The sequence below is a fragment of the Mesocricetus auratus genome, unplaced genomic scaffold (genome assembly GCF_017639785.1).
Source record: "Mesocricetus auratus isolate SY011 unplaced genomic scaffold, BCM_Maur_2.0 Super-Scaffold_100007, whole genome shotgun sequence".
In the NCBI taxonomy this organism is placed as follows: domain Eukaryota; kingdom Metazoa; phylum Chordata; class Mammalia; order Rodentia; family Cricetidae; genus Mesocricetus; species Mesocricetus auratus.
In genome coordinates, this window is record NW_024429191.1 from 49,468,591 (window position 1) to 49,604,965 (window position 136,375).

At 49.4% G+C, this 136,375-nt stretch overlaps 10 protein-coding genes and 1 non-coding gene across 27 annotated transcripts in view; 6 read left to right on the plus strand and 5 right to left on the minus strand.

Annotated features, from left to right (window-relative positions):
• Window positions 1-14,321: 14,321 nt before the first annotated feature.
• On the plus strand, window positions 14,322-17,032 carry Gp1ba (glycoprotein Ib platelet subunit alpha). Its single transcript, XM_040749037.1, has one exon. It carries the CDS (start codon window positions 14,389-14,391, stop codon window positions 16,432-16,434), a length of 2,046 nt encoding a protein of 681 aa, XP_040604971.1. The 5' UTR covers window positions 14,322-14,388; the 3' UTR covers window positions 16,435-17,032.
• A 1,876-nt stretch (window positions 17,033-18,908) lies between these two features.
• Window positions 18,909-21,794, minus strand: Slc25a11 (solute carrier family 25 member 11). The gene is made up of 8 exons (XM_040749043.1): window positions 21,560-21,794; window positions 20,830-20,982; window positions 20,530-20,736; window positions 20,254-20,344; window positions 20,080-20,170; window positions 19,894-19,993; window positions 19,763-19,814; window positions 18,909-19,626 (listed from the first exon to the last, which is right to left on the minus strand). The coding sequence occupies exons 1-8, from the start codon at window positions 21,652-21,654 to the stop codon at window positions 19,471-19,473; spliced, it is 945 nt and encodes a 314-aa protein (XP_040604977.1). The 5' UTR covers window positions 21,655-21,794; the 3' UTR covers window positions 18,909-19,470.
• A 171-nt stretch (window positions 21,795-21,965) lies between these two features.
• Rnf167 (ring finger protein 167) lies at window positions 21,966-26,135 on the plus strand. Of its 5 annotated transcripts, none has more exons than XM_013111811.3 (10): window positions 21,966-22,103; window positions 22,246-22,734; window positions 22,816-22,896; window positions 23,954-24,079; window positions 24,178-24,265; window positions 24,415-24,505; window positions 24,683-24,788; window positions 24,921-25,014; window positions 25,499-25,579; window positions 25,654-26,135. In XM_013111811.3, exons 2-10 carry the CDS (start codon window positions 22,651-22,653, stop codon window positions 25,947-25,949), a joined length of 1,047 nt encoding a protein of 348 aa, XP_012967265.1. In that variant the 5' UTR covers window positions 21,966-22,103; window positions 22,246-22,650; the 3' UTR covers window positions 25,950-26,135. The 5 variants fall into 5 exon arrangements, with proteins under 5 accessions (XP_012967265.1, XP_040604976.1, XP_040604973.1 ...); XM_040749039.1 differs by having other exon boundaries at window positions 22,031-22,103; window positions 22,664-22,734; window positions 23,954-24,027; XM_040749041.1 differs by having other exon boundaries at window positions 22,085-22,103; window positions 22,664-22,734.
• A 396-nt stretch (window positions 26,136-26,531) lies between these two features.
• Window positions 26,532-29,284, minus strand: Pfn1 (profilin 1). The gene is made up of 3 exons (XM_005067480.4): window positions 29,008-29,284; window positions 27,431-27,623; window positions 26,532-26,880 (listed from the first exon to the last, which is right to left on the minus strand). Exons 1-3 carry the CDS (start codon window positions 29,137-29,139, stop codon window positions 26,783-26,785), a joined length of 423 nt encoding a protein of 140 aa, XP_005067537.2. The 5' UTR covers window positions 29,140-29,284; the 3' UTR covers window positions 26,532-26,782.
• Window positions 29,285-30,838: 1,554 nt separating this feature from the next.
• Eno3 (enolase 3) lies at window positions 30,839-37,321 on the plus strand. 3 transcript variants are annotated; one of them, XM_040749038.1, is made up of 12 exons: window positions 30,839-31,379; window positions 32,443-32,529; window positions 32,790-32,885; window positions 33,017-33,075; window positions 33,221-33,290; window positions 33,654-33,787; window positions 35,524-35,746; window positions 35,840-36,037; window positions 36,232-36,433; window positions 36,831-36,939; window positions 37,032-37,090; window positions 37,173-37,321. In XM_040749038.1, exons 1-12 carry the CDS (start codon window positions 31,244-31,246, stop codon window positions 37,240-37,242), a joined length of 1,443 nt encoding a protein of 480 aa, XP_040604972.1. In that variant the 5' UTR covers window positions 30,839-31,243; the 3' UTR covers window positions 37,243-37,321. The 3 variants fall into 3 exon arrangements, with proteins under 3 accessions (XP_040604972.1, XP_005067534.1, XP_005067533.1); XM_005067477.4 differs by lacking the exon at window positions 30,839-31,379 and adding an exon at window positions 31,709-31,847 and having other exon boundaries at window positions 32,333-32,529; XM_005067476.4 differs by lacking the exon at window positions 30,839-31,379 and adding an exon at window positions 31,740-31,847.
• Window positions 37,322-38,527: 1,206 nt separating this feature from the next.
• On the minus strand, window positions 38,528-44,539 carry Spag7 (sperm associated antigen 7). The gene is made up of 7 exons (XM_005067474.4): window positions 44,390-44,539; window positions 39,836-39,903; window positions 39,525-39,613; window positions 39,340-39,424; window positions 39,136-39,225; window positions 38,877-39,033; window positions 38,528-38,781 (listed from the first exon to the last, which is right to left on the minus strand). The coding sequence occupies exons 1-7, from the start codon at window positions 44,472-44,474 to the stop codon at window positions 38,672-38,674; spliced, it is 684 nt and encodes a 227-aa protein (XP_005067531.1). The 5' UTR covers window positions 44,475-44,539; the 3' UTR covers window positions 38,528-38,671.
• Window positions 44,540-44,659: 120 nt separating this feature from the next.
• Window positions 44,660-64,529, minus strand: Camta2 (calmodulin binding transcription activator 2). Of its 8 annotated transcripts, none has more exons than XM_005067468.4 (23): window positions 64,423-64,529; window positions 62,976-63,070; window positions 62,702-62,805; window positions 59,586-59,653; window positions 59,372-59,507; window positions 58,760-58,846; window positions 58,404-58,557; window positions 57,975-58,109; window positions 56,501-57,441; window positions 55,191-55,317; window positions 53,132-53,266; window positions 50,579-50,694; window positions 49,761-49,945; window positions 49,377-49,455; window positions 48,996-49,218; window positions 48,375-48,676; window positions 46,986-47,182; window positions 46,577-46,760; window positions 46,223-46,294; window positions 46,106-46,126; window positions 45,786-45,973; window positions 45,549-45,623; window positions 44,660-45,460 (listed from the first exon to the last, which is right to left on the minus strand). In XM_005067468.4, exons 2-23 carry the CDS (start codon window positions 63,004-63,006, stop codon window positions 45,397-45,399), a joined length of 3,624 nt encoding a protein of 1,207 aa, XP_005067525.1. In that variant the 5' UTR covers window positions 63,007-63,070; window positions 64,423-64,529; the 3' UTR covers window positions 44,660-45,396. The 8 variants fall into 8 exon arrangements, with proteins under 8 accessions (XP_005067525.1, XP_040604963.1, XP_040604965.1 ...); XM_040749029.1 differs by having other exon boundaries at window positions 62,976-63,065; window positions 64,423-64,486; XM_040749031.1 differs by having other exon boundaries at window positions 58,760-58,831; window positions 62,976-63,065; window positions 64,423-64,485.
• Window positions 64,530-65,096: 567 nt separating this feature from the next.
• Inca1 (inhibitor of CDK, cyclin A1 interacting protein 1) lies at window positions 65,097-75,078 on the minus strand. 4 transcript variants are annotated; one of them, XM_013111597.3, is made up of 7 exons: window positions 74,958-75,078; window positions 71,613-71,700; window positions 67,363-67,482; window positions 67,124-67,163; window positions 66,682-66,875; window positions 65,929-66,085; window positions 65,097-65,446 (listed from the first exon to the last, which is right to left on the minus strand). In XM_013111597.3, the coding sequence occupies exons 2-7, from the start codon at window positions 71,654-71,656 to the stop codon at window positions 65,303-65,305; spliced, it is 699 nt and encodes a 232-aa protein (XP_012967051.1). In that variant the 5' UTR covers window positions 71,657-71,700; window positions 74,958-75,078; the 3' UTR covers window positions 65,097-65,302. The 4 variants fall into 4 exon arrangements, with proteins under 4 accessions (XP_012967051.1, XP_040604979.1, XP_040604978.1 ...); XM_040749045.1 differs by lacking the exon at window positions 74,958-75,078 and adding an exon at window positions 74,661-74,784; XM_040749044.1 differs by lacking the exon at window positions 74,958-75,078 and adding an exon at window positions 74,543-74,781.
• Window positions 75,079-75,142: 64 nt separating this feature from the next.
• Window positions 75,143-103,581, plus strand: Kif1c (kinesin family member 1C). Its single transcript, XM_013111736.3, has 23 exons — window positions 75,143-75,319; window positions 77,035-77,140; window positions 77,374-77,506; window positions 77,889-77,965; window positions 78,536-78,715; window positions 79,456-79,521; window positions 79,894-80,072; window positions 80,164-80,275; window positions 80,685-80,762; window positions 80,916-80,981; window positions 81,081-81,156; window positions 81,734-81,812; window positions 81,992-82,137; window positions 84,049-84,218; window positions 84,388-84,467; window positions 84,561-84,636; window positions 92,079-92,158; window positions 93,230-93,324; window positions 97,865-97,948; window positions 98,627-98,813; window positions 98,935-99,007; window positions 99,764-100,372; window positions 102,271-103,581. The coding sequence occupies exons 3-23, from the start codon at window positions 77,401-77,403 to the stop codon at window positions 102,937-102,939; spliced, it is 3,288 nt and encodes a 1,095-aa protein (XP_012967190.2). The 5' UTR covers window positions 75,143-75,319; window positions 77,035-77,140; window positions 77,374-77,400; the 3' UTR covers window positions 102,940-103,581.
• Window positions 82,757-82,866, plus strand: LOC121141627. Its single transcript, XR_005878597.1, has one exon. It is a non-coding gene; the product is annotated as a U6 spliceosomal RNA (small nuclear RNA).
• A 30,630-nt stretch (window positions 103,582-134,211) lies between the features above and the next one.
• Zfp3 (ZFP3 zinc finger protein) overlaps window positions 134,212-136,375 on the plus strand; it is a 9,126-nt gene continuing 6,962 nt past the window's right edge. Inside the window, exon 1 of the mRNA XM_013111434.3 lies at window positions 134,212-134,548. The gene's annotated coding sequence lies outside the window, so the exon portion shown is untranslated. The remainder of the gene's footprint in view (window positions 134,549-136,375) is intronic.

The following is a 136,375-nucleotide window of genomic DNA, read 5'->3' on the forward strand; positions in this document are numbered from 1 at the left end:
ACTACAGAATCCTCCTGCCTCATCTTCCTGGACGCTGAGATTCCAGGCATGTGCTACAATGCCCAGTTGGAAGATTTTATGCCTTATACCTTACACATCACCTCAGTCCAGCAAAACTATCACTTCTGTCCTAAAAGCATGAAGAGTCTACAGCAGAGGGTCCCACACGGGTGTATGGGTGAAGAGTCTACAGCAGAGGGTCCCACACGGGTGTATGGGTGAAGAGGCTATGGCGGAGGGTCTCCTGCAAGTGTATGGGTAATAATGCATAAGACTTACTAATCAACTGTATTTTTAATAATTTAACTTTATGTGCATTGGTATGAAGGTGTCAGATTCTCAGGAACTGGAATTACAAACAGTTGTGAACTGTCATGTGGGTGCAGGGAATTGAACCCAGGTCCTCTGGAAGAGCAGCCAGTGCTCTTAGCCACTGAGCCATCTCATCTCTCCAGTCCCCTTACTAGTCAACTTTATTCACCATGTGCCTCTGTGATTATTTTACATCTCATAGAGCATTTATGGTCATTTCCTCACTTCTTTCCCTACCTATGAGATTCCCGCAAACATGTAAGCCAGCAGGGGCATGTGACCCCTTGTCTGTTCCTCACACCCTCTTGATCATTTCTCCTGCTACTTGTGTCATTTCTAATTTTCCACTGCAGATCCCAGAAAGGATTTGTGGGAGTGAACCACCATCTTGAAGGCCGTGCTACCACTGCTTAACCCAGTCTCTGAGTTAGGGCTTGGGCCAAGCAGCACAGTGCTAAATGCAGACATTGATACAAACATTCGTGGGCACTTACCAGGTAGATACTGTGCTTACAGAGGTTAATAAAAGTAGCTCTAGCCGGGCGTTGGTGGCACACGCTTTTAATCCCAGCACTCGGGAGGCAGAGGCAGACGGATCTCTGTGAGTTCGAGGCCAACCTGGACTACAGAGCAAGTTCCAGGAGAGCCTCCAAAACAATACAGAGAAACCCTGTCTCCGGAAAAAAAAATTTAAAAAGTAGCTTCTAGCCAGTTGGTGGTGGCACACACCTTTAATCCCAGCACTTGGGAAGCAGAGACAGGTGGATCTCTCAGTCCAGGCCAGCCTGGTCTAAAGAGTGAGCTCCAGGATGGCCAGGGCTACACAGAGAACCCTGTCTTAAAAACAAAAACCAAAAGGAGAGAGAGAGGAGGATAAAGCAAGAGATGGGGGAGGAGGGAGAAGAGATGAGAGAGGAGACGGAGAGACTTCTAGGGTTTAGCAGCAGGACAGCAGCTAGAAACCATGTGTAACGGTGAGGCGGAGACAAGCCATCATGCTGCAGGCGGATCAGCCCCTCGAGGACCTATCTTAAGAACATAAGGCTTCCTTACAGGGTTCCTGTGAACTGACCCACAGTGGGCACAGCACTCTGGAGCTGTCTGCTGGGAACTGGTCAGACCCTGCCTTGACTTTCTGCTGCTGTTGCCCCGGCGCTCCCCTCTCTGCTGACCAGTTTGCCTGCTCCCTCTGGGCACTGCCTTTTTCCCCTGTATAGTTTCTGCCTCCTCACAACATCAGCATCACTCACCATGGTCTTGGCCCCAAACTGACCTCTTGGCTTCTCTCCAGATAGAGCCAGCTCGGCCTGGGTTGCCATCACCACCAGCCTGAAGCCATGAAGGCAGGGATGCAGAGGCCCAAGTCATGAAATTGGCTCAAGACTCCCACTTGACCACACTGGTGAGCTCACCAAGCTCCATAGGATAGTTCCAAACCCATGGTCACAGGGACAGCATCAAACCAAAGAGACACCAGTGCGGACCAGTGAAATGCCTCAGGGTAAAGGTACTTTCTGCCAAACCTGATGGCCTGAGTTTGTTCCCCTGGACCCACATGAAAGAGTGAGCAAACCAATTCCTGCAAGCTGTCCCCTGACCTCCACTTTCACGTACAGACGTACACCACTGGCCAGTCCATTCCTGAGCATTAGGGGCAGAGCAGGAAGGATGATAGGGATAATCTGGGGCATTGGAAACATGCCTGTGAACCAGCCTTGGTTTTGAAGTTGTATGATGAAAACTCGTTTCCCTGGGGGTTGACTTACAAGTTAGCAAAGGTCCCTGCTCAACAGGAAGTCACTCCCTTTGCCAACAACTCTTGGCTAGCAACTCTAAACAGCTGCAGCTGCCCCTGCCACAGAGCTTTGGGTTGCTTCCTAGCCACTAGGCACTAGGGCCCTTCTCCCCCAGCTAACCACAGGAGGGCTCCCTCCATGCTTAGCACAACAGCTGCTTCCTTTCCGAGCAAGGGAAGTGGGTTAGTTGAGCAAGGGGGGGGGGGGATATAAGTCCGGAGTCCCTCACTAGGGTCAAGCTGATGGCTGAGACCTGAGACCTGCTGGGTTAGTAGAGTCTGGATGCTGCAGGGCTTCCTAATTGCCTCCTGGACAAACAAGCAGACTAAAGGAACTGCTGGCATCTTTCACTGGGATCTCCGCTGCAACCACTTGTGAGGATAGGACTGTGTGCTGGTTTGAATAAGAATAACCCCCATAGGCTCGAATAGTCGCATGCCTCGTCTCCAGGGGGTGAACTATTAGGCCTTGCTGGAACAGGTGTGGCCTTGTCATTGGGGTGGGCTTTGAGGTTTCAAAAGCTCTTGCCAGCCCCCTCCCCCTCCCCGTCTCTCTCTGCCTGTTGCCTGTGGATCAGGATGTCTAACTCTCAGCCACTGCTCCAGCACCATGCCTGTCTGCGTCTCACCGTGACCGGATGATCCATTCATAGGAAAAGCCAGGGCCTCACGGCTTGGGTTCAGAGAATGAGATGGAGAGACGCCAGGTGTAATGTGAGGGCTCAGATGAGCCTGAAAGGCAGGGAGGTAAGGGCTCAGCTAGAAAAACTTCTAAGAAATCCTAGTCTGCAAGCTGGGCATGTTGGCATACACTTGTAATCCCAGCACTACAAAGGTGGGGGTAGGAGGATCAGGAGTTCAAGGCCAGCCTGGGCTACATCAGACTCTGTCTCAACAGAACAAATAACCAACCATAGTTACCAAAGCAGTTTGAGTTGGGATTCAAATAAGAAAGGGTGCAAAAGGCAATTACAAATGATGTGGTATAGCCTCGGGTGCTTTGATATGCTCACTACCGATAGTGAATATCTATGCTACTCACATTGAAAGTAGCTGATGCCAGGGGGAGTGCTACAGGTCTTTAATCCCAGCACCAGGGAGGCAGGTGTAGGCAGATCTGAGTTCAAGGTCAGCCTGGTCTACCTAGTACCCTCCAGGCCGGCCAGAGCTACATAGTAAGACCTTGTCTAACAAACAAACAAGCAAAATCAAGTGTAAATGTGAACTGAACAGTCACTTTGGAAAGCTAGCTGTTAAGCCAGCATTTCCCCACAGGATCACTCACAATCATCTGTGACTCCAGTTCCAGGGGATCCTACACCCCCTACTGGCCACTGAAGACACTGCATGCATGTGGTGTACAGTCATTTAGGCAAACACAAAGACACGTAAAGTAAAAAAAAAATTTAAAGGAAAGAAATTAACAGTAGAGTCTATATAAATGAAGTGATACCTGTGTCAATGAGTTACCCTGATATTGTAAAGATGTCCATTCTCCCTAAGGTAATCTAAAATAATTTGTAAAAGAAACTTGGTACTCATTTTAAAACGTATATAAAGGTGTAAAGGGCTTCCACAGGAGGTCTACACGCTGCCGATTATGCCGAAGCCCTGTCTCAAAAAAAAAAAAAAAAAAAAAAAAACGAAAGGAAAGGAAAGGAAACATGAGGGTGGTGGCTGGGGGTCAGGCAGGGAGACAGCTCAGCCAGTATGTGCAATCTGACACCCCAGGTCAACAATGCATGGAAAGATTGGAGAGAAGTGACCCCGCAAAGTTGCTCTGGGATACCCACATGCCTTCACTCACACCTCATACACACGACAATAATTTTTTTAATTCTTTTTTGGTTTTTTGAGACAGTGTTTCTCTGTTTAACAGTCCTGGCTATCCTGGAACTCACTCTGCAGACCAGGTTGGCCTCGAACTCACAGAGATCCTCTTGCCTGTGCCTCCTGAGTGCTGGGATTAAAGGCATGCACCACCAACACCCGGCAAAATAAAGTTTTTTCAAATAGTAATATGAAGTCAAAGCAGTAGCTCATTCTTGCTATTTTAGTGGGTTCTCTGGAGGAACAGAATAGGACGTATATAGAGAGCTTTAAAACAAACATCACCAAATCTCACCTGGGCTGCTGAGACCCAGGTACCTGGTCATTGAGATGGAGCCTCAACATTTGGGGCAGTCCCAGAGTACCTGTCTTTTACTGGTGGGGGTGGGGAAGTGAAGGGGGTACTCATCCCACAAGGTGGGGTGTCTCAGTAGTCCCCACCTGGTGCGGGAAGCCAGAAAATTCCTGGAGAGGCGCTGGTGCCTATTCCACAATGAAGGCTTGGAGGCTTGGAGTGCTATCATACCATGGAAGGAGTCAGCAGCAGAAACAGGAGTCGGGGCAAGAGGGGGGCCAACCCACACAAAGTGAGAGAAGAAATGGCCTTATGTCCTTTTGCAAACCCTTTTTTTCTGGACCGCTGTCTGAAGGTACTGTTCACAATTCACGTGAGCCTTCCCTCATCAGTCAAGGCTCTCAGGACGGTTCTTCAGGGGGGCTCCCTACTCAGGTGATTCTAATCTGCCACACACTGCCATTGGAGCCAATGCTAATTAATACCTGTAATCCTGCTCGGAAACCTGGGACAGGAAGATCCCTGTGACTTTAGGACTAGTGTGTTCAAGGTCAGCCTCAGCTAAACAGTGAGAGTCTGCCTTAAAAACACACAAGACCAGACAGATGTGTCAGCAGATAGAGGAACTCAGTGCACAAGCCTGAAGACCAGAGTCTGATGCCCAGAATTCCAGGGACCAGCCAGATGTGATGCGCATCCACCATACAAGCCTCCTCTCGGTGAAACGGGAGGCAGACAGAAGACTCTGGGGTGAGACTGCCCAGAGTACACAGCACAGCAGCAGAGACAAGAAATACTGCTTCAAGGTGGATGACAAAAATGAACTCCCAGAGTTGTCCTCAGACTTCCACACATGCACTGTGACACGAATGTACCTGCATGAGCACACACAATCAGAAACAACAACAAGCACTCAGGAAGCAGAGAGCTCCATGACTTGGAGGTCAGCTTGGCCTATGAAGTGAGTTCCAGGACAAGCAGGGTTATGGGGGGCTATGGAGAGACAGAGAGAGACAGAGACAGAGACAAAGACACACAGAGAGAGGGAAGAGAGACAGACAGACAGACAGACACAGACAGAGACAGAGACACACAGAGAGAGGGAGGAGAAACAGACAGACCCTGTCTCAAAAATAATTGAAAATGCCAGGCGTTGGTGGTGCACGCCTTTAATCCCAGCACTCAGGAGGCAGAGGCAGGAACATCTGTGTGAGTTCAAGGCCAGCCTGGTCTACAAGAGCTAGTTCCAGGACAGCCTCCAAAACAATACAAAGAAACCCTGTCTCAAAAAAAAAAAAAAAAAAAACCAACAACAACAAAAAGAAATCGAAAACAAGACAGTAAAAGGCTGACCTTGAACACATAGAGACTTTCTTTTGCTTGCCTTTTTTCTTTTTTTGGGGGAGTGGGGATTATACAGGATTTCTCTGTATAAACACTCTGGCTGGCCTTGAATTCATAGAGATCCACCTGCCTCTCCCTAGTGCTAGGATTAAAGGTGTGCACAACCACCTTCTGGTTTCTTTTTTTTTTTTAATTTCTATTGTGTGTGTGTGTTGGGGGTGGAGTAGGTCTGGATTTAATAAGGATCTTTAAACTAGTGCTAGGATTAAAGGTGTGCACAACCACCTTCTGGTTTCTTTTTTTTTAATTTCTATTGTGTGTGTGTGTGTTGGGGGTGGAGCAGGTCTGGATTTAATGAGGATCTTTAAAGGCTTTTGTGATAGCAGGAGACCCACACTATTTGGAAACCCACACTGATAGTAACAGGGCCCTCAGGCCTCCAGATGACCCCAAGGCTGGATTTCTTCTGGCTTCTCCTAGCAGCTGAGCATTGTGGTTTAGCTAATCAGACTGCTTTCTAGTCTTTAATTAGCTGCATGTGACTCTTGTTGGGCAGTCTTGGCTCTGTAAAATGCTGGGCAGTAAATCTGAGGATGCTGTCTGCTCTTTTCAGAAACATTTCTAGTTTCACAGGCTTAACCCATTATCGGCATGGCTGCACCCATGGTGCTGCGGCAGCAGCTGGGAATCCTGGTTTGGGGGGGCAGGGAATTGTGGATTTTACATTTTATGTGATGAATGTTTTGTCTGCATATCTATGTGCCATGTGCCCATGGAAGTCAGAAGAAGAACTGGAGTTACAGACAGCTGTGAGCCACCATGTGGTGCTGGGAACTGCTCCTTCTTCTCTTTTTCAAGACAGGGTTTCTCTGTGTAGCCTATACTGTCTTGGTACTCACTTCGTAGACCAGGCTGGCCTAGAACTCACAGAGATCCACCTGCTTCTGTCTCCCAAGTGCTGGGATCAAAGGTATGTGCCACCATGCCTGGCTCAAAACAGAATTTCTTTCTCCTTTTTTTTTTTTTTTTCCAAAACAGGGTTTCTCTGCACCTTTGGAGGTTGTCTTGGAACTTGCTCAGTAGATCAGGCTGGCCTCGAACTCACACAGATGTGCCTGTCTCTGCCTCCCAAGTGTTGGGATTAAAGGCGTGCACCACCACTGCACATTGAAAGAGAGAATTTCTTTTTTTCTTTTTCCAAGACAGGGTTTCTCTGTATTGTTTTGGAGGCTGTCCTAGAACTAGCTCTTGTAGACCAGGCTGGCCTAGAACTCACAGAGATCCACCTGCCTCCCCAGTGCTGGGATTAAAAGCGTGTGCCACCACCACCAGGTGAAAAAGAGAGAATTTCTTTTTTTTTTTTTTTTTTTTTTTGGTTTTTCGAGACAGGGTTTCTCTGTGGCTTTGGAGGCTGTCCTGGAACTCACTTGGTAGTCCAGGCTGGTCTCGAACTCACAGAGATCCGCCTGCCTCTGCCTCCCGAGTGCTGGGATTAAAGGCGTGCGCCACCAACGCCCGGCGAGAGAATTTCTTAAATTTCATTTTATGTGTATGAATGCTTTGCCTAAAAGTATGTTTATGCAATCATGTGCATGCCCTGTGCCCAAAAAGGTCAAAAGAGGACATTGGGGATCCCCAGAACTGGAGTTGTAGATAATTGTAAGCCACCATGTGGGTACTAAGAGTTAAACTCAAGTCCTTTGCAAGAACTTTAAGTGTGCTTGCCCATTTTATGTTGCTCCTATGTGCATATGTTTAGGGCTGACCACTTGGATTGGACAACCAAATAGGAGGCTCATCCCTGGAGGAAGCTGAATCTCCCTCCCTCAGCAACCATTGATTGTAGCTTTTCATCTAGGGGTGGGCCTTGTAAACCTTCCCCCATCAACACTGGCATGTCAACTGGTGTGGTTATTATGTAGGTCATGTTTATGCCCTCTTTGGCCCCCAGGGGGCACCAGACATGCATACATGAAGGCAAACATACATATAAAAATAAAAAAACCTCAAAAAAAAAAAAAACCTAAACTCAACCCTAGCAACCCCTAACCTATCCCCCCCCAAAAAAACAACTATGTTATGGGCTGGAGAGATGGCTCAGAGGTTAAGAACATGGCTGCTCTTCCAGAGGACCAGTGTTCGATTCCCAGCAACCACCTCACAACCATCTGTAATGAGATCTAGTGCCCTCCTCTGGCCTGCAGGCATATACACAGACAGAATACTGTACACATAATAAATCTTTTTTTAAAAACTATGTTATAATAAAATGTTAGGAGAAGAATAAAAAAGACAGACATAAAGTTGAATGTGGTGAAATGTCTGTAACCCTAGCATGTGAGACTGAGGCAGGAGGATCTTGAGTTTAAGGTCAGCTTAGGATAAAAATGAACAGCAAAATAAACCCCATACCCAGAAAGCAAAGTGTCCCAGGGGCAGGGGTTGTAGGAATTTATACAGTAACTAATCTGGCCCAGAGGGAGCAAAAGTGCAGTTTTCCTCCTGGACGTGATCCAGGGCTAAGTCGATGAAGCACAGAACACCCTGCTGAGAGACGGCTCCAGGTTAGAGTCCAAAGAGATCCCAAGCAGATCTCAGGTCACAGCTTAATTAGTAGCCACCTGCTGGAAACAGTCTACTTCACAAATACAGACTTAGTCTGACTCAGAATTGATTCCCTACACCCCACTTTTCCCCCTTTCCTTCTCCCTCCTTTTTCCTCTATCTCTTTTTTTTTTTTTTTTTTTTTTTTTTTTTGGTTTTTCGAGACAGGGTTTCTCTATGGCTTTGGAGGCTGTCCTGGAACTCACTCTGTAGACCAGGTTGGTCTCGAACTCACAGAGATCCGCCTGCCTTTGCCTCCCGAGTGCTGGGATTAAAGGCGTGCGCCACCAACGCCAGGCTTCTCTATCTCTTTTAAATAGGGTCTTGACATTTTGCCCAGGCTAGCCTCCAACTCCTGGTCTCAGTGATCTTTCTGCCCAGACTTTCAAATATTACAAGTAGCTAGGAGCCGGGCGTTGGTGGCGCACGCCTTTAATCCCAGCACTCGGGAGGCAGAGGCAGGCGGATCTCTGTGAGTTCGAGGCCAGGCTGGACCGACAGCCTCCAAAACAGAGAAACCCTGTCTTGTAAAACCAAAAAAAAAAAAAAAAAAAAAAAAGAAGTAGCTAGGTGTGGTACCACACACCTTTAGTCCCCCCACCACATGGAAGGCAGAGGCAGGTAGATCTCTGTAAGTTCAAGGCGATCCTGGTCTACAGACCTCCCCAACAGTCAAGGTAAATAGAGAACTCCTATCTCAAAATAAATAAACAATATTTAAATGAATATTTTTTTAAAACTCAGGACAGCCATGGCTATATAAAAAAGATCCTATCTCAGAAAAACAACAACAGCAAAAGCATTAGAACTACAACAAGTGGACACTTGGGCAACCACAGCCTCTTCCCTCTACTTGGCAACACTGGGTGTAGTACGTCCTCCCATGAAGACAGCTGAAAGAGAGGCCTGAAATTCACATCTCTGGAAAAGCTGGAAAGGGTTTAAAACAGGTCATCATCTCAAGAACCAGGAAGGTTTAAAACTAATGAAAATAGTCAACAGATCTAAAGCCCTAGAAGATGAAGATGTTAGGATTATCTGAAAAAATGCTTTGAAACTCCATGATGAAATCCAGTTAGAGATATGGTGCTCATGCGAGGGCCGGGGTTCAATCCCCAAAATGGATGGAGGGAAGGAGGGAGGCAAGGCTATCCTGAGCTATTTGGCAAAATCTTGTCTGGAAAGATGGAGGCGGGAAAGAGGAGAAATAACGCCAGGGAGAATACACTTAACTCTAGAGGCTGAGGCAGAAGGACTGAGAGTTGTAAACGATCTGGCTATGTGGTGAGACTTTCTAAGAAAGGGAAGAAAGAAGGAGGGAAGAGAAAGGAGGAGGGAAGGAGCAAGCAGAGGGAAACACAGTTCAGTGGTTAGAAGCACTGGCTTCTTCTCCAGAGGACTAGGGTTCAATTCCCAGTGCCCACATGGTGGGTCACAGCCATCTGCTTAATCCCAGCACTTGGGAGTCAGAGGCAGATCTCTGCGAGTTCAGGGCCAGCCTGTCTGTGTACGTTCCCAGCCAGGAACAGACGAAAGACACGAGGAGGCCCTGTAACGAGTAAGACACCTAGGACAAATAAACATGTGAGAAAGATTCACCATTATGACCATTAGAGAAGCACATGTTAAACGTGGTGAGCTGTCACTGCACGTACTCACAGTGATGGCAGGACCGTAAAGTGTTCTGCCAACTCTGGAAAGCTGTCAGTTTCTTTTATTATTGTTGTTGTTGTTTTTCTGTTTTTCTTTTTTTCCAGACACGGTTTCTCTATATTGTTTTGGAGGCTGTTCTGGAACTCGCTCAGTAAACCAGTCTGACCTTGAACTCATAGAGATCCGCCTGCCTCTGCCTCCCAAGTGCTGGGATTAAAGGCATTTGCCATCAACACCTGGCTTTCTCTCTTTCTTTCTTTCTTTTTTGGGGGGGATATTTTGGTTTTTCAAGATAGGTTTTCTCTTTGTAGCCGTGGCTGTCCTGGAACTTACTCTGTAGACCAGGCTAGCTTCAAACTCACAGAGATCCACCTGCCTCTGCCTCTCGAGTACAGGGATTAAAGGCATCACTACCACACCTGACTCAGTTTCTTTCTTTTTAAACGCATTTCTTGGAGCTGGATTGATGGCTCAGAGGTTAAGAGCACTGACTGCTCTTGAACACTGACTGCTCTTGATTCCCAAGAACTCTCCTAGAAGTCCTGAGTTCAAGTCCCAGGAACCACGTGGTGGCTCACAGCCATCTGTAATAGGATCTGATGCCCTCTTCTGGTCTGCAGGTACACATGCAGACCATTCATATTCATAAAATACAAATGCAATAAAATGTTTTTAAAAGAAGCATTTCTTCTTTAATTATGTTATATGTGTCTGTGTGTGGGCATGCGAGTCCTGTGCCTGTGGAGGCCAGAAGAGGGTGTCTATTATCGAAAGCTGGAGTTAAAGACAGTTGTGAGCTGCCCACCATGGATTCTGGGAACCAAACTCCAGTCCTCTGAAAGAGCAGTATCACTCTTAAGAGCTAAACCAACTCTCTAGTCCCAAAATAGGACCCAGAAATTGTGGCCAGCCAGTTGTCGGAGTGAACGAGATAAAGCAAAAAAAAAAAAAAAAAAAAAAAAAAAACAGTATGTGTATAAGCTACAGACACCAACATTCTTTCCAGGTCAGCAGCCACGGCTCTCACCTCCTCCAAGGTGCCCATCCCTGGTATCTTCCAGCCGGTTCACATAGTGTACCTGTATCCAAGCCAACTGGCTAGTTTATAAATTGATGAAATGTGGCATTCCTGAAGGAAGGGGCACCAATAAGCAACACTGAGATTCTGACTACCATATCCTCAGCTCCTAGATACAGAGGTCTGAACAAGGGATGAAAGCATAAATGGGTTATCAAAATGTCTCACTGGGCTGGGTGTAGTGGCGCACACCTTTAATCCCAGCACTCAGGAGAAAGAGGCAGGAAGATCTCTGTGAGTTCAAGGCCAGCCTAGTCTACAGAGCGAGTTCCAGGACAGCCAGAGCTACATAGTGAGACCCAATCTCAAAACAAACAAACAAAAAATGTATCGCTGATAAACGGTACTTGCTATGCAAGCTGGAAGAACTGAATTTGATCCCTGAACTCATAGAAAGGTGGGAGGAGAGAACTGATTCTACACAGTTGTCCTCTGCCTTTATATGTGTGCTGTGACTTGTGGGTGCATGCACACACACACAGACATAGTAATAAATACATATCGCTAAAAGTATAAATGTAAGCAGGTGGATCTCTTCGAGTTCCAGGCCAGCCTGATCTACAGAGCAAGTTCTAGGACAGCCAAAACTACACAGAGAAACCCTGTCTTGGGAAACGAAACAAAACAAAACAAAACAAAAAGTATAAATGTGGGGGCTGGAGAAATGGCTCTGAAGTTAAGAGCACTGACTGCTCTTCCAGAGGACCTGGATTTAATCCCCAGCACCCATGTGGCAGTTCACAACTGTCTGTAGGTCCAGATCCAGGAGATCCAGCATACATGCAAGCAAAATACCAGTGAACATAAAAAAAAGAAGTGATTTTTGAAAGTATAAACATGGCCGGGCGTTGGTGGCGAATGCCTTTAATCCCAGTACTCGGGAGGCAGAGGCAGGAGGATCTCTGTGAGTTCGAGACCAGCCTGGTCTACAGAGCGAGTTCCAGGACAGCCTCCAAAGCTACAGAGAAACCCTGTCTCGAAAAAATATATATATATATAATATTTCTGTTTTGCTCAGGCTGGTATGGAACTCCCATCTCAGGCTACAGAATAACTAAGGCTACAGGCACATGCCACATTGCCTGGCTCTTGGCAATTGTTTTTTGTTTGTTTTTAAATCACGTGCTGGGGTTAAAGATGTGTGCAACTGCACCAGCCTGGGTGATGTGTCTTTTTGCTGTGCCTTATATCTGAAAAGTGATAGCAACACAGTCGGATAAACCAACATCCTCAAGGGTCCATCATCGCAGCTTCCATGCTACCTTCTGACTCACCTCTTGATACTCCCTTGTTTTTCTGTGTAGCAAACGATATAAGTGGCGAGCCTACGAATGAGCTACATTTAGCTTGTATCTACCCCTTGTCCAGTTGTCAGCAGCGGGAGGCAAGCTCACGTCCATGATACCCTTCTGAGTAGGTAGGATCTTCCCGTCATTAAATGGGGCAGTGGCTCAACAGACATAATGGCAGACTTTCTGCCACAGATGACAAAGCCAGGCTTGTAAAATCAGAAACATCTCCAGAGGAGCTGGAACTTGCCAGGTATGTGAAAGCTAGGAAGAAGGTAATGAGTGAAAGAAAGCTCAAGTACAGGGGAGAGCGATGGGGGGGGGGGCACCATACAAGGGGTTAAGCAAGCAGGCAGGCAAGACTCAGACCTTGCAAGGCCCTGAAGGCCATGTTAGGCCCTCGATGGCCTCCTGAGAGGTGTCAGCAGCCATCGTAAGCTCAAGCAGTTGACAGATTAGCACACTTGCAGTTCTCCCATGGAAAATAGAAGGGAAGTTAGAAATTTCAGAGATCAACCAGAAGGCTACTGCAGGAAAGAAGAAGATAGGGCCAGCTGGGGGCAGGAGTGGGGTGTGGGGTGTGGGGTGGAGAGGTGTGAAAGAAGCCAGAATTAAATCAGCAAGTCTTGATAATGGGTAGAATCCAAAGGAGTGTTTAGAATGATCAGGTACATGAGTAGTTGTGGACAACAGAGAAGGAGTGCTTGCTACCTTTCTGTGGATTCGTTTGTTTTGAGATAAAGTCTCAGCATAAGGCCCAGACTGGCCCTGAACTCGTGATCTTTATGCCTCTCATTCCCCAGGACTAGGAGTATAGACAGACCTGCACCTTCATGGCTAACAAAGCTATTTAGACAATGAAGTCAATTTTTGATATTATTAGTTTCAGTTTTAGTTGGGTTTTGTTGTTGTTGTTTTCTTTTTAATGAGAAGGTTCTTCCTTTGTAGTCCAAGCTGGCTTCAAACTCATGATCTTTCTATCTGAACCTCTCAATGAGGTTCACTGATGCTGTACTTGTAGAACATATGAGAAGAGAGTCCAAGAGACAATCAGACATAAGTCTCTAGACCTCATGAAAAAGGGTCTACTGGGGTCTGGAGAGATGGCTCAGAGGTTAAGAACACTAGCTGCTTCTCCAGAGGACCCAGGTTCAATTCCCAGCACCTACATGGCAGCTCACAACTGTCTGTAACTCCAGTTCCAGGGGACCTGACATCCATGGCAAAACACCAATGCACGTAAGAGAAAAAAATACATTTAAAAAACAAACAAAAATTGTAAAAACCAAACAAAGGGGTGATTAAAGTTGCAGCAAAGTGTGTTCCAGGCACTTGTGGAAAGCCCAAGAATGCTCTGGAAATAGGTTTACTACTTCAGAAAGGTAGAGGAAGAGGGAGCCGCAAAGGAGTGTGAGAAGGACCATCCACACAAGCAAGAGGAAAATCAAGAAAATGAGTGTCACTTGCCATGTGACCAGGAGGGAGTAGCCCTGAGTATGGAAGCTGCAAAAACAGTGTAGAGTACTAGTCAGGTGCCAGTGGGGGCCAGCAGTCCCAGGTGGGGAGGGGGTCAGTCTAGGGCTAGGAAAGGTGATAGTGGGGTAAGGAAGCAGTGAAGGAAACTTAGGCATCTCTTAGAATAGCTATGGAGGAGAAAGGGTAGCATGTGGAGAGGCTTTGGAAGCTGCACAAAGGTGGAGGTTGGAGAGTCTCTAGATCTCCCAGGGTGGAAGGAAAGGGAGAGGAAAACCAGATGAGGGCTCTGTGGAAAGCTGTGGAGAGAAGTGATAAGGGCCTAGGCCCGGGAGGGAGGGAGACTGTTCCCTGGGTCACAGGAGTTGGTTATCAGGTTGTCATTTCCTCCCCGTTTCTATCTCCTTCCTGCTCTTGGCCTGGCTCTCCTTGGAGCTGGAAAAGAGAAGGACCAAGTCACACCCTGGGAGAAGCTCTGTGCCTTTGGAGGTCTTTCTGCCCGACTGTAAGTGGGGCTGGGGCAGAGAAGGATCTGAGCAGGGAACAAGAACCAAGGACAGAAGATAGGGTAGAAGAGAAGGGAACAGTCTGGGAGGCATCAAAGCTGTTTGTGGAAGGGATCCTGAGAGTTACAGCAGTGGAGGGCTGGAGCTTAGGAAGATTATGCAAGGGCCAGGGCAGCATCTCTTTAAACTCCCTTTGCCCACAGGTTCATATGGCTCTCCTCATCTTGCTGTTCCTGCTGCCAAGTTCCTTACATTCCCAGCCCACTTGTGATATCTCTCAAGTGACCAGCTTGCGGGAAGTAAACTGTGAGAACCAGAAGCTTACGGCATTGCCTGCAGACCTGCCAGCAGACACAGGCATCCTCCACCTGAGCAAGAACAAACTAGGTAACTTCTCCACAGCATCCCTGGTGCATTTCACCAGCCTCACTCAACTGTACCTGGAGAACTGTGAGCTGACCAGCCTGCAGACCCCTGAGAAACTGCTGAAGCTGGATACCCTGGATTTATCCCACAATAACCTGCAGAGCCTGCCCTTCCTAGGACGGGCACTGCCTGCACTCACTACCCTTGACATATCCTTCAATCAGTTGGGCTCACTGTCTCCTGGTGTCCTGGAAGGCCTAAGTCAACTCCAGGAGCTCTACCTGCAGAACAATAATCTGAAGAGTCTGCCCCCTGGGCTCTTGGTGTCTGTAACCAATTTGAAGAAACTCAATCTGGCCAACAACAAACTACGTGAGCTGCCCCCTGGGCTCCTAGATGGGTTGGAAATGCTTAACACCCTCTACCTCCAAGGGAATTGGCTTCGTACAATACCAAAAGGCTTCTTTGGAACCCTCCTCTTGCCTTTTGTTTTTCTCCATGCCAACACCTGGTATTGTGACTGTGAAATCCTCTACCTTCGTCACTGGCTCCAGCAAAACCCCAACAATGTCTACCTATGGAAGAAAGATGTGGATGTCAGGGCCATGACCCCTAATGTGGCCAGTGTAAGATGTGCCAATCTGGGCAATGCACCTGTCTACTCCTACCCAGGGAAGGACTGCCCTAGCAGTGGTGATAGCAATACCATGGATTATGATGACTATGACAGTTTCTCTGATGTACCTACTACAAGGGCTGTGGCCAATTTCTCTACCAACACTGAAGCCCATACTACCCACGGGGACCTACTCTTAGAGTCTCCTACTTCTTCAGACAGTCAAATGCCTTCTTGGTCTCCAACCCACAAACCCACTGAGAGACAGCCCACATCCACCCACATCCAGATCCCACATTTTACCACGTTCAAACAGACCGTGAAATCTAACACACGCCTTTATAGTCTAAAATTCAATATTATAGCTACCAGGATCCCAATCACCCTAGATCTTACCTCTACCCTGACTTCCTCAGAGCCCAGCCCTACTCCCCTGGTGCCTATCGCTTACACCCTGGCTCCCCCAGAGCCCAGCACCAACCCAGTTCCTACTACTGCTGCCCTGACTCCCCCAGAGCCCAGCACCAACCCAGTTCCTAGTACTGCTGCCCTGACTACCCCAGAGCCCAGCACCAACCCAGTTCCTACTACTGCTGCCCTGACTACCCCAGAGCCCAGTAGCACTACCCTAACCACCCGAAAACCCATCACCACCCCAACCAATCCAGTGTCTACTATCACCCCAGTGTTCACTACCACCCTGACCACCCCAGCATCTACCCCAACTGAGACCATTTCAGAACTACTTTTTAGCACAGAATCCACTTTACCGCCTATCTCAGAATCCACCACAAGGATCCCAGAGTTGAACAGCCTCCTAACTTTCCAAGAGCTGGTTCAAGCAAATTCTGATACTTCCCAAAGTGACCCTCTTCTCAGTTCTGACTTTTGCTGCCTCCTCCCCCTGGGCTTCTATATTCTGGGTCTCCTCTGGCTCCTATTTGCCTCTGTGATACTCATTTTGCTGCTGACCTGGATCTGGCATGTAAAACCACAAACTCTGGACTTGAGCCAGTCCGCGGCTTTGGCCACAAGCACGCATACCGCAAGTCTGGAGGTGCAGAGGGCGAGGCAAGTAACTGTACCCCGGGCCTGGCTGCTCTTCCTTCAAGGGTCACTCCCTACTTTCCGTTCTAGCCTTTTCCTATGGGTAAGGCCTAATGGGCATGTTGGGCCTCTGGCAGCGGGACGGCGGCCCTCAGCTCTGAGTCAGGGCCGTGGTGAGGACCTATTGGGAACAGTGGGCATTAAGTACTCAGGCCACAGTCTGTGAAGGTGGGTACTTTGGAGATACTGGGAAAGATTCCAGTGGACTCTTCTGGGAACTAGCTGGGGTGGGGGATGAGACTACCACAGGGACATTCGATTTACTTCTTTATCTGAAGGCCCCTCTTTACATTCAGACCTCAAATCAAGGGAGATGGTGAGGTGACATAATCAGGCAGTCACAGAACCAAGCTCCCCATGTTACTTAGAGCATTGAGAGGCCACATGACCATTTTGGGGAAGAGATAGAAGAAGCAAATAAAGGGGCTGGAGAGATGGCTCAGCGGTTAAGAGTATTGATTGCTCTTCCAAGAGGACCCTGGATCAATTCCCAGCACCCACATGGCAACTCACAACTGTCTGGGGACCTGACACCCTCACACAGACATACACACAGGCAAAACACCATTGCACATAAAATAAAAAAAAAAAGAAAAAGCAAATAGAAATGGAGCATGGCTCCCGTATGTTCACACATGGATGGAAACTCGGAGCGTCACTAATCAAGACAGGAGCACTATCCCAAGTATCATGAGCAGATTTTCTGTTTAATGTTTCCTTGTCTTCCCCCAGGGTTATCCGTATAATAAAAATGTTTTGAAAAAGAAAATGTAGCTTTCTTTGGGAGATGAGAATGGCTGAAGCACCTGTTATAAGAATTCCCAAGGTCCTAACTGACCCCACCCTGATCACAAATACCCAACACACCTCCAGTTGTAGCAGAGGGCGGGTGGGTAGGACACAGGGGTACTTCCCACACCTTAACATTCTTCTCCTGCAGGGTTTGAGTATCCCCAGGCTGCCTTAAACATCAACTTCAGAATAGAACAATGTCCTAGAACGGAGAGAGTGCTACAGCCTGCCTGCCTGCAGCTGGGTAGCAGAGGTGGGTACAGTCCTCACACCCACTGCCTCCAGAACTCTCCTCTCCTCACTGGCCAGGTCAAGACTGGAAAAGGGTGTGTCACCCTGGTGGGTTTGACTGAGAAGTCTTAGGTCTGCTGTTTTCAAAGCTGGATGTATCAGGGTCCTCCTCTCCGAATTCACTGATTGTGCCATTTGCTAATTCTCCAGTGAGGCCTTCTTCTATGCCTCATCTCAGTTCAATCCAGGGCTTAGGGCTCAGATAAGGGAAGGAGGGCTGCATCTTCCTGGTTCTACAGATCACCCTTCTCCAAATGGCTCTAGATCTTCCTGTGAATGTGACTGAATCTCCTTCCTGCCTTGAAGTCTTCCAGGCAGAGGACAAACCTTAGAGGTTAGCCATTAAGGACTTTTCTTCACAAACTCCACCTCCCAGTCCAGTCCAGCTCATCTCCATGGCAGTGTGCTCAAACCACTGCACATCTCAGTCCCCGGAGCCAGCATCCCTCCTGAGACTGTCCTCACTCCAGCTAAGAGCTGTTTCTGCTCTCCTCTTTCTATCTGACGGGTACCACAGACAAGTCTGGAGTTCACTGCTACAGACATTTCCAAATGTTTCTCTCCTCTTTTTTAGTTTGCTTTTTTTTTTTTTTTTTTGGAGACAGGGTTTCTCTGTGTGTAGCTTTGGCTGTCCTGGAACTTGTTCTGTAGACCAGGCTGGCCTCGAACTCACAGAGATTCACCTGCCTCTGCCTCCCAAGTGCTGGGATTAAATGCATGTGCCACCATGCCCAACCTTCTGTCATCTTCTTGCTGGACTTAAACTCCTTAAGAAAAGGTGTAGGCTTCAAATGTCTCCAAGTAGCCACTACCGGTGGCCAGGACACAATGTGCATGGAAGAATTAAGGAAAGGAGCAGCAGGGACACCAGGATGCCGCACGCCATCTTTTTGTGTTGAGACTCTGCCAAAGGGATAGCTCACACCTGCTGCCTGCCTGTTCTCCGGCCTGGCATGCAACCCTTAGGCTGCCTAGCACTCCTCCCAGTTGACCTTCCCTGTATCCTTTAAGGTCCAAGAAGTTTGTAGGATCCTTGAGGGCCTGGGAATCATACTTCAGAAATGGATGAAAAAAAAGATCACTTTTCCCAGCCAACCCAGTTTCTGACCAATAGTCTTTTTTTTTTTTCCCTCAATCCTTGGGTTTGACTCCACTGTGTACCGAGAGCTCTGGACTGCTCTTTTAACGACTGTAGCTCCAACCAACAGAAGTCCAACTTACATTTTTTTTCCTATTTTTCAAGACAGGGTTTGTCTGTGTAGCCCTGGCTGTCCTGAAACTCACTTTGTAGACCAGGCTGATCTCATAGGAGAAATCTGGCTGCCTCTGTCTCCTGGGTGCTGAGGTTAAAGGCGTGTGCTACCACATCCCACCTGCCTCAATTCAGACTCATTACCCCCTCCCTATGCTGCAAAGGCAGCCATGAGATCCCAGAGGCTTTTCTGAGAATGTGTCATGATTTGTGAGCACTGCATTTTCAGGCAAATGGATTGCAAGCAGTGCACAGGCCCAGATTTCTTTGTGTCAGATGCTGAGGTAGGACTTATTTACATAGTATTTTCATAAAACCAGTAGGTGATTTTCTTTAATGGTTTTTGTTAAAAACTCCAGTTTGTTTTCCAGAGATACCAGCTTCTTTGTGCAGTTAGCTCCCACTAGGATCCTCAAGACTATCCAGATTTGGGGTTGGTGTTATCAATCCAATTTATTAATTACGTCCTTGGGGAGGAGGAAGTCACATCCCTCCACCACAGACCCTTTTGGCCATCTAGATAGCTTCTGCTCGCTCCTGTCTCCTCTGGTTTCTCCAGAGAGAGAGAGAGAGAGAGGGAGGTCTGCTGTCTTGTGTGCCCTGAAACTAATACCCAAGAGGTGACTATCAATCCTCAGGGAAGTTTCTCAGGTCCTCCTAGGAATAGCCAGTGACAGAATGATCCTAAGCATCGGGCTGGGCACAGCAAGCTAGAGCAGGGGTCGAATAGGTTAAAGTTCTTTACCGCAAAGGAGTAAAACACACTGTAGAGGGAAAATAAATAAATCCAGTAGCCCAGGGCACTTCACTGTTGGAACAGCGGGTGACCTGGGGACCCTGGCACTCTAGTCCCAGGACCTTGCCACATCAGCCACTGAGGAAGAGACGCTTGTAGGCCTTGTTCATCTGTTCCAAGAAGATGAAGGTGAGGACAGTGTGGGGGCCCAGTCGGGCATAGTATGGTGTGAAGCCCTTCCACAGGCTGAAGAAACCCTCATAGCGGACGACTTTCATCAGCACATCCTAGACAGACAGGCAGGCAAGTGCTGGGGCTAGGATTTGGCCTCTAGGACTCTGTCCCCTATGCCCAGCTCCCTTCCTATCCCTCCCAGGGCACCCAACACACTCTGACCCAAGCTCGCCCTCCCTGTCTCCTCACCAGCCCATTCTTGTACTCTGGCTTCCCATCGATCATTCTCATATTTTGGATCCTGAAAGAGAGAAAGTATGTGAATGCAAGGCAGAAAGACAGCCCTCCCGAAGCTCTCCAGTCCCAAGCTACAGACTCACCTGGTTTTGACAATGTCCACGGGCATGGAAGCAGCGGTGGTGACGAGGCCACTGATCATGCTGGCACAGAAGTGGCACAGGATATTGTCAGAGAAGTAGCCTGGGAGGTGAAGCAGAAGGTGGCAGTCAACGCTCAGGAGGCTCGGGCCAGGCTGGGCATCCAGTCCTCAGCTCCGGGTCTCTCACCTGAGTCCAGCAAGAACTGCTTGGACTGGGAGTAGGAGGCAAGCTGGGCAGCATTGACGACGACAGCTCGAGCCATGGTAGGGATGCAGCCCTGGAGAGTGGAGGTAATGAAGAGAGAGTCAAAGCTGCCAGAGACCTAACCCCACGCCCCAAGACTTCGCCCCCTCTGCTCACCCGCCACAGTGTTGGGACTCCCTCTTCCCTGGCAATTCGAATTAGGGCATTAAACACGTTTTTGTAGCCACGGCGCTGGTCAGCTGGAAGCCTGGGGAAAGCGCGGGGGGGGGAAAAGGCAAGATCAGGATGGCTCAGGGTTCATAGGAACAAAGAGGGCCTCAGTAGGTAAGTGCCCTGCCATAGGTCTCCCCTGACAAAAAACGTGTAAAACCTAGTCCTTTCATTCTAGACTCCAAGGATGGGGCTGGAGTTAGGCTCAGACCTGGAACTCACCGGCCATCAGCAGTCATCCTGATAAGAGCCACCTCAGCCGGCGTTCCCACAAACGCCCCAGTTGCACCTGCAGTCATGCCAATCAGGGCTTTCAGCAGGAAGCCAGGGGGTGTACCATCAGCCCCAGTCAGGCGCTCAAACAACACAGTGTAGATGCCAAGCCGGGTGGTGGTGTAGGTGGCCTGGCGCAGCAGGCCAGCCGACAGCCTGAGGAGCAGAAAGGTCAGCACAGCCCAGCAGGCCAAGGTCTAGACCTGCCAACCCACAGCCTCCCTTCCCAGCTGGAGGAGGCCCCAGTACCCAGTATAAATGCCCTTCAGTCCTTCTGCCTTCAGGATGCTGGTGAGGGCATGGAAGCTGGTTTTGTACTCTCGAGTCTTGGCCCCTTCACCACTCAACTGCATCCGGTTCTTCACCAAGTCCAGAGGCTGCACAAAAACTGTAGCACCCATCCTGAAGCAAGGCAGGAAAAGGAATCAGAGCTCAGTTGTTCCAGCTCCATTAGTGTCTACTGCATCCCCGCAGCAGAAAGTTACAAAGGTCAGGGCCTGATGCGCAGTTAAGGATTCAGGAGGCTGGTGGGCATGTGTGTCAGTGTGTGCACGGACGGCCATGTGCCAGAAAAAAAGTCCAGTGGTCCAGTAAAGACCATGCAAACCAAAATACTTCAGTTCCTTAGAGTTCAAGTAGAATTAGATTACAGGCAGTCTAAGGAGGGGTGGAGAGGGCATCCATACCCTAGGACAACAATCGGTCCTCTAACGAAGCGTTTAATAACCACACAAACAGGCACAGTGAAGCAATGGTGGTGGAAACACGCGGGGCAATGACTCTCGAGTGAAGCCAGCCCAGTGAGGGCCCTGCAATGGCTGAATAATCCTGGCAGCCCAACAGGGAGCCGGCAATACTCTGGACATTATGGGGACCCCGCACCGGCTCAATTTACTGCAACAAACCCCGAGATGCACTGGGCCCAGTTACTTGCGCCCGTCCCTTCCTCCTTTTTCCCATCCCTGGGGCCTGAGCTTACCCAGCCAGGCCCCCAAACAGGAACTTGACCGACTTAGGGGAGGTACGGGGCTTCCCGTCCATCCGGCCAGCCCCGGGACTCGCCGTCGCCGCCATCGCCCCTTGATGGCCCTCGGCTTTGGGTCCCGTGCACGCAAAGCCCCGCTCGCGCCCAAGGTGACACCAGCGCGCAACAGGGCGAGGGCACGCGCGCGCACGCCCCTCCGACAGGCAAGTCTGGCTTGAGCTAGAATCTGGGAGGGGGGGGGACGCAGGCGCGCAGCGCAAAGGCGGCCGGGAATGAGGCGGGGCTAGTATACGTAAGCGAAGGGGCGTGGCTGATTTAGGAAGCCTCTCTGTAGCCCCCGCCCTTCCCGAATTGGAATCGCGGGAAACTAGTGTTTGAAAATCTCGCGAGAACAAATGAGGCAGTCGAGTTAGGGCCAGCAATTCTCTCGCGATAAATTTCAGCTTAGAGATGGGGTGATGGTGGTGGTGGTGGTGGTGGTGGTGGTGGTGGTAAGCACTCTCGCGATACTTGAAGGTACCGCAGCGACCAGGAGGAGGTTTGTAAACAGGGCAGCTCCAAGATCTCGGGCGCTGAGGGGAAAAAAAAAAAAAACTAGGTCGTCTCCTGGGCATCGGAGCTCCCTCCATCTCCGCAGGAACTCTTTCCATGTCTAACATTTCTTTCAACCGGCCTTTTAGGACCGGAAGTCCTTCGTCCTGAGCGTCCAATACTGGAAGCGGCCTTTCTTTACCGGAAACCCTTTTCCAGGGGATCGGAAGAAGGCCTACCTGGCCGGAAGTCCCACCTCTTTGAGATTCCCCCACCCTTCTTGAAGTTTTTCTGTTACCTGTTTGCCTTCGTTTCTATTCTCCGTTTTATTTCTGTATCAGAGAAAGATACATTGTCTCCCTCCCAGCTCCACTAAGCTGGTTTCATACCTCACTTCCCGAGTCGGAGTTTTTCCCCGACGCTCCCATGTAGCTGAGAAAGTGGGACCTGGGGGTGGCTGGACCCCTGGGATCCTGAAGGAGAGGCAGAGAGGTCGCAGAGTTCTGCTCTTGCTATCAGGACGCGACCTCCTCAGCCTTACCCCTCCCGCTGCCATGCACCCTGCAGCCTTCCCGCTTCCTGTTGTTGTGGCTACTGTTCTGTGGGGAGCATCCCCTATCCGAGGGCTTATTCGAGCGGTGAGTAAGGGTCGGATGGGGGAAGGGTGCTGAGAAGGGGGGTTTCAGACTGAAGGGGAAAATGGTCTATTTTGTCTGCAGACCTCGGAACACAATGCCAGCATGGACTTTGCAGACCTCCCAGCTCTATTTGGGGCTTCCCTGAGCGAGGAGGGACTCCAGGTGATGCTCTCCCCATTTCCTTATAGTCTCTATCCTGGGCAGGGGTTGAGTAGCCGTGCTCTGGATCAAACTGGAGGTAGGAAATAGTCGAGTTAGCAACGGAATGCGTTGGGCTGTGGATAGAGCTGAGTGGCAGGGTGCTTACCTAACACGAGTGAGATTGAATCACCAAAAACACAACCCCCCCTCCAAAACCTAAGTACAGTACCGTGTTCAATGCAGAGTCCAGAATCTAGAGGTACAAGGCAATGTCCTAGAACTCCAAGTTTAAGAGGGACATTGAAGAGTGAACGAAGATAAAAAGCAGGTGCTGATCAGTGATGTCTCCAGTAAATACTGTTTATGTGGATGGCATTTCATTGACCCTTAGTAAAATGGGTAATGGAAATTAGCTTAGAGTTATTGTGTTAACCAGTAAGTGAGGTAACCATGTCTGTAATAGTTTATTACAAAGTTCTTGCCACATAGGAAGAACTCAGTTGGACCACGGATAGCAATAGTTGTTCCTAAGATAGGTAATTGGAAAGTGAAGCAGATTCAGAGTGCTATATGTACACTAAAAGAAGAATGTGAAAAAACTTGGTGAAAATGGCGTGGATGAGTAGCAAGCTGAATTATTATCAGTGGGAAACTGGAAAAACAAAACCAAACTAAGAATTTGAGAAGTCGAGGGATCCTCTGGTAAAGGGGTGATGTGTGCTGTAATTGCATCTTTGGGAAGCTAAGAGATGTAGATTCTGCTTTTTGTTTGGTTTTTTTAGACAGGTTTCTCTGTGTAATCCTGGCTGTCCTGAACTATGTATACCAGGCTGGCCTCCAACTCAAAAGACCTGCCTGCCTACCTCTGCTTTCTAGGTGCTGGAATTAAATGCATGTGTCACCATGCCTGCCTGAGATGCAGTTTCTGATTGGGGTGGGATGCTTAGACCTCAGGAATGAGTACTGAGGGTAGAGCTACAAAATACAGATGGCCTGTGTATGTATTCTACACACGATAGGTCCTATGGGGGGCAGAATGTAAAGATGGGAAATCCAACTGTTTGCTTTTGTCCCTCAGGGGTTCCTTGTGGAGGCCCACCCAGAAAATGCCTGCAGTCCCATTGCCCCACCACCCTCAGCCCCGGTCAATGGGTCAGTCTTTATTGCACTGCTTCGAAGATTCGACTGCAATTTTGACCTCAAGGTTGCTAAATGTGAAATGGGAGCTGGTACATGGTAAATGACACTGGGAACTTTAAAGAAAGGCAAGGTTTGTAACTACTGTCCCTGTTTTGTCCTTAGGTCTTGAATGCTCAGAAAGCTGGGTATGGTGCAGCTGTGGTGCACAATGTGCATTCCAATGAGCTTCTGAACATGGTGTGGAACAGTGGTAAGGCTGGGGAGACTGCACTGCTGGGTTTCCAGTAGAGTTCAGTAGGACCAAAAGAGGCCGTTCTTTGGGTGGGATGGACAAAGTGTCAGATGCCAGTTCCAGGGATTGAGTGGAAGGCTAAATCCCTGGTATCCTGCTCCCTACAGAGGAAATCCAACAGCAGATCTGGATCCCATCTGTATTCATTGGAGAGAGAAGTGCAGAGTACCTACGAGCCCTTTTTGTCTATGAGAAGGGGTAGGGATATGCTTTCTTCCCATTCTTCTCCCCGCCTTCCCATGACAGCCTAGAACCCAAGTCCCACTGCCCTACCCACTCACACTCAGGCTCTTTTTTTACTTTCTCTTCACCAAAACCTTGTTCCAATTCAGTTACCTGGTTTTGGCTGGCTTGAGACTTGTGTTTGTTTCTCAGGGCCCGGGTGCTTCTGGTTCCAGACAATAGCTTTCCCTTGGGCTATTATCTCATTCCTTTCACTGGCATAGTAGGACTGCTGGTTTTGGCCATGGGAACAGTACTGGTAAGTAGCCATGGGAAGAGCTTACAAGGCCAGACTGGGTCTGGAGATGGGAAGTGAGGTGCTTATTGGATTTTCCAGTTTTGTTTTGTTTTTTTAAACACTTAAGCCTGGTCCACTCTCCCTTACTCCTAGGTAGTTCGTTGTATCCAGCACCGGAAACGGCTCCAGCGGAACCGACTTACCAAAGAACAACTGAGACAGATTCCTACCCATGACTATCAAAAGGGTAAGGGCACAGTAGCAGGACCCATCTTAAAAGGTGTTTTGAGCCCAGTAGATAAGGGGTGCTGGAAGATGTCACCTTTGTGTCTCTTTTACACACAACCAACCACAAGCACAGGAGGTAGGGTTACAAATATGATCAAGTAAAACTTTTGACCTTGTGGAGAGTATAAAGATGTAAGGAGCTGGGAGGACTCAAAGAAAGCAGGTGAGGGAGGGGTTGGGTTATCTAGCCCTGGCCACCAGTGCCATATAAGGTTATAGCAGAAGCCTTGTCCCTCCCACTTCTGCTTCCCCCCCCAACCCACTTCCCTTCTTTTATCTGCTTGTCCCCTCTAGCCCCAAGCTTTTCTATATCCTGCCCTAAGACCTTGCAGTGGCTTGGTAAAACCTGAGGAAATAATTTTTACAGGTTTTAATTCTAGCCTTCCAGTGAGTTCTCTTGGGCTTGATTCTGAATGGCTCAGTGAATCCTTTTCTTCTCCCAGGAGATGAATATGATGTCTGTGCCATCTGTCTGGATGAGTATGAGGATGGGGACAAGCTTCGGGTACTTCCTTGTGCACATGGTGAGGCAACTACTTCAGCCGTGCCCCTACCCTACCTGCAGAGACCAGGTGTTCCACATAATTCCTCTCTATAGCCTATCACAGCCGCTGTGTCGACCCCTGGCTTACTCAGACCCGGAAGACTTGCCCCATCTGCAAACAGCCTGTCCACCGGGGTCCTGGGGATGAGGAGCAGGAGGAGACTCAAGGGCAAGAGGAAGGTGATGAGGAAGGGGAGCCAAGGGACCAACCTGCTTCAGAGTGGACCCCACTCCTGGGCTCTAGCCCTACTCTTCCCACTTCCTTTGGGTCCCTAGCCCCAGCACCCCTGGTCTTTCCTGGCCCCTCCACAGACCCCTCACCTTCTCCTTCATCTGCTGCCCTGGCCTGAAACTCCCCACACTGGACATCTCTGGTGATGTTTGCACAAACTCTTCCTCATGTCTCACAAGCTGAGGGATAGGGGACATTTCCGAGTTCTTGAACCCAGCCTCATCCTTTCGTAGGTGACTGGGAGCCATAGGGACATGGTCTTCACTTCTTGGGTTAATAAAATTGTTTTTGTGGACAAAGTAAAGGGCAAGATCGGTTTTTATACAGGTGAAATTCTAGAAAAAGAATCACCTCATGAGATTCTTGTCAGGGGGACAGCCCCAGCTGCATTTGCTATGACTCAGGGAGGGGGAGCTCCACCTACATAGGATGACTCAAAGGCCTGCCTCACCCGCAGGCTTGGACCCATTCTAGTCTGGATGGCTGTGTTCCATGACACATAAGTTCTACCACTATAGAGGGACCTAGGTCACCCGACTGGGTACACGGAAGAATACCTACTTAGGCCCAGGCTAAAAAGCAGAAAAATGTAAAGGACTACAAAAGGTTCAGTCTAGACACAGCCAGGAAACAGCTAAGCTCAGTGGAGATGGGTCACAGTGTCTGTCTCTAATACCCCAAGTGCAAACCACACAGGACCTTGTTAGTAGAATCTTTTTTATTCAGAAAAAAAGAAAAAAACCAAAAACAATTTTTTTCCCAAACACACACAGGAGGGGGTATGGGTAAGGGGAGGTATCTGTCTGTCCAGCCCCAGCCCCCAGCCCATGTGGTTTTGGCAGCAATAAGGGAAATGGGGTAATGGCCCAAAAAAAAATAATGGTGTGTGTGTGTGTATGGAAAGAAGGGGTGCAAAAGCTGAAGGGGGTGGTGGGGAGGGGGCAGATGAGGTCAGTACTGGGAACGCCGCAGGTGGGAGGCCATTTCATAACATTTCTTGTTGATCAAACCACCGTGGACACCTTCTTTGCCCATCAGCAGGACTAGCGCTGGAGGAAAGAGAAAGGAGGCTAGAACCCAGGTGTCAATTCAACCCTGCCAGCTGTTGAGCAGCTGTCCAGCCCTGGAGGCTGTAACCTAACCTCATTCCTCCCAACCAGTCCCCCCACACACACAGATAGGCTGTCAGTCACCCTAAAACAATAGAGCTTTTCAAAGGAGGGGAAAAAAAACTAGTGAAGTAAAGGCAAAATTTAGAAGTCACGCCGGCTGCAGACTGCTGTGGCTAGGAACGGCTGTGGATGAGTTTTCTACCTCGTTTTTTACAGAACTCAGATTGAGCCAAATGCTGACTTAAGATCTCAAGAATCCACACCAAGCAAACTAATCTCAAAGCAGGAAGGAGTTTAGGAAGTAATATAATGTAGTTTTTTTACAAGATGGGGAATCACTGGTAGAACCCAAGGGACTCTTCAAGGTTCCCACATCCAGCAGACTTAGAGTAAAATACGGTTCTGCAACCTTTACCCCAAGCGATTAACAAAAGGAGATACATTAGGAGGTTCAAAACTAGAGAACCAGTCAAACCGAGAAACTCACTTTTGGCAGTCATGGTGACAGTAACATTGAAGGTGGGGGCTCCTCCGGTGCTCTTGGTACGAAGATCCATTGTAAATTCCCCATCCTGCAGCAGTGAGTCCCGGATCACAGAACATTTCTGGCCCCCGAGTGTCAGCCCATTCACGAAAAAACTTGACCGGTCTTTGCCTACCAGGACACCAACCTCAGCTGGCTAGAATCAGAATCAATCACCTCGTTAAGTTAGTGCACCGTCTAACTTGGAAAACAAGAATCCACTTATTTATCCTGAGTTGGGGGTAAATGTGCTTCATACACACCATCAAAACTTGGGGGGAGGGTGCAGAAAGAGATCATGATCCCAAAGCCTGACAAATGGGACCAGGGAAGCAGAGGAGTATTTCTCTGAAGACTCAGACCTTGATGTTAAATAGGGAAAGCAAAGGAGAAAAACGTGGGTACCAAAAACCAATCACTGATCCAGGAGCATCTGGATGCTCAGAACAGTCCCTTCAGGAAAAGCAGAAGCGGAGAGGGTGAGGGAGGGGGCAGGGAAAGAGGAGAAGCAACTTTGCCCTTATTTGGTCAAAGGTTCTGCAGGCGTTGTTAGGAGCCCGGACGCCTGGGTCTCCGGGTAACCAAGAGTTTAGGTTCAGGTATCTACACCCCAAGATGAAGAAGCCGACCCCTGGGAGCTTTCCAGGAGTGTTGAAAAAAGTTTTAAGGATTGGGGGACTAGGCTGTCTTGACTCTAGACATCCCGGGGAACCTTTCTTCTTCTCCCCCCTTAAACCCTAAACCCCTATATCCGGTACCCTCCCGCCCGGAAATCCCCTTCCCCCCCATTCGAACTTCCGCTCCCCCTCCCCACTTCCGGGCAGTGTGGCCAGGGAGGTGGTGGCGGGGACAGCAGCAACCTTATTCCTTCACTTTTACCATCTCAGAACTTCTCACAAAGTTCCCCTACTCCAGGCCCGGCCGGATGGCGGGAAGGGAGGGTGAGGGGACTTCCGGGACTGGCCTCACAGAAATGTTGAGGCTAACGTGCAGAATTGGGGGTGTCTGTGTGTGAGTGTGTGGCGGCCTCGCCCTCTCTAACGGAGTTGGGAGGGGCAGGGAGCTCACGGAGGTCGGGCAAGGGCCCAAGGCCACGCGCCTGGAGCTCCCACAAGCATAAGGGAAACAATGGTGAAGGGAGCGCGAGCAGGCGGCCCAAAGGGGAGTCGAGGCTCTCCGAGCCCCCTTATCAATCATAATCCCAGGCTAAAACTGCAGCGCGTGCCTGCCCCGCCCTGGAGGAGGCGGAAGTGGGCCGCCGCACCGGGCGGCGCGCCCCTCCCCGCCCTGTGCCCCGGATGTAACGCCCCGTCGCAGAAAGCGGGGTGGCGGGCGGGATGGGCGCCGCCGCCGAGGGGCGTAGGGCTCGGGGGGCAAGAGGGGGACCTAGATTCATGCAGCCGCCATTCGCGCCGCTTCCAGGCAGAGGACCAGATCACGGCCTCTCGCTGCCCTCGCTAGACTGCGCCCGCCCCCACCCAAGCCTCTCCCTGAGGAGCTAAGCCCGGTCAATGCCCAGGACCACACAGGCCTCGCAGTACCGTGATGCTAACGAAGGTCTTCCCGGGGACGGCGGCCCAGACGGAGGGCGAGTCCTTGTAGCCTACGATGGCCGCGTCCTGACAGGTCCCGTCCGCCATGAGGCTGTCGATGTAGGCGTTCCACCCGGCCATGGCGCTGCTGCTGGGGCTGCTCTGCGGGCTGCTGCTGGGGCCGCGGGCTGGGCTCGGGCTGGCGGGCGGGGGGAGGCAGAGAGCTCGGGGCACGCGCTGCCGTCCGGAACGCGGCTCTGTTAGCTGTGCAGCAGCCCTCGCACCGCCACTTCCTGCTCCTCCCCCCTAGATTTTTATTTGCAAAGGGCGGCGGGGCGGGGCCTGATCCCCATTCCCTCCCTCCACCCCCCCCCTCGCCTGGCCAGATAGCGAACTTTTGCAAATGCAATTTTAAGAAGCCCTCCCCCCTTTTGCAAAATGTGCCGAGTTCGATGGAAAGCCGTGCAAAAAGCTAGAGTGGTGATAGCAGGAGCGAGGTTAAGGTTAGAGCTCGCTCCAATTCATACTGAATACAAACCCCTTTGGCATAAAAGGAGGAAGACGGGAGAGGAAAAGGGAAATTAGTAAAGGCTGAGCAAATTAAAGTGGGTGCGGGGAACCCAGGGTTAAACGGAATGATTCCCTCACACACACCCCCACCTCCGCGGGAGGGCAGGAACGGCGGGCGGCGGCGGCGGCGCGTGCGCCCGCGCCTGCGCCGGGGCAGTGAGAAGACAGCGCGTGGGGCGGTTGGGGCTAGCGGCTGGCTGCGCGAGCGCGCGCCTGGCGGGGCCGATTTGGACCTTCCTAGGATGGAAGAAGCGTCCCCACTAGGTGGAGCGGGCAGAGGCCCTGGGGTGTGCGCTGCCGCCTGCTCCACTTTTTAGTTTTTATTTAGACGATTAGGGAACAAAACTAAATTTGATGTAATACTCTGGTCAGTTTCAGTGATAAAGGTCCCCAACCAGGGCACCTGATCCCAACCGTTTGCCGGGGACGCACATGTTGGGCTTATTCGAGTGCATCCCTATTATTCCATCGCTGGATCCGCTCCAGCTCAGAGCCTCGCCCTACTCCTGAACCCTCTCTACAGAGGTCACTGAACAGGGGCGCCTGCCGGGTGACACAGGCGGGACTCTTTTCAAGGCGGAAGAATACGAAAGTACCGATGATGGCAACTTCTACAAGAAGGGGAAAGTCCCTTCTACTTTGGGCCCATTGGGCTTTTCTTCCCCCCACCCCGTAAAACTTTTTCTAAGTACTGTGTGCGTTCAGCTTTACTAGCCGCCGGGGGCGGGGGTGGGGAGCGGACGGGACAGCAGGCCGGTGTGGCTGGCGGGAGTAAATGAGTCACTCGGGACCCTTGCAGCCGAGGGGCTCGGCCGCTTCCGGTCCCTCGGAGGAGGGGCGCCAGGGTTTGTAGACCCTCCCGGTGTAAGGACTTCGTTCGCTGCGTCTCTGGAGCCCCGTTGCGTTCCCTGATGTCCACCCCCAAAATCCTGGCTTCCCACGCCCCCGAGCCCAGGTTCTTCGACAGCCGCGTGGCTGAGTCGCAGGCGGGGCTGCGCTGGGGCACGTGGCGGCGCTCTACGCCCGCCATCCCCTGACCTCTGGCCTGCGCGCCTCCCGCCCCGGGTGGAAAAGTCCCGCAGGGAGCGGCGCGAGATAAGGGGGGGAGGGGCGGGACTGGGACGGGGCAGGTGAGGACCCTAGGGTGGAGGCGGAGGCGAGGAGGGCGACCCCGAGGGGAGGGCAGACAGGGAGGAGCGATCAGGAGCTGGCCGGCCAGTGAGTCACCCGCCCCAGCGCCGGCGGGTGAGAAGCCGAGGCGCCCCGGGACACCGGCCCGTCAGCCTGCCTGGCTTCCGCGGGCCAGATCCGCCTCACTCGCCCTCGCCCCGCCAAGTGGAGAGTTACCGAGTGCAGAGACTCACTTCCTGCCATGCTGCAAAAGGATGGACAGAGCGGCCGCCAAAATGTCATCCCCTTCTAGCGTTCATTCATGGTTTTCCCCCACTCGTGATGCAGCTGCATTCTTTGAGAGACGAGGGTTGAGCGCCGAGGCGCCCACAGTCGGTGGGGGGAAACAGTTCCTGACCACTAGGCTTCACGCTGGGCCCTAAGTGCTGCCCCAGCACAATCTGTTAGGCGCCGGGCCAGCGCTCAGTGCCGGTCTATATTCGTCTCCTGGCCTCTCTCATCGCCCTTCTCTGGCCAAAAGTGGGTAGGGTGGAGTGGTGCGGACATGACCGTTATGAGGACCCTGAGAGAGCAAAGCGCTTGCCTTCTTTGGCGGAGTGGTGTCAACTTTAGACCACAGAGCTGGCTCAGCATCTCTGATTCCTTCCCCCAACTGCGTGGCCTCCACGGCCTGCCTCTGAGTGAGTGGAGCACGTGTGCCTGCCAGTCTTACAACCCCCTTCTTCAGGCCCCCTCATCGGCCTGCAGGGCTCAGATTACCCCCGGCCTTCCCTAAAGGGCATTAGTTCCTCTTTAACCTTTGCGAGAGGGGAATGTAGGCTTGAGGAGAGAGACCCTCCTATCAGAAGCCCCTCCAAGAAAGAGTGGACTTCCAAGTTGAGACGTTTATTGGGGGACAGAAATAAAACGTACGGGGTATGCATTAGCTTTTGAGAAGGGGTATCCAGGCCAGAGGATCTGCTTTGGGCAGTAGTGGGCATTTGGCTGCAGGCCTGGTGTGGAGGGGGGGAGGATGGAATGAGAGGCGGGGCTGGCTGGGGGACAGGGTGGCTTGAGGATAAATGCCCAGCCTGAGAAGGGGTGAGCTGACACTGTCCCAGCTGCCACCTAGAGAAGCTTCATTCACAGTCCCCGCGAAGGCATCGCAGGTTTGATAAAACCAGTTGCATGGTGTGCAGGTGTTGGGTGCTGCTGACTTGGGGAAAGTGAGGGGAGTGTGGGCTTTTTTCTTCCTGTAGCTAGGGGACTTAAAAGAGAGTGGTCAGGTGGAGCAAGCAGACTTGGGGAGTGCTGGAGTACTGACAGGAAAGGAGGCGCTGACGGTGGGGAAGTAGATAAGACAGAAGTAAGCCAGACAGAGCCTTTGGGGTCTAGGATTTTGGAATGAGGAACCAGATAGGATTTGAGGACTAGGAAGATAGAGCAAGCAGGTACTTAATCAGAAAAGTGGAAGAAGAAGGCGTAAGCTTGGTGAAGTATTCAGGGAGTGGTGTCATCTGGGGAGTTTATAAAGTCGTGAGCCCTCGATTCTCAGGGTGGAGGGTGGGACAAGAGCCGTTCTGAGTGGGGGAGGGTGGGGGAGGGGCCGGCCTGCCTGCCTCTGGTCTGTGACCTTTTTATGGGGTATTTTTAGCTCCAGCACCTGCCTTCTTGGGGTGGAGAAGACTCTTAAAAGGGCAAGGGATTTCTAGTTCCTCAAGGGATCAGCTGTCCACGCTCGCTCACTCATCTCTTGTGGTGCAGACATGGCCATGCAAAAAATCTTTGCTCGAGAAATCCTGGACTCCAGGGGCAACCCCACCGTGGAGGTGGACCTGCACACCGCCAAGGGTAACACATGCCTGCTGAAATGAACTGGTTTGCCTCAGAAAACCCCCAACCTCACCTGCTCCTTCCCAAGAGTTGTATACCACATCCTGTCCTTTGTCAGAGGTTCTGTTCCCCAGACTCCTTCATAGGCCCTCTTCTCTTCCTGGCCACAAAGCTGGGGGAGACGGGAGGCTCTGTATTTTCTTCCGTCCCTGAGTCCAGGGAGGTGACCCCAGGCCCTTGTGAATAGACCCCCTGATCTGCCGGTTCCTCTTGCCCAGGCCGCTTCCGAGCAGCTGTGCCCAGTGGAGCTTCCACAGGTATCTATGAAGCCCTGGAACTAAGAGATGGAGACAAATCGCGATACCTGGGGAAAGGTGAGCAAAGATTAACCCAACACACGAGGAACCTGTGTGGGCACATCCAAGACTGGAACCCAAAGCCAAGCACCCCACATGGGAAGAGGCCTAATCCCCTCAGAAATCTGAACCCCTTCTCTGGCCTCCAGGAGTGCTGAAGGCTGTGGAGCATATCAACAAGACTCTTGGCCCTGCTCTGCTGGAAAAGGCAAGTGGAGGAGCCCCACTGTCTCTCCCCACCCTCCCTGTGACCCTGCCCCTCTCCCCAGGTAGCCCCATTGCAAATACTGTTGCATATCCTTCATCCTGTACACTACCTGGCTCCTGAGAACTCTGACCTCTGCCTCCTCCAGAAACTAAGTGTTGTGGATCAAGAAAAAGTTGACAAGTTTATGATTGAGCTGGACGGGACAGAGAATAAGTGTGAGTGACATGCTGGAGACGCACGCAGCAGGGCTGGGGCACCACTGGCAGCTGGCCGGCCTGTCTCTGTGTCCCACATCTTAGGGCACACCGTAGCTGGATAGCCCTTTATTCATTCCGCAGGCATTTCCTGATGCCTGCCTTCTGCCCGGCCTGGCTGGCAGTAGACACATGTGAAGCTGTTGGCCTGGGGAGGAGGGGGTGAACTCCCAGAAGTCTGCAGGCCAGGAAAGAGATGAGTTAATGTAATCTTAATGTCCAGTGGCTTAGGAAGCTTCTTCCTGGGGTGACCAAAATTTTCAAGGAATTAACTGAAAAACCTGGAAGAACTCTCATCCTTTCTCCCTGTTTGCCTCCCTCCAGCCAAGTTTGGGGCCAATGCTATCCTGGGTGTGTCCTTGGCTGTTTGTAAGGCAGGAGCAGCTGAGAAAGGGGTCCCGCTCTACCGACACATCGCAGATCTTGCGGGGAATCCTGATCTTGTACTTCCTGTGCCTGTGAGTATGGTTGTCCCTTCTGAATCCCTGTGGCGCCTGCCCCTCCCCAGCCAGGAATGTTTGAGTAGCACCCCCTAGGAAGTCTACCTTTAACATCTGGCTGCAAAGAAGCATTGAAATGAGATCTCTTTCCCACAACCTAAAGCTAAGCCTTTTGAGGTTTCCTCCCCTTCCTAGGTCCCTTAGTTCCTCCACATTCCAGGCTCAGACTGGTTGCTCAGGCCTCATTCTGTCTTTGTACCCCACTCCTCCAATCAGTTTTGAAAGTGTCGTCAGGGCAAGGACCTCAGTATCTCTGTGCATCCTCCAACTCTGTATGAAGTCAATGCCCTCTTAGTAGTAACTTTGAATTTTGTAAGGTGCAGAGAAAGCCCTGAGTGTAGAAAGTCCTGGGTGAATGTGTGTGTTGACATGGACCAGCCTTGTCAAAGACCCCAGAGCCTCAGACCATGGAGGGACAGCAAAGCTTGCCCCGTGGGCTAAGGTTCAGAGGCATGGTAAAGCCTTCCTTGGTGACCAGGTGCCTGTGTTGATAGCGTGTACATAATATGTCCACCACAGCTCCCTCCCCCTTGGATGTTTATGGCCTGAAGACTGCTGCCCTACAGAGAGTGCTCTTGCTGAGATCCCCTAACCCTGTCCCCTTGGTCCAGCTGTATACCATGAACCCCACCTCCTTGTTTATATGTGTGCAGTAACCCTGCTTCTTTGTTCAACTCTGTGACAAATATGCTGAGCTCTGTATAATAAACACTTTGAGCTTCTAGAGTGCTGAGGTTTTTCCATCAGAGAGCTCAGTCTGTTCACTCTCCAGATTTTCTGTCTGTGTGTCTATTCTGTCTCTTGTTCATCCCCTTACTGCATCTGTCACTTCCAGCCTTGGAGCCCTGCATGGACTGGGCAGAACTTAATCTCAATTATAATATCACCATTTAGTGTTACTTACTAAGGAAGATTGTGTTCAGAACATGGGTGGTGGTAGTGCATGCCTATAGTTTCAGCACTCGAGGTGCAGAGACAAGTGGATCTCTGTGAGATCGAAGCCAGTATGGTCTATAAATTGGGTTGTAGGGCAGCCAGAGCTACACAGAGAAACCCTGTCTTGAAACATCTACCCCCCAAAGAAAGAGCATGGACTCTAGAGACCTCTGCTGGGTTCAGACCCTGGCCTTGCCTGTTTTCTAGTTGTGTGATCTTAGAAACCTCTATGCCAGCCAGGTGTTGGTGGCGCACGCCTTTAATCCTAGCACTGGGGAGGCAGAGGCAGGCAGATCTCTGTGAGTTCGAGGCCAGCCTGGTCTACAAGAGCGAGTTCCAGGACAGCCTCCAAAGCAATACAGAGAAACCCTCTCTTGAAAAAAAAAAAAAAAGAAAAAAAAAAAAAGAAACCTCTATGCCTTACTCATCTCTGTCATCCATAAAAAAAGAAATTAATGAATGTATAGTTAATAGAGGTGTTTGAGAGTAAACCAAGCTAGTTTATTTAGAATGCCCTAAAATTATTTCATTCCACATCAGGCACATGTTAAGAATTTTATGTTTTATTTCTCCTAATTTTCAGAAGAGTTTACAGGAAGTAGGCATTATAACCATTTTGTAGAAATGAGGGAAAGGCATACCATTCCACGTCCTAAACCACTCAGCTAGTGAGCAGAGTCCAGCTTCTACCTCCAGTTCCCTCTCACCTTTGACCCCGCATGCCACCCAGTTCTGAGCACTGTGTCCTCCTGTCTCAGGCCTTCAACGTGATCAACGGGGGCTCTCATGCTGGAAACAAGCTGGCCATGCAGGAGTTCATGATTCTGCCAGTGGGAGCCAGCTCGTTCAAGGAGGCCATGCGCATTGGCGCTGAGGTCTACCACCACCTCAAGGGGGTCATCAAGGCCAAGTATGGGAAGGATGCCACCAATGTGGGGGACGAGGGTGGCTTTGCGCCCAACATCCTGGAGAACAATGAGGGTTAGTGTGAGCATCCGGGGGCATCGACCACCTGGGTTCCCGTGAGGTGGGAAGGACACTGGCATCTCAGGTCATTTCTTGCTCTTCTCCTAGCCCTGGAGCTGCTAAAGACAGCCATTCAGGCAGCTGGCTACCCAGACAAGGTGGTGATTGGCATGGATGTGGCAGCATCTGAATTCTATCGCAATGGGAAGTATGATCTGGACTTCAAGTCACCTGACGACCCTGCAAGGCACATCAGTGGGGAGAAGCTTGGGGAGCTGTACAAGAACTTCATCAAGAACTATCCTGGTGAGACTTCATGTGCTCCCCACCTCCCTTAGTCTTCTGCAGTTGCCTGACACTGGTTTCCATGTTTGACTTCGTCACAATTCCCGTCCTTTCCATCCTCAGCTCCATCACAGCCTCCATTTAACCTCTACTTCTTGTCATCCCTCCATCCGGCCCTATCTCTAACCCCAACTGTGTTCCCACACCCCTACCAGTGGTCTCCATTGAAGACCCCTTTGACCAGGATGACTGGGCCACGTGGACCTCATTCCTCTCCGGAGTAGACATCCAAATTGTGGGAGATGACCTTACAGTCACCAACCCCAAGAGGATTGCTCAGGCTGTTGAGAAAAAGGCCTGCAATTGCCTGTTACTGAAGGTCAATCAGATTGGCTCAGTGACAGAATCCATCCAGGCGTGAGTGTCTCCCAACTCAGGCTCAGAGTGGCCACGCTCGGCTCCGGCTCAACCCACTGCTGCTGTTCTTGCCCTAAGTCTGTCCTTCTTTGGGAACCTGATCCACCCAAGTCTATAGCACTCCTAACCCCAAGGCTATGACTAACCCTTGGCTTGTCCCCAAGACCTTTGCCATTGTGCTCTGCCATGTCCCTTTACCTCCCTCCCATACTGCACTCTTACCATCTTCTGACCACCCTAATCCAAGAGCAGAAATCCCCCCCCCCCGCTTCCCAGAGAACTCAGGCGCTGCATTTCCTGTGGTGCCCACTGCCCAAAACAAAGGGAGAATCCTGCCTTGCCCCTAGTTCTCTTACTGAGGTCACCCAAGGCCTCATCAAATGTTCTTCCCACACAGCTGCAAACTGGCACAATCTAATGGCTGGGGGGTGATGGTGAGCCACCGCTCTGGGGAGACTGAAGATACTTTCATTGCTGACCTCGTGGTGGGACTCTGCACAGGACAGGTACTCAGGCCTTCCCTTTACTGAGTATCCAACCACTAGAGTCTGCTCATTTGGGCCCAACCCAACCCCTTCAAATCCCTTTCCCACCTCAGATCAAGACTGGTGCCCCGTGCCGTTCAGAGCGTCTGGCCAAATACAACCAGCTCATGAGGTATAGTGGGTACAGAGGCCTGGCAGTGGGAGAGGAAGGCACTCCTGGTTACAAGATAGCAGTTCTGATTTTTTTATTATAGGATTGAGGAGGCTCTTGGAGACAAAGCTGTCTTTGCTGGACGGAAGTTCCGTAATCCAAAGGCCAAATGAGAAGCTGAAGGCTCCAGGATTCCAAAGAACAAATACAGGCCTTCAAGCCCTTCTCCCTGAAATAAACACTGCCAAACGAGATCATGTTGTGCTCCTTGGAAGGAAGGAGAGACAGGATGATTAGGTAGCCAGGAAGGACAGGAAGTGGACAGGTGGAAGGAGGAAGAGGCAAAGAGTGACATGTAACCTGCTGTGACAAGGAAGTGATATAAAACAGAGAAATTCACATTTTGGAATGAAGCTAGAAAAAGCAAATTCTCTATGTGAAAAGGAACTGGAGAGGTGTTTGTGGAATGAGGAAACAGCTACTGAGTGGGCAGCAATGAACAGAGAGGGACTCAGGGTCCTGATGCTCCCAGCATGAGGGATTTGGAACAAGATGCAGCCAGACTGAGTGCTTCGTGAGGATAACTGGTAATGGAGCTTGTGAGAGTCTGCAAGTGTTCATAAGCTTTGAAACAGTCCTATCAGACACTTACCATTCTTGTCCCATTTTTACACACAAGAAAACCAAGATAGAAAGAATTAAATATACTGTATTCAACACAGCAGAGTTAGCAACTGGTAGAGCTAGGACACAAAGCCAGGCTACTTGGCTTCAGCATTAAAATACTGTATCTTAGCTGGGTGTGGTGGTTCACATCTGTAACCTCAGGCCTTGGGAGACAGAGATGGGATAACAAATTTCAAAGCAGCTTGAGCAATGTAGTAAGACCCTGTCCCAAAATTCCAAGCTTAGGGGGCTAGAAAGATGGCAGCTCAGTGGCCAAGGGCACTTGTTGCTCTTACAAGCACCAGGGTTCAATTCCAAGCTGACCTAGTGGCTCACAACTATCAGTAACTCCAGTTCTAGGGTTCCAATGCCCTCCTGACCCCCACAGACACCAGGCATGCACATGGTATACATCCTTACATGCAGGTAAAACATTCATACACATAAATTCAAAAGAACTCCACCCCAGCTTAGTGACAAGAGTGCTTGCCCAATATTCATGAGACCCTGAGTTTAATCTCTAGCACCACAAAATAAAAAAAAAAAACGTGAACGTCACAGTAATAGTGGGAATAATTGGCTTCTCTGCCTATGGACTTAGTATTCACATTTCTATGTACAAATCAGAACACCTGGTCAAAACAGTATTTATTCAATGTAAAGTAACCCCAGCCCCATGGGGAAGAAAGTTCCAAGGATAATAGAGAATAATACAGATTAAATACCCACCCATACATTTGCACTCTTACACACACTCGCACCAACCATACATCCAAGTTGCAGCAGTGATAAACACCTGCTTCTCCTCCAGCTTGAATGACAGCTGGTAGGACCTCATAGTTTCGAGATGGGGCTCCAGGATGGGTCCTGATAGCAGCAGCCTTGTTCCTCCATGCCCCTGCTTTGCTGGAGGTCAAAGGGAGTTGGGTGTGATGCCTAGGAGGTAGTTGGCAACTCTTCCCCACTCTGCCGCAGACGTTTCTTGGCTCGTATCTCATTCATGGCCTCTTCTATGGAGCGAGTGTCCCGCTTGTTGGCCACAGGCACTGGCAGCAGAGGGGAGAGCGGACAAGACCTCAGTCTCTGCTCCCCTCCCCCAGCCATGCTCTTCTCATGCCTCCCAGCTCCCACCACAGCTCACCACAGCCATAGGTCTTGTTGGCCTGTAGCATGTGGGCTGCATCTTTGGCTGCTCCTTTGCCAATAAGGTGGCTATACTTGTCCTTGTAGTCGCTAGCAGGGCTCACCACCGCAGGTCCCTGCTTGGCTGCCTCCTCTTCCTGTTTCTGAGCCAGCTCCTAAGGGCATAGAGGTGAGGCACCTGTGCTCAAGTCCCTGACCCCAGCTGGCCTCTTCCAGGTGATGTTTATAGGCTCCAGGACCTGCAAGGCACAGCTCACCTTTAGCTTCCGTTTCTCCTCAGCCTTCTGGGGGTCCCACTCTTCTCCGTGACGATAGGAGTCCAGCTCTTCATCCGAGGGTGCAAACTCCTGGGGATGAAGGGAAAGGTAGAATCAGAGGTCAAATATATATGTGATCTCCTTCCTCTCCCTCCCTCAGGTAGCAGAGACAGGCTGAGAGGAGAGGGAGGAGCAGGCCTTTACCTTTTTGAAGATCATGACATATCGACAGTCATCATCTTCTCCAAAGGAGAAGGATGTGAGGCCTGCCACTTCTACCACATCGTGTCTAGAGAAGGAAGGCAGAAGAGAGCGGTGAGCCATGAGGGCCCTGGTCCCCAGTGGCCCCTTCACTGCCCACTTGCCTCCACAAGCCGAGAGACACTCACAGTATGCTCCTCTCTATCTTGTTCATAGGCTGAAACTTTTTCTTGATCTGTCCACTGTCCTGGATGAAATCAGACACCTCTTTCTCCATCTTAGGAGAAACAAGAGAGGAGGGCATGAGATGACAGCTCCACCCAAGAATCTCCTGGGCCCATGGCCTTTTCAAACCTCCCACTGCTTCCCCAGTCCCCATGTCACTGGCGTTTAGTTCCTCTTCTCTGGAGGCACTGTCAATATGACCAAGTCCTCAGTCTTCCAGCTCTTACTGCAAGTCCTTCCAGAAGCTGCCTTTGACCTCTCCAGTTGCTCTCACCCTTTTACGGAACTCCACTTTTTGCTGTTTGTCTTGTTCTTGTAGTTTCTTCAGGCGGGCAGCCTGCTCTAGGGTGAGAAAGGGCAGCGTGAGGACACGGCTGAAGCATAGGTAGAGTTGGTCAGGCTCCAGGGGTGTCTGCTAACCACGGAAGTGCTGTGCTTGGACAGGAGGTTAGTGTTGATTCACCAAGTATTCTTTGATGCTTCCTGCGTGACACAACCTGACACTGTGCTAAGCCCCAGAGTACCAAGATGGCTGAAAGTTTCCTCTTTCCAGAGCTGAGTGTGGTAGGAGCCACACAGACTAGAATCACACACACCCCACTTACCAACCCCACAAGACAGTCAATTAGCATTTACTTAATGCCCAGAGTATAAAAGGGACTGTAAGGCACCTAAGGAAGTGAGAATAGCTTCAGTGACAAGTTTTTCAACTCATTGTCTACCGGCAAGGGGAAATTATTTAGTTTTGTATCTCTCTATGTAATTATTATTTTGGAGACAACATTTCACTATGTAGCCCTGGCTGGCCTGGAACTCACCATGTGGACCAGGCTAGCCTCAAAATTGCAAGCATCTGCTTGCTTCTGCCTCTGGAGTTCTGAGATTAAAAGTGTGCACTCCCACAACCAGCTTTTAATTTCATATATATTATGTATCTCTCTCTATGTAGCCTTGGCTGTCCTGGAACTCTGTATGTAGGCCAGGTTGGCTTTAAACTCACAGAGATCAGTCTGCCTCTGCCTTAAAGGTGCACACCACCACAGCCCAGCAAGCTTCCTATATTTTATAGTGCCCCCCCATACTTTTTTTTTAAAGATTTATTTATTTATTGCATATACACCAGATTGAATTGTAGATGGTTGTGAGCCACCATGTGGTTGCTGGGAATTGAACTCAAGACCTCTGGAAGAGCAGTCAGTGCTCTTAACCTCTGAGCCATCTCTCCAGCCCCCATACTTTTTTTTTAAGATTTATTTATTTATTTATTTATTTTTGTATACACTTTTTGGCCTACATGTATACCTGCAGGCCAGAGAGGTCATCAGATCTCACTACAGGTGGTTGTGAGCCACCATGTGGTTTCTGGGAATTGAACTCAAGAACTCTGGAAGAGCAGGCAGTGCTTTTAACTTCTGAGCCACCTCTCCAGCCCCGGCCCCTTCATACTTCTAAGGTCAGGATGGTGCTGAAATGGAATGGCTCATCTGGTGCCTTTCTCACCTGTCCTGACTTTGCTTTGATTTTTGTCAACTTGACACGAGGTAAAGTTATCTGAGAGGAAGGAACTGTAATTGATGCCTCCATTAAGACTGGCCTGTAGGCAAGTTTGGGGGGACTGTATTGATTAATGACTGATGTGGGGGGAGGCAGTCCATTGTGGGTGGTGCCACCCCTGAGCAGGTGGTCTTAGGGTATATAAGAAAGCAGGTTGGCAAGCCAGGAAGTAGCATTCCATGGCCTCAGTTCCTGCCCTGACTTCCTTCGATGACGGGCTGTGATGTGGAATTGTAAGCTGAAGCAAACCTTTTCCTTCCCAAGTTGCTTCTGGTCAAGTTGTGTTTTAGCACGGCAATAGAAACCCTAACAAAGCCGGGCGTTGGTGGCGCATGCCTTTAATCCCAGCACTCGGGAGGCAGAGGCAGGCGGATCTCTGTGAGTTCGAGGCCAGCCTGGTCTACAAAGTGAGTTCCAGGACAGCCTCCAAAGCCACAGAGAAACCCTGTCTCGAAAAACCAAAAAAAAAAAAAAAAAAAAAAAAAAAAAGAAACCCTAACAAAGGGGCTGGAGAGATGGCTCAGAGGTTAAGCACTGCATGTTCTTCCAGAAGTCCTGAGTTCAATTCCCAGCAACCACATGGTGGCTCACAACCATCTATAATGAGGTCTGATGCCTTCTCCTGGGGTACAAGCATGTACACAGATAAAAAAACAAAATAAAACTGTATGCATAATAAATAAATAATTAAAAAATGTTAAAAAAAAAAAAACAGAGAAACCCTAACAAAGACAGAAACTGGTACCAGAGAGTGGACTATTCAGACAAACCTGGCTATTTTGAGGAGGGGGATTACTGAGGGACTGTAGAAGAAATTTGGAACTTTGGGCTAGAATACCCACTAAGTGCTTTCAGTCATGTTGTTTTGCCTCTGCCTCCCGAGTGCTGGGATTAAAGGGGTGTGCCACCAACACCCGGCTCAGTCATGGTGTTTTATCACAGCAACAGGCACCCTAACTAAGACATCGCACTTTCTTGAGGGGTTTAGGTGTCCAAAGTTGGTTAAATGAACTCTTTTCTCTTACTGAAGGCTCTTCCCCTTTTGTACCAGACCAACCCCTCTTCCCTTAGTGGGCAGATGCAACTTTTTAAAGGGGAATGTTGAAGACTGAACTCAGGGTCTTGAACCTAAAGATGAGCTCTGCCACTTGAGCTACAGCCCCAACCATAAAAGCAGTGCCTGCCTGCCTGTCTGCCTTCTCTCCCTACCCAGAACTTTGAGACTGGATCTTATTCTACATCTCAGGCTGACCTGAAACTCACTATGGTGTCCAGACTGGCCCCAAACTTACAGACCCACCATACTAGCTTAGGATTGCCGGATATGGTATTGGGACTTGAAGCTCGGGCCTTTCGCATGCTAAGCAAGTGTTCTACCTCTGATTGAGCAACATTCCTTGCCCAGACTACCTTACCCTGTTCCCTTATCCTGCCTGTTTTCTTCTATGATCTGAGTTTACTGCCTCTTAGAAATTTGGCATATGCCTCTTCCTCCTGTTCCTCTTTTGCTACTTCAAAACCCTAGGTTCACTTCTTCCACAGGGCTGGGGTCCCCGAAGCGGCACTGAACCTCTTCCTGCTCCCTAGTCACGTCACGCTTTTGCATATGTTGTCCCTTCTAGTTGGAATGCTTTTCCTCCTCTTGCAAACACCGATTTCTCACTATGAGTCAAGACTTCTTCCTGTAGGCTCCAAGCACATTCACTGGAAAAGACTTGCGGGTTTTTTTTTTTTTTTTTTTTTTGGTCCCGTTCCCTACCCCCTCCTTCCAGGCTCTAAGCTGCTGGAAGACAGGGACCCTGTTCACCTCCTGCCCAGTTACACTGCAGGGCCAGGGCCTGACAGACCCGAGACTCCCACCGATCTGACTTCACTGTCTTGACCATTCATTGTTTTCTAATTGATTTTCCAGGCTTTTCTGCAACTTGGGAGATAGATTAAGATTATGCTCAAGAATATAGGCTAAAAATGGGACTAAAAAGGCACGACTAGGTTCCAAATTCAGCTACTTAGTGACCTGAGACCCCAGGCAAGGAGCTGAAGACCCTCTTCTGCCAGCTGATGAGCCATTCATCTGAACAAAGTCATTCCAGCTCCCGGTTCCTATCAAACTCTGCTTTCCTGGAGCTTTCGAACAGACTTCATTCTCTTCACTAAATTACCTTTTCTTTGGTACTCAGCTCACTTCAGAAATGTTTGGGACCCCCTCCCCATCCCAATTAATCTCTCTTACATATGTTTCTCTCAAAGCACTTAACCGGTTATTAAACTGTCTGTAACCTCCTTGATGGGTTATCTTTGGCTCCACAAGTTTTGTAAATTAGGGACTACAGATGAATATTTAACAATCCTCGAACATTTTGAAGGCATCCTGCCTGTCCTGCCTCCTTTGGGCAGACGGGGAAGCAAGTGTCAGGTATGAGACTTGTCCATGGTCAGGGCCCACGTGTTTGAGAGCTGGGTGCACCCACGGCTGTCTGTCCTTCCTCTAGGGTCCTTCATTCGCCAGAGTGTGAGCCAACACTGAGTAGGCCTCTTCGGGCCGCGCCCTACCCTGGCTGCCAAACTCCAGCAAGCTTTCTGGTTAGCTACTCGGCACGGGCGGGCGGAGTGGGGGAGGCACGGGCGAACCGGAACCTGCGATCCATTCTCAACCCTCCAATCAACACCACTACCCCTCGGGAAGCACAGGAATTTTATGGCATAGTTAGGGAACGGCTGCTGAACAGAAGTGTGAGGGACTGGGTTAACTCGAGGAGGAGGGGCATAAAGAAAGGAGGATCCAGCTAACCAATGGGAGGTGCTGAGGTTGAGGTAGGTCAGAAGGAGAATACTTGGGAGGTAGAGCTGTAAGTTGAGCTAGCCAATAGAGGGGAACAGACTGTTGGATGGGCGTGCCCTAAACCTAATCGTAATAGAACTGGAGGTACATGGGACCGATGCTATGGATACAACATCCTCCAATCGGAAGAAAGGCATCCTACTAATCAGAGCTCGCCACCAGCAGACAGGCGGGCCCGTTGGCCAATCGTAAACAAGGACTGCAGAAGGCCAGGACGGGAAGAAGAGACAGGAGGCAGGAGACAGGCTAAGGTAGCCAATCATTGTTTGCAAAGAACAGCGGGCAGGCCGGCAGGCCTTTTAGGGACTCTGAGGGTCTCAAAAGTGGCCTGTGAGGGGTCTTTTAGGGCAGGAGGTGGCATTGTTCAAAGAGGGAAGAGTGTGGTCCCAAGAATTGGGCGAAGATATGCGGTTGTGAATTTGGGATCCTCACCTCGGGCCTTGCGCCGACTCTCCTGGTCACCGAGACTGGGTGGCTTCTCCATGGAGCTCAGGATGGAGCCCAGTAGGTCCGCCATCTTGGGAATAACTGAGAGGGGGCGGCGCGTCTTAAAGGGAAGGGCGAAATGCCTTTAAGGCCGGAAACACGTCGGAAGCGAAAAACCGCGCTGCCCCGCCCCGCTTCAGGCTGCGAGCCCAGGCCGGCCGACTTGCGTGGCGATCTTCCCGCCCCGCCCCCAGCAGACATAGTTCGGAGGCTAACTGGTGCAGAGATGTTTAATGGCAGTTCGTATAAACCAAGCCCATGCACAAGTAGAAAGTGCTCGTGGAGCCAGCCGGGGGCCCCCGCCGCGCCAGGGAACCAGACGCCCGGCCGCGCAGCGCCTTAAATAGATTCTTCACTATACTCTGTATGTTACAGTATGTACAAACCCCTCCCCACGGGAGCGGGACTCCGCCTCGCGATCCTATGTACACCCCCTCCTCTTTGGAACCCGAGGTGGGTGACCAGAGTCAGGGTGATGGGGAAGACAGGGTCAGGAAAGGAGGAAACAGACGCAAACATGCGGAGTCAAGGTGGGGCAGTCACCCCTGAAACACGAGGGCGCGCGCAGCGAAGGCAGCGGTGGGGACCGAGGCGGATACATTCATCATAGATAGACTCGTCGAACAAATAAATAAGGCAAGTCAGGAAGGTCCGAATCAGGTGCAGGCAGGAGCGGGGTTATGGAAAAGGTGCAGGCAGGGCTCCGTAGGTCACAGCTGAAGATGCAGATATGTGGGGCATAGGTCTTCTGGAGCCAGGGACCAAAAGAGGGCACGACCAGAAGGGAGGGAAGTGGAGGACTAAGGATGGGGAAGGGGCGGGGGGTCTACGAAGGGCTCCCAAAAAGGTGAAGGAGAAAAAGCTGCCGACAGGGGGCTCCCCTAGTCCCTAAAGCCTTCTCCTTGGTAAGACAGCCAGGGGCCCCCAGGGTGTGGAGAAAGGCGGTGGAGAGGTCAGGTGGCCAGTCCTGGCTGGGGCAGCCCTTCCAGCTCCTGGTTCTGCTTTAGTTCCCTCATCCTGCGGAGAGACAGAGAGGAGTCAGAGGACAGTGGTGGATTTAAAAAAAGTGGCAGGGCAGAGATCCAGGGAGGTAAGGGATTAGAACCTGTGTCGGCAGCGCCGCAGGAACCTCATTATTTTCCGGGCTGCCTGGTCCTGCTTCTTGGTGAGAAAGGAGCCCCTGGTGGAAGAGAGAGAGAGACCTCATAGAACTCACGCATTCTCAGTCTCCCACCTTAAGACTTTGGAGGGAAAGGCTGGCAGGCAGGAAGAGATCAAAGAGTGGGCATTATCAGATAGGTAAGCCGAGAGCTGCAGAGGCGCGGGAGGGGGTGGTCCCTACTTGTTTCGGGCCGGCAGGGGACCTGAAGGCCGGTGAGCAGGCCCTGGCCGGCGGCGGTAGGAGCGGTAGTGCTGCTGGATAAGTACAGCCGCTCTGCGGCTCTGCTGAAACCGCTTCTGTTCGTAGTAGCTTCGGAACTTGCTCTGAATGAGGATGGCTGCCTGAGTCATTTTCTTATAGAGTGCAAACTGCAGAGAAGGAGAGGGACAGAAGCTAAAATGGAGGGACAGAAATCCAAACCCCTGAAGGTCACCCTAAGTTAGGTTGATGCAGATCCCTTTTTCTAACCCCCACTCACACCCAGATCTCATGCCTAATACCTTAAGTGCAATCCAGGTCAGCTTGTGGAGAGAGAGGGGAAGTTAGGGCTCTCAGCACAGGGACTTGGTTATATTGGGTGTGTGTGTGTTGGTATACCTTTGAGAAAAGACTCTAACCTGCTTGTACTTTCGATAACACCGCTGGATCACAGCTGCGGCTACCTCCTGCTGCTCCTTCAGCCTCCGGCCCTACGGAAAGAAAATGAGGCCTCATCTCAGCATCTGGCTGCCCACCTAGTCCCCTCCTTTAAAATTTTTGTTTTTTACATTTACTTATTTTGTGTGTATATATGGGTAGGTCTGTATGTGGACATCCGAGGACAACTTGAGGGAATCAGTTCTACTATGAATTCCAGGGATCAAGGTTAGGTTGTCAGGCTTGGTGGCAACTGCTGCCCCCCTTGGTTCTTTCTTAGTCCCATGGAAGGCCTCCGGATGGCTAATTTACCCTGAGACCCTGGGCTCTCTGACCTTGTACTTTCGGAAGGCTGTCTGGATGACTCGTGCTGCCTCGTACAGTTCCCGCTGCTCATGATCTGAGAGTGTCAGCAGGGCAAAGTCACTTTCCATCTTGCCACTGGTAGAAGCAGACAGGAACTCTGCCCAGGAAGGCGCTGGAGGGATAGCTAGGCGGCCCCGCTCAAAGGACAGCTCACTGTGGGGGATGGGAAGAGGACCATGGAGCATCCTAAATCACTCTTAGCTCAGCTAGAGATGGCGATTGAGGGCCACGCTCAGCAATAAGTCTGAAAAGAGTGGCTCCGGAGATCATCACCCAGCTCAGGTCCCTTCGCAGACACCCAGGGCCTCAGCAAGCCCACTTCCTCCCTCCCATCTTTCTCTGAAAAAGAATCTGGAGGCTTTGTTCTGAGCTGGTCACCTAGTAGGGGCTGAGCTGGGGAAATGGTCCACATTCTCCAGGTAACTGGCTAGCCAGGACATGGTCTCACTGAGCCCCACGGTGCCTGTCTGCTCCCTCGGTGAGGCTGCAGCTTCAGGTAACCCAGAGAAGTCCTCTTGTTTAATTCGCTCTGGTGTGGCTTCGATGATCTGCTTGGCTAGTGAGATCATGTCCACCTGGATGAAGGGAGATGTATGAACTTTCTGGGGCCCTAACTACTTTTTTCCAGCACAGCCTAAGATGTAGCCTTAAGTGCCCCCCCCCCCCATTTCCAGATACCACTGCTTTTCTGCTCACTAATTCTGAACTAAAATTGCTCGTTCATTCTTTCTTATTGATCCCCTCTGAGGGACACAGTCCTAAATACTGTTAAGTTATGGAGAACAGGAGACGTGAAGAATAAAAATCTTAGTACCCTTCCTTATTGCCCACTGTCCCTCCTGGATCTGTTCCATGCCACCTGACCAACATACATCTCCACAGGTGTAGCCCGAGCTTATAATTCAACCTGCTTCAGGTCTTAAGAACCAGCCTAGGGCTTACCACACAACACTGTTGTGAATAGCTATGGGCATATAGTACTTCCAACTTGGCCATACTCCATTATGCTGCCTTTGCAGAGGTTTGGCGGGGGTTGTTTTTTTTTTGTTTTGTTTTGAGACATTGTATCACTATGTAGTTCTGGCTGTCCTGGAACTCACAGAGATCCTCTTTTCCCTGCCTCCTGAGATGGAGGTTGTTTTTTTTTTTTTTTTTGTACTTAAACCATACAAGTAATTATTCTCCACCTTTCTTTCTTTCTTTTTGTTGTTGCTGTTTTTGTTTTTCGAGACAGGGTTTCTCTGTATTGTTTTGGAGGCTGTCCTGTAACTCGCTCTGTAGACCAGGCTGGCTTCGAACTCATCCCGAGTGCTGCTGGGATTAAAGGCTTGTGCCACCAACTCGGCTTATTCTCCACCTTTCTAAAATCAGTATATCCACAGGTCCTAGCACACACCTTTAATCCCAGCACTCGGATGCAGAGGCAGGCAGATCTCTAGGTTTGAGGCCAGCCTGGTCTACAGGGTGAGTACCTGGACAGCCAAGGCTACATAGTGAGACACTGTCTTGAAAAACAAAACAGAAAGAACCTTTCCCTTCATGGGTCGACAGGTGATTGCAGCAGTTAAGTGAAGATACTCCCCAGAATTCTTAATCTCCCACCTCATGAATGCTGAGTACTCAAAGTCTGGAAGAAGCTGAGCAAAGGGGTCCTATACCAAATAGTAAATGGTCTTGATTCTGCCTCATGGGAATCTGTACAATCCCACCTCTGCACCTCACTCAATTCCTAGCCTTTATGAGCCCAACCCCACCAATGAATAGTACCGGGATCACATCCACAGCTGGTGGGCTGTCAGCATCCTCTGGAGGAGCCCCATCCTTCTGGGCTAGTGGGGGACCAGAAAGGGAGGGAACAGACTCTTTGGAGCTCGTGGCTTCATAGTCCATGAGGAGTAAGGGTGTCTCTGGGGCACCAGGAGAAAGCTGGCCTGGGATCATCTCCATAGTAATTTCAGAGGCCAGCAGGGGAGCAGGGGGGGGACTGCCATCCGGGGCACTTGAGTAGGCCGATGTGACAGAGAAGGTGCCATCTGACAACTCCGAGGGTGAAGAGACGCTGCTCAGACCTGAGAGGAGGGCGGAATGGGTAAGGAGAGGGGGAGCTGCAGGCTCTCCTCATCTCTTCCCTCATCTGTCTCGGCTCCTCTGCCCTTTTTAGAGACTCATTGCTATTTCATGTGGATGAGTTGTTTGTCCAAATATAGGTCTGTTGTGAGATACCCTGTGGGTGCTGGGAACAGAACCCAGGTCCTGTGGACAAGCAGCTCTCCAGCACTTTCCCTGCCTGTTCTTGGTCCTGTTACCCATCCCTTTCTCTCTCGTCTCCCACCCTTTGCTTTGCTCTGGGCGTGTTTTGGTCTGAAGAGACCCAAAGGCAGCTCTCACCAGTGTCTGGGCTAGAGGAGGGCGGAGATAGAGCAAGTGGGTGCTCGACTGAAGGCTCCTGCCTCTGCAGTTCCTCAAGGCAGCGGGCAAGGCGCACATGACCCCGAGAGTGAGCCACGGATAGGGGTAGACGGCCCAGAGAGTCAGGAATGCTCAGCGCTTGTCGGTTCCAACAGAAAAGGAGCACAGCAGCTTCTAAGTGTCCCAGAGCACAAGCCCACATCTAAGTAGAGAAAGTAGAGGTGAGGCTCTCCTCAGGTAGCCAGTCCTCAGGCCTTGGCTTACCCTGGTATTTCACCACTTTCCTCAAAGGATCACTCCTTTGAAGTATCCATTCCCAGTGCTTATTGCCCTGAGGGAACTTGGAAACAACATCCTCACCAGAGGGGTGCAAGAGAAGTGGTCCACGTTGAGCGGGTCAACCTCTTGCTCTAAGTCCAAACTTCCAGTTTCCACACTCCTAGAGGTTAGGAATAACAACAAAACCCAGTCAGAAAAAAAAAAAAAAAAAAAAAAAGAGGGGCGATAAAGTGAAACAGCAGAAGGACTGGAAATGACTGTCAAGTTGGCCAAGGAGTCAATGTCCTAAGTCAGGATATTAGGAGTCCTCCAAATGCCAGTCTTCCCGAGTGCACGCCTTCCTATAGTTACCCCAATCCTTTTAGTCAGGGATCCACGTTCTCACCATCTGGTGCTTCAGTCTCAGTAGCTGCCCAGTGCCCCTACTTCCCCAGCACTCCCCCAACCCTGGCTGCCCCTGCTCACCGCCACTGGCTCAGAGTCTCAATGAGTCGAGCATAGCCCTGGGCAGCAGCCAGATGCAGAAGACTCATGCCTCGGAAGGGGCTTCCATGGATCAAACGCTCAGGACACCTCCAAGTGGAACGTGGGATCATGCTCTCTACCAGAACCACCACACGTGCCTCGAAACCAGGGCCCTGGCCTTCATCCTGCAGTACACACACCCATATGCAGAGATTTGAGCATTTGGTCCCTGCGGGTGATCTTCCCAGCTCCAGCTTTTAGTACACACACACACACACACACACACACACACACACACACACGCACGCACTTCCCACTGCAGGTTCCCACTACACTGATAGCTCACTGGCTCTCACAGTGTAAGTTCCCACGTGGCCTCACTACCCCAGCCCTCAGCTCACTTGTAGCAGCCTGGAGCTGACCTTTTACACCGCTGCCCGTTTGCATCCATACTAGCACTGACTGGTGCCATGTCCACACGTAGTTTTCTCCCAGGGGAGCCATCGTCTTCTCTGAGCCCCCAGCCCTTTTCCTTCAGAGACTCAGAACCCACAGAGCTCCCAGGCCCAGCATTCCCGATTCCTCCCCCACCCTCATCTTCACCTCCACCCTTCAGATCAGAAATAGTCCGAAGCCTGTCGTGCTGAGAAGGTGCCCAGAATAGCCACTCTTGCCACAGAGTGGGGGTGGCAGCAAGGTGATATATCAGGAAGAGGGAAGAGCACCGGCTGATGAGGCTGGGGATAGGTGAGTGTGGAGTGTCATATACCAGAACCACTCTCATGATGGAGATCCTGTGTTCCCCATTGTGAAAGTACCTGAATTGGAGGAGCCTCTGGACCCTGGCCAGGTGCCTGCCCAGCTGCTGCAATCTCTGCCATCCGCTTCTCCATTTGCTCCAGCCGCTCCAGGATGGACATCCGGAACTGGCTGTCTGTGGAGTGGGCATAGGAGGGACAGGATCTAGGTGATGCTAACAACACTACTTGTGGTTGTACCCAAGATTTGGGGATGAAGAATGGGATGATCAAGCTTTCTCTTCCCCTACACAACATCCTTGCCCACTCATCTACAAAGAACTTACCAGGAAGACTCAGCTCTTGAACTAGGGCTCTTAATCTCATGCATAAAATAGAACCAGGATTAAGAACCAAGGCTGTTTCCTCCAAGACAGAGGTGTCAGGAATTCCCCAGTGCCTATCTGGTCCTCAGCTAACCAAGTCACATACTAGCATGTCCTTCTCCAGCCTTTTCCTAAACAGAATGTACCCTAAGTTCTTGTTCCAGATACTACCTCTGCCCTCCCATGATGGGCTAAAGTACTCCAAGGTCCCCTTTCTAGGTTAACCACCCCCCCCCAAAGAACTTGAAGACTACAGTTGGAAAAGCACACCTCCTCCGGCAGGTCCTCTGCAGCTGTCCACAAAGGACAACTGGGAAAGGGAGGTGACAGAGATGGATAGCCATGTTCATTCTTCCTCCTCTCAACTCCAAATACAAATTTACATACACACACAAACACAAACTGTATCTGTTCTCTCTTGAGATCAAATAAGGACAAGGAAAGACAGTGAGAGGGGACCAGAGCCTAGAGAAAACAAGCACAGAAAAATAGTGAAGTCTGGGGATGTTCCACAATGTCACCATAGAAGGGAGTGATGAACAGACACTCAGATAGGACAGAGAGAGGAACAGATCCAGGAAAGTCCCAACCAGGCAATTAGAAAAGAAAATAGGCAAGACCAGACATAGTTCAAGGAAAACTGGGGAGAGAGGAGATCCAGCAGAGACATGGTACAATAATTAGAAAGGGGTAGAAAAATAAAGCGATAACCAGCCAGAGCAGGACAAAGCAAAACTGAGAATGCTATCGAGGTCCAAAGATAGACAGATTAAAATCACAGACAACCCACACACATACTCAGGCTGTTTGACAAGTATGACACCCCTCCCCAAGAGTGAGGCAAGAGTAGGAACAAAGGCCTCTGAGAGAAGGAGGAATGGCAGGAGACAAGAAAACTAGCAGGGATGACAATATAACTGAGAAGGAGCAAGAAGCAACAGAAAAGTAAACCTTGACAAAGCAGCAGGCTCAGATAAAGCTCTCAAAGTCCCAGGAGAGGAAAACAAGTAAAGGGAGCAGAAACAGGACTAACTAAAACACAGATGAGTATATGTTGTACGCATGCCTGTATGGGTAAGAGAGGACATTTTAATAATAGCAATGTTGCAGGGCATTGGTGGTGCACACCTTTAATGCCAGCACTTGGGAGGCAGAGGCAGGCAGATCTCAGTGAGTTCAAGGCCAGCCTGGTTTACAGAGCAAGTGCCAGGATGGGCTCCAAAGCCACAGAGAGAAACCCTGTCTGGAAAAACAAAACAAAACAAAGAATAGCCGGGCGTTGGTGGCGCACGCCTTTAATCCCAGCACTTGGGAGGCAGAGGCAGGTGGATCTGTGAGTTCGAGGCCAGCCTGATCTACAAGAGCTAGTTCCAGGACAGCCTCCAAAGCCACAGAGAAACCCTGTCTCGAAAAACCAAAAAAAAAAAAAAAAAAAAAAAAGAATAATAGCAATGTCAATAGTATTACACATTTCTATTTTTCTGTATGTATTTTTCTGTAATTTTCAACAGTCCTATAATGAATATATCTTTGCCATCCAAAAGAAAAACGTAAAAATAAATGACCTGTGGTTTTTTTTATTTTAATTCTTGTTTTATGTGTATGAGTGTTCTGTTTGTACCACTAGCGTGCCTGGCCACAAGAGGGCATCCAGTCTGCTGGAAATGGAGTTACAGATGGCTGTGAACCACCATGTGGGTGCTGGGAATCAAACTTGGGTTCTCTGCAAGAGCACTTAGTGCTCTTAAATATTGAACCATCTTAGCCCAGCCAAGTGGTGGTGGTGATGCCTTTAATCCCAGCACTTGGGAGGCAGAGGCAAGCAGATCTCTGAATTCAAGGTCAGCCTGTCTACAAGAGTTCCAGGACAGCCAGCACCATTATACAGAGAAATCCTGTCTCAAAAAAACCAAACCAAACCAAACCAAAAAATATATCAATGGAGCTGAGTGTGGTGGCACTTGCCTGTGAATCCCAGTATTCAGGAAGGCAGGGGCAAGAAGATGGCAGTAAGTTTTAGGCCAGCTTGATCTACAAAGAAGTTCCAAGTTAACCAGGGCTAATAGCAAGACCCTTTTTAAAAAACACTAATACACACACACACACACACACACACACACACACACACACACACACACACAAAAACACAGTAGAAATAGTGGGCGTTAATGGTGCCCCTGACAGGGGAAGCATGTCATACTCGAATATGTCATGCCTAAGACCTTGGGTCAAAGGGCTCAGTACTTACCATCCAGTGACAACCAGTCAAGCTGTGTACTAGGCAGAGACAGGAATCGGCGAGCTCGATACTCAAAGAGCACAGAAGCAGAGAGAGGTCCCTCCCGCCCTGCCACCTGCAAAGACACCAGCCCTACCTCGTGGGCTGGGGATAACAGGTCAGAGAGAAGGACTCTTTGCCTAGCTCCTTTCCTGGCTGATTAGCTGTATTAAAGCCAGTGATGATTAGTCTATATTTCTCCAGCCCCTTTGCTGTGGGTCAAGAGACCCCTAGCTTCAGTGTGTAGCCTTTGCACTAGTAGGGAGGGGAGACTATTTAAGAACTTAATACCGGGGCTGGAGAGATGGCTCAGAGGTTAAGAGCACTGACTGATCTTCCAGAGGTCCTGAGTTCAATTGCCAGCAACCACATGGTGGCTCATAACCATCTATAATAAGATCTGGTGCCCTTTCTGGTGTGAAAGTATATATGCAGGTAGAATACTGTATACATGAGAAATAAATACATCGTTAAAAAAAAAAAGAACTCAATACCATCTCTGGACCAGATAATTCCTGGCTGCAGACTCTGAGTTAAGAGTATTGCTCAGCAAACATGATGGTGCTTAACCCCTTTAGTCTTTTAGACCAGAGTTCAGGGGTCATGACCCTCACTAAAATGCAGGAAAGGGAAGCTGTTTGGTCACCAGCAGTGTCCAGTAAGAGCTGTATCCAGAGTCTCAATGTCTATCACCCCGAGGATAAAACCACCAGGCCTCAACCTCAAGACCAGGGCCTGAGACTTTTCTCCCAATTCCCAGCTTCTCTGGTCTTATTTCCCCTTCCCCTTCATGCATGGTTGACTGGGGCTGTGAAGAACAGGAGAGAATATACTCCTAAGCAACACTACTGCCAACCTGGAGTTCCCCAAGGAAGACAACTGCTGAGCGCTAGGTTACAGGGAAAGGTGGTATCAAAAGACAGTGAAGTCAGTCTAGATCAGTGCTGTCCCGAAGAGCTTTCTACAGCAATGGATATGCTCTACATCTAAGCTGCTCAACATGGGAGCAATAGAATCTGTGCTGGTTAAGCACTTGAAATATGGTCAGTGTGTCTGAAGAAATGAGGTTTTTTTTTGAGACAACTAACTCTCTCTCTCTCTCTCTCTCTCTCTCTCTCTCTCTCTCTCTCTCTGGTTTTTCGAGACAGGGTTTCTCTGTGGCTTTGGAGGCTGTCCTGTTCTGGAACTCACAGAGATCCACCTGCCTCTGCCTCCTGAGTGCTGGAATTAAAGGTGTGTACAACCACCACCCAGTAAGAGGTGAGTTTTAAATTCTATTTAATTTTTAATTTTTAAAAAGGATTTGCCCGGTGTCGATGGTGCGCGCCTTTAATCCCGGCACTTGGGAGGCAGAGGCAGACGGATCTCTATGAGTTCGAGGCCAGCCTGGTCTACAGAGAGTTCTAGGACAGCCTCCAAAACAAGACAGAGAAACCCTGTCTCGAAAAACCAAAAAATATATATATTTATTTATTATGTACACAGTGTTCTGCCTGCATGTATGCATGCACACCAGAAGGAGGGCACCAGATATTATTACTGATGGTTGTGAGTCACCCTGTGGTTGCTGAATTGAACTCAGGACTTCTGGAAGAGCAGCCAGTGCTCTTAACCTCTGAGCCATCTCTCCAACCCAATTTCTATTTGATTTTAATTAAGTAGGTACATAAAGCAGATGAACTTTCTCCCAGGGTTGGTGTAGAAGACTCTGGCTCCAACTAAGGTATGGAGACAGCATGAACATTAGAGATCCCTTTGGCCAAATGCTTAATCATAGAGGATGGGAGACCAAGAACACAAGGAAGGTGTAGAACTAGCTAAGGTCACTGGTTAGGTAACAAGCAGACTGCTTAGATCAGATCCTAGGTTGCTGACACTAAGGCCTTGCTCTTCTGTCTGCCGGGCTGGAAGAGGTCTTTGTGCCCTCAGAACAACATATTTGTTTCCAGTGCTTCCAAGCCTGGAGGTCCCCATCATCCTAACTGTCCATAATGACAGTTCCTTCCCCTATAGTTCCCAATCTCCATACCAGGACAGTAGCAGCGTAAGACACCAGGCTGGACAAGTGAGGCTGGCACTGCGATGTGATCAAAGACACAGGAGTAATGCTCTGCAACCTCCGTCCAAGGGCCTGTGATGAGCACCTTGACCCCACCCTGCAGACAGAAGTCAGACAGTCACTTGACCAGAGTTGGGCTTTCAGTCACTCTTTTTTTGTTTGTTTTTTCATTTTTCTTTTTTTTTAAAGATTTATTTCTTTATTTATTACATATACACTGTTCTGCCTACATGCCAGAAGAGGGCACCAGATTGAATATTAGATGGTTATGAGCCACCATGTGGTTGCTGGGAATTGAACTTAGGACCCCTGGAAGAGCAGTCAGTGCTCTTAACCTCTGAGCCATCTCTCCAGCCCTGTTTTTGTTTTTTCAAGACAGTGTTTCTCTGTGTAGCTTTGAAGGCTAGGCTGGCCTGAACTCACAGAGATTCGCCTGCCTCTGCCTCTACCTCTGGAGTACTGGGATTAAACTACTGCCCGGTTATCAGTCACTCGTTTTTTTTAGATCCTTAGAAATTAATACTATATGGTAGGCCCTGTGCTAGAGTCTAGAGGTTCAATGATGAACAGGACCAATCTTTTTGCCAAGTAGTTAATTTATCTCAGCAGAACTAATTTTTTTCTTTTTTAAAGGATCTCATGTCGCTTAGGCTGGCCTCAAAAGTACGGTGTAGCCAAGGATGGCCTTGAATTCCTGATCATCTGGTGTCTGTCTCTTATTGGTGTGTACCACCATGCCTAGTGAAAAATCTTTCCCCAGTGCTGATGCTCTAGTCCAAGGCCTTCTATATGCTAGGCCAATGTTCTACCACTGAGTCACACCCCTGGCCCCTCCCTAGAATATTCAGACTCTACTAAGAAACAGAAATCAGGACCTCCCCAAGAGTATCAGATAACTGGCATCAGGAAGTTGTGTTGTGGGGCTCCTTCACTCCACTGCAGTTCCCCTTTCCTCTTGAAATAAAGTGGAGCTTCCCCACCGCTGAGCAGAGACTTCCAGCTGCCCAGAATCTGAAGTCACATCTCACTGTATATTTCTTCTCTAGGATTAGTGGCCCCTGTATTCCCCCACTTAAAATAGTCACCGAGAGAATGAGGTCCCTGGAGGGGCTCTCAAAACCATGATAAGAAATGAAGGGGAGACGGGGAAAGTATGAGGGTAAGGACTATAGAAGTGACAACTGAGAGAAAGTCCATCACAGACCATGGGGGACGAGTTAATAAAACTCATTTTTGAAAAACTCAGAAAACAAATGGGAGAAGAAAAACCCGAGACTCACCTCTGGGTAGGACCACTCTGGGGAAAAGTCTGTGATGGTGTTAAGAGCAGGAGAGAGCTGGGGGGTTGGGGCAGGGATGCTTGGAGCTTCATCACTGATGAGTTCTCCCATAAGGTCTGGGAATGATGAAAGACTGAAGGGCTCTAGCTCACTGGTGCCACCAGAGCCCCCAAACAAGGCTTCTCCTCTTGCCACCTTGCCTGATGGCTGCAAGGCGGCAGGTGAGGATGGGGACGAAGGAGGGGGTGAGGGTACAGGTGGCACAGCTCCCTGGCTCTTGAGTTCCTCCCCACTATCATCATCTTGGATAAAGAACTGGTTTCCTCGTCTCCCACTTGTTCCCAACTGTGAAGGGAGACCTCGAGCAGCTGCCTGGGGCTCCAGGGCAGCAGCAGGTTCCAGGGCAGGACAGGGAGTCTGAGTGCCCTCTGCCTCAGGGAAGTCTGGGTTTACTCCTTGGCCCCCTCCATATGTCTGGCCCCTTTGGGGACTGTTGAGAAAACGGTCAGGGTCAAAGGCAGGGCTGGGAGGAGCTGGCGGGGCAGAAGGTTCAGAACCTACAGCCACAGCCATGCTCACAGGTCTAGGTTCAGCCTGGGGAGCCAAGTGCCTGGTGGGTGTCAGGCCCCCAGCACGCTGCTCTAGTCCTGTTAGGAGGAGGATGGCAGTGCCTCCTCTTGACGACCCCCCTCGAGAGGTAGGAGGACTAGGTCGGACTTCTAGGGGTTCTGCAAATCCTGAGGAGGAGGAGGAAGAGGAAGATGAGGAAGATGGGGAGGTATGTGCCTTGGGGAGCTCTGGGGGAAGCGGCACTTTCAGTGGTGGAGGTTCGGGGGGCTGGGAATGGGATACAGAAGCCAGGGTTAAAGCTCGGGGCTCCACTTTGGGAGAGATGATGCGGTGTTTCGTGCTGCTGCATTTGTGGGTAAGGCTCCCGGAACCTGGAATAGAGAGGAGTAGGAAGAAGGGAAAAGGATGTTACACCTTCCAGCAGTCCCTTCCTGGAAGCACCATCCCCCCCCCTTTTGTAAAACTAGAGTGTAATACTGATTATGACCACTGGGAGGCATTAGAAGTGAGTCTCCCCTTCCCTTCAGTGTCTCCTCAAAATAAACAGGACTAGAGGAATAGAGCAGGGTTGGAGACCTGGCTTGAGGCAGTAGCTGAGAGAAGAGGGTAAAAGCAGAGCAAAAGGACGAAAGAAGAATCAAGGGATACTAAGGTTGAGTGTAATTGTTGGTGTGGAGTGGTAGGGGGCAGCAGTTACTAAAAGTAGTGGGCAAGAGAGTTATGGACTGCGGTACTGTAGCTTATCATTTCTGGGGCCAGTGCTGCCAGATAGGAAGTTCTTTGCTCACTGACCCATCTTCCTGGACATGCAAAGACTTGCAAATTAGTATGCAAATTCCATCAAGACAGTTGTTAAGCAACGTGGCTAAACGGGAAAAGAGGTCCAGAGTCGAGCGTAACTTACCAAGGCCCCCACTACAGAGACAAGCATGGGTTCGGGGGGCTGGTTTGGTTGGGTGGGTGTCCAGGATCTGCTGCACCAGCTGTTCCACAGAGAATTCCTCTGACCCATTCCCACAGCTCCACTTGATGCCATGAACTGCAGATTTGGGGGGAAACACTGTGAGACTTCCAGAGCACCTTAATGGCTCTTCTGAAGTCCTGCCAGGCTGAACTTAAGCTGCTCAGACATACAGCTCCCAGCTGTCTTTCACCCCCTCTCCATACCCACATCGTAGACTGTACAGTCTCAGTGGGTAGCGTCCAAACAGGAAAGCACCCTCCTGGCTCAGAGAGAACGAGTCACCCACAGGGCTTAGGCACAGAGCCCTAGTGCTTCTGGGAAGCTCCACTCTCCCTCTCCCTTAGTGCACGATGCATGCTTGTTCCTTACACATGGGCTTTAGCTGTCCCAATAGCTCCTCACGTGACCACTTCAGCCACTCCCGCCGGTCGCTGCTGATGGGACAGAAGATGGGGCTACAGCCCTTTCCACAGTCCTCCAGGGCTGGGACATTCAGGTAGTGCACAAGGACGATGTCAGGGTTCTGAGCACAAGGGCACAGACAGCTATGGAGGCCAGCACTCATGGGCTTAGTTTCCTAGCCTTCACTCCTTTCTGAGCGCCACCTCCAGTTCTGGTCGCCCCCTTTCTGCTTTTCCCACCCAGAACCTATTCCACTTCATCTTTTCAGACCCCGTGTTCCTCAAAGAGCCAGAAATGTGGCTCCCTGAGTTCTCGGTTCTTACCTGGAGCAGCCAGTAGCAGCGCCGATGGAATGTGGGGACGATGGAAGAGTGAACGTAGCAGCCATAGAGACACTGCCAGGAGACAGGCTGGGGTGGGGGAGGGCCAGTCTGCTCCCCAACTCTTCCTCTGTTCAGTCCCTTTGCAGGGATCCCAGTCTTTCCGCCATTTCCTCTTCAGCCCTCTCCCTACCCCAGCCTTTTTCCTACCCCTTCCACATTCGAGCAGGTCTTAAGTCACGGTCAAGGGACAGAGAGCAGAGAACAGAGGAGCTGGGGGTCTTATAAAAAGGGCCCAATTTGAGATATGGGAAAGAAATCTAAGCACAGAGACGAAGTGCAAAAGAACAATGATTTGGGAAGAGAAGCCTGTGTTTAGAACATCTCTACTCGAACCCCTGAGGGAAATGTAAGGGACATGAGGGGACTACTGTACATTGGTGCCATAAAGCTGGGTTGGGGGGCGGCCAATGGGAAGCTGAGAGTGAGCTCAGCAATCAGCCAGCTGATCCAGAGAAGACTGGTTGAGCAGGAGAGGCAGGCACAGACCCCAAACCGTGCCTCCGGGGCTGGAGTGTGGGCAAGGGCAGATGTGTGGATGTCTGATGCTCTTACCTCCATGCCCTGGACCTTGAGTTTCATGTGGTCCTCTCGGGTGGTCTTCCCGTCCTTCCGCTTCTTCCAAAGGTAACCATCCTTCCGGTATTTCACCTTCTTACGATTGTAGAGGATAATGGAGCCATTCTGAGGCCTGGAAGGAAGACAGGAGGCTTGAGTTTTGAGAACACAGCCCAGGAGTCCTGTTATTCTTCAGACTGGAGAATCTCACCTTGTCTTTGGGGCACAAGACAGCCACTCATCATGTTTCTCAAAGGTGATCAGGTAGGACGCGATTTCCTGCAGGACAGGAAGCATTGTGTCATCCCACCTTGGTCACTGGCTTGGGGCCTCCGCACAGGTGGCACCTACTGGAAGACTCTTCCAGTATTTGAACCAGCAAGGTCTCACAGCTCTCTTAACAACAGCAGGTTCTATCTCAGATGAAACCCAACCTCAGGCTGGGGATGTAGTTCCACAATAGAAAAAAGACAATGCTTGCTTAGTATGCACAAGGTCCCAGGTTCAAGTACCAGAAGGAGAAAAAACAAACAAGTAAGCAAACAAAAATCCCCAGCTTAGCCTCTTTGTTTTTTTTTTGGGTTTTTTTTTTTTTTTTTTTTTTTTTGGTTTTTCAAGACAGGGTTTCTCTGTGGCTTTGGAGCCTGTCCTGGAACTCACTTGGTAGTCCAGGCTGGTCTCGAACTCACAGAGATCCGCCTGCCTCTGCCTCCCAAGTGCTGGGATTAAAGGCGTGCGCCACCAACGCCCGGCCCCAGCTTAACCTCTTATCTCTCTTATCCTACTGGACTCTATAGCATAGAGCCAGCTTCAAGCTTATCCTTTGTTCGTATTAGGTATTTTCTTGTGACCCTTCCTGAGAAATGTCAATGACTTGACACTGACAAGAACTTCAGGTTCTCTGCCTGACTCCAAGGCTTTCAGACAAAGTATTAATTTAATTCCTACTATCTACTCAAATTCAACCCACTAGTCCTGCCAGATGGGCTCACTGGGTCCTTCCTGAACATTCCTCCAACAATCACATCCTTCATGTTAGTGCCCTACAAGCCTAAAGTACCATGTGAATGCCTCTCTCTGTCTGGAAATTCCAAGTGTCTCACATGCTTCCCAGATGCTCTGTGAAGTCCTGTTGCTTCTCTGAACTTCCTGGAGGCTCTATAGCACTTACAATAACTATAAGCAAACACACCCATTTTTATTGACAGTGCACAGTCTCACTACATAACCTTGGCCTGCCTTGTACTTGATATATAGATCAGGCTGGCACAAGTGTGTGGCAATCCTCCTGCCTCTGCCTTCAGCTTTACAGATAATTCTAACCCTGAATCAGTGGTCATCAATCACCATCTATACATGAGGCAATATGTATACAGAATATAGAAAGTGTGTAACAAGAACTGTGCCCTCAGGGGAGGGAGCTGGGACTGACATGGAAAGCAAGCTTATTTCTAATTTAAATATGTAATTTTAAAAAAGTGTTTCGCCGGGCGATGGTGGCGCACGCCTTTAATCCCAGCACTGGGGAGGCAGAGGCAGGCGGATCTCTGTGAGTTCGAGGCTGGGCTGGACCGATAGCCTCCGAAACAATACAGAGAAACCCTGTCTGTCTCGTAAAAAAAAAAAAAGGGGGGGGGCTGGAGAGATGGCTCAGAGGCTAAGAGCACTGACTGTTCTTCTAGAGGTCCAGAGTTCAATTCCCAGCAACCACATGGTGGCTCACAACCATCTACAATTCAATCTAATGCCCTCTTCTGGGATGTAGGCAGAGCACTGTATATGTAATAAATAATAAATAAATAAATAAAAATCTTTAAAAAATAAATTATTGATTTAAAAAAAAGTGTTTCAAAAAATCCAAACAAACAAAAAACTATGCCCTCCAGAAGGTGGTAGAAAGCAGGGTCTCTGAGACAGCCATGTGGGTATACATCTGTAACCTCAGCAGTCAGCACTCGGGAGGCTGAGGCAGGAGGATTAGGAGCTTCAGGCCATTTTAGGTTGAGAAATGACTCAATCAGTAATGTGCTTGCTGCACAGTCTGGACATAAATTCAGGTCCCCAGCACCCACATAAGAAGTTGTGCACAGCTGTGCATGCCTGGTACCTGGAATCCTAGTGCTGTGGAAAGAGAGGCAAGATGGTTCTGGGGCTGGCTGGCCAGCTAGTCCAGCCAATCAGTGAGCTTCAGGCTTTTGAAAGGCAGTGGTGGCGCACACTTTTAATCCCAGCACTTGGGAGGCAGAGGTAGGTGGATCTCTGTGATCTTGAGGCCAGCCTGGTCTACATAGTGAGTTCTAGAACAGTCAGGGATACACAGTATACAGAGAAACCCTGTCTCAAAAACCAAACAAACAAACAAAAAAGGAAGATCTTGTCTCAAAAAATAGAGAGTGAAGAGTGACTGAGGAAGACACTGACTTGATGACCTTTGGCTCTCTGGTCTCCACAAACCACTAACCCCCACACACCTGTACACATTTACACACACACACACACACACACACACACACACACACACACACACACACACCCACACCCCACAGGCCAACAAATGAATAAGGTCAGCCTGGGATATATGGTGAAACTCTGTTTAAGGGAGAAAAAACTAAAGCTAGCCAGAGTAGTTGAAATCCTAGTATTAAAGACATGGAAGCAGGATAATCAAGAGTTCAAAGCCAGGGCTGGGGTATAGCTCAGTTGGTAGAAAGTTTATCTAGCATGCACAAGGCTTTGGGTTCATTTCCCATCACCACTTTAACTGGGTTTGGTGGCACACATTTAGAATTCTAGCACTTGGGAGGTGGAGGCAGGAGGATTGGATATTTAAGGTCATCCTTGGCTACACAGTGATCATGAGGCCAGCCTGGGATACATGGGATGCTATCTTAGAGAGAGGGGGAAAGGAAGGAAGGAAGGAAGAAAGAAAGGGAGGGAGGGTCAGAATAGTAAAAAAAAAAAAAAAGAGTTCAAATCCAGTCTTGACTACATAGCAAGTTTGAGGTTAGCATGGACTACATGATACCCTGTCCCAAACCCACCATTTAACACACAGAAACAAACCAAACCACTTTTCTCTTCATAACGTCTATAACGACAGGAGATAGTACAGGTCAGACGCACAGCATGGCGCTCAATATGAAGAAATACTAAGCTGTTGTTTTTATACCAAAGAGAAATGGGCTCCTTCCTATAAGGTCAAAGTCTGCAATTCTATCGTCCCCAAAGCTTAGAACAGTGCTTAGTACACAGTCACAGGCAGGGCCCCCTAGCCCCTCCAGCTCACTAGGTCTTGCCAGGCCCTAACCCCATGTTCCCTAGGAAAACCTCATTTGTATTCCACCGGAGCCGCTCTGGAGGCAGCAGGGCGCATCGAGGAAGACACTCCAGCAGTTTCTTGGGGAGGAAGATCTTCAGGTGGTGGCTGTTCTCTAGGGGGAACCAGAAGGGAGGGCTTTGTTAGAGGTAGTCTGGAGGAAAGGGGTCAAATATAACCCAGAGCATGAGGGAAGACGGCAACCAGGACTAGAGAGGGGGAGCAGAGACCGCAGGAGTACATGTAAGACTGTGCCCAAACCGGGAGCCCGCTTTGGGAACTCACCAGCAACCTCAGTGGTGTCCTTGGTATTCATGGTGAGGGCTCCAGGGGGCAAGGTCACCCCCGGCCTGAGGGGCCGGGGGGAGGGGGAGTCTGTACTGGGAAAGGAGAGAACAAAGTCATGGAAGCAGCCCCCATATTAATCCATGATTAGGAGCCTGAGGTGGGGTAAGAGGTTACAGAGTTCAGTCCTGATATCTGGGAGAGAATGTGACAGCAGAACCAGAAACAGAGAAGAAAGAGGACCCAGGCCTTGGTGCCAGGAAACACCACCAGTGGGGAGACAAGATAGAGCGGAATGATTGGGAATAATGGGGGGGCGTACAACGGTGGAGCACTCCCCAGGACAGGAAGCTGGGTCCTGCAAGTCTAACCCAGATTCTCCCAGGCCCTGACCAACCTGAAGGAGAAGGTAGGTGAGGTCCCACGGAAAAATCAAACAGGGCACATCTGGGAAGGAAAGCAAGGCTGGGGCTAAGGGTGGGTCAGTCGTGGGAGCTGGGGCTAGTCCTTGGAGGGTAGCTTGGCAAGACTCCCTGAACGCTGGAGATGTAAGTCTGGTGACAAGCTGGGCCTTAGAAGACACACCCCAGGTTCCTTCTCTATTTGATTTTTTTCTAAGGGGAAGGGCAGATCTGATAACTGACCTCACTTACTCTCTGTCAGGTTGGTCATGAGCTGGGAGAATGTGGAGTAGACATGTTGGACCAAGCTTCCGTCTGGCAGCCAGCGTTTCACTTCACCTCTGTATTCCTATCTCCCCAACCTCCAGCCTACCATATCCCCTCTACTACTGCTCTGGCTTCAGCCTGAGCCTCCGCCCTCTTGGCGAACAGATGGGAGCTGGAGGAGGCTCTCTCTGCGGGCTCTGCCAGGTGTCCAGGGATGGAGAGGGGGTGGAAGCCCATTCAGGATCGGTGGTGTGCAGTGTGGCTAGGCTTGGGATGAGGAGTCCATCACAGGGTGCAGGTGCGCAGCCCCGGCTAGGCAGCTTGCCAGGGTGCAGAGCAAGAGAGGGATGAGACTGCAGGCCGGAGGGTTGGTTCAGGTCTATGACACCCCTGGCGCTGGGGGGTGGGGTGCTCCCCCCAAAGGGGGCGGGGGTCCTGGGAGAATCTTCGAGGTGGGAGGGTCCCACCCGGGTCCCACCCGCAAACCCGGATGTTCTGGAGAAGCAACTGAACAGAGTTCATGAACACCTGGCGGGCAAGGGGCAGTGCGGGAGCCCTGTGCGGGGGTCGGGGGACAGTTCCCGCACTCTCTGGTCTGTGATGGGGCCCTGTGCCTAGCTGCGCCCCCTGGCGCGGGGAAGGAGGACGGAAGCAGCAAGGTGGAAGCTAACAGGGAGGAGGGACGGTGGTCCCCGGTGCCGTGCTCCACACCGGGATCGCGAGGAGCTGCGCCCCCTGGCGCGGGGGTGGAGAGGCGGGCGAGAGGCCCTGGCTCTTACCTCCCGGGGTCCCGCGGGTGACGGCGGCAGCGGCCATTCTACCCCAATCCGACCCCCCCTAGCGCCGGCTGACAGCGGCGTTCGACGTCAGTGCGCACGGGGCGGGGCCTCCCAATTAAGGGAACGGGGTCGAGAAGGGAACCTGGGGTCAGCAAACTTGAGATTCTGGGCCAGTCTAAGAGACACGTTGCAGAATCGTCTCTAAAGGGGCAATAGCGCCGAGGAAGCGGGATCCGGAGGCGGAAGCTGGGGCGATTGATGGGACAGTGGGAGCACGAGGATGGGGTGTGGGCAGAGCCAGAACCCTGGAGGCCAAGAAGGCTGGACCTGGGCAGAACTCTTCTTGCTTCGGGCGAGACTCATCGAATTTGGGGACCTAGGTCGGGCGGTGGTGGCACACGCCTTTCATCCCAGCCCTCAGGAGGCAGAGGCAGGTGAATCTCTGTGAGTTCGATGCCAGCCTGGTTCCAGGACTGCTAGGACTGTTTCACAGAGAAACCTGTCTCGAAAAAACAAACAAAAAAGTGTGTGTGTGTGTGTGTGTGTGTGTGTGTGTGTGTGTGTGTGTGTGTGACCTAGCTTGATTTCACTGTTACTGGGTCCTCAAGAAAATCAAAGGAGTCCTCCTATCAATTTCTATTTCCTCACCGTCACTGCTGCGCGCACAAGCAAGATTACACCAGGCTCTTTAATAACAAAACAGAGAGAACACAAGACCAGGGTCGACTGTGAGGGGATGGGGCTGTTGAACAGGAACTCAAGTGGGCTGTGAACAAGTTAGGTTTAGGAGAGGGAAACAACCGCCTTGATGCCTCCAACGAGGAGAGTCTCGCGTTTGAATTGGTTAGGGTCCCAAAGCTTGGGCATGAGTGATTTCCCTCTACTCCTCAGATTCCAACTCCGTCCTCTGAGCATTGTACGTAGGGTTCCTCCTGGCTGTAACAGTGCTGTGGGCCAGACAGCTTAGCTGCCCAGAGGCATAATGCTCCTCCTGGCCTAAGGGAGTCCAGGGAGACCAAAGCAGCTGTAGATGAGAAAAGTGAAGGTGTGTGTGTGGAAAAACAGGTCTCTCCATCTTCCTTCCCTCCTTCCTTCCTTCCTCCCTCCTTCCTTCCTCCTTCCTTCCTTCCTCCTTCCTTTCTTCCTTCCTTCCTTCCTTCCTTCCTTCCTGCTTTTTGATTTTTGAGACAGGGTTTCTCTGTGGCTTTGGAGGCTGTCCTTGAACTGACTCTTGTAGACCAGGCTGGTCTCGAACTCACAAAGATCCACCTGCCTCTGCCTCCCAAATGATGGGATTAAAGGCATGCACCCCCACTGCCAGGCACCTCTCCATATTTCTTAATGGCCAAATCCAGATTCCCCCCCCCAAAAAAAAGCTTGGGTTCATGACTACTTTTTGTTCTTAAATTCAGCTATCCAACTTGGTCCTTGGCTTCTGCCACCTCCCCACTTGAGATCATGAATTGACATCCCTTTCCATCCTACTAAGTTCATCTCCAATCATACCTGATCCCTGGGAGTGACAAAATAATTCTCTTCCTGTGGACAAGTTGCCCTCTCTTCCTCGTCAAGGTATTCAGCGGTGCTGAGGAATCCATAGCCCTCTTCAAGTACTGGGAGCTCAGATGTAGCCTCAGAGCTACCCCACTGGGCTTTCTTCAGTCTGTGGAGACGTTAGGGTTAGGAACCAGGTGCAGAGAGGTCAGGCTTCGAGATTCCCCATTCTTCACCCTTCTGGGCTGAAGTACTTCTTACTGAGACTCATAGGTGTTACCATTTGACCCTCAACTCACCCCAACTTTTTGTTCTCCACAGACAAGAATTTTCAGTTCGGGGACGCATCAGTGGCTCCCTAACTCCCCCTAGTTCAATGATGCGCTTTCTTGTCGTCATTGACCACTTCACTCCTTCCAGCTAATGTGACTTATCTTTCATCCATAAATATTATTGAAAGTACGTTTGAGGGCCAGTAAGATGACTTAGCAGGTAAAGGCATTTGCCACCAAGCCTGAAGATCTAAGTCAGGACCCAGATGATGGAAGAAGAGAACCAGTTCCCATAAACTGTTCTCTGACCTCCACACACATGCTGTGGCATGCAGTACATGTGTACACACATAATTAAACATAAAAAATAAAGAAATTATGTTTGACTCACACCAAGGGCATGCATGGTTCCTTTCTCAACTTTTTTTAGTTCAAATTACCCTGCCACCAATCCCTGTTTGGCTCCCAGAGGCCAGAGGCCATGCCTCCTTACTCGTTGACAATTCTCTGTCGCCTCCTCAGGTCCTCCAGATGATAAGTAACAGCTCTAACCCGGGCTGGAATGTTCCCAGGGCCCTTCTGCATTCTTTCCAAAGGCAGCTTCTTCCTCTTTCTTCTCCAGAGCTTCTCAGGAGGGGGGAGCCCCTCAAGAGGGTGCAGGCCCGGCTGGGAGCAACCAGTGTTCTTCTGTGCCAAGAAGCAAGAAGAATTGCTAGATTGGTAGACAGACGTTGGTTTCAGGGGAATTTGGGCTGAACTAGAGAATCAGGGGTCGTTGGAAGTTCAGGTATGATCTGGAAAACAGGTTGCTTGGTTTATAGTAAAAACTGGTCAGTATACTAGTTGGGAAATACCAGAGAGAAAGAGTAATAAGGATGGAAAGGCAGTGGGTGGGTGCAATTTAACAGAGGGTTGAGGAGCAGAGTCTGTTATACCAGTATTGGTGGAATGTGCTGTTCTTCCATCCAGTTGGAGCTGAGAAGAACAAAATCAGGAGCTGGAGTCAGAAGTATACCCCAAAAAACACCATTTCTCCCACAGTCCCTCCCAGCCTCCTGTTGGAGCTACAATTCCCATCAAGTAGTGTGAAATGACCTCCAAACACGGCTTATTCCTGTAAAAATAGTCTAGTCTCACCTTCCCACCTCCAGCTTCTGGTTTCTCCTCTACTCACCTAGGCCTTTGGCTAAGATTCTCCCAGAAGGTATCTCCATAAGGCTGAGGCATTGGTCTGCTGCTACTCTGGGAATTCAGCCTGCTATTCTGGGAAAATCGACTGACCACCCTGGAACACCTGAGATGAGAACAAGGTAGGCACATGTCTCACAGCAGTGGATCTCAACCCGTGACTCCTTTGGGGGTTCAAACCACACTTTTACAGGGGTCACCTAAGATCATCAGAAAAAAAACAAATATTTACATTATGATTCATAACTAGCAAAATTACAGTTATGAAGTAGAAACAAAAAAATTTTATGGTTGGGGGTCAGCACAACAGGAGGAACTATTAAAGGGTCACAGCATTAGGAAGGTTGAACCACTGTCAGAGCATCTACTTTCCCACTGGATTGAGTGGTATGGTGGTTCTTTCCATGGGACACTATAGCTATCCACATGAGTGCAAGCCATGCATTTTCATTTACCCTCTCCCTCCATTCCTTCCCTCCCACTTCTCTTTTGAGACAGGGTCTTATTATGTAGCTCTGCCTATCCTGGAACTTGCTATATAAACTAAGCTGACCCTAAATTTAGAGATCTGCCTGTCCCTGCCTTCCAAGTGCTGGGATTAAAGGCATGAGGCATGATAGGTGTTGGTGACACACACCTTTAATCCCAGCACTAGGGAGGCAGAGGCAGAGGTAGATGGATCTCTGTGAGTTTGAGGCCAGCATGGTCTACAGAGTGAATTCCAGGATGGCTTTGTGTGGGGGGGGCAGTTTGGGGGCGAGATCATGAGGCACAATGCTTTCTCTCCTCCGCCTTTTAAAGACAGGGTCTCATATATCCTAGGATGGCCTCAAACTCAGTGTGTTATGAAGGATGAGACTGTTGCAGATGGTTCTTTTCACCAGCCTGGTCCCACAGCTGCATCGCCCCAAATGAACACACAGACTCTATATTAATTAAGGAAATGTTGGCCGGTGTCTTGGGCTTCTTATTGGCTAGCTCTGTCTTAATTATTAACCCATAACTACTAATCTATGTATTTCTACATGATCTTATCCTACCGGAGAATGCCTGACTCGAGTCCTCACTTCCTGGCTCACATGAGGACTCCTCTCTGTCTATACTTCGCAGAATTTTCCTCATCTCCTAGACTCGCCTATTTTCCTGCCTGGTCAATCAGTGTTTTATTCATCAACCAATAAGGGAAACATATAGAGAATAACATCTCCCATCATGAGACCTTGCACTTAAGATCATCCTGCATCAGGTGAATCTCTGTGAGTTTGAGGCCAGCCTGGTCTACAGATCAAGTTCCAGGACAGGCTCCAAAGCTACAGAGAAACCCTGTCTCAAAAACCAAAACATAAGTAAATAAAAATAAGTGAAGTTTTATTCTTATTTCATACTGTATACATGTTTTGACTGTGTGTGTTATCTGTGTATCAGTGTATGCAGTGCCCACAGAGCCTGGTAGTGTATCAGATTCTCTGGAACTGAATTACAGATGTCATGTGGGTGTTGAGAGCTGAATCTGGGTCTCTGAAAGAGCAGCCAGAGCTCTTAATTACTACGACATCCCACAAGCCCTTGTTCTATTTATTTTCAAGGATATATTCTTTTTATTTTACATACATTATATATATATGCATATATATATATATCTGTATATCACATTCATGCTCTGCTCACAGAGACTGGAATAAGGCATTTGGCGTCTTCTAGACCTGGAGTTACAGATGATTTTTTAGCTGCCATGTGCATGCTGAGAATTGAACCCAGATCCAACAAGTGCTGAGTCATCCCTCTAGCCCCTGCTTCTATTCTTTTATTTTTATTTTTATTTTTTTTGGTTTTACGAGACAGGGTTTCTCTGTATTATTTTGGAGGCTGTCAGTCCAGCCTAGCCTCGAACTCACAGAGATCTGCCTGCCTCTGCCTCCCCAGTGCTGGGATTACCCTGCTTCTATTCTTATTCCCCTCCCCCAGATGCTACTACACAGTGTAGGAAAAAGTAATCTTTTATTTCCCCTCTGTCTCTGCCTCCTGAGTCCAATGAGAAAAATCTTTTTGAGTGGTATCATATTGGTTAAGAGCATTTACTGTTCAGAGAGCTGAGGTTTGGTTCCCAACACTCACATCATGCAGCTCACAACTGCCTGTGAACTCAAGCTTTAGGAGATCCAACACCTGCTGGTGCTTGTGTGTACTCTCAGCACTTGGGAGATGATGACAGGAAAATCAGTATAAGGCTAGCCTAAATGTGGGGACACCAGACCTTGAGCAGAGACCCACTTCCCCATGGCCTGGGAGTAGGCAGCTGTAAGACAGTGTTTACTAAAAACAATACAATGCCCGGGGCAATAAGTTCCTGGAAAAGGCCTGCCCACAGAAACCGCCCTGACCTCGACCTTGTCCAGAGACTAATCGCCTCTTCTACCACGCCCAGATCAGTTTTTGGTGTCAGAGCAGAACCAGCCAGGGTAGAGGAGAGAGCAGAAGCTTCTCTGGTGGGAGCCTTTTTTAGGAAGTTTTCTTGAACCTTTTTGGGGCCTGCTTAAAGTTTTCTTTATATCGTTGAACGAGTCTCTGTGTTGTCAATCCCCGACACCCTCCGCATGTTCTCGGACACAGGCCGAGAAGCAGATGCAACACCTAAACTCTATGCGACTGCACTTCAAAAACAAGCAAAGGGGCTGGTGACATGGCTTAAGAGTTAGTGCTTGCTGTGCAATCATGAGGACTGGAGTTCAGATTCCAGAACCCATGTAACAAGCTAAGTGTTCCTCACACACCTGAAGGGGCCCGAGGCAGGACTGCTGGGGCTTGCTGGCTTCTATTGTGAGAAAACATGAACTCCAGGTTCAGAGAGAGATCCTGCCTCAAAGGAAGAAATGGTTTGGCTAGAGAGATAGCTCGGCAGTTAAAAGCACTTGTTTCTCTTGAAGAGGACCCAGATTAGGTTCCCAGAACGAACGCACATGGTACACATACATACATGCTGTCAGAACACCCATACACATAAAATAAGACAAATAAAAATTTTTTTTTGTTTTTTCTGTGTATCTTGGCTGTCCTGGGGCTTGCTCTGTAGACTAGGCTGGTCTCAAACTCACAGAGATCCGCCTGCCTCTGCCTCCTGAGTGCTGGGATTAAAGGCGTACACCACCACCCCCTGCCCGATAAAAAATTAGAGAAGAATAGGTAGTAAGTGACAGAAGATACTTCATACCTTCTGGCACACATGTGTGCAAACATGGTGCACATACCTGCACATATACGTGTGTATAAATTCATAGACACATATAAATAAATCTTTAAAAATTGGGGGGGTGGATAGGTAAAAGGAATATCCATATAATGAAAATTATTGAATCTCACTGGAAATACTCATCAGCTCATAATACTCTTTCTCCACTATATTTATTCAAAATTTTCCATAATTAAAAAGGTCAAAGGAAATAAGTGTGCTTATTTTATTTTCTTGCTTAAAACTTTCTATCCCCACCATTTTCAGAATAAAAATACAAAATTCGTCTATGGCCTACAAAGTTTTCTATGATCTGACTTTTGCCTAACTCTCTTAACTTTATTCTTCACTTTTTTTTTCAGTAAATAAGTTTCAATTACATTGGCCTACCCTGTTACTAGACCATTCCAGGTTTATTTCCTTCTTATTTCCACCACCCCCATTCTGCAAATTCCATCTCATTTCCAATTAACTTCTACACAATAGTTTTCTACAGTGACCTTAACCTTCTATCTCCTATATGTTCCCTTATTTTGTACTTGTGTATCCTTTTGTGTAGTTCTCATAACTAGGTGCAATGATGCTTATTTATGCATTGTTCTCCCACTAGCCCTGTGAGAGGAGGACCCCTTTCTTTCTAATTGTTGAATCTCCAATGTCTACTATCGTGTCCAGAACATTACAATGTTCAAAACCTGTTGGGGCTGGAGAGCTGGCTCAGTGGTTAAGAGCACACATACTGACTGCTACTGCAGAAGACTGGAATTCGTTCCCCAACGCCCATGTCAGCGGGCTCACAACTCTCTGTAACTCTAACTCTAGGGCATTCCAAGCCTCCATGGACAATTTTAAATAAACTGAATTTATTGAATAAATTAATGAACTATCAAACCCCTAAACACAGGCACGGAGGTTCCTGTTCTTTCTTACTCCTTTCTGAGAAGAATCCAAGCATGCAATCTTCCCAGCATCACATCCTTATCCTTCCCACCCCCGTAGGGAGGACTCACTTGGCAAAAGGGAGGATGTTGTCTCCATTTTCCTGTCCCTGCATGACTGGACTCAGTTGGGTAGCAGGATTGGGTCTTCTCCTTGGTGCTAGGAGGGTAATGAACAAAGAATTCACTCATGTAATGGCTGTAGGCACCAGACCGTCAGCAAGTGCAGAGCTTAGAAAGGGACTAAACACCCTAAAAAGAGAGCTCAGTAGCTCTAAGAGTGGCAATAGTGCTGCACTATTGATTGAACAAGTAAAGTTGGAGGTATGGATGATGTGAAGGAGGAAGTTGTCTGGAGCTAAAAGTATAGGGTAAGTGAAAATTACAGATGCAAGTTAATTGTAACACAAGATGACGAAGCAAAAAGCACAGCAGGTGGGACTGGATGGGGTGGAGGCTGGGGTAGAACTGGGGACTGGGGACAGAGAAGTGGCAGGATTGAGGATTGGTAGTGAAACTGTAGAAAAAGTAACAACAAAGGAGGGAACAACTGAGATCGTCTACATTAGTGGTTCTCAACCTGTGGGTCGCGATCCCCTGGGCAGTTCAACGACTTTTTCACAGGGGTTGCCCAAGACCATCAGAAAACACAGATATTTACATTATGATTATAACAGTATCAAAACGACAGTTATGAAGTAGCAACAAAATAATTTTATGGTTTGGGGTCATCACAACATGAGGAAATGTATCACAGGCTCACAGCATTAGGAAGGTTGAGGACTACCAGCCTACAGTAAAGTGAAGAGAGAAGGCAGTTGCACGGAAACTTTCCTGAGAAATCTGTGCCCATCCTTGGGTGTATACAGTCCTTTCCCGGAGCTCTTCTCTTCTTCCTTCCAAGATTTACTTACCATTTTTTTTTTTTTACTGATGTGTATGTGTGCGAGCCTGTATGAGTCTGTGTGTCTGCAGGAGTTGGAAGAGGGCAGAAGAGGTCCTCTGCAGAAGGAACGAGGGTTCCTGGTCACTGGGTCAACTCTTCAGCCCCCTTCTATTTTTCTTCTAACGCCTATGGTTAAATCTATTTTAGAACCGTTTCTTAATAAACCCCACTTGTGGAGATGGAGAGGTGGCTCAGCTCCTAAGAGAACTTGCTGCTCTGTAGAGGACCTGGGTTTGGTTCCCGGCCCCCACATGGTGGTTAACAACCATCTGTAACTTCATTGACACCCTCTTCTGACCTCTGTGGGCACTAGGCACACACATGGCACACATATGTTTATGCAAGCAAAACACACATAAAAGTGAAATCAATAAAACCTCAGTTGCACAGAGCCCGCATTTGGGACAAAAGCGACCTAGATATGGTGAAAGGTGTGGGGGTGTAGTTATATAGAAAAGATTTAGAAACACTAGCTACGAGGGCTGGAGAGATGGCTCAGTGTTCCAGTGCTTGCTGTTCTTGCAGAGGACCTGAGTTTGGTTACCGGCATCCATGTCAGACAGCTCACAACCACTTGTAACTTTGGCTCCAGAGGATCTTATGTCTTCTCCTGACCTCAGATGCCCACATCCTCAATAGATCCTCATGCACAAACACAAGCACACACATAATTAATTTAAAGTAATTTTTTTTCTTTTTCAAGACAGGGTTTCTCTGCGTAGCCCTGGATGTCCTGGAACTCACTCTGTAGACCAGGTTGACCTCTAAGTCAGAGGTCTGCCTGCCTTTGCCTCCCAAGTGCTGGAATTAAATGTTTGTGCCACCACTGCCCAGCTTAAAAATAAAATATTAAAAAATTATACTAGATATGGACCAAGGAGCTAGTCCAATGGATAAAAGTGCTTGTTGCTCCAGCCTGATGACCTGAATTTGATTCCTGCATCTGACTTCTACACACACACACACTACAACAATAAAATCTTATTTTTTAAAGCATACTACGAAAACACAGAAAATAAAAAAATAAATGAACAAATATTAGATAAAAGCCAGGTGTGGTGGCACAGATTGTAAATCTTGAGGCCACAGGAGGCTCATGAAGGAACATTATGAGCTTGAGTCTAGGCTGGTTCATAACAGCAAATCTTCGTAGAAAACAAAACAAACAAGAAAGCCAGGGAAGCGCTAGAGATTTAGCTCAGTGGTAGAGCAGCTTGCCAGCATACTCAAGGCTCTGGGAACCCTAGCCAACAAACTACTGGTTAACTTAGGGAGCCTGTAGACCGCACAAAGGACAGAAAAGGCCAACCACAGTGTGTCAGAAGTGCAAGGGTATCCAAAGGTAGGCTAGGCATAGTTTTGCAATCCTGTGATTCCAGAACTCAGGATTGAGAATTTAAGTCCAGACTGGGGTATGGGTTACAAGGAGAGACCCTGCCAATCACAAAACAAAACCCACAAAACCAGCAAGGATAGCTAAACTGAGAAAGGTTGAGGAAGATAAAAAAACAGAGAGAGTCTCTTGAAGTTGCAGATGGGGGTAGAGTTGGGCTGAAAGGGCATGTGAGGTTTAAATTGGACGTCCTGAGTTAGATGGGGGCCTAGAACTAAGCGAGCAATTGGGAACTGAGGGGCATGCGGCCTTTGGATAGTTGGGCCTGTGTGGGTGATCTAGATTTAAGTAAGGGACGGGATAGATTTAAGACAGTCAAATCAACAGTTGACCAAGGGGTAATCAAGACCTTGGCAGCAAGACACAGCTAAGAGGGTAGATGGGCATCTGAAAGGTGATGCCTGGCTGAGGAGCTTGGTGGTGGGGTGGTCTTGCCGGGAGGGAAGGACCAGGCCTGAGGGTGTGGCTTGGGCCTGAAGAGGCAGAGGAAACCTTTGGCAGGTAGATTGGGGTCCACAGCCAAACCTTTGGCAATAGGGAGGGCATAATTGGGGCCGAGAGGTAGTGAGCCCACGCTGAGGGAGATGGGCAGACCAGGCTGGGTGCGGGGGATGGGGTGGGGGGTCTCCAGCCCTGAGAAGGCAGCTGCGGCCTAAAAGACACCTGAGCCTGAGGGGGCTGACTGGGGCTGAGGTGACAGCCGGGGAGTCAAACTTGAAGACTCTCTGGGAAGAGAGCATCCGAGCGGCTATGCCGGCGACGCCTTCTTTGGCCCCATCACCTGAGGCAACTACGAAGCGAATTCTAGAACCTCAGGTCGGGCGGGAAGGAGCAGCTCGGCAGTGACCGTGGTCGCCCCACTTGCCCCGCTCGCCTGAAGGCCGGACTGAGCGGACCGCCTCCTGGGCGTGGTCTGCCAACAAGCCCCGCCTTCTGGGAGCGCCTCTGACGGCGGCGACGTGCGCGGCTCCGACCTAAGTCCCCCTCCGGGGTCCGCCCCCGCCTTTCTCAGCAACTCAGGAGCGCTAGTTTTCCCACGTTCCGGCGTTCCGCTTTCCCTGTCGTGTCTGCAACTCACTTTCCTTGTCTCCGCTCGCTGGGGCCTACTGTCAGAGTGCATTGTCCCTTTAGCTAGAGTGAACCCGGTGGCTCCTTCCCGGGACAGCGCGTGCCCGCCCGCCTGCCCGTCCGTCCGCGCGCGCGCCCGTCCGTCCGTCCCCCGCCCCTCGCTCCCGCCCCAGCTCGCGCTGCCCGGGCGGGCGCCGGCCGCTGGCGCCGCTACTGCTGCCGCCCCCGGGCCGCGATCCGCCGCCCGCCGCCCGGGGACCCGGCGAGGGGCGGGGGCAGCCCCGAACTGGCCCCGGGTCTCCCCGTCTCCGGTCTCAGGGATCCAGGAAAGTTTGTCCCTTTGCTCTCCGCCGGGAGTCCTGCCGCGAAGAGGTGAGAGCCGGTGGGGGGCAGGGAGGGGACGCCCGAGGAGGAATGCGCTTGGGGGGGGGCAGAGACGGGGAGCCGGGATTCCGAGGTCCCGATTGCACGACCCGGCCGGGCGGGCTAGACGCGAGAGCTGGGATCATGTGCTATTTATCCCGCGGAGGCGCAGAGAGGTGCCAGGCCCCGGGCAGCCGTCGGTTGGCTGGACTGAAGGACCGGGAACTCATGGCCGCCCAGAGCGGACAGGCGGGGGCCTGTTGGAGAACTGCCCGTGGGCAAGGTGCAGGTGGCCCGAGAGCCCCTTTGGGTTTGGTCGGCCCCACCCCAGCCGCGGCCTCCTCCCTAGTGAGCCCTTAAAGCTGTACCCTCAGACTTCTTGCCCCTACTCCGTATTTCTTTACCCAACTATGCCCTAGTCCTGTCACCCTATTCCCTGTTTTCTTAACTTCGGAGGTGTCACATTGCGTGTCCGCCCTGGTGTCCTTCTCTTCCCTAGTCAGGGTTTTGGGGGTCAGGGCCATTCTGAACCAGCCTCTGATTTCGGCTACTCCCTTCCTGTGGTGGGATAAATCAGCCCTTCACCCTCCCCTGCTCTGCCTAGGAAGGTGAGGTGAGGCCCAATCCAGCATGACAGAAGTTGGAGGTCTTTGGGGCCCACAGGTGGGGATGTGGCATCCTTGAACCCTTTTCATAAGTCTTCACCCTGCTGTCCGTAGGCGTGGGCTCCTTAGACTCTCCTTCCAGGGTGTGGGCACCCGGATCACCCACATTCCTAGGCTACAGCCTGGCACCTTCCCAGGCCAGTGAACGCCACAGCAGTAGCCCCAGGGTGGGTTTGGGACCAGTCTGTTTCCTTTTCCCTTTGCTTTCCTTTCAGGAAGCCCCCCACCCCCCAGCCTTGCCCATAGTTCTCCCCTCAAGGTACAGGTATTCTGGGTCTCCCTGTCTTTGGAGTCCTGGGGGTTGATATTGTGCATACAGGATGACCCCACCCTCCCCTGCCCATTGTCTGGATCCTAAGGAGGAAGTACTGGGGGCTGGGCAAGGGGCTTGGGGACCACAATCAGGCCCTGTGGATCCCTGTTCCAGGCTAACCCTTTAGCCCTTGGCCCCTGCCTCACGTATGGGTTGTCAGATGTGGGAACTGATCTTTACCTCTCCCTTGCTGACCCTGGAGAAGAACTATAGATGAGGATTTTATGGCTGGAGTCTTCGTCTCCTCTTACATCTCCTCTCAGCTTCCAGTTTGTGCTTTGGCCCCGGAGCCCTCTCCCTGTCTTTTCAACATCTCTGTGTTGCTCCTTCCTTTTCTTCTGATAGTCCTTCTTTTATAGCCTGACCTCAATCTTGTCTTTTGTCTGATTCCTCTCATTTTCATGGTGTCTGTAGCTTTCTGTCCCTCCTCTTCCCTTCCTGCCACCCTCAGTGTCTCTGCCCATGTGTTCTACCCTCTGAATCACCCTCTGTCCGATCTGTGTCTCAGTCTCTCTCCCTCTCCTCTAACTGAACGCTCAGTACACTTGTGAGTGACTCGGAATAAAAATATCACTGTCTCTGCCCTTGGATTCACATTGCATTCAGTCACTCCAGAGGGGTGGCTAGCCTTACTTTCCTAACGTCTCCCTATCCCTTGCTCTCTAAACACAGAGCCCCAGACAGAACTTTGGAGCTACAGGTGCCTCCTGACATCCCCGTCCCCCCAATCTGTGTTTCCCTTACAGCCCTGCTGGTGTGGCCAGGCCCCAAGTGTAGGATGGGGCTTCCCATACGAGGCCCGGTGGCAACCAGAACTGATACAGCCCCCCTGATCTGGGACCAGGACACCAGGTAACTCTGGGGTGATGGCCCAAGCCCTTATCAACTGGGATCCGACTTAGAGAGAAGCAGGGATATTTTCAGGAGTGACATTTGGGAGGAAGGCCAGAAGAACGGGAACCGGGAGTCCTGGAGGGGTAGCTAGCCACTTGGGGTGATGTGTGTAGATGTGGACTTAAGAAGCAGGGAGGCAGTGTCTCGAGTCCTCCCAGTGGCTCTGACCACCCCTTTTTTGTGTCCTCCAGCTGAGGAGGGCAGGAGTTTCTGAAGCTATGGCTGGTGCCTCCGTGAAAGTGGCAGTGAGGGTTCGGCCCTTCAATGCCCGTGAGACCAGCCAGGATGCCAAGTGTGTGGTCAGCATGCAGGGCAACACCACCTGTGAGTGAGTCCAGAGGCCCAGCTGGGCATCAGAGGGATAGGCCAGGCCTGCTGGATTGTCCTGGGAGGAAGGCCATGCTGGGTACAGAGCATGTGCTAGTGTAGGGGGGGGCGGGCAGACTGGCCTTTCCATGTTCCTGTCCCTGGGAGGGGGAATGTTGGCCAGCAGCCCTCCATTGCCCAATCCAGGGAGGCAGCTCAATGGGGGCGGGTCCTGTGAAGCCAAAATTAGCTTTGGTGGCTGGAGGGGGTGGGGATTATTAAAGGGAAGAAATGAGTTAGGACAGATTTGGGGAGTGGGATCCTGGATCCTCGGGGTGTATGGGAAAGTGGGCAGAGGTTGAGCAAACCTGACCTTGACTTTCCTCTCTGTGTTTTCTAGCCATCATCAATCCCAAACAGAGCAAGGATGCCCCCAAAAGCTTCACCTTCGACTATTCTTATTGGTCACATACTTCGGTGAGGCTCTTGGGGCTGGAGGCAGAGCTTAGTCAAAGGAGACGGGGGATTTGGGTCCTGAGAAGAGGGATTTTTGCTGGGAAATAAGGATACCCAAGGGACTGGATTTGGGGGGACAAGCACCTCTGGGTGAAATGAATAGTACTCTTGGGTTGTGTTTGGAACCTAGAGGGGGAAAGTAGAATCCATCTAGATAATTAGGACCGCGTGGGGCTGGGTAAGAGCCTCAGGGCTGATAAGAACGATGTAGTGGGACTGGAGAGATGGCTCAGCGGTTAAGATCACTGGCTGCTCTTCCAAAGGACCTGGGTTCAATTCCCAGCACCCACATGGCAGCTCACAACTGCCTGTAACTCCTGTTCCAGGGGATTCAACACCCTCACACAGACATATATGCAAGCAAGACACCAATGTGCATAAAATACAAATAAATAATTAAAAAAAAAAGATGTAGTGGGGGTGAGGGTCACTCCGGGCCTTTGGGTCTGAGTGGCCAGGATGCGTAGGCCATAGACACAAAGAACAGCCTCATCCAGGGCTCCTGTCTTTCTCTTCCTCCATTTCACCTAGGTGGAGGATCCGCAGTTTGCATCTCAACAGCAGGTGTATCGAGACATCGGAGAAGAGATGCTGCTGCACGCCTTTGAAGGCTACAATGTGTGCATCTTTGCATATGGGCAGACAGGGGCTGGGAAGTCCTACACCATGATGGGGCGGCAGGAACCGGGGCAGCAGGGCATCGTGCCTCAGGTACATGCTGGCACCTAACTGGGGAGGGACATCTTCACTTGCCACAGGGGAAGGAGGACAGGGTTAAAAGGACTGTAAGCCAAGACCTGACTATCTGGGGCTGTTTGTGATTGGAAATGTGACAGAGTATAAGGCTTGGCTGTATCCTAACACCCAGGGCCCTTTGAGAGATGCTTCCCACCCACCAGGACAACAAGGCTCCGTGAGAGCAGCCAAGGCATCAGTATTAGAGGAGCTGTGCTCACTACTATCCTATTTTGTCATAACTGATTTTTAGTGCATTTCCCTTATGGATTTCAGCATTAGATGGTATCAACTATAGTTGTGAAAAACTAAGAGTTGTCCATAATTCTGTATCTACGATCTGTAGTGGTCTCTATAGACTATAGCATCCTAGCCTGATGGAGATACTAGCTTGTGACTCTAGTGAACCTTTAAGAGATTGTTTTCCTTTTTTTTTTTTTTTTCGGGACAGGGTTTCTCTGTATTGCTTTGGAGGCTATCCTGGAACTAGCTCTTGTAGACCAGGCTGGCCTCGAACTCACAGAGATCCGCCTGCCTCTGCCTCCCGAGTGCTGGGATTAAAGGCATGTGCCACCAACACCAGGCTTGTTTTCCTATCTAAATGGAACTGGCCCCTCCCTTGGAGCTATGGAAAGAGTCATTTGGGACAAGTTCTGGCCTCGGGCTGGGAGCTGCAGGCATGCCCTGAACAGGAACTTCTCTGTGTCCCCCTCCAGCTCTGCGAGGACCTCTTCTCTCGTGTTAACGTGAACCAGAGCGCACAGCTTTCCTATTCTGTGGAGGTGAGCCCCAATCTTGGTGCAGATAGGCATGAGGCCTGATACCCCTGGACAAGAATGTAGGAGAACAGTGATTAAGACTGAGGTCTGTCTCTGGAGTCAGCTTGGGACTTAGTTCCGGCTGTGCTGGTGACTAATGTGACTTTGGGCAGTGATTTCAGCTTGTGGCTCCTGTGTATGTGCTTCTGTGGGATGATAATGATTAGACCCACCTCCTAGGGTTGGTGAGAGAACCAGTGAGCTAGCCTTATTCAGCCCAAGTGCCATGCTTGTCATGCCTGGCTGCAGGTAACTGTCCTGTCCAGTGGCGGTTAGGGTCAGTTCTCCAGCAGCACCAGTTGTCTCCCTCACTTCCTATTTGCTTCTCCCACTCAGGTGAGCTATATGGAGATCTATTGCGAGCGAGTACGAGACCTCTTGAACCCCAAGAGTCGGGGCTCCCTGCGTGTCCGGGAGCACCCCATCCTGGGCCCTTATGTGCAAGACCTGTCTAAACTGGCTGTAACGTCCTATGCAGACATTGCCGACCTCATGGATTGTGGAAATAAGGCTCGGTGAGGCAGGCTTACCTGGGAATGGGAAGGAAGGGACCAAACATTGTGAGGGTGAGGGGCAGGAGCCTAAGACTTGGCCTTTCAACTCCAGAACCGTGGCTGCCACCAACATGAATGAGACCAGCAGCCGTTCCCACGCTGTCTTCACTATTGTCTTTACCCAGCGCTCCCACGACCAGCTTACTGGCCTGGATTCAGAAAAGGTAGTGACCTCTCTCCAATGATGTGACGGAAGGGGCTTGCACATTCCCTGCCCACCCATGCTCGGTGGTGCCTCTTCAGGCCTTCTACAGCCCTCTCTACTCTCCTGCCAGATAGTGCGTTATAATCTGTTTGTTTGCTTGTCCTTAAAGGTTCTCAGGGCAGGGCTCAAGTCCCACTGTGTCCCTTGTCCTGGAACACAGTGAACCTATAAATATTTGTAAGTGAATAAATGAACAAATGAATTTTGAGTAACCAGGTCCTCACTATCGTCTCATTTGTTTTCCCTTGTCTCCCCCTGGGTTTCTCTAACCTTTGCTAAACACCCAGATTTCTGCTGCTTGTTCCCCTAATTCCCTTCCCATCCCCTACCCACCCCAGCCACAACCTGCTTCTTTCTTCCAACCCCAGGTCAGTAAGATCAGTTTGGTGGACCTCGCTGGGAGCGAGCGGGCTGACTCCTCAGGGGCCCGGGGTATGCGTCTAAAGGTGAGGGTGCTTTGGAGGGATGGATGGAAGCCTTGAAGGCTATGTAGGGAGGGAGGTGGATCATTCATTCCCTAGAACAAAGTAGGGCAAAGTAGAGGGGACATGGATCTGATTGACGGAGGTCTCAATTCTGCATTCCTCATCCTTTCCCAGGAAGGCGCCAACATCAATAAGTCCCTGACTACTCTAGGGAAGGTGATCTCGGCCCTGGCAGATTTGGTAAGCCCTGAGGGTCAGGAAGAGCAGTCTCAGGAAAAGAGGGCACAGGAATGACTCTTCCCCCTCTGTGCCTGACTACCTTCCCCCTCTATCCCTCAGCAATCAAAGAAGCGGAAGTCAGACTTCATACCTTACAGAGACTCTGTGCTCACCTGGCTGCTCAAGGAGAATTTGGGTGAGGGGTGCCTTCCCCATCTTTGCTAACCTGACTTCATCCCCATCCGACAGAACCTTCTGCCACTCTTAGAATCTCTAATCTTCTCAGTGTTGTCCCACCATTTCTCCCGTGACCTGGGGGTCATCATATAAGGAAGTTTCCTATGATGACATCATGGCTACACCCTGCCAAACCAGGGACCTCAGTGACCTGTTTACCCCTGACCCCAAATACTGCTGAGTTCGTCTCCCTCCCGCAGGCCTGTGACTGCACACATATACCTGATGTCTCCCTGCCCTCACCTTTCCCTGCATTAGTGGACGTCATGATCTGCTCTACAACTCTCAACTTTATCCTACCTCAGACACTGGCTTCTCAGACCTTTGTGCTGGGGCTCCCTTGTTTTATAATCCACTCTAACTTTACATACTTATTTACTATCCCTTAAATATAGTTGATTTGAGACAGGGTCTCGTGTATCCCAGGCTGGCCTTGAACTCTGTCCTCCTGCTTCCGCCTCCCGGGTCCTGGGGTGACAGTCATGCAGTGTCTCAGTCCAGCTCACCCGTAATTTTCCCATCCTTTCCGTTCATAGGTGGGAACTCACGCACAGCAATGATTGCAGCCCTGAGTCCCGCCGACATCAATTATGAGGAGACACTCAGCACGCTCAGGTGGGATGTCTGCGTTGGTAACATACCAGAAGTGCCGAGAGCTCAGAGGCTGATTAGTCATAAGGGAGGGAGAGCCTCCAGCCCAGCCACAGTGTCTTGAGATCTGGGAAGGTGAGCAGGAAACAGACAACAAGGGTCTCCTGGGCCTGCTCTCACCACTTGTATCTCACCTTGCCCAGGTATGCAGACCGCACCAAGCAGATCCGATGCAATGCTGTCATCAACGAGGACCCCAATGCCCGGCTTATCCGAGAGCTGCAGGAGGAGGTGGCCCGTTTGCGGGAGCTGCTGATGGCTCAGGGACTCTCAGCCTCTGCTCTAGGAGGTAGGGCTCCTTGGGAGGGACAGCCTAGGGAGGGCTCTTAGCTCACCCTGTCTCCCTTCTTTGTCTTTGCCCAGTCATGGGATGTGGGAAGGTCCATCCACCATTAAACCCTTTGTGTGTTCAGTGATGTGGGCACATCACTGTATGTGACCTTGGCCTTTCTATAGTCCAGTGGTTCTCAACCTTCCTAATGCTGTGACCCTTTAATACAGTTCCTCATGTTGTGGTGACCCCCAACCATAAAATTATTTGGTTGCTACTTCATAACTGTAATTTTGTTGCTGCTATGAATCATAATGTAAATATCTCATATATGACCCCTGTGAGGGTCACGACCCACAGATTGAGAATCATTGTTGTAGCCCTCCTGCCTCAGGCTGTCAAGTGCTGGGATTACAGGCAGGAGCCACCATGCCTAGCTGTCCTTTGTTGTCTTGAGACAAGGTCTCGTCATGTTGTCAAGATTATCATGCACTCACTGTCCTCCTGCCCCAGTGTTAGGATTATAGGCACGTGCCACTATGTCTGCAAACATCAGGGTTTTAATCAACTATAGCTCAATAGTCAACAACAGGATGGTCTCTAAATGTAGCACTCAGCTTCACTGGTAAGAATTAATGTTCATTTCTTCACTTGGGTAGCACATATACTTAAGGTGGAATGATAGAGAGATTAGCATGATTCCCGATCAAGGATGACATTCAAATTCACGAAGCAGTCCATGTTTTTAAATTTTATTAATTTTTATTTAAATTAAAATAATCTTATTTTACATACCAATTCCAGTTCCCTCTACCTCCCATCCTCACACTCCCCCCCCACCAGTCCCCCATGCTACCCCTCATCCACTTCTCAGGGAGGGTGAGGCCTTCCATGGGGGATCATCAAAGTCTGTCACATCATTTAGGCAGGACCTAGGCCCTCCCCCATGTATCTAGGCTGAGAGAGTATCCCTCCATAGGGAATGGGCCCATTTGTGCACTAGGGATAAATACTGGTTCCACTGCCAGAGGCCCCATAGACTGCCCAGGCCCCCAACTGACACCCACGTTCAGGGGGCCTGGTTCAGTCCTGTGCTGGTTCCCCAGCTGTCAGTTGGGGGTCGGTGAGCTCCCACTTGCTCAGGGTTTCTCTAACATGGTCTTGACCCATTTACTCCTCCCTCCTCCCTCCCTACAACTGAATTCCAGGAGTTTGGCTTGGTGCTTAGCTGTGAATCTCTGCTTCTGCTTGGCATTCCATATTTTTAAAAGAAAAAAAAAAGAATTAATGTCCATGTGAGTGAGAAGATATATAATCACTGGATCAGGTGCTCACCTCGTGTCCAGTCTTAAGGTCCTTCTCACTGAGGATAGCATGCTGAGGGGCACAGTAGGGAGAATAAGAGCTCTTGGAAAGGCATGGAGGACAAGGTAGATAAGTTGTCTCGGAACTGAAAAGGTTTGGCACGGGGCTGGAGAGATGGCTCAGAGGTTAAGAGCACTGACTGCTCTTCCTGGGGTCCTGAGTTCAATTCCCAGCAACCACATGGTGGCTCACAACCATCTATAATGAGATCTGGTGCCCTTTTCTGGCCTGCAGGCAGATATGCAGACAGAACACTGTATACATAATAAATAAATCAATCTTTAAAAAAAAAAAGGTTTGCACACATAGTGTGGGGCCTCTTCAGCTCAACACAGCTAAGGGCCTTCTGATGGTAGAAGTCAGTAACAATAGAAAAACATGGGTGGCTGCGTCTCATGCAAGAGTGAGGCTCTCCATCCCTGGGTGCTCAGCTGCTGCCATTGTCGCTTAGGAGGGCCACCTCCCTGGTGGCAAGTTGCCTAGATGTCTCCTGCAGTTCTCTGTGGCCCTCTCTTGTCTCTGATCGGTTCTGTCTTAGCCTCCTTCTCCTTTTCTCTCTTCCAGGTCTGAAGGTGGGAGAGGGGAATCCTGGAGGCGCTCTGCCGGCTGTGTCGTCTCCTCTGGCCCCAGCTTCACCCTCATCTCCTCCTCCACACAATGGGGAGTTGGAGCCTTCCTTCTCCCCCAGTGCTGAGCCCCAGATTGGGCCTGAGGAGGCCATGGAGAGGCTGCAGGTGGGGAGTGAAGCGAGCACTGGCAGGGGTGATGGTCTGGGCGCTGCTCCAACTGCATTTTTTCAAGGCTGAAGTGGAGGAAGGACTCTCAAGAGTATAGTCATCTCTGTGGTAGGTGTTGGTCCAGGGCTGTCCTGAACGTGCCTTCTGTCTGTCCTGATGTCCCCAGGAGACAGAGAAGATTATCGCCGAGCTGAATGAGACTTGGGAGGAAAAGCTCCGTAAGACGGAAGCCCTGAGAATGGAGAGGTATGAGGGCCAGGGCGCACATCTGGCACCTTAGCAGGGAAAGGGCGTGGGCAGCAGCCATGAGGTTGACATTTGTCTTTCCCTTGCTCACAGAGAAGCGTTGCTGGCCGAGATGGGCGTAGCTGTCCGGGAGGATGGTGGTACTGTGGGTGTCTTCTCTCCAAAAAAGGTGTGTGAGGGATTGGGCAAAGAGGCCTAAGGAGCTCTCTAGATACCTGAAGAAGAGGGTTGGATGTGGTATGGTGGAAGCCCTAACCCTAATCCCTTGCTTCTGTGCCTCTGACTTGTTCCTTCATCATCTTTTTCCCATTCCCTGCTTTCTGCCTGTATCACATAGTCAGGTAGATTACATGCTTGTGGCCCACTACTGATGGGTCCATTGAAGATGACAGTCCCTACCTAGAGGAACCTCAAAGCTGCATAAAACCTAGCTCCTTACATGTATGTGTATAGGAGTACATGTGCAGAATTAGTCTCCTGGCTTCTTTAGGAGAGAGGAAGAGGGCCTGGGAAACTCAGGTGCTGTGCATGTGCTATCTAGTTGAAAATTTAACTGAGCCGGACTTGGTGGCACACACCTTTAATCTCAGCACTGGGGAGGCAGAGGCAGGTGGAGCTATGTGATTTCAAGGCCAGCCTGGTCTACAGAGTCAGTTCCAGGACAGCTAGGACTGACTCTGTTACATAGAGAAATCCTGTCTTGAAAAAAACAAAAGAAGTTGTGGGTTTTTTTGTTTTGAGAAAGGGTTTCTTTGTGTAGCTCTGGCTTTCCTGGAGCTTGCTTTGTCCACCAGGCTGACCTTGAACTCATAGAGATCTGCCTGCCTCTGCCTCCTGCATGCTGGGATTACAGAAAAGTACGTTTTAGAAGGCTAACTATGGAAGATGATTGGAAAAAAGATGGAGGAGTAAATGTGACCTTGGTTGGAAGTGCAGGAGGGTTGGTCTTCATTGGACGCATCTGTACATATGACCTAGAAATGCAGCCCCTGGATTGCTCAGGAAGGTAGTTTGCAAATGGGGCTTGAAAAATGGACAAGACTTGGGTAGAGAGTGGTAGGGATAACAGGCTAAACAGGCAGAAAGCATGTTAGGCTACATGGGACTTGCTGGTGCCTGACAGGTAGTATGTGTGTGGCAGAGCTTTGCTGAAGAGGAGGGAAGCAAGGCAAGCCTGGTCAGGGTCTAGGCTGGGCGGTGGTGGCGCACGCCTTTAATCTCAGCATTTGGGAGACAGGCAGGCAGAGGTCTGGGTTGGAGGCCAGCCTGGTCTACATGGTAAGTTCCAGGACAGCCTGGGCTACACAGAGAAACCCTGCCTCAAAAATGATAGATAGATAGATAGATAGATAGATAGATAGATAGATAGAAAGAAAGAAAGAAAATTTTTTAAGAAGTGTGGTCAGGCCCAAATGGGCACAGAAATAATACTTAAAGCACTTTACCAACTGGCATGAAACTGATTAGGAGGAACACTGGCAATAAAAAGTCATCGTAGCTGCCAGATGTGGTAGTACAGTCTATGATCTCAGACCTGAGGGATGGGTGGCCCAGGTAGGAGGAGCTCAAGCTCAGGGGCAGCATGGGCTACATAGTGAGTTTAAAATTAGTGTGCGCTTTATAGTGAGATCCTGTCTCAAAGAAATAAAAATAAAAAATAAAGGCTGGCGGGGCATGGTAACACATGATGCCTTTAATCCCAGCACTTTGTGAGTTCAAGGCCAGCTTGGTCTATGTAGTGAGTTTCACACTAGTCAGAGCTATGCAGTGAGACCATGTTTTTTTTTTTTTTTTTTTTAAAAGAAGGCTGGAGTTCTATGTCAGTGTATGCCTAGCATACTCAATGCCCTCAGTAGGAAAGAGTGAGAGTTAGAGATTGGGGGGTGGGGGTGGAGACGACACACAGCACACATACTTACAAAAAACAAGCCGGCATAGCTGGCTGGTATGTGTTGATGGAGCAGGATGTGGAAGCCATTTTGAGCAGAGCAGGAACTTCCAGTCCCACCAGGAAACCAACCTGGCCTGTCTGGTACATGGTGCAGAACAGGCTGGGATGAGGCCCTGACTCAGAGCTAGTCAGTAGAGGCCCTGCAAAGAGGTGGTACCACTGGAAAGGGGCTTGCTTTGTTGTGAGGTCAAAACTATCTAGAAAATTCCGAAAGCGGAACTCACTGAGCTTTAATTATGCATTTGCATTCGCATACAACCTTACTGATTTTTGAGATTTATTTTTATTTACTTTTTTTTAAAAATGTGTTGTGGATGTTTTGCCTGTATGTGTGCCGTGTGTATGCAGTGCCCGAAGAGTGTTGGGTCCCTGTGGGGCAGGAGTTAAGGAGGGTTGTGAATAACCACGTGGGTGCTGGGAATCTGAGGCGCAGTCAGTGCTCTTTAACAGTTGAACCATCTCTCCAGCCCGGTCTCATTGCCTCACTCCTTTTTATTACACTTGTGCTTGTGTGTGAGCAAGCATCTTTGCCTGCTGAGCCATCTTGTTGATCCTGTCCTTCCCCTTACATTTACAAACTTTTATTATTGTGTGTGGGCATGCACAGAATGCATGCCACTGTGCTCACACAGAGGTCAGTAACAGCTCCATGAGGCGTGTCTCTCTCCTTCCACCATCCACGGCGTTCTTGTTTCCTGTCTGTTGTAATAAAGCACCAGAGGGAGGGGAGGGGTTTGCTCAGCCTGCAGTTCCAGGTTATGGTCCATCATTTCGGGGAAGTCACATCATCCACATCCACATCCACAGCGAGGAGCAGAGGCAGCGAGTGTATCCCTAGCAGGAATGTGATCCAGATAATTCCTCATTCGGACTCTTCCTAGGTGACTCTGGGTGTGCCAAGCTGACAGTTAAAACTAACCAGCACTCCTGGGTGCAGGGGCTCGAACTTGGGTTGCCAGACTTGGACAGCAAGCAGCTTTACCCACTGAGCCTCTCACTGGCCCTAGCTTCATTCTTTGAACCACGTGGTTGCATACCTTTCCGTTTTAAAGGGTACTCACTTTATCTCCTGAAGTCAGAGTACTCTGTGGGATGAAGGCAATCTACGTAAGTAAGTTTTCTACTGGTAGGCATTTAATTTTTTTTTTTACATTCTCTGATACTGTAAATGATACTACAATGAGCCGTCTTATAGATAGGTGTTAAAAGTTGGGCATGGTGGTACGTGCCCATACTCTCAACACTCAGAGGACTCGGCAGGAGAGTTGTCAGGAGTTTCAGGTCAGCTAGACCTTATCCTCTCCCTTGTCCTCCAAACAAGAGATTATTATCTATAAAAATAGACTCTTGGGAGTAGGTATTTAGACTAGGCTGGTTTTGGATTCACAGAAATCCACCTGCCTTTGTCTCCTGAATACTGGGATTAAAAATGTGTGGCACTGGCCTGACTATTTTATTTTTATTCTTTTTTTTTTTTTTTTTTTTTTGGTTTTTATGAGACAGGGTTTCTCTGTATTGTTTCAGAGGCTATCGGTCCAGCCCGGCCTCGAACTCACAGAGATCCGCCTGCCTCTGCCTCCCGAGTGCTGGGAGTAAAGGCGTGCGCCACCACCGCCCGGCTTTATTCATTTTTTTTATAGTGCTGGAGATTGAACCCATGACCTTAATATGCTAGTGTGTGTGTGTGTGTGTGTGTGTGTGTGTGTGTGTGTGTGTGTGTGTGTGTGTGTGTGGCTGGTCTTGAACTCACAGAGATCCTCCTGCCTCTGCCTCCCAGGTGCTGGGATTAAAGGCATACACCACCACCGCCCGGCCTTCCACCTAATTTTTTTGAGACAGGGCTTCTGGGTAAATGTGGAGCTCACCAATTATTTAGACTGGCAGGCCAGGCACCCTAAGGATCCACTTGCTTCTCTCTCAACAAAGTGCTGGCATTACAGGCACACTCTGCTGCCCCTGGTTTTACATGGTTGTTGGCGATCCAAGCTCAGTTCCTCATGCTTGCATGTCAAACAGGGTTACTGACCAAGCTGTCCTTCCCACCCTGCTTCTTCTTATTCCCCACCTCAGAATCGCTAAGCAGTTCAGATTGGCCTTTGTCTTTTTTTCTTTTTTAATTCTTTAGTACCTTTATATTCTTATTTTTAGATATGTTTCAGATATTTATTTTAGATATTTTTGAGACAGAGACTCAGTAATACTATAGCTCAGGCCGGCCTGGAAGTCACCGTGTAGTCCAGGCTGCTTCAAGACAGTAGTCTGCCTTCCTTAGTTTCCCAAATTCTGGGTTACAGACATGAGTTACCACACCCAGCGGTGGTTTTAACATTCTCATCTAGAGACTGGCTAGGTGGCTTAGCAGGTAAAGGCACTTGCCACCAAGCCTGAGGACGGAGCCTGTGACCCACAAAGGAGGAGAGAACTGACTTTGACCTTCACATAAGCACTGAGGTACTACCTAGTGCACCCTCATCTAACTAATTAATTAATAAACATGTGTGGATAAAAGTAAATTTTGATCTATATCACTGAGGTGCTCTCTGAAGATTATCGCCAGGCTAGTTTATACTCTAAGAGCAATCTGTAAAAGGACCCCTTTCCCTCCACTACTCTGAATCCTCACCCTTGCTTTTTGTTGTTGTTTTTTCGTTTTTTGTTTTTTTTTTGTTTGTTTGTTTTTTCTGTTTCATGTAGCTCAGGTCAGACTTGAACTTGCTATAGCCCAGGTTGATCTTGAACTCACTGTGTAGTGTAGTTAATGTTGGTGTCAATACCTGATCCTTCTTCAGCTTGCTGAGAGACTTACTGGCAGAACGGGTTTGGTAGGACTGGCTATAGCATAGGAATGATTAGGTAAAAGCTCGGTAAAGCTGCAGTTTGTCTTGGATAAAGACTGTTAGGGAAAGCCTCCTCTTGCTGGGACCCCTGTTACCAAGCCCAAGGACTTCCTAAATCAGTGATTTTCGAATCTGAGCTTCCTTCTTAAGGGCTAATGTCTGGGGAATCTGGGGAGAGGAACTCCCTACGTCAACTGGCACTGATTGGCTCCTTGCTTATCTGCTTGATATCCTAGGCTTCTAGATAAGGTTTCATTTGAACAAAGAGTTCCTGGGCTGAGCAGAAATTGAAAAGCACTGCCCCAAATCATGTCCCCTCTCCCTAGGGATAGATCACTTTCTGCTTCCAGGGCCCATCAGTGTCTGCCAGGCCCAGGACGGGTTTGACACTGCAGTGTGGGAAGGAGACACGAGTGTCCCTTGAGGCAGTTTTGGCAGCAGCTGTGAGATGCCTCGGGAGAAGCGGCAGGTACTCTGGTTGCAGTCCTGGGCTCACACTACAGAGTGGACCCGGACAGGCTTGGCCCTCTACTCCTAGCTATTTTCCTTCTGGGCCCCGTGCTTTTTGGTCTCCATGCTTTGCCATACTGTTTCCTTCTACACGCCAGTGCTCTCCTAGTTCCCCGAGACCCACCCCATGCTGCCTTTCCCACAAAGCTCTCCAAAGCGGGGAGCTCCCCTAGCTGCCCTTTGTTTCTCTTTGCATGTGAGTTGCTGCAGAGCAGGGCAATAGTCAACTCCCTGGGAACAAATCAATGAGCAGATAATCAAGGCAGGGTGTGAGAAAGTCAACAGTTTCTACGAGGCACTCACTGCCCCATTTATTTATTTGTTGACACAGGGCCTCCCTATGTAGCTTTAGATGGCCTAGAACTCACTGTGTAGACCAGGCTGGCCTCCAGCTCAGAGATCCACTTGCCTCTTCCTCCTGAGTGCTGGGATTAAAGACATGCCCATGCCCAGGTCATGCTTCCCATTTGTAATGAGTGGTGTTTCCACACCAAGTCTTGCCTCCTCGAGTTGGCTCTGACTTCCTGACAGGACAGCCAACCATGAGTGTATCTGACTCATCCCCATTCCATCCTGAACCTCCTTGAGGTGAGTTAGCAAGCTTGTAGAATGGAGGCTTCCTTGGCTGGAGGGCTTAGGAGAGCTCCATGGAAGTGGCATCTGAGACAGACCCAGAAGGACGTGCAGTAAATGATTTTGCAGGTGGGAGTGGGGGTGGGGTGGTAAATCGGCTGTGCTGGGGAATGGGAATATGGCAGGGATAACCCTCAGCAGTCGGGTGCAGAAGGCCTCTTTCTGGAGTGTTCAGCAGTATACTGGGCAGGAGTATAGACTTGGGGAAAAGACCCTCAAAAGAGGCTTGGACGTGTGGGATGGGACTCTGCTGTGCAGGAGGCCCAGGTAAGCCAGAGTAAAGCAGAGCTCAAGTCAGATGGGACTGTCAACTGCGAGGTCTTTGGGAAAACAGTGACATGGCCCACAGTAGTGTGGATGGGAGGCTGGAAAACCCTGAAGTCATGCAGCCGAGGAGCAGGGAGGTGCAGGCCCAGGCAGCAGCCGCATGGCAGGGCCTTTTCCTGGGGGGCATAGAAGAGTGTGGGGGGAACAAGTTCAGTGTGTACCCAGAGGCACGCACTTGGGGAGGCCAGCGGTGACGTAAGAAAGGCATGATCGGTGCTATGGATGCAGGGAGCGGCTGCATCTCCAGCACAAAGCAGCATAATGATCAGCCAAGTGTTTAGGGTCGATTTTATACTGAGATAGCCAGAGGCCAAGAAATGGTTGGGTGTCTTTGGTCAGGGAAGCTGTGGACAGGGACAGGTGTAGGAGTAAGTGATCCTGCCTTTAGGCCCAAGGAAGGGACGTGGCTAGGGTAGATGAAGAGTCTGTTGCTGCAAGAAACACATTTTCATTGTTTATAGACAGGATCATGCCATGTACCCCATCCTGTCCTGGATGTCACCCTTTTGCCTCTGCCTCCAGAGTGCTGGGATTAAAGGTGTGTGCCACCACTGCCGGGCCATGGCTCAACTCTTGATTTTAAAATGGAAAATGACACTTGTTTTTTCCTTTTTTAATTTATTTATTCCTATTTTACATGCATTGGTATTTTACCTACATGTGTGTCTGTGTGAGGATGTCAGGTCTTGGAGTTACAGACAGCTATGAGCAGCCATGTGGGTGCTGGGAATTGAACCTGGGTCCTCTGGAAGAGCAGTTAGTGTTCTTTTTTTTTTTTTTTTTTTTTTTGAGGCAGGGTTTCTCCGAGGCTTTTGGAGGCTGTCCTGGGCAGTTAGTGTTCTTAACCACTGAGCCGTCTCTCCAGACACTTGGTTTTTAAATTTTAAAGTAATTTAAAAAGGTGGGGTGTACCAGTCTCCTGACCTCGCCCCTTCTCTTACTCTCGGGGCGTTGAAGTTTGCGGCAGGAAGTGATGGGTAGGAAGCACACAAAGCAAATGGCGGTGCGGGTGGAGGCCAGGACTTGTAGTCAGGAGTCTGTGGTGCCGAGGCGCCTGCAGAGAGACAGGCTTCAGCGTGGGCTAGTGGCTGGAGGGAGGGGTAGGTGGTGAAGATGGCTTCCAGCCTGGATGTGAGGAGAAGAGGCTTGTGTGAGAGCTGGGAACCAGAGATGCTCCTCAGGGCAGGATGGCGGGCGGAGAGCTCCCGTACAGTGCCAGCAGGATGAGCAGCGGCCAGTGCCGAAACCAGAGAGATGTCCTCTCCTGCTCCTCCACTCCCTTCTTCTCTGTGGCCGCTCTTGCTGGATATTATGAGCCTCTGGCCCTGACCACCTCTCCCCCTTTACCCACAGACTCCCCACCTGGTAAATCTGAATGAGGACCCCTTGATGTCTGAGTGTCTCCTCTACCACATCAAAGATGGTGTCACGAGGTAAATACATTTAGTAGTCTTCAGGGTGGCCTCCCCTGCAGGGTGTGACTGCAGAAGGACTGACACACTGGTCATCGTGACTCTCTTTGGTGGCCCCTGGAGATACTCCGGGGCTTTGGACAGCTGCCTCCCTGATTGCTCTTTCAGCTTTCTTTTCTTCTCAGAGATTTTATTTTTATTTATGCATGTGTGTGTCCGTGTCAGTGAGTGCCACATGTGTGCAGGTGTGTCTACAGAGACCAAAAGAGGTGTTGGCTCCCCTGGGGCTGGAGCTATGGGTGGTTGTGAGCTGCCTGACATGGGTACTGGGAACCAAAGCTAGGTCCTCTGTAAGAGCGGTCCATCTCCCCACCCCACCCCCTTTCTGAGACAGGGTCTTGCTTTGTGGTCCAGCCTAACTCAAATTTGAAATCCTCATGTCTTAGCCTCCCAGGCATTGAGATCATAGGTGCATGCCTAACTTCTGTCCCATCTTGATAAACTGTTGAGGGAGGCCCGCTGATCAGCCACCAGTCTTCCTTCATTTGGTGAAGGGCTGGTGCTTCTTGGCACTATGGTGGGGATGGCTCCTGGGGGCGTGTTTACTGGGGCAGAAGAACGGATGGGAAACAGACTGCTGCTTCCTTAGCCGCTAACACCATTGCTGAGATCCCGAGGAAGGGAAAAGGAAACCTTGCCTGGCCCCATGCTGTTGAGGGCCCGTACCCACATTGTAGATCCAGGACTGGCCAGGTGGTTTGAATAGCTGTTGCTAACCAAACCCCAGGGCTCAAAACCTCCTATAGTTAAAGGTGGAAGGATGCCCATCCACATCAGGCTGGCATTTCCCCTTTGCTGCATAATGTGCAGATGTGGGACATGGTCTTAAAGATCAGGGATGTCTGGGCTCAAATCCCAGCTCCTTTATTGCTTATCTGGGTGATCTTGGCAAGTTCCCCTCCCTGAACCCCCGTTTTCTTGTCTATGACATGAGAATGACACTTGTCATGGAGTCAGATGAGCTGGCGGTGCTCAGGAGGCGCTTGGCAGCTACTGAACGTGCTTAGAAAGTGTTGGCCTTTGCACCCACAGGGTTGGCCAGGTGGATGTGGACATCAAGTTGACTGGACAGTTCATCCGGGAGCAACACTGTGTCTTCCGCAGCATCCCGCAGCCTGATGGAGAAGGTAATGGCTGGGAGGCGAAAGTGGAGTGGCTAACGTAGATGTGGGGGGGGGGTCTTGTGTTCCACACAGAGTCCTGAGCCCAGTACTGGGAAATGAGCCATAAAGGGAAGGGTGCAGCCTCTCCCTCTGAGCTCTGAGCTCTAGGGTAAGCAGTGTGTGGATGGGGGGCTGACTCCATGCTTGACTGGAGAGCAAATGGAGTCTTGAGACACAAGTCCACGTTTCTGAACACTAGAGAGGGAGCTGGGTGATAAGGAAATAGACATATTACCTTCCTTGATTCTTTGTTTTTCTTCCCTTTTTCTTTAGAGAGCACTGTGGTTATTGTGTTTGAAACCTATACTTGTTTCAATGGGAAATCTAAATGTTGACAAAGGTTTCTGAGAAGTAAAGGACATAGGTGTCTCTGTGGTTCCAAAGCTTTCGGGACCTTCGACCCTTACTATAATGGTAAAGGTTTTAAGAATCCCAGGCTCTAGTCAGGCGTGGTGTCACATGTCTTTAATCCCAGCATTTAGGGAAACAGAGGCAGGAGAATCTCTGCAAGTTTGAGGCCAGCGACATCTACTTAGCAAGTCTCAGGACAGTCAGGGCTACAAAGAGAGACCTGTCTTAGAAAAAGAAAAGAAAGAAAGAAAGAGAGAAAGAAAGAAAGAAAGAAAGAAAGAAAGAAAGGAAGAAAGCCAAACAAAAAAGAATCCCAGGTTCTGAGGGCAACTGTTCGACATGGTAACAAAACATTGTCTGGTTTAGAGTGTTTGCTTTATGCTGTTGGGGACTGAACCCGGAGCCTCACCTGTGTGCCCGCTGGCCAAGTCCTGAGCCCTGTGCACTACCAGTGAGTCCTTAGCCTCAGTGCATTTTCTGTTTGCCTTGGGTTCTGTGTAGGCCAGATTGACCTTGAACTCCTAACCCACCAGCCTCCTAAAGGCTCTCTAGCTGGCTTTCAGCACTTTTATGTGCAAGGTGTGTGTGTGTGTGTGTGCTTATGTGTGTAAGGTGTGTTCATATTGAGGCCAGAGTTGACATTAGCTGTCATTTTTCCACTTTTTTTTTTTTTTTTTGAGACAGGGTCTGACAGTGACAAACTCACTGATGTAGCTAGACTGGGTGGCCAGTGGGCCCCAAAGAGCCACCTTCCGCCCTTCCCCCAGCCCTCTGGTGACATCACCACAGCCAGCTCTTTATATAGGTGCTGGGGATACAAAAACAAACAAACAAACAAACAAAACCAAAAAACAACTATCATGTGGCATACAGCTCAGGTTTAAGACATTCGATTTCAGTTTGGTTCAGGGTCAGCAGATTGACGTAGTTATTCTGGTCTAGTTCAGGTCCCCAGTGGTGAACAAATGCTTCCTGCATTCGGGGCTGAAAGCTGTTGAATCAGTTCAGATCAGTGAGTTATTGCCAAGTTCCTGTTCTGTGGTTATCTCGGGCCATAGGCTTGGGAAGGGAGATACTAAAGTATGTGAGGCCTTACGGGGCAAACCCGTATTCCAGGAGTGCATAGTGTGTCGGAGGAGGTGACAGACATAACATGTACAAGACTGTTACGAAAATTACAGTGAAAAACGGCCAATGTTTTTGTGCCCCATAGGTAGGCCATGAAGGGTTAGTTCATCTGAGCTATTGTTCTTACAACAGACTTAGACTTGACCAGAAACAGACAGATGCAGGCATCAGGGCATGCAATAGTAGTTATTTACTGTTTTTCTCTTTGAATTGTCTCACTCAGCTCACATGGGACACAGCACAGGTGCTCAGGTTAGGAAATTTGCCCTAAAACCCAGCAGAATTGGATGCTAGCACAGGTTTATGTTTCAGGGGCTGTGCCCTTAGCTGCTGGATTCCTCTGGGGTCAGGAGCCAGGAGACGGGACTGTGAATGTAGCTGAGGTGCTGGAGTGCTGTGTGTGAAACCTTGAGTTTGAGCTTCAGAACTGCACACAGCTGAGGGTGGTGGCACTTGCCCATGATCCCAGCTCCCCGGGGTGGGAGGTGGGGGTGTGTGGAGAGCAGAAAACCAGGAGTTCAAGGCCACCCCCCCCCATCTCAAGAAAGAGCATCGAAGAGTCTGTCCTGACTGGTGTGAAGCAGTCACCACACCTGGCCTCATTTTTCTTTTTAGAGAAATCTTTAGATTATCTGCTTAAAAAAATTGTTAGGGGACTGGAGAGATGGCTCAGTGGTTAAGAGCACTGGCTGCTCTTCCAGAGGACCTGGGTTCAATTCCCAGCAACCACATGACAGCTCACAACTATCTGTAATTCCAGTTCCAGGGGACCTGACACCCATGACAAAACACCAATGCACATAAAATAAAAATAAATAAATTTTAAAAATTGTTAGAATTGCCAGGTGGTGGTGGCACACACCTTTAATCTCAGCATTCAGGAGGCAGAGGCAGGCAGAACTCTTAAGGTCTTAACTCTTAAGGCCAGCCTGGTCTACAGAGCAAGTTCTGGGACAGCCAGGGCTACACAGAGAAACTGTCTCAAGTCACCCGCCCTCCAAAAGAGAATTGTTGGAATTATCTTGTTTAAATATTGTAATGTAAATGTAATGTGTTTACATTTACATGCTCCCATGAGTGTGGAGATCAGAGGGCAACTTTCAGGAGTCGGTTCTCTCCTTTTACCATGTGACCTGGGAGGACTGAACTTGGGTTGTCAGGCATGGCAGCAAATGCCTGTACCTGGTGAGTCATCTCACTGGCCTTAAATTATCCTATTCACCATCTGCCTTACCAGCCAGATAAAGGTCTGTGAGAGCAGGGGCTTGGGGTTTTTATCTTTTTTACCTGGTATATAGTAGGGATATATGTTTGAGAAATGACTGGCTATGTTTTGGGGCATTGTGGGAAATAAGTAAAAGTAAGATAGGTTGCCCCCCATCCTGTGTCCGCTGTTTCCAGACATGCAATGATGCCCTATGTGTGTCTCCCTCTGGCCATTGACATCTAAGTGACCCATCATGCATCAGCTGGGAATTTCCACCCTCACTGGAACCTTGCCTGTCCTGTCCTCTGTCCTGAAGCTGGGCTTTGTGCTATCCCAGTCCTCCCTCCGCATCAGTGGTAGACCAGTAGTCTGTTTCTCTGTTTGATGCTATAATTTGTCCTAGTTTCCATGTTTCTCAATTACTTTTAGTATAAAGAATAAAAAGATAATTTAGGCTGAGAGCTAGGGTTGGTGGTGTACACCTTTAATCCCAGCACCCGGGAGGCAGAGGCAGAGGCAGGTGGATCTCTGTGGGTTTGGGGTCAGCCTGGTCTACATAGTGAGTTCCAGGACAACCAGAGCTACATTGTGAGACCCTGTCTAAAAAAATAAAAAAGTTGGCTGAGGATATAGCTCAGTTGTAGAGCCCTAAATTCAATCTCGAGACACACAGACTCTCTCTCTCTCTCTCTCTCTCTCTCTCTCTCTCTCTCTCTCTCTCTCTCTCTCTCTCTCTCTCTCTCTCTCTCTCTCTCTCTCTCTCTCTCTCTCTCTCTCTCTCTCTCTCTCTCTCTCCCTCTCTCTCTCTCTCTCTCTCTCTCTCTCTCCTTCTCTCTCTCTCTCTCATACACACAAAGTCAATAAATGGTAAAAAGTCTAAGCATGGTGGCACACAGCTTTAATTCTAGCACTTGGGGGCTATAGGCAAGTGGACCTCTGAGTTCGAGGCCAGCCTGGTCTACAAAACAAATTTCAAGACAGCCAGGGCTATTACACAGAGAAATCCTGCCTCAAAAAACAAAACAAATAAATAAAAAGTCATGTTTGCATATTATGATTATTGTATTTTCAACTACTCCGTGAATAAAGTTTCCTTATCCCAGGCTCTTAGAACTCTCTCTGTAGACCAGGCTGGCCTCAAACTCAGAGATTCACCTGTCGCTGCTCCTGAGTACTGGGATTAAAGGTGTACACCACCACTGCCTGGCTTGTTTTTGTATTTTTGAGGCAGGGTCTTGCTATGTAGCCCAGGCTGAGCTCAGGCTCATTATGTAGTTCATGCTAGCTAACCTCAAACTTTGAGCAGTCCTTCAGCCTCAGCCTCCTAAGTAACGGAGATTCAGATGTGTGGCACCATGTCTGGCTAGAGTTGGGTTGACTTAATTTTATCCTATATTGGCTGTGACTTGAGAAGGTTCATCAGATGGCATCCATTTGTAAGATGCATCAGGCAGACTGCCTCCTGGAGGCATCCAGCCCGACTAGGGATAACGTTAATGAGACGTAGGAATGGACACATGTCGACGGCGGCTAAAGAAGTCTCCTGAGAATGAGTTTCTAAGCTGTGGTTGGGGAGCGTGGTGGTGGGTGGGCAGGAACCACTGCAGAGGCTTCTGGGAGTCACAGTAGGGTCTCTAACCCTGCTTCTGCTCTTCTCTTCCTGTGCTGCCGGCCACCCACCAGAGGGGCTGTGGCACCCCTGCAGGTACTGGGGGTAGAACCGTGGTGCATGCGTGCTTTGGGGTGAGACAAGTGGGAGTCCAGCCATCGTACAGCTTTCTGAGAGTCTAGTCTTCCCCTTCCTTTCCCTCCACTCAGTGATGGTCACATTGGAGCCTTGTGAAGGGGCTGAGACATATGTCAACGGGAAGCTTGTGACGGAGCCGCTGGTGCTGAAGTCAGGTAGAAGACGCGTCGCAGAGGCTGGGGACATAGCTCAGAGGTAGAGCGCTTGCCTAGCATGCGCAAGGCCATGGGTTTAATTCCCAGTAGCATACACACACAAAGATGTGTTGGAGAGTACAGGCTGGGACGTGGCCTTCCTAGAAAGTGCTAGGGCAGGGCTTTCTGGGTACCTAGGAGCTTGGGATAGATGGGAAAAGCATGGACATAGGAAGGAGCTGCAGAGCCGGGGGGTGGTGGTGCATGCCTTTAATCCCAGCACTCGGGAGGCAGAGGCAGGTGGATCTCTGTGAGTTCGAGGCCATCCTGGTCTACAAAGCAAGTTCCAGGAGAGCCTCCAAAACAATACAGAGAAACCCTGTCTCGTAAAACCAAAAAAAAAAAAAAAAGCATGGACATAGGAAGGAGCTGCAGGAGAGACCAAGGGGTGTGTATTGGTTCTCTTGCTTCCCTGGAGACATGGGAAGAAGATGCCTTCTCCTCCAGCAGCTTACCTTAGTAAGCAGATGCTCCCAGGGCTCAGCAAAGGTGTATTGACTCCGATTGATTCCACCTTTAGGGGTAGTAGGAGAGAGGGTATCGGGTCCCCTGGAATCAAGGGCAAGATCTATGCTTGAACCTGGGGATGGCTTGCTGCTGTGGGTGAGTAAGTCTACTCACCCCTCTTCCCATCTCCAGGAAACAGGATTGTAATGGGCAAGAACCATGTTTTCCGCTTCAATCACCCGGAACAAGCACGGCTTGAACGAGAACGAGGGGTACCCCCACCCCCAGGACCTCCCTCTGAGCCTGTGGACTGGAACTTTGCACAGAAAGAGCTGCTGGAGCAGCAAGGCATAGATATCAAGCTGGAAATGGAGAAGAGGTTCGAAGGGATCCCCACGGGTCTCTCTAAGTCATGGGACCTCAGCATCCTGCTTTGGCGGTACCCACCGAGGTAGCTCCAGAGACCCTCACAGCTTCTTTTTCCCTCTGTCTGACCCCAGGCTGCAGGACCTGGAGAATCAATACCGGAAAGAAAAGGAAGAGGCGGACCTTCTGCTGGAGCAGCAGCGGCTGGTGAGGGGCAAGTTGGGGCGCAGCAGGGTGGCAGAGCCTGGAGAGAGGGCCTAGTGGGCAGATAACAGCGAGACTGGCATCATCTCAGCCTCCTAGCTTTGCTGTTGGTATCGTAGGTGGCATCTAGCTGGAAAAGTTAGGAGAGAAATGTGAACTAGAAGAAAACATTGCCATGTACAGGGGACTAACATTCCAGTTGACAGAGCTCCCTAGACTCCAGTGACCCTGGGCCCCTTTAGATCACTTCCAAGTGCCATTATTTTTGTAAAATTGTTCCTTAAATGGACTTTAAAGTCTTTAACCTAGCAGTAATACTTAGTTATTTGCTGCATAATGACAGCACTGCCGATGGCAGACCATATGTACAGGGTGATCCCTTGAGATCATATCAGCAGATACTGTGTAGCTGCCGTGATTTGTGTCAGTGTGGTCTGTGATGCTCACACAATGATAAGATCACTGTAGGACACATTTCTCAGAACACACTCCGTATTTAAGTGGCACATGACCATATATGCACAAAACCCCGGACTCTGTTAACTGCTGCTATTACTTGGACTTGCCAGCTGCTGTTGTAAGAGGTTCATCCATCAGACATAGCTTTGCTGTGCAGACCAGTCCCTGCAAGGGACACTAAGAGGTAGAAAGGGTCTTGAGTCCAGGTGTACTAATGGGGTGTCGCCCATGTCTTTGGTACAAGGGTGGTCTCTGAGGTGTCCTTAGCCCTCTTCCTCTCTCCCCTCTGACCCACCCCAGTATGCGGACTCTGACAGCGGGGAAGACTCTGACAAGCGCTCTTGTGAAGAGAGCTGGCGGCTGATTTCCTCCCTGCGGGAGCAGCTGCCTCCTACCACAGTCCAGACCATTGTGAAGCGCTGTGGCCTGCCCAGTAGTGGCAAGCGCAGGGCCCCTCGAAGAGTTTATCAGATCCCTCAGCGGCGGAGGCTGCAGGGCAAAGACCCCCGATGGGCCACCATGGCTGACCTGAAGATGCAGGCAGTGAAGGAGATATGCTACGAGGTGGCCCTGGCCGACTTCCGTCATGGACGAGCAGAAATTGAGGCCCTGGCTGCCCTCAAGATGAGAGAGCTGTGTCGCACCTACGGCAAGCCTGAGGGCCCTGGTGATGCCTGGAGAGCCGTGGCCAGGGATGTCTGGGATACTGTGGGTGAAGAGGAAGGCGGTGGCGGAGGTGGCGGTGAGGAAGGAACCCGGGGGGCAGAGGTGGACGACCTCCGGGCTCACATCGACAAGCTGACAGGGATTCTGCAGGAAGTGAAGCTGCAGAACAGCAGCAAGGACCGAGAGCTGCAGGCCCTGCGGGACCGGATGCTCCGCATGGAGAGGGTCATCCCGCTGGCCCAGGTAGGAAAGCCCACTGGCTGCTTCTTCCTCCCCTCCTTCAGCTCTTGCCTGCCTTTTAGGATCCAGCAGCTTCCGTGTCACACCCCAACTCCTCTTCTGCCTTTCGAAGAGGCTTCCTGAAGTCCAGTAGGTTTTGGTTTTTGCTAGAGTTTACAAATCACAGCTTCACAATCCCCAGAAGGATACTAAAAGTAGATTCTATGTGGGCTGGAGAGAAGACTCAGCCATTAAGCTGCTCCTTCTTCGGAGGACCAGAGTTCAGGTCCCAGCACCCACATGGCAGCTCATAGTTGTGTGGAATCAGTGCCCTCTTCTGGTCCGTAAGGTGCTATACACTTGGTGCACAAACATGCACAGAGGGAAATAAAGACATGAAGTAGATTCTACAGGCTTCCATTGGTAAATGCTTGTCTCCTAAACATGAGAACCTGAGTTTGATCCCCAGAACCCACATAAATAAGTTGGGTACATAGCCAGGCAGTGATGACATACACCCTTAATTCCAACACTTGGGAGGCAGAAGCAGGCGGATCTCTGTGAGTTCCAGGCCAGCCTGGTCTACAGAGCAAATTCCAGGACAGGCTCCAAAGCTACACAGAGAAACCCTGTCTGTCTCAAAAAATAAAAAGAAGTTGGGTATAGAGCTGCACGCTTACCTTATAATCCTGGTGCTGTAGGCAAGGCGTGGACATGGATCCCTGGTGCTTGTTGGCCCGCTGCCTAGTCTACTTCGAGAGTCCTAGGGCAGTAAGGGACCCGTCTCTAAACACGAGGCAGATGCACCTGAGAGGACACCGAGGTTGTCCTCTGGTCTACACACACTTGCACCTACACACACATACATACGCCTGTACGAATGCACACATGGTACAGATTCTCGATTATGTATGCTTGGCACGAGCATATAATCCCAGCACTTGGGAGACAGACATAAGAGGATCAGTAGTTCAAGACCAGTCTGAGCTACCACTCAAAAATCAAAGAAAAGGACTGATTGTGACATTCACCAACCCGGCATTCCTAAACTGTATTTTGGTGATCTGTAGCTAATAAGCTCCCGAGGTGTTCCTGAATTACAGTGGCCTTTGAGACCCACTAATGAAGGGTACACAGTGGTTACTGGAAGCCTGATCTTAGGTGTACCTATAACTGACCTCCCCCTGAGTGCTTTGGTAGGGACTGAATGGTGATACTGTCATCTCTCCCTCCTGTGCATGTCTTCATTCAGGGTATACACATTGAAGTGTCTGCCAAATGCCTGGTAATGTGGTAGCCACTGAGATTATATTCCAAGCCTTTTCTGCCCTGTTCCAGCAATCTTCTAAGGGACACCACAGATGGTTGAGTTGGGGCTTGAGGTTACCAAAGACTTCCTCTCCAGTGTGACTTCTAGTCCTGTCCCCTCACCTACTCCACTCCAGCCCCTCCAGCTTGTTGGCTATGCCCATTTCTCAAGGCCTTCGCACTTGCTGGTCCGTTTGCCTCGCTGGTTTTCCCTCAACATCGGTACATCACTTCCTACAGGCCTCGACTCAAGTGCTGACTTCTCAGTGAATCCACGGTGGCCACCCTTAGCTGGCTTCCTGTCCTTCCCCATTCTGTTCTCCATCTAAAGTGGAGCTCAGCCAGTTCTGCCAGCACTTGGTAGCAGGTGCTGGAGGCGGGACTGCTGAAGAGAGGGACGAGGAGACCACACAGCTAAGAGGTGGCAGACGGGACTGAGCTCATGCCGTTTAGTGGGTAGGCCCATGCTCCAGCCATTGTCCTAGCTTCATTGGCTCCAAGCCATACTCTAGACCCCATCCGGCCACTCTAGGTTCTTCTACTGTCCTTCTTGAATCCACATGGCCTCGGGACTCAGCTGTCTTCACATCTCTTTTCTCTTATCCCTCTCCCAGGATCTTGAGGATGACAATGAAGAATCGTGTATGGTCACCTGGGGCCCACCAGAAGGGTCAGAGGCAGTAGAGGAGGCAGTGCCCAATGAGCACTCACCAGCTGTCCGGTCCACCTCACCACCCCTGTCCAGCTGGGAACGGGTGTCCAGGCTGATGGAAGAGGATCCTGCCTTCCGTCGTGGCCGCCTTCGCTGGCTCAAGCAGGAGCAGCTGCGGCTGCAGGGACTGCAGGGCTCTGGGGGCCGGGGTGGGGGACTGCGCAGGCCTCCAGCGCGCTTTGTGCCCCCCCACGACTGCAAGCTGCGCTTCCCCTTCAAGAGCAACCCTCAGCATAGGGAGTCCTGGCCCGGAGTAGGGAGCGGAGAGGTCCCGGCTCCCCAGCCTCCTGAAGAGGTTACAGCCCCCCCTGCCCGCAGGCCTCCAAGTCCCCGAAGACCCCACCGCCCTCGCAGGAATTCCCTAGATGGAGGGAGCCGATCTCGGGGAGGGGGTTCTACACAGCCAGAACCCCAGCACTTCCAGCCCAAAAAGCACAACTATTACCCCCAGCAGCCCCAACCTTACCCAGCCCAGCGGCCAGGGCCCCGCTACCCACCATACACTACCCCTCCACGAATGAGACGGCAGCGCTCAGCCCCTGACCTCAAAGAGAGCGGAGCCGCTGTGTGAATCCCGCGTGCTGGGCAGACGGCCTAGTGGGGCCCTCGCTAGGAGAAAGGTGCCCAAGATGCTGCTTCCCCAAGAAGCCCAGGGACAGGGAGACTGGAAAGCAGAGAGGGAGAGAGAGATGGTCCGAGTAGGTGATAGAAGATGCAGAGTGGCTGAGCTGGAGGCTGAGGGAAGGTAGAGGTGCGGAGTCGGCCAGGAGCAAACCAAAGTAAAGGAGGAGCCAGGAAGTCACCTTGGGGCCACCCGTTGCAAGGGGGTGGAAGTCCCCACAAACGCTGCTATGGGTGGGTGGGTGGGCTTAAGTCTGCATAGCCAGTGTTTGACTTTCTTTTTGAGTGGGTGCGAAGGGGAGAGAACCAAGAGTGAGGGGTTCTACTCCCCGGCTCTTGTCTGTCGGTCTGTCGGTCTGTCTGTCTGTCTGTCTGTCTGTGGTGGGTTTCTGTTTCCAGGGAGGTGTGGTGGGATCCTAAGTCATTCCCTTCCCCCTTCCAGGCCTCCTGCTATATTTAGGGGACCTGTCTGGTTTGGCTGGAGTCCCACGAGAATGTGGGCCCTCTTAATAAGGGATAGCAAACAGGACGCTTGGCTGGTCGGGTTTTAGTAGAGGTAGAGGTTGTATAAGTAAAGTGCATCATTTACTAAGTGTGTCGTCTCACATCATTTCTATGTGCGTTATTTCATGCTGTCACCACCCTGAGCACGCACAAGATTGCCATCCTGTTTTCTTGAATTTAAAACCCGTTCCCTGTCTTCAGGGCGCATAGCTTGTCCTTTAATTTTTGTTTACATCGTATATTTGAAGCGTGCTTCACAAAGGAGGGACAGATGTGAGGGGAGATGGGGTTCTCTCAGCCTGTCTGGGCCTGGGTGGAGGATTTGGGGTTCTACCTCATTGACTCACCACTGGTTTGAAAGGTCTCCTGAGTCTCCCTTTCCTCGGTGGTGAATGCTGGTAAGGCTTCCCGCGCCTGCTGTGTATTTATTTGCATTTTACTTGTGTTACCTGCCCTTCAGCAGGCCACATTCAGCCGCCTGGATAGCATTGGAAGATCACTTCTAAGCCAAGCATTGTGGTGTACACTTTTAACCTCTGCAGAAGCAGGCAGATCTCTGAGTTCGAGGCCAGCCTGATCTGCACAGTGAGTTCCAGGACAGCCAGGGCTACACAGAGAAACCCTGTCTGGAAACGACAATAACAAAACGACAAAATACCACCTTCTAGCTAGATGGGTGTTGTGTTGCATCATTGGGGTGCTGAGGAAAAGAATTGCCACAGCCTAGACTACACGAGACCCTGTTTTAAAGTATCACCCCCTTTAAAAAAAACTCAAGACAGAACTGTTAAACTTTAAAATAAGTTAAATTATGTGTGAGTGTGGGTCTGTGGAGGACAGCAGCGTGTCAGATCTGTGGGACTGGCCTTGCAGGTGCTTGTGAGCCATCTGGCACTCGATTGGGCGTTGAACTCGAGGGTTTCTCTGGGTGTAGCTTTCTAGACCAGGCTGGCCTCAAACTCACAGAGATCTGCCTGCCTCTGCCTCCCAAACACTGGGATTAAAGGTGAGAACCACCACTGCCCATCAGAGAAACCTTGTCTTGAAAAACCAAAAAAAGGCGCACGCCTTTAATCCCAGCACTCGGGAGGCAGAGGCAGGTGGATCTGTGAGTTCGAGACCAGCCTGGACTACCAAGCGAGTTCCAGGACAGCCTCCAAAGCCACAGAGAAACCCTGTCTCGAAAAAACCAAAAAAAAAAAAAAAAAAAAAGTAATATACACCCTAACCAGATGAGCTGTCTAGTCCTGATTTAAAATAATAATAAAAATTATGAGGATAAATTGACAGCTTTAGACGCTCTGGTTTGAGCAGCAAACATAGCAATGCCATATGATCAAGCTTGCAGGTAAAATCGTGCCAAGCAGCCGGGCGTTGGTGGAGCACGTCTTTAATCCCACCACTCAGAATGCAGAGGCAGGTGGATCTCTGATAGTTTGAGGCCAGCCTGGTCTCGAAAAAACAAAAGAAAAAAAATTGTGTCAGGCACAGCCCCAAGCTTGCTAAATTCTGGAGCCCCTGTGTTTTTATCTTGTTACTTGAATTTGAGCTGATGCCCTGCAGCTTCCTGAGATCAGAGCTGTCCAAGCAGCGAGATTGTTCCTTGCATACTGACTGAGAGCTCCGAGCAGGGGTAGGATGAGTTTGCAGTTGCTTTCTATAGCCTGCTGCCGGCTACCTTGACTCTGACACCTCTGGCTGACCGGTTTCCAGAAACCTGTTGACTGTGATTTAGGACCTAGAGTGTAATGGATCGTTTGGTTGCTGTGTTTACTGGAGTGGTTTATGATGTGGTTGGGGAGAGTAAATGTGAGCAAGAAAATGATAGCCTACAAAGGCCCTGCAGTCAGCAAGCTGTGTGGGGCGATGCAGAAGTCGGTCAGGATGGGAAAGAATGGCAGCTGCAACTGATAGCTTTCCTCTAAGGACTGCACTAAGTGAATAGGTATTGCCTGTTTGTTTGCTTGTTTTAATAGGCTTTAATTTCAGTTTTCCACGTCTGTCTTTAATAATGTGAACGGACAAGATTTTGTTCAGATAAGTGACCATGAGTCATGTACATGTGCCAACCTGTGTGTGCATCATGTTTAGTCCTTAATCCCATTTTCATAGGAGAGGATGGTTTTGATTGGGATGAGCTATCCAAATGCATAGTTCTTCAGTGGCAAAGTTAGTGGTCTAACCTAGGCCAACCTGACTGAAGCCTGGACTCCTCCCACCTCTCCAAGATCCACACTGTCCTGTCCTCTTCCCAAGTGTATCACGAGCCAGCCTCTAGCTTCTGGTTTCTCCCCCTTTGTGCTATGAAGAAGTGAGAGCCGCTATTTCACTGCTCTGGGATCATGGGACACTGCCCGAGCAGTCTGCCGGTTTTCTGGCTCTCATGTTTGGCACAGCAACAGTGTCACCCTTGGTTTCCTTGGTAATGCTTTGCTTTTCTTCCTTCCCTCTTCAGAGGGTTCTTTTGCTTTAGTTGCACGTTTAGACTTTTCTGTCACCTGCGCTTTTGTGTTGTAAATATACTTAGAGATCTTTGGCCTCCCCCACCACACACACACACACACACACACACACACACACACACACACACACTTTACATTCATTTCTACAATGATAATTTCTAGGTTTGATTTGATACTGTTATTTTCCTCTAAAAAATAACTGGTTTCGCTTGTTTTTTAAGGTAGGGGACATGTATGTCATCCAGATTGGCTTCAAACTTGTGGTCTTTCTGCCCCAGACTCTTAAATTTGGGTACACTACCATGTCTAACATTCTTTTTTTTTTTAAGATTTATTTAATAAGTATACACTGTTCTGTCTGTATGTCAGAAGAGGGCACCAGTTCTTAGTATAGATGGTTGTGAGCCACCATGTGGTTGCTGGGAATTGAACTCAGGACCTCTGGAAGAACAGCCAGTGCTCTTAACCTCTGAGCCATCTCTCCAGCCCCTTTGTTTAATTTTTGAGACAGAACCTCTCTGTATAACCCTAACTGACCTAGAATTTGCTATGTAGACCAAGCTAGTCTTAAAATTCCCTGTCTTCTGAATTCTGAGATAATAGGCATGTGTCATCACTCCTGGATGCTTTGCCCTTTATTTTGTTTTGTTTTATAAAGGGACAGGGTCTCACTATGCATCCCTGGTACCGGCCTGGAACTCTTTATGTATACCAGCCTGGCCTTGAACTCATAAAAGTCCACCTGCATCTGTCTCTCAAGTTCTGGGATTAAAGGAGTGAACAACCGCCGGGCGTTGGTGGCGCATGCCTTTAATCCCAGCACTCGGGAGGCAGAGGCAGGAGGATCTCTATGAGTTCGAGACCAGCCTGGACTACCAAGCGAGTTCCAGGACAGCCTCCAAAAGCCACAGAGAAACCCTGTCTCGAAAAACCAAAAAAAAAAAAAAAAAAAAAAAAAAAGGAGTGAACAACCATGTCTGGGCTGCTTTTATTTACTTACGATACATTAGAACTGTATTTTGTGTGCATGTGTGCATGCAAGTAGAAGTTAGAAGGCTTTTCTTCCAACATGCGGGGCTTGGGGTGGGACTCAGGCCATGGGGCTTGGGAGACAGGCGTCTTTACCTGCTGAGCCATTTCACTGGCCCCTGCTTAGCCCCTTTAAAGAGTTAGTGTCACCAGCTACCTGATACTGTTTTGCTTCAGGACTGTGGGTATTTTCTTACCATCGCCAGAGTTCCACCCCTCTTGACCAATCGCATCAGCAGCATCACTTTATTTCCTGTGGAAACCTGAGTCTGCGGAGTCTTCTTCATATGCCCATAAAACTGTAGGGAGCTCTACCCAAGGCAGATGGTCTTATGTTTCCTACTTAAACTAGCATGACTCACCAGCACGGATTTGGTACCCTTGGTATTCTGCTGTCTCATTAATACTTCTGGCTTGACACAGTGGCTGCACAGTTGTACACACTCAGGAGGCTGAGCCAGGACAACTGTTGAAGGCTGAGGCCATGCTGGGTCAGCCCAGGCAGCACAGTGAGACCGAAAACAAAACAAAGAGCCCAGTGGTGGCGCACACCTTTAATGCCAGCACTCAGGAGGCAGAGGCAGGCGGAACTCGGAGTTTGATGCCAGCCTGGTCTACGGTGCCAGTTCCAGGACAGCCAGGGCTCACAGAGAAACCTTGCCTTGAAAAAAACCCAAAACAAAGAAGACAACTCTGTCTGCTTGGTTAAAGGTGACTTGGTATTCACTTCTCCAGGTCAAAAGCCCAGCAGTCTCTGCTCTGGCATACACATTCTCACTCCTACTGTCTGCCCTCCTGTCATTCTTTTCCTGTTTGTTTGTTATTGGGACAAGGTCCCATTGTGTAGCCCTGGCTGATCTAGTCCTTGAACTTACAAAGATCTGCCTACCTCCCCACACTGGGATTTAAGATGTATGCCCATGATCCTCTTTTGTCATTCTTGAAAGGCAAGAGGAGGCTGTGTCATCATCTGGTGGGGTCTCAGGAAGGGTCTGGTCACCAGATGTGGGCTTCAGAAACGGCTTCTCTCAGCCCTAAGCAATGCCACACACATGGGAGCTGGCATTGGCCGCAGTGTTCATGACAGCCTCAACTCCAGTTCTCTGTTCTTTCCTCCCGGAGAAGGGCTGTTTCAGACGCACGAAAGTCTTGCTGTGTGTGACAAGTGGTAGCTCCTAGGCTGTAGCTGGTTTCTGGCCTGGACTGAGAAATTCTCACAGCAGCAAGCTGTTTTAGGAAGTGACCCTGGTGGTCACTACGGTGAGCCTCCTCTAAAACCCCACTGACCCACTGAAGCTTTTTATTTTTTTGTAAATGACCATGAGAAATGCTCTGGATTCTTGCAAAGCTGAAGAGAAGCAGCTCTCCTTCCCTAGAGTCCAGGCCATGTCCCTGTAGGTGAGAAATTTGCACGCTGTCAGGAACTGTGGCGCTCATAGGCCTGGGTTCCCGCCTCACTAATTACCTGTGTGCTCTGGGTGCATCCGTGAGCCTCAATTTTCTCCTTCTCGGTCCAAAGGCTGTAATAATTCAATGAAACTGCGGGGAAATAAAGCCCGGAGAAAGAAGGGAGGTGTTGCAAAACAAGGTGAGTCCTAAAGCGATGCCAAAGCCTCCCTGCAGCTGGACCCTTATCAAACAGGCATTCCCTATACCCTTCCCCCCCTTCCCCCAGGCGCGCTTGTCTCCTGTTTTCCGCTAGGGGGCGAAAAGGCGCAGATTCCCTGGAATGACGCCTGTGCTTGCGCGTTCACAGAGCCTTGAGAGAGCCTGGGCGTGCGCGATAGTGACAACCATTGCCCTTCCCACCTCCCCACCCCCTCACCCCCCACCCCCGTCCCGTCCCGAGGACGAAAAGTGCATATGCAGGTCAAGCTGGTACTTCTGCCTCTTGCTGCGTTGTAACTAGTTCTGGGGATGAGATTAGAAGACCAGACAAGAGGGAAAGGAACTTGCCGAAATTCTTCCTCCTGGATCAGTTTTCATCCTTGTTATTCCGAAGGGAAAACCTGACTCCCTTAGGAGCACCCAAAAAGTGGAAGAGAAGGGACGTTCCCCTGAGCAACTTCTGCCATGTGTAATTTACAAGATCAGTGAAACTTAGAGGAAATGGTGCTTCCCTACTAGAAGTTTGGACTGGGTTTTACTTTGTTTGAAATTTAACAATTAAGGTAGAAGGGGACTGGAGAGACAGATGGCTTAGAGTGTTTAAGACCTCTTGTTATTCTTAAACAGCGAGTTCGGTTCAAAGAGTTCAGTTTCCAGCTCCCACATGGGGAAGCTCCAAGTACCTCCAACTACCGCTCCACGGGATCTGGTGCCCTCTACTGGCTTTCACAGGCATCTGCGACATGTGTGTGTGTGTGCACACGCACTACACTTTTTTTTAATAAAACGAAAAGTAGAAGGAGAAACTGAAATAATCCGCCTTCCCTGCCCAGTAGCTATTGCTTGCTCCTGAAGGTGAATCTTAAAATGTCCCTCCAACAAGAATTTATCTATCAGATTGGTTTTACTGGCACAGGGTCTCGTTTAATCTGGTCTTGAACTCACTGTGTATTTGAGGTTGACCTTAAACTCCTGATTCTTCTGCGTTCAACTCCCAAGTGTTGGAATTATGGTTTTTCTACAAAGATTCAGTATACATTGGTGAGTCGTTAACTTTGTTCCCATGGGAACTGGAGAGCTGACTCCGTGGTTAAGAGCATTTGCTCTTCTTACAAGAGGACTCAGGTTTAGTTAACCTAGCACTCATCCAGCTGCTAGCAACCATCTGTAACTCCAGTACAGGAGGTCCCATGCTCTCTTCTGGCCTCCAGAAGTGCCAGTCACACACAGTGTGCATTCACACGTGCAAGCAAAACTCATATGCTTAAGTGAGAAATGAATAAATCGTTTAAATGTGTACTTTTGCACGCCTTTAATCCCGTCACGTGGGAGGCAGAGGCAGGTGTATCTCTGTGAGTTCAAGGTCAGCCTGGTCTATAAAACAAGTTCCAGGACAGCCATGGCTACATAATAGAGAGACCTGGTCTCAAAATAAATAAAAAAAAAACATAAAATGTGTACTTTTTGCCAGACATGATGATGGCAGTCTCTCTCTCTCTCTCTCTCTCTCTCTCTCTCTCTCTCTCTCTCTCTCTCTCTCTCTCTCTCTCTCTCTCTGTTTTTTTTTGAGACAGTGTTTCTCTGTATTGTTTTGGAGGCTGTCCTGGAACTCGCTCTGTAGACCAGGCTGGCCTGGAACTCACAGAGATCCTCCTGCCTCTGCCTCCCGAGTGCATGGGTGCTTCTTTTGTCTGAGTGTGAGACAAGTGATCACTGTGTTGCTGGAGTTGGAGCTGCGTGGCTGACGAGGCAGAGTGCTGGGAAAACTGCATCTGCAGTGAGAGAGGCCAGTCCCACAAGAAGGGCGCTGGGAAGCAGGCTGTGAAGGCTCACCGTTAGAGGAGTGCCTGGGGTGGCTGCTGCTTGGGGGACTGTAAGAGCCTGTTGTGTGTGGGGGCTGCTGAAGGATGGATACTTGAAGGAGGATGTGGAAGAACCTTAATGAAGACATCCCTGGGGTCTGCCATGGTGTTCACAGACGAGAGATCTGAAGGCTGAAAAGGAGAAGGTTGATAGATTACTGTAGCTTTTGGTGACAAGAGCCTAAAGACTTGAATTCCCACAGGTGGGGTGGGGGAGGGGCATGGAGAATAAACAGGGATCTAACTTTCAGAAGTGCAGAACCCTTCTTACATGGAGCCCCCTCCACCCCCGTATGTCTTGGTGGCCAGGTCCCCTGGGCTCCACCACAGGGCTAATATAGATTTAAAGTTATTGGTTGCAGCCGGGCGTTGGTGGCGCATGCCTTTAATCCCAGCACTCGGGAGGCAGAGGCAGGCGGATCTCTGTGAGTTCAATGCCAGCCTGGTCTACAGAGTGAGTTCCAGGACAGCCTCCAAAGCCACAGAGAAACCCTGTCTCGAAAAACCAAAAAAAAAAAAAATAGTTATTGGTTTCAACTCAGTCCACCCTAATTCCATAGGGTCGTGTGCCCTCAAGAGCATAGCACTTCCTATGGATGGTGTAAGAGTGTTTAGGACCCTGACACTGTCCTCGTGCAGCAGCCAAGAAGTCAGCATTGTGTGGGGGAAGAGGCAGGCAATGGGAAGGATTTTTTCCAAGCTTCCCACGCCTGATCATTTGCCTCCTCTGCTCATCTGTTAGCCTAGGCTAGTGGTTCTCAAACTGTGGGTCACGACCCCCCTCAGATATCAGATACCCTGCATATCAGGTAGTTACATTATGATCCATAACAGTAGCAAAATTACAGTTGTGAAGTACCAATGCAACATTTATTTATTTTTGAAACAGGATTTCTTTGTTAGCCTTGGTCACCCTAGGACTTGCTCTGTAGACCAGTCTGGCCTTGAACTCACAGAGATCCGCCTGCCTCTGCCTCCTGAGTGCTGGGATTAAAGGAATGTGCCACCACTGACCAGTCCACAACAAAATATTTTTATGGGTGAGGGTCACCACAACATGAAGAGCTGTATTAGTGTCACAGCAGCAGGAGTGTTGAGAACCACAGGCCTAGATGGTTGCTGGGGTTCTGGGTTTCAGCAGCCTTTAACATTGTGGTGCTGAGGTTGGGGAGAGAGGGCTAGCCCTGGGGTGTGTGAACTGTTGGGGCTGATGAACTCTTCTTCCTGACTTTGGGGACATGTCCTACGTCTGTGTAGACGTCAACCCGACGGATTTTGTGGTCTTTGGCTTTGGCCTCCTGCTCTGGCCTTCCATCTGCCACTCCCTGAACACCTGCCTCAGGTGTGAGAGGACGTGTGCGCAGCATGAATCCTTATCTTTTGTTTCCCGCTTCCACTGGTTTCTCCCGGGTTCCAAGTCTCTCCCCAAGGTTGGAAAGGGCCTCAGTTCTTTTTTTTTTAATTAATTAATTTATTTTGCATACAGTGTTCTGCCTGCATGTATCCCTGAAGGCCAGAAGAGAGCACAAGATCTCATTACGGATGGTTGTGAGCCACCATGTGGTTGTTGGGAATTGAACTCAGGACCTCTGGAAGAGCAGTCAGTGCTCCTAACCACTGAGCCATCTCTCCGGTACCACGGGTTCCTTTTCCTGGAAGTTCTTGACACCTCATAGCCTCCTTGGCTGGCTTGTTCCACTTCACCTGCAAGTCTCATCCTAGCTGCCATTGTCACGGGGAACCTTGAACCCTGGTGTAGTTAAGTACACTTTTCTGCAAGCTTACCCTGGGCTCATGCATTTTGCTGCACTCCTCATGCAATCATAGAGACACATTTCGTGCTTGGGAGCTCCTTGACTCTGCTTGTTGAGGTTACAGAGTAGGTTTCGTTCACCTTTTGACTGTGAACCGTCGGTGTAGTAGGAGAGAAGCCATCTTGCAGCTATGAAATGGTCGCATTAAGGTGCGAGTGATAAGTGCCAGAAGAGCCGCTTCAGGGCCACCGTGCCTGTGGCTTCCGAAAGCCTCTCTTGGTTTCCTGGCAGCTGGCGGAGATGGTTGCCTGTCTTCCTCCAGCTGAAGGAAGTATCTTGGGAATGAGTCTGAGATCAAGCCAGCCCAAGGGCTCGGGCTCAAGAGCCTCAAGGGATGCTTAAGGAGCTGTATAGCCATAAACAGGCAGATGTTCCTGTTGACAGGGCGGTTGTCCCATAGTGGATGGAGCAGGAGACTAAGCAGTGGAAGACTGCGTTACTCAACTCTACTCTAGTTGGTTTCTGTTTAATTATGTTTTTATTTATTCGAGGACAATTTCATACATATATATATAATGTACTTTGATCATATTCACCCCTACTCCCCAGACCCATCCCAACACCCTCCTCTTCCCAACTTCACGTCTCCTCTTCTGTTTTAATTCTGTTACCCACTGAATCCAATTGGTGCTGCCTGTATATGGATGGTTGTGGAATGACCTACTAGAGCAGCCACATCCCAAAAGAAAAATACGTAACTCTTCCTCCCCCACAGCCATAAAGAGCAAATAGCTCCCTAGGAGTGGGCCTCACAACAGCCCTACCCTCCCACCACACCTGCTGGAATTTTAATTGGCTCCGTCTTGCCTAGATTCTGTGCAAGTAACCATAACTGATGTAAGTTTATGAGTGCAACCGCCTTGTCATGTCCAGAACACAGCATTCCACAGCTCTCTTCCCCATCTTTCAGCTCTTACATTCTTTCCTTCTTCTTTTTTTTTTTTTGGTTTTACGAGACAGGGTTTTTCTGTATTGTTTTGGAGGCTGTCGGTCCAGCCCGGCCTCGAACTCACAGAGATCTGACTGCCTCTGCCTCCCGAGTGCTGGGATTAAAGGCGTGCGCCACCACCGCCCGGCTACATTCTTTCCTTCTGCTATGCCAAGATTCCCTGAGCCTTGGTGAGGGGTACTATTGATGTCTCATTCAGGGCTGAGCACTTCACAGGTGCTTACTCTCAGCACTTGGACTAGTTACCAGTCTGCATTAACCACTGCCCACTGCAAAAAGAAGCTCCCCTGACCAACGTTGAGAGCTGCACAAATCTATCCATACAAACACAAATATTTGGAAAGTTGTTTGACAACTTAAACATTTAGCCACATAATAGAGGGCTCCCTGCTAGGACCTATGTTTCCCAGCCATGGGCGTTTGACCTGGCTTACAGTAGCAGTAGGCATCACTTTCCTCCTGTGAAGCAGGCCTCACATCAAGCCCAGAAGCGGTTGGTTACTCCTGCGACTGTCAAGTCACTATTGTATCAGTTGGTCTATAGTGAAGCATGCAGAGACCAGTGTCAGGGAAAACTATAGATTCCTTCCTTCCTTCCTTCCTTCCTTCCTTCCTTCCTTCCTTCCTTCCTTCCTTCCTCCCTCCCTCCCTCCCTCCCTTCCTTTCTTCCTTTCTTCCTTTCTTCCTTCTTTTTAGTCCTAGCTGTTCTAAAACTAGCTTTGTAGAGCAGGCCTGCCTCAAACTCATGAGATCCACCTGCCTCTGCTTCCCAAATGCTGGGATTAAAGGCATGTGCCACCACCGCTCAGCATAGATATTTTTTTTCTACCAGCAGCAAGCATAATAGCTTCTGGTAGTATAAAAGCTAGCCTGGGAGTCCAGGTCAATTCTAGATAGAGTTTTTTCCTTGTCCTGAAAACAAATTGTATGGCATCTTCAGCAATACACTATTATTTAGTTATGGTGGATAGACAAGAGAAATGTCAGTAGCCTGAGCTGTTGGAGGGGTTAAGGTGGTTGTTAATTTGTTTACTTTTCTGTTTTTTGTTGTTATTTTAATTTTTTCTTTTGGGACAGGATCTTCCTGCAGCTCAAGCTGGCCTCAAACTTGTGCTAGTCCTCCTGCCTCTGCCTCCCCAGTGCTGGAATTATAGGTGCGACACACTATATCTGCCTCGTCTGCGTTCTTGTTATTTTCTTCACTCCATGATAAGAACTCATTGACCAAACGCACTCCTTGCCAATCGTCCCTTGAGCCTAGGATGACTCCAATTTGTTTTCTGACAGTGCCCTTCTTTGAAGTCCACACGCCACTGTCTTTTTTTTTGTTTGTTTTGGTTTTTTGAGAGACAGGGTTTCTCTGTATTGTCTTGGAGACTGTCCTGAAACTCACTCTGTAGACCAGGCTGGCCTCGAACTCACAGAGATCCTGCTGCCTCTGCCTACTGAGTGCTGGGATTAAAGGCGTGAGCCACCAACTCCCGGCTTCATCACCTCTTTGAAAAAAATCTCTGAGGAATGGTCCCTTTCCCTGCAGGCCTGTGCAAGCATCAGAAAGAGATGTGGCTGCAGTCCGCAGCCTTAATGCAGGGAAAATGAAACAGCCATTCTGTTGCACTGAGTTTCAGAGCTTCAGTGCATTGACAGGAGAGCAACCTGCTTCTCCTCCCTGATCTGGCTGCGGCCCTGCTCCTACCCCACTGTCCACTTTATATCCCCTTTCCTCCCATCAGACCCCCCAGCCTTTCATACCAGGCTAATTCACCTCTCCCTGTGGGATTTAAAAATGTACGACCCTCATGGCCTTGGTGGCACAGCACCTGTAATCCTAGCACTTGGGACACTGAGGCAGGAAGATCACGTATTCGAGGGCAGCCTGGGCTACATAGCAAGACCCTGTCTCAAAAACGAACTACCAAAGCTAGAGAGACAGCACAGCAGTTAAGAGCGCTGGCTGCTCTTCCAAAGGACCCAGATTCAATTCCCAGCACCCATGTGGCACCAAGCAACCTTCTATCACCCAGCTCCAGAGGATCCAATGACTTTTATGACCTCTGTGACACCAGGACATACATACATACGTACGCTCACACATACACAAAAAAATTACTTAGGACAATAAAAGCTTTCTGGAAAGATTTCTACACTCCTGGTTCTATCAGAGAAGATTCAGAAGAAGGGAAAGAAATCTAATTCAGAGAGGAAAGGGGTCTTGTGACCTTCGGTGTCTCAGTGCTGAGGACGGCAGTTGCTACTCAAACACATTCTTTCCAGGGAATAGATAAAATGCTTACACCGCAGGCACATGGGCTAAGTAACCGGTGCTGCCCCTCTCTAGAGATAGAGAGATCCCATATCTCTATCTACCACTGTGGACACTTTGTTGCAGAGAATTCAAGTAATTTGTCTATAGTCACACTGCTAGCAAGAGGCCCAGAATCCATGCCCTTGGTCACTGTACTGATAAAAAGGGAGTCATTATCTCAGTTAACAAACAGTTGAACATATGCCGCAAGTTAGACAATTAGGGAGCTGCATGAATAAATATGGTCTTTGCTCTCAAGAGGAGGCTAGCCAATGGCATGATAAGCTCATATGTAAACAGTAAAACTGAACGATATGGCCTCCAGTGAGAGGCACATAAATTCCTTCTATGGGAATTCAGAAGAGAAGAGAAAAGATATCTCACACCCACATCTGCTAATGACTGTGAAGAAAGCTTCACTTAGAAAGGGGAATGGGTGGTGGTGGCGCACACCTTTAATCCCAGCACTCGGGAGGCAGAGGCAGCAGGATCTCTGTGAGTTCGAGGCCAGCCTGGTCTACAGAGTGAGTTTCAGGACAGTCTCCAAGACAATACAGAGAAACCCTGTCTCTCAAAAAACCAAAACAAACAAAAAAAAGACAGTGGCGTGTGGACTTCAAAGAAGGGCACTGTCAGAAAACAAATTGGAGTCATGGGAAGACGAGACAAGACAGTGAAACAGCTTGGGATTCAGGGTTCAGACTGCTTTTCACTTTGTGGCCTTGGGTTTAATCATCGAAAAGATGCCAAAGAGCTGGGTGTGGGAGCACATGCTTAATCCCAGCACTTAGAGAACCAGGCAGCAAAGCCAGCCTAGAACATGTACTGAACTTGAGGTCAGCGAGAGCCGGTCTCAGATCGGAGCAGGGGAACTGGAGAAATGACTCAGTTGTCCAGAGCACTTGTTGCTCTTGGAGAGGACCTGGGTTGGGTTCCCAGCACCCACATGGTGGCTTACAAACTTATGTTCCAGGGGATCTGTTATCCTCTTCTGACCTCCTTGGGCACCAACAATGCACATGGTACACAGACATACATGCAAGCAAAACACACATAAGATATAATGAGGAAGTCTAATAAGGAAAGAAACAATTCCAATATGTTTTACATCCCATTTTCAGGAAAAATGTAGGGGAGGCAACACTCTTTAGACTGAAGGCAGAGCTGGGCGTGGTTGTGGTGGGGGCGGGGGCGGCAGTGACTGGGGCTGGGTGTGATGCTTCTCAAGGCAATGACAAGAATGTCCTGAAATTAGATTATAGTAGTGAATGAGATGATAGAGTGATTGCACTACACCTAAAAAATTACTGGATTTTAGTTCATATTTTAAACATGAAAGCTTCCTTCTGAAGTGGAGCAGAGAGGAAACTCTAAGGGCAGTCAGTTCTCCACTGAAGATGGGCGGAGAAAAGACTGGGAGTGTCTGAGTAGTTGAACGATGTGGATGGCGAGCACTTAGGCATCACCCTGCTCATCTCTATTTTGATAATATGTTTGAAAGTTCCCATAATAACAAGCAAATTGCTGGGCGTTGGTGACACACGCCTTTAATCCCAGCACTCGGGAGGCAGAGGCAGGCGGATCTCTGTGAGTTCGAGGCCGGGCTGGACCGACAGCTTCCAAAACAATACAGAGAAACCCTGTCTCGTAAAACCAAATAAATAAATAATAAATAACAAGCAAATTAAAAACAAAAAACTAAGATACATGTGGGAATTGAAAGGACAGAAAATAGTGGTAAAAGGTGAAGCAAACTCAACCATGCCATCAGAAAGCAGGACTACACGTTTTAGGAACACGTGGACAGAGTGGGTCTGGTTTGGAGCATTTAGAACCACAGCAAGAATACAGAGGAATCTAGAATGTCCATAGCTGAACTTGTTAAAGCATTTGCTGTACAAGCCTGAAGTTACAAGTTCAGGTCCCCAGAGCCTCTGGAATAAAAGCCAGATGGGGGTGGCGTGTGTCTATGGCAGTCTGGGAGGCAGATACAAGAGAGCTTCCCAGAAGCTTGCAGGCCAACTGGCTTGGGATACACTGTGCAGTGGCAAACAGCTAGAAAGACCCAGGACACCCAAGGTTGTCCTCTGACTTCTACAGGTTCAAAATGACATGCACACACCCTCACACACAGATATGTACACACACACACACACACACACACACACACACACACACAGGAGTGAATAAATATCTAAGGTTGTCCTCTGACTTCTACAGGTTCAAAATGACATGCACACACCCTCACACACAGACATGTACACACACACACACACACACACAGGAGTGAATAAATATTAAAAGTAATATCTTTTCTTTCTTCAAGTAGTACTCTATAGGTACCAAAAAAGTGAGTGAGACAATGAAGAGGTAAGAAGTATTTTGGACATGGAAAAGATGGCTCAGTCAGAAAAGTACTTAACATGAGAGTCTGAGGACCTGAGTTCAGTTCTCAGAACTCACAGAGAAAAGCCAGGTGTGTTGGCATGTCGCTGTAAGTCCAACATTAGGGAGGCAGAGACAGGAGGATACCCAGGCCTCACCAGCCATCCAATCTAACCAAATTGGTGGAGTCCAGGTCCAGTGAGAAATTTTGTCTCAGAACTTAAAGTTGAGGGTTGGCAAAGTGCCTTAGTCGGTAAAGGCACTTGGTGAGAAACCTAGCAACCTGAGTTTGTTACCTGGGACCCATGTAAAAGTGGAAGGAAAAACCCAGCCACAAAGTTGTCCATACATACTTGACCACACACACACACAGGAACGATGAAATAATTAATTTAAAAATAATAAAGAGGCTGGTGGTGGTGGTGACTCATGCCTTTAATTCCAGTACTTGGGAGGCAGAGGCAGGCAGATCTCTGTGAGTTCGAGGCCAGCCTGGTCTACAGAGCGAGTTCCAGGACAGCCTCTAAAACAATACAGAGAAACCCTGTCTCAAAAAAACCAAAAAAAAAAAAAAAAGGTAAATCAAAACCCCAATTTGATGCCATTATCAACTACAGTAAGAAAAAAAAACCTTTGACAAGTACGTTAGTTGGTGGACTCTGTGACTCTCCAGGTCTCCTAGTACAAGTTGGTAAAAGCAACTACCACTATTGGAGAGGATCCGAGTTCCACTGCCTGCACCTACGTCGGGTGACTCACAACTGCCTGCACCTTCAGCTCCAGGAGGAATCTATTGCCTCTGGCATCCATTGGCACCCCTCATGATTAAAAATAAGTCTTTATTTTTAAAGTAAGAAGAAGGTGGGGGGAGATGTAGCTCAGTGATAGAACAGTTGTGTATGTATGAAGCCCTAGACTCAGTCCCTGTACCTCCAAATAAGTAAATACATGAGTAAAAGAAAAGAAGGGAGGGACAAAGCCAGGTTTCCTGCAGAAGACACAGGCTGAGAACACCAGGGTCGTTAGGCTTGGCCTAAGTCTGTTCTGGCCCTCCCTCACAAAGCCTAGGAGGTTAAACCCAAAATTCCAAGGTGTGTTAGCCAAGCTCAACCAGCTGGACTGTATCATTATTCTAAGTGGGAGGCACCATCCCATTCTCGCTGTCTCCGTTCTGGGGTTATGCTGGCTGAAGGCCAAGGCCAAGACTCAAACCAAAGTCCAGGCCCCTTCTGGAACTCCACAATCAGTTCCTGCTCAGGCTTAGGCCCAGAACCGTACAAAGGCCCTAACCAAGTTCTTCCTTCTCCCTTTTCTCCTCCGTCCTCTTCCCTCCCCACCTCTCCCCCACTCTAAGACTTTGCCTACCTAAATGTTTGTGCTGAAATCAATCAAAACTGACAAAATTAAGAAATCAAATCTTGGACGTAAGTTTCAGTTCAAGGAGTGAACTACCCCACCCAGGTTCGTGTGATGACGTTCACGCCTGTCCAGGCTTGGCTCAGGAGGTCCCTCCAGTAAGAATAGATAAGATGGGAAAAGATAGAGCCCAGGGACCTACCCTAGAAATGTGAATATGATAAAGGTCACGTCACAGCACAATAGGCTGTGTGGAGGGTTATCTAATAAATAAGAGTTCGCAGAAATACAAGTGTCTATAGACACATGGAAAAGTATTCTCTCTGGTACCTGACAAAGAGGCAAACCAAGGCCGCCAAGATGACTCAGCAGGTAAGGACACTTAGCACCTGAGTTCTATCCCCAGGACCCGCACGATGAAAGAAGTAAATAAACTCTTTCAAGTTGTCCTCTGACTGCTATGTGCATACCATGGGGTCACACACTCACACACTTGAAAAAGAAATCAAGACACTAACACGATACTTTTTATCATCCAAGATAAGGGAAAAATTATTTGACAAATATTTTAGCTGGCTCAGCGAGTCTCTAATCCTGCCAGCACGCATGGTGGATGACAGAGGCTAAGTCATCAGAAGAGGAAGTCGGTCACATGGCAGGTTATCACAACAAAGTCCCGTGACAAAGCTGCTCTCATACTGGCTGCTTTCTTTGTTGGGTAACAGGACATAGCCATGGTGAAGGCTTTTAAGAAAGACTGCAAAGGTTCTTTTCTGAACAGTGGTCTGGTCTGCTCTGCCCTCCTGCTGGCAACCGCATGAGTGTCCCTGAGCCAGCTCTCAAAGATGAGCTGGGAAAATGAAACAACGCAGTAGTTCCTTGTAAGCCCTGAACAAGGTACAGCAGGACTATGGATGTCTGGAAGGAAACTGCAGGGCACACCAGAACAAAGTAGGTCAAAAGTCTCGTCCCAGCTGTGGGTTAGTTCTTGGTTTGGACACTCAACTGAGCCATGGAGAGACCCTCTGTATCCTGTGCATCAGTTGCTAACTAAAAGCTTTCACAGGATCTGTTTTTTTTAAACATTTATTTACGTGTCTGTGTGCAAGTATAGCACCTTCGGAGACCATAAGAGGGTTTGTCCTGGAGCTGGAGTCACAGGTGGCTGTGGGCTGCTCCATGTAGGTGCTGGCATCTGAGCTCAGGACCCTGGAAGAGCAGCTAGTGCTCTAACCACTGAGCCACCTCTCCTGTGCCTCCCCTCACCACCATCATTATTATTTTGCTTTGTGAGACAGGGTTTCTCTGTGTGACAGTCTTGGCTGTCCTGGAACTCACTTTGTAGATCAGGCTGGCCTTGAACTCACTGAGATCTGCCTTCTTCTGCCTCCCAAGTGCTGGAATTAAAGGCGTGCACCACCACCATCCAGCTTCATTATTTTAGGGGCTGGAGAGATGGCTCAGGGGTTAAGAGCAAGGACTGCTCTTCCAGAGAATCTGAGTTTGAATCCTGTCATCCACATGGTGGCTTACAACATGATTCAATCCTCTGGCCTCTGTGGGCACCAGGAAAGCAAGTGGTACACAGATACACATGCAGGCAAAATGTCCATAATCATAAAATTAAAAATCAAATTATATTATGCACATATGTTTGTGCAAGCCTCAGTGCACATGTGGTCAAAGAGTAGCTTGTGGGAGCGGGTTCTCTCCTTCCTTCCACCTTGGTGAGGGAGGCAGGGTCTGTCTCCTGCTGTGCGAAGCAGGCTAGCCGACCTATGGGCTTCTGGGTCATTCTCATGGCTCTCCTCCCATCTGGTACTGGGTTACATCTGAAGACTGGATTACAGGTGCCTGCCACCACACTCAGCCTTTCCCTGGGTGAGAGGGATCCGCACACAATCAGGCCATCAGGGTTACACCACCAGCACCTTTACTAGCCGAGCTACCTCTCTGGCCCAGATTCTCTTCTCTTTTCCTTTTCCTTCAGTTTTTTTGAGACAAGGTTTCTCTGTGTAGCTTTGGCTGTTCTGGAACTCACTCAGTAGTTCAGGCTGGCCTCGAACTCACAGAGATCCACCTGTGCCACCATCACCTGGCAAATTCACATATTTTTACCGGATGGCATTGACTGCATGTGTGCATTGGGTTCTGGGGCTCATATCCAAGTCTTCACTCATGCTAGACCCTTGGTGGAAGTATTAATATTTTATAACTTTATGATAGCTTCTTTGTAGCTTTAAAACATTTGGGACATTTAACAAAAGAATCATAGTTGACATTCATCTGTCACCAGGTACCAGGACAAGTTAAAGCCTTCTTCCAACAGGCTTCCTGAGGAGGCATAGGCGCAGAAAATGGCTGGTGTGAGCAAGTCCACAACTAGCCAGACTTGTTAACACACACAATATCCTTTGGTGACTCATACAAATACTTGGGGATGGCCTTGCCTGGATCTGTAGATCTTTGGCCTACATTGGACTTTGCCAGCCAGGGCTGAGCCATTGGCTTGTGGGATAAGAGTCAGGGAAGCTCGGGTTATGTCAACACACCCAGATTGAAATCTCCTGACCTAACGCACTCTTTTCACTGGACAATTGTATCACCAGCTTTCCAGTCACTGTGGCTGCTGCCTCGATGCCATTTTTACCTCTTGCCTCTTCAGCCTGGCTATAGCAACCCAAGCAACCTCTTACACCCTTCTCACTCGGCAGATGTTTGCTGACCCTGCTCACACTGAACTGTCACTACAGTCTACTTAGTCCTGATTGTACTGCTCAGTGGACATGGGTGTTCCTAACTTGATGTACCTAGTGAGTAATTTCTCTAGGCAAAGACACCATCTCCTTTGTGTCTTCCCCAGTCCCTTCCTCCCAGCCCTGTGGATCTCCAGATGCCCTCAGTATCTGTAATTAAGTGTCTAGGTAGTACTTGTGGCAGTTTGAATGAGAATGTGCCCATAGGCTTAGTTGTTTGAATACCTGGTGTAACGAGTCTTTCTCTGTCCTGCCAGCTCCCAAATAATGACAGGGAGGCTTCTTATTAATTATTAAAGCTTGGCCTATAGCTTTGGCTTGTTCCTAACTCTTTTTTGTTTGTTTGTTTGTTTCTTTTTGTGGCTTTGGAGGCTGTCCTGGAACTAGCTCTTGTAGAACAGGCTGGTCTCGAACTCACAAAGATCCCCTGCCTCTGCCTGAATGCTAGGAATAAAGGCGTGTGCCACCACTGCCTGACTTAACTAGTTCTTATAACTTAAATTAACCCATATTTTTATTAATCTACATTCTACCACATGGCTTTAACCTCTATTCCATTCTGTGTGTCTGACTTGTTCTATGTCTGGTGGCTTCTCTGCCTCACTTCCTCCCAGAGTCCTCTCTGTGCTTTGGAAGTTCTGCCAATACCTCCTGCCTAGCTGTTGGCCATTCAGCTCTTTGTTAAACCAACCACAGCAATATATCATCAAACAGTGTACAAATATCCCACAACAACCTGGTCCTCAGTTGGTGCTACTGTACGAGTAGATTTGGGAGGCATGGCATTGCTAGAGGAATTATGTCTCCATGGGTAGACTTCAAGGTTACCCAAGCAGTTTGGAGTTCATGGTCTCCGTTCTTGCAGTTCATGCTGTGACCCTCCAACTGATGCTCCAGCGACCATGCCTTTACCCCTCCTTCATGCTCTCCAACCCTTCCAACTGTAAACCAAATAAACTTCTTTTATAAATTCCCATGACCAAGTAACCAATACAACAATGTTCCAGCTTCCGGTGGACAGACTGGTAGACAAAAAATAGACATTGGTTGAGCAGGTAGTGCATGACTGTGCCAGACACAGATCCAATGGGGTTGGTTTTTGCCTTGCTAGGTTTCATCTTGATTTGACCATAATGTTCCCTTATTATGCCTACATTCTTCCTTTTTGGAATGAGAATTTTGCTCTATGCCGTTGTGTGTTGGAAATGTGAGCTGATGGGCTCCTACCACCATAGATGAAGGCTGCTTCTGCTGCCATGCCTTCTCAACCACAATGGACAACCTCAAACCATTAACCAAAACAAACTTTTCTTCTCTTCAAAAAAGAATATTTAACCGTGGTGCACGCCTTTAATCCCAGCACTCGGGAGGCAAAGGCAGGCAGATCTCAGTGAGTTCGAGACCAGCCGTGTCTACAAGAACTAATTCCAGGACTGCCTCTAAAGTCACAGAGAAACCCTGTCTGGGGGGAAAAGGTTATTTAGGGCCAGCTGTTGTGGGATATACATTTAATCCCAGTCCTGGGGAGTAGGGGTAAGCAAATATCTGTGAGTTCAAGGCCAACCTAGTCTACAGAGTAAGTTCTCAGCCAGCCTGAGCTACACAGTGGGACTCTGTCTCAAGGGGAAGAAGAAGAAGAAGAAGAAGAAGAAGAAGAAGAAGAAGAAGAAGAAGAAGAAGAAGAAGAAGAAGAAGAAGAAGAAGAAGAAGAAGAAGAAGAAAGAGGGTTTATAGTGGAATTTAGACCTCATTAGAGATTGTTGAACTTATTGTAAATATGAAGAAAGTGGAGCATACTTTAGTTGTCATTTTCAAAACGTTCAGAATCAGAATCACAGTGGTGAGGTGGAATGAGTGTGGAAACTTTCTGGGGAGGCTAATACATGTTCAAAACCAGGATCCCAGGGAGTAAGCTGTGGGAGCGAATTGAGTATGGAGGAAACTTTAACTACAGTTTTGATCGACTTCAGCATCAGCCAACACACCTGGGGCAAACCTCTGTGAACATAAGGCGTGTGGGAAACACTAGACCAAACCCGGCCTTACTAGTCTTATTGTGGACCTCACGTTAGAAGAGGAACTTCAGTGATGGCAAGAAAGACTTTGTTCATGCTCCTGTCTTACCCCCCATGGCCAAGTCCTCAGGAGAGGAACCCTATCACCTACTGAGTGTGGGAAGCCTCAGTAGTGATGTGGGTAAGAGTTCAGCAGGATGGAACTGTTACTCACATCAGAGAATAATGGTGGGGGTTAAACACTGCAAGGTCATAAGTGTTGGAAATCTGCCCAGTGTAGTTCATACTGTTCCACCCCAGAGAATCTGTGCTGTTAAGAAGTTGCTTACAAGTAATGTATGTGGAAACGCTGGCTGGCCTAGATCAATCCCTATGATAACATCGAGGAATTGATTTTGGAGAAGCATGTTTAGACTGTAATGAAAGGGATGGTACCTTCAGCCAAACTCCTTTTGAGACTGTACTTGTAATATTTATACATATATGTGCACATGCATATATGCACACACATATATGCATGCATGTACATATCACACACATATATGCATGTGTGTACATATATATGTATATATATATATGATGCCAATTCAAGTGACTCAAATGTATGTGTAGATTGCTGTTGTGCTATAAAGCTGGTAGACGGGAGAAATGTCTCAGTGTTTAAGAAAACTTGCTCTTCTCCCAGCACCCATGTCAGGTGTCTCACAACCAGTTATAACTTCAGCTCCAGGGAACCTGACAAATTTTTCTGACCTCTGTAGCACATTCCCATATCACACACACACACACACACACACACACACACACACACACACACCATACAGGCACTCACACACACATTAACACATACATGTACACACACATGCACACACATTAATACACACACACACACACGCACACATCACACACACATTAATAGACACTCACACAATACACACACATGCACACAGATATGCACATATCACACACACATTCACACACATCAACACATACACAATATACATGCACACACACACACACAGAGCACACACACACACACAGAACACACCACACCAGACAGAAAAGTAGCGAGTGAACTTTGTAGGAGTAGATAGCAGAAGGCTTCTCATATCTCTGTTCTAGAACAATCCAGCTCTGTTGCAAGAGGACTGGCAGCCTCAGATTGAAGCTAAAGCAAGAGGCAGGCAGATCCACGACCACACAGAGTGTATGTCTTAGAGGACTTGCTGACAGATGCATGGTCCTGAGTGGTAGCAAGATCAATTGGATCCCCACAATTTGTGCAGAAAGAAGGGTATTTATTAGTCAGGTAAATATGACTTTAGGACAGATGGCTCATCAGTTAAGGAACCTGGCTGGAAAAAAAAGATCTCTGGCTGCTCTTCCAGAGGACCTCAGTTCAATTCCTAGCACCACACGGTGGCTCACAAAGTTCTATTATTCCAGTTCCAGATGAGATCTAATGCCCTCTTCTGAATTCTTTTTTTTTTTTTTTTTTGGTTTTTCGAGACAGGGTTTCTCTGTAGCTTTGGAGGCTGTCCTGGAACTCACTTTGTAGACCAGGCTGGTCTCGAACTCACAGAGATCCGCCTGCCTCCCTCTTCTGAATTCTGCAGGGCACCAGGCATGTACATTGTTCACAGGCATGTGCACATACACACACACACACACACACACACACACTTGTTTGCATAAAATAAACAATCCTAACCAAAATGTACCTGGTTTATCTAGAATTCTATAAAAATGCCAGATGCCTCCTGGAGCCAAAGCTTCATTTTGATCTGCCACTCCTACTGCTTTCCTCATTGCTCTTTTCTGAAGCTGCAGGAAAAACTGAGTGGGGGTTACTCTGGGGCAATCATGGTGATTACAACTCAAAATGGCAGCAGTCATATCAAGCTGAATAACTGCGATTGCATACATCACAAACGGTTCAAATGTCTTTTCGGTAAGAATCTGAGATCCTCATATCTTTTAAAGCCACTTTTTACTCTCTATAAGGAAGTACAAGGTAACTGTGAGTGTCTCCCAGCTCCATCAAGGGCACTGATAAATTGGTTACAACTAAGACATAGCTTGTAAGTGGGAAGACGGATTCTAAGATGCTGTGCAAAGAGACCTCATGCCTCTGAAAGGCAAAGGGATCTTGGTTCAATTGTGAGAAATGAATCCTGAGCAGAATATGAGAATGGAATTATGGGACCAATTTTCATCACCCTCTGGTATTTAGAAGTGGGTCAAGTTACCTTTTAGGATGAAACATAGTAGATGGGTTTGTACAGATGCATCATTGTTGCCTGAGTTAAGGTGAGCTTCTCATTCCTTCTCAACATACACAAAAATAAGGAGGATGGGTACCCATCCAGACATACTCTTTCAAGACAGAATACCGCCAGCCCTGGAGTAAGGGAAGTCAGTGCCTCAAGTGCAACTTTTCAGGAAGTGACTCTGAGACAGAGTGCCACCTCAGCATTGTACTTTCCTGTCTCACCTGTGCCTCACTTAGTCCTGGCCATGGGCGGAAATCCTGCAGCCCTGATGACCTTCTGGGAAGGGACACATTGGAGATGGAACAGCTGAAACAGATAGAAATGGCTGGAAGGAGGTCAGGAGGCAAAATGCTCAGGATGAGGCTAGCCCAGGTGTAGGGACTGGCTTAGTCACAGTCCACAGAGGGGGCTCTGGGCATCTCTGAGACACAGATCTGTCTTCAGGTCTTCATGTGCTCATTCGTTTTGACCAAATGCCCATGATGTTAGATAAGAGCTGGTGTTAGGAATGTTTTGGTTGGACTCTATACGAGGAGTGGAGGTCCTCAGAAGTGCCTCAATTTATGGGGTTTACGGTAAAGGGTTACCTCAGCAGGCCTGGACTGCCTAGTCCAAAGGTCTTCAGGGCTAGTCACTGGTTGGTTCCAGGGAGATAACTCCTAAGCCCTTGCAATGTTCTGCCTGATAAGAGGGACTTTGTGTGCCTGATAAAGATTTTTACGAAAACAGTGTACTATTTCATAAATGGCTGTTTGAATATGACCAGGAGTTGGGGGGGTCAGACTGTACTAATAGATTTTTGACAAGTCTGGAGAAGAGGATCCAAAGGTTCATTTCTCGAACTTTCCATGCTTATGTGACTAACCATAACCCCACCCCGCCCCCACCCCAAACCCCAAAAAAGCCCTGAGTGCCAAGGCTTGGGTGAGTTTTCTTGGTTGGTAATATTTCATCTGCTTTGTCACACGTTGCTGCTGGGACAGCAAGTGATGCTAGTGTGACTGTCCCGGGAGAAGGACAACCCGAGGCAGGTGCCTCAACTCTGCGCTGTGCAAACGTTTCCTACGTCGGTTTGTTCTGCATCCCTTGGCTGCACTGTGATCATGAGTGTAGTTTGAGTTCCTAGAACCCTGAGTCTTACCCAACAGCCCACAAACCTGAGAGTGATCTTGGAGGCCTCAACCTACACAGCCATACTGAGGAGCCCAGGACAGGCTCTGGATGCACCGTAGTCGAAAGGGTGCCAACAGCAAGGACTTTTAGGTGGGCGGGTGTGGTGTTACAGCTCTGTGACTTCAGCACTCAGGAGGCTAAGGCAGGCCAGACTGGACTATATGGTGAGACCTTGTTCCAAAACCAAAATTTATACTTTTTTACTCTATTGTCAGTGGTTTTTTTCTTTTCTTTTTTCTTTTTGGTTTGTTTTTGGAGACAGGGTTTCTTTGTGTAGCTTTGTAGCCTGTCCTGGAACTTGCTCTGTAGACCAGGCTGGCCTAGAACAGAGTCACCTGTCTCTGCCTCCTGAGTGCTGGGATTAAAGGCGTGTGATACCAACGCCCAGCTTTGCTTTCCTTTTAATTGGGAATATGGCATGTGTGTGCAGGCATGTGTGTGCAGTGGAGGCCAGAGGACACATTTTGGGAGCCACTGGAGGTCCTGGAGGTTGAACTCATTGGACTTGCCTGGCAAGGATTTTACCCACTGAGCAATATTTCTGGCCTTCTCCTTCTTGCATTTGTGATCTACCCAGTACTTTAAGTACTTCTCTGGGCCTAGTGACATACACCTTTAATCCCAGCATTCAGGAGGCAGAAGAAGGGGGATCTCTGTGAGTTTGAGGCCAGCCTAGTCTACATAGTGAATTCCAGAACAGCCAAGGCTACATGGTGACAATTTGTCTCAAAAAATAAAATAATATTAAATCAAAAAGTTGTTTTTATATTTGGTGATCTCTTCTGTATTTAATCTTTGACTCTTCCCATCCTTACTTTTTCTACAAACTTTTCTTTTTTTGCCTTTTTTTGAAGACAAGATTTCATGTAGCCCAGGCTGGCCTCAAACTCCATACATAGCTAAGGATGACCTTGAATACCTAATCTTCCAGTTGTATCTCCTAGGTGCTGGTATTACAGGGGTGTGCCTCTATAAAAGTATTGTTAAAAGGCTAGATGGGTGTTCTCAGAACTCTGTAACAGTTTGATTATGTTTGGCAACAAGTAGCAGAAAGACAAAGTGACAACAGCAAGGTTTCTTTTTCTCTCATGCAGGTAGGGAACTCAGGGTTCCCGGGAAAGTCCGCTTAGTCCCCTGGGATCCATGGTGTGTCTAGCTTGCCACTCGGACATCCCTAGAGTACAGCCCCTGCCTTCAGGTCCAGGGGAGCACCTGTTTCATGGCCACCTTCTGGCAGGAAGTAAAGGAAGATCCTTGCCATTTGGCTGTCCAGGAAATTCCCTGAAGCAGTGGCCTCATGGCCAGACACACAGGTCAACCCTATAGCCATTCTCAGCTCACAGGAGCCTGGGAGTTGTGCTTTTTATTTTGTGCTGAGTTCAAACGCACTCCGCCCCTCCCCCTTGAATGCAAAATCTTTGAAAAATCAGAGTAAGTAATAGGAGAGAACACAGTGACTTAAGAATTAAGCACCTGCATGAATAACTTGCAAAATTCTACACAGGTGCCCACAGAAATTTGGTTATTCAAAACAAAACCAGATAAGCAAACCAAAAAAAACTCACCACACATTTCTGTGGAATCAACATTATGTCACTACCAGGAGCACTAAGCCAGGTGCTACCAGAAAGACAACAGGCGTGGGGAGTCTCTATATACAAAGCAAATGCCAGTCTGCTGGAAAAACTGTGTCTCTTGTAGAAAGTCCATGAAGACCACATGTTCCATCATGTCCTTCACTTCACATCTCCTTCTGCCCCATCTCCAGTGCAAGCTCAGCTGGTGATGGACCCGATTGCTTTCCCGTTCTAATAACTTCTCAATTGACAGTGTTCTTTTAACTGAAGCAAATACCTGGCTACACCCTGGGACCTGATTGCAGCAGCCATGATGAAGTGACCGTACATCAACTGGGAGAGTCTTCTTAACACAACTTTTGACTCCACCGATGCTGGTATGAAAGTTATTGGCAGGCTACCTTTCTAGTTAATGAAGGCATGGATCCTGGTTCAAATTTGTTGCTCAGTTCAAACTCCTATCCAGGGAGCAGCTGTGGGTCCTCACTGGCTCCCCCTTGCCAGGTTGGGAGGGGAAGTGAGCACCAACAGACTTGGGACCAGCAAGGCTTCACATCTGGGTTCTCATGCTATGTCCATTTTGGTCTGGGGATGTGTGCCACTACCACTTAAAATATGTTACTACTCAAGGGGTGGTGGTGACACATGGCTTTAATCCCAGCACTCGGGAGGCAGAGGCAGGTGGATCTCTGTGAGTTCAAGGCCATCCTGGTCTACAAAGCAAGTTCCAGGAGAGCCTCCAAAACAATACAGAGAAACCCTGTCTTGAAAAACCAAAAACAACAACAACAACAACAAAAAAACAACCCTATGTATTTAATGTGTGCATTTTTGTCTGTCTGTCTGTCTGTATGTATGTACACCATGTGCATGCAGTGCCTGGGGAGGCCAAAAGAGGGCATTGGAGCTCCAGGCAGAGGCAAGCCACCTCATACATGTGCTGGAAACAGACAAGAGCCTCTGCCAGAGCAGCTACACTCAATCATCTCTTGACTGACTCCTGTCTAAACTCCTGAGTCATCTCTTCAGTCTCTGGGAATTGTACTCTTTACTGCATATGCCCAGCCAAACCTCCAGGAGTCAAGGAGGGTTGGGCAATTGCCAGATCCCGCCCCTGCTCTCCATGCGGCCACACTCCATTGCTGTGTTTGCTGACAGCATGGCCTGCCATGTTTGGGATGTCAGTTACGGTTGTATTTATTACAGGTATTACACTTACATACTGTTATAATATAGTATGCAAGTACTTTAGCTTCAACATGTCCATTGGCAGAGAAACACTTTGAAAAAAAGTCTAGAGGGCTGAGGCTACAGCGGCAGAATGCTTGCCCAGCACGTGTAGGGGCCCCGGGTTCATTTCCTAACCCTGCTTAAGAAACAATCTAGTGGTGTTCTGTTTTACTGAACTTACAGTTGTTATATTTGAGGTGTTGCTAAGGCTGGTCTTGAATGTCTGGACTCCAGCTATCGTCCTGAGGAACAGGGAGATGAGGTACCATTGTGCCTGGCTTATGCACTTAATCTTATGCCTTCACTGATGCACCAAGCCCCTGACTGAAAATATTTCATTTGTACAAAACGGCAGCTGCATCAGGTTGAGAAATGCCCTGTGACTCAACTTGTTCCTTTTTAACCCGCTACTCCAGCTACACAGTCGGAGTGATTTTCCATTCACAGGCTCCTGGCGCCCCCTGTTGCCCAGTGAGAGAACTGTCTCTTTACTGAGGCACAAGGAGAAAACACCTAATGTGTGAAGGTGCCCTTCTCTTTTAGGATTGCTTTCTGAATCCCGTATCAGATAATCTTTCGCACATGACATCCTCATCTGCTCTACTGCTTTCTTCAATCCTTCGTCTTCTACCTCCAGGGTCTGTCTCCTTCTGGGGCAGCAAACTTCCATGGCAACTGCCATCATACTTAGCCTCCTCTGGCAGGTGCTGAGTGTCTGTCATAGAGCATCTGACTTCTCTCATACTTACAGCCTTATGGGAGGAAAAACTGTCCTCTCCCTCTCCTCTCCTAGACTCCCCCTCACCCCTTTCTTTCTTTTATTTATTTATTTATTTATTTATTTATTTATTTATTTATTTATTTTGGTTTTTCAAGACAAGGTTTCTCTGTGGCTTTGGAGGCTGTCCTGGAACTTGCTCTGTAGACCAGGCTGGCCTGAACTCACAGAGATCCGCCTGCCTCTGTCTCCTAAGTGCTGGGATTAAAGGCGTGCGCCACCAACGCCCGGCTTCCCCTCACCCCTTTCTAAGACAAGGTCTCTATATGTTGCCCAACTTGGTCTCAAATACCTTCGAGATTCTCTGACTTTAGCATCTCCAGCAACTCAAAAATGTCTGCAACTCCAGTTCCAGGGAACTCAGCGCCTGCTGCTGGCTTCTGTGGGCACTGTACACAGTGGTGCACATACAAACATACATGCAGGCAAAACACTCATACATATAAAATAAAAATAGATGAAATAAATACTAGTGCCAAAAAAGTACCAGTACCTGCCTGTCTTAGGGGTTTTGATTTGATTGAGTTGGTTGAGGTGCTGTGAACTCAATTGGTCATCCTCCCTGTGGTTTGTGTGATGAGGGCCTTATCCCCAATGTGATCGTATTGGAATGAAGAAGAGAGGGAACTGCTGTCCCTAGCTTGTTCCAATCCCCCCATCTTGGAGTGGCCCTGGCCTTACCTGTCAGCCACAGGCCCTGTGTACCTGGATAACAATGGACATTCCTTTAAACTAGACTCGGAGGCCTCCGTCCAAGCCAGGGAACTTGCTTCTCTAAGCACAGGCAAATACGAGTTTTCTGGGTGAGGCTCTTTGGTGTGACTGTTAAGCCTGGGGAAGAAATTGCACCTTGGCTTCATTCTCTCATGTCTTCATAGCTGGAGATGGGGACTGGGTACCAAAGACTCAGTTAAGCCTGGTTTAGCACCAGCAGTCACTTTAGTGTACAAAGGTGAAGAATAGGAGTGTTTCATTATAGCACACTAGGGTCCAGCCCTGCCAAATGCCCTTGAGGGTTCTTGGAGACAGATTTCATAATCAGGGGTGCTTAAGGAGAGCCATGTGTCCTCTGGGTGCTATCCGGCCTTAGGAGGTGGCTATGTCACTTCAAGCAAGAAGCATCTTGTGTCATAACACAATGCTGGGAGTGGGGGATAGTCTGAGATCAGCCTGGCTGAAAGAAGAAAGTCAGAGCATGGAGACAGCTGATGGCGAGAAATAAGAAGTGGGTGCAGGTGTGGGGGCCAGAGTGTAGCTAACAGGAAGAGAGTGTAGCTAACAGCAAGAGAGTGCTATCTAAGCCCGGCCCTCCTGCTGGGTCACCTATCTGCGGGAGAGTCACAAAGTCATTGAAACCTTTAGATCATTTCTTCTACAACCCTAACACAATGCTATTTAAAGCCCAAGAGGCCACTGATGAGAAATACGAACAGTTCAGCAGCTCTGGGGATAACGCCCCTGGGTGATTGGAAATATGAATAGCACTAAATCTGAAACAGTCATAAACTAATCTGAGAAATGACGTAGTTTTAAAATATAAGGAAGGAGCCAGGTGTGGTGGCCCACAGCTATAATCCCTGGACTCAGCTGCGGCAGTAGGATCAGGAACTCTAGGCCAGTCTAGGCTGCATCAATCTGGTCAGCTGGGAAGAAGAAACATCAGTGGTGAGGAAGCCTCTATTGAACTGGCCTGTAAGCAAGCCTGTGGGGGCATTTTCCCGATTAGTGACCGATGTGGGGGATCCAGCTCACTGAGGGTGGTGCCACCCCAGACTGGCGGTCCTGGGTGGCACAGGAGACATAGTTGAATGTGAGTCTAAAAGGAAGTCCGTGAGGAGCGCTCTTCCAGGGCCTCTGCTGCAGCTCCTGACACTGGATTCCTGCCTTAGCCCCTGCCTTCCCTGTGATTGGGATGAATAATCCAAATAAACCCTTTCCTCCTCACGCTGCCTCTGGGCATGGCGTTTCACCACAGCTATAGAGAGCAAGCTAACACAGAAATGGTGTTAGGGGAGAGGACAGTGCACAGTCCCAAGGCTTCTCAGTCAGCAGGAAAGGCCAACAAGGTGAGGGTTTCTTTCCACTCCCACGGTATTTTCTCTTCACGCCTATACTGTCCCATTGGTAGACTGTGACACACCAGTCCCTGCTCCCTCAAACACATCCTCACCATGCACAACGGAGACAGCTATTGTATCTGAGCCATTCGTCCGGGCCACCTTCTCCTAGAAGAGCCTGGTTGCTTGAGGTGGCTCCTACCTTGATTAGTGTAATAAAACAGACAGAGGACAGGGAAATAGCCAGGTAGAGATACCACATCCTTTTTATTCTAACTCACATAGTAGGACTGAGCAAATGAACCTTGAAATGTTAGTTGCAGCGCCCGCACCACAAGCAAGTCCAAGATATCAGGAGAAGACCAGATGACCAGCTGTTTGTACTAAGAAGTGTCTTTATTTTCAGGAGAATGTATGTGTGTGTGTGTGTCTTTATTTTCCAAGTGTTAAGAGGTCTCTCTCTTGTAGGAGGAAGCAGTCTTATACATAATCTTACAACACAGTGGAAAAAACCCCAGGTGGAAGAGAGCGTGTTTTCCTCCTGTTAGATGTTTACGTCAGTGGGGCAATGCGGGGGCAGTAAGCCAGGACTAGAAAACAGTATGCACCTGTGGCTATCAGCTGACAAACAACTCAGAAAGCCTGTGGGGCATAGTTGCTCATTCCAGCACTTGAAAGGCTGAGGCGGGAGGACCACCACATTCATATTCACATGGGGTCTGTGGTAAGAAGAATCCAAATTTATTCAAGAGAGAAGAAGGCCAGTAAATAAAATTCCCATTGCCTGAACAAGCTAGGGAAATCACACTCAACCTTAAGATTTTTGTCAAAGCACCATTCCCTGAAGCCTTTCTTGACCTCAAAGCAGGTCTCCCCCTGTCTCCTAGAAGATGACAAGCATACCCGAAATCTAAGGGCCTGACACACTCTTGAGAAGACAGAGGTGAAGCGGCACAGAGGCGGGGGTGCTCAATGCGTCCCCACGCGGAGTTTCCAGTTTGCCAGCCCACGGAAACGCCATGGGCACGCAGAGCGGCTGCTGAGTGGCGGAAGTGCATCCCCGGAGCCGTTCTAGGAACCCTGGAGGACCCCGCGCGTCGGTGGTCTAGGGCTCAGTGGGCATCACGAGGTGCACTGGGACGTTCCACGCAGCGGACCGACCCTCGCCAGCTCCGCAGAGATGGGGTGAATTGGGGCGAGAGCGGCAGACAGGAAAGCTGGAACCGGCAAGGGGGCGTGGGCCCTCTGGCCACCTGTTCCTCCCACGAGTGCGCTCCGCTCCGCGCGGATTGGCCGCAGTGCCGCCCGGCACCGGAAGTGGCCGGTGTCGGTCGCCCGTGACACCAGACAACAGCTGCGGTTCTGTGCGCGCCGCGCTGCAGCGCTCTGGGCCCAGCGGAGTGAGCGTGGGCGGCATCCGCTAGCGGTGAGGCCTTTGGTTCGGTCAAGCCCCGGGGAGGAGGGCGCCGGGCTCCCGGCCTGCAGCCGGAGTCCTGAGCGTAGCCCCGCCCCTGACTGGTTGGCTGTGTGACCTTGGACTTTGTGGCACCGGGGGTCCTTTCTTGCACACAGAGGGTGGCAGCTGGGCAGTGTCAGGGCCGGTCCCCAATTCTGCTTCCAGGCCATATCAGTCAGGGAAACTGGAGAAGCAGGGTCCGACGTGGACATGCCTAGGACCTATACCAATTTTTCTTTTCTCTCTTGGTTTTTCCTTTCTTTCTTTGGTATTCCATTCCCTAAGTATACTGCTAGAACGAATGGCGGGCAAAAATCGGGGCCCCCGCGATTTGTGTTGGCAGACAGGATATTGGCTTGTAAAGGTTAGTTAAAGAAAGAAGACAGAATTGGGGGTGAAGAGATGGTTCAGCGGTTAAGAGCACTTGCTGATCCTCCAGACGCCCTGGTCTGGTTCCCAGAACTCACTAAGCACCTCATACCATCTGTAACTCCAGCTCTGGGGGTTTGGCTTTATGCACCTGCACTCAGGTGCACATGTCTATATGCAGAAACACACATCTACACATAATTAACAACAATAATAATAAGGGAGACAGAATTGAGCACAGCATTAACAGAGTTCCCTTGATCCTGGGTACCAGAGAAGGAAGATAAGAGTGTCTTGGGAGAAATAACTTTTTTTGTTGTTGTTTGATTTTTCTTTTCTTTTCTTTCTTTCTTTCTTTCTTTCTTTCTTTCTTTTTTTTTTTTTTTTTTTTTTGAGGTAGGGTCTCATTGCCTAGCTTTGACTAGTCTGGAACTCACTATGTAGACCAGGCTGACCTCAAACTCTCAGAGATCCACCTGCCTCTTTCTCCCAAGTGTTGGGATTAAAGGTATGTGCCACCATGCCAGGCAAAGAACTTACTTTTTTTTCATTTTTTAAAAATTTAAATTAGAAACAAGCTTGCTTCACATGTCAATCCCAGCTCCCTCTTCCTCCCCTCCTCCCCTGTCCCCTACCAGGCCCCCTAGCCCCCCTCCCAATCCCCAAGAACTTGCTTTTATAAGTAATTGTTATATACAGATAATAGTTATATGTCAGACCCTGATCCGGCCTCTTTAGGTAGAACAGTGAACGGACTGTCCAGTTAACCCTGAAGACAGCTGTAGATTTGTTACCCAGATAGCACGCAAAACTTCACTGAATACTTACCTGGTATCAGTGCTAAGCGCTGAGATTGACAAAATGAACACCACCATCCTTGCTGGTGATCTAGAGCACTGGTACTCAACTTGTGGGCAGGGTCACGACAATTTGGGGGTCATCTAATGCCACCGGAAAACACAGATATTTACATTATGACTCACAACAGCAAAATTGCAGTTATGAAGTAGTAGTGAAAATAATTTTATGGTTGGGGGTCACCACAACATGAAGAACTATAATAAAGGGTCAGGGCATTAGGAAGGTTGAGAACCATGGTGCCTAAGGAAGGAAACGAGTAACAGAGTGGCGTAGTGGCTACATGAAGAGTAATGTTTGTTAGGGCCTACAGGTCAGAAAACAAATGGGACAGACTGTACGTCTTGCAGCCGCATCTTGAAGATGTTTGTTCAGTGCACAGGTGGGCATGGTGTTCCAGGAAGTGAGAATAATGTGTTTCCAAAGGCAGAGAAACTTTATAAAGAATGGATCCTGTTTGGACTGCAGGACACTGCACATCTGCAGCTGACAGTTGTTTTTGGAGAATGTGAGGCAGACGTGGGAAAAGGAAACAGGTTTGATCATGAGAGCATTGTGAGCCACAGGAAG

Bases quoted from the DNA above. Each gene is read 5' to 3' on its own strand.
- Kif1c (XM_013111736.3), top strand. From the start codon at position 77,401: ATGGCTGGTGCCTCCGTGAAAGTGGCAGTGAGGGTTCGGCCCTTCAAT. The intron at 80,276-80,684 runs GTAGTGACCTCT...TTCCAACCCCAG, and splicing joins CTGGCCTGGATTCAGAAAAG to GTCAGTAAGATCAGTTTGGT. The intron at 81,813-81,991 runs GTGGGATGTCTG...CACCTTGCCCAG, and splicing joins GAGACACTCAGCACGCTCAG to GTATGCAGACCGCACCAAGC.
- Gp1ba (XM_040749037.1), top strand. From the start codon at position 14,389: ATGGCTCTCCTCATCTTGCTGTTCCTGCTGCCAAGTTCCTTACATTCC.
- Inca1 (XM_013111597.3), bottom strand. From the start codon at position 71,656: ATGCAGGGACAGGAAAATGGAGACAACATCCTCCCTTTTGCCAA. The intron at 67,164-67,362 runs GTGAGTAGAGGA...TGTTCTTCTCAG, and splicing joins AATCTTAGCCAAAGGCCTAG to CTCCAACTGGATGGAAGAAC. The intron at 65,447-65,928 runs GTATGATTGGAG...TCTCATCTACAG, and splicing joins TTGTCACTCCCAGGGATCAG to CTGCTTTGGTCTCCCTGGAC.
- Pfn1 (XM_005067480.4), bottom strand. From the start codon at position 29,139: ATGGCCGGGTGGAACGCCTACATCGACAGCCTCATGGCGGACGGGACC. The intron at 27,624-29,007 runs GTACTGCGAGGC...TTCTGATTCTAG, and splicing joins AGACCTTCGTTAGCATCACG to CCAGCTGAGGTTGGTGTCCT. The intron at 26,881-27,430 runs GTGAGTTTCTCG...TCTTTCCTCCAG, and splicing joins TGTCACCATGACTGCCAAAA to CGCTAGTCCTGCTGATGGGC.
- Spag7 (XM_005067474.4), bottom strand. From the start codon at position 44,474: ATGGCGGACCTACTGGGCTCCATCCTGAGCTCCATGGAGAAGCCACCC. The intron at 39,904-44,389 runs GTGAGGATCCCA...TTCTCACCCTAG, and splicing joins GAGTCGGCGCAAGGCCCGAG to AGCAGGCTGCCCGCCTGAAG. The intron at 39,226-39,339 runs GTAAAGGCCTGC...CTTCATCCCCAG, and splicing joins ATGTCATGATCTTCAAAAAG to GAGTTTGCACCCTCGGATGA.
- Camta2 (XM_040749036.1), bottom strand. From the start codon at position 63,880: ATGGGCTTCCACCCCCTCTCCATCCCTGGACACCTGGCAGAGCCCGCA. The intron at 55,318-56,500 runs GTGAGTCTCGGG...TTCTGTCTGCAG, and splicing joins CAGAGTGGTCCTACCCAGAG to GGTGGGGTCAAGGTGCTCAT. The intron at 49,946-50,578 runs GTACTTTCACAA...TGTGTACTGCAG, and splicing joins CAGAGGCTCCTCCAATTCAG to GATGAAGGCCAGGGCCCTGG.
- Eno3 (XM_040749038.1), top strand. From the start codon at position 31,244: ATGACCGTTATGAGGACCCTGAGAGAGCAAAGCGCTTGCCTTCTTTGG. The intron at 33,291-33,653 runs GTGAGTGACATG...GCCTCCCTCCAG, and splicing joins GGACGGGACAGAGAATAAGT to CCAAGTTTGGGGCCAATGCT. The intron at 33,788-35,523 runs GTGAGTATGGTT...CTCCTGTCTCAG, and splicing joins ATCTTGTACTTCCTGTGCCT to GCCTTCAACGTGATCAACGG.
- Rnf167 (XM_013111811.3), top strand. From the start codon at position 22,651: ATGCACCCTGCAGCCTTCCCGCTTCCTGTTGTTGTGGCTACTGTTCTG. The intron at 24,080-24,177 runs GTTGCTAAATGT...TTTTGTCCTTAG, and splicing joins ACTGCAATTTTGACCTCAAG to GTCTTGAATGCTCAGAAAGC. The intron at 24,789-24,920 runs GTAAGTAGCCAT...CCTTACTCCTAG, and splicing joins TGGCCATGGGAACAGTACTG to GTAGTTCGTTGTATCCAGCA.
- Slc25a11 (XM_040749043.1), bottom strand. From the start codon at position 21,654: ATGGCGGCGACGGCGAGTCCCGGGGCTGGCCGGATGGACGGGAAGCCC. The intron at 20,171-20,253 runs GTGAGCAGAGGG...TCCACTCTCCAG, and splicing joins GAGTCCCAACACTGTGGCGG to GGCTGCATCCCTACCATGGC. The intron at 19,994-20,079 runs GTGAGAGACCCG...TTCACCTCCCAG, and splicing joins GCAGTTCTTGCTGGACTCAG to GCTACTTCTCTGACAATATC.